This window comes from Arvicanthis niloticus, chromosome 10 (genome assembly GCF_011762505.2).
Source record: "Arvicanthis niloticus isolate mArvNil1 chromosome 10, mArvNil1.pat.X, whole genome shotgun sequence".
Lineage (NCBI taxonomy): Eukaryota > Metazoa > Chordata > Mammalia > Rodentia > Muridae > Arvicanthis > Arvicanthis niloticus.
In genome coordinates this window covers 7,230,159-7,374,337 of record NC_047667.1, presented here as the reverse complement: position 1 = coordinate 7,374,337, position 144,179 = coordinate 7,230,159, and positions in this window count along the sequence as shown.

The window sequence follows — 144,179 nt, the reverse complement described above, 5'->3', positions numbered from 1 at the left end:
TAATTAGATATTTTATTTACACTTCAGATGGCATCCCCTATTCCCATTCTCTCCCCCCCCTAGGAAACCCCTATCCCATGCCCCTTTTCCTTTTTGCATTTTATACATTTTTTAAAAAAAATGTTAATCATAGGCTTTATAAGTTTGGAATTGTTCAATCAGAGGTGTAACCCACTGACCGACCTAGATATAACAACTATCTTTGACTGGTGGAGATACATGAATATCTGCCTCCCTGTCTCCCCACTCTTTCTCTCTTTCATCACCTAGCTTCTCCTCTCCTTCTTCTTCTCCTCTTCTTACTCCTTTTCTTCCTCTCAGTACTCCTCCTACCTTAGCTCCTCCTACACATCACTCTTCCTGTTAAAATGAAACTCTCTCAAAAATACAATTAGAGCATAATTATGCCAATTTGTGCCAGTGAGGTACAGTATAGTCCTAATACCCAGTCCATCCTTTTGTTGACTACCAGCTCCTCTGTCATCTATTCTAACTAGAACATTTAATTCTGAACCTGGCTTTAGGATGAATGTCAGCTGACGACCGTACACTCAAATCTTTTCTCTTAAGGTCAATAGCTATATGTTTTCAACCCCATCAGAAATCCATAATGACTGAGTTAACTATAAATGTGGGAAGTACAAATCGTAGTTTCTAAAACTTAGCCAATTTATAGAGACCTCTGAACACCTGGACACTCGCTCTACTTCAAAACGTTGGAGCATCTTTCTTCTGCCTTCTGGCCCAGGATCATCTGACAGACCTTAGTGCTGCAGAATTATTAAGGGCTGATTACTCTGTCTAGGCAAATATAATCAGTCGACTATTCTGTAAGTATGTCCTTTTCTGGACAGTAATTTGTCTGTAGAAGGAGAGTGGCAATTCTTGTCTAGTGGCTGTCTCACCACAACTGGAGTAACTTCAAAGATGTTCAATTTCTTCTTAGATTTCATATAGGAAGCTGTCCGGAGCAGAAGGTCTCTAATCAAAATGAACATTAATACTCAAATGTTGTCATGTCAATTCTAAGGATTTCTGATGTTTTGAAAAACCAGCTATCCATGTAAGGTAATCTGGACTGTTGTCTGTTAACTCCACTCAGCTAGTTCTAAAAAAACATAGAGAACACCTTATAATAAACTCCAAGTCATGAATTTGCTATAGTTCCTTAACTCACAGGCTGACCATCTCAAATCAGTTAAAAAAAGTTAAAGAAGGACTGGGTCTAAGCTTTGTATTCCTAAATGTGTTATACTGGTACAATGCCTATGAGAGTAACAATATTCGTCTCACTCTTATATCACTAAGAAGCTCATGCCAATGAAAACCTTAAAATTTGAAAACAAAGTAAATTGGTGCTATTTAAGAATTTATATCTTCATCTTGATATTAATTATACAGATTTCTACTAATAGGTTATGGCTATGCAATAAGCCCTAGGTAATCCTCTCTATTCCCACAAAACCACTAATTTTCCCTAGAGAAACAGCCCAACATTTACCACCTTAGTCCCCAAGCCCAGGGAATAGGGGTGCTGACTCTTCATTAGCTTCTTCAAGCTGATTATGGGCGTTGAGATATTAGAAGAGGAGTGGGGGGGGTGGTGGAGAGCAAATGACAATCCTCTGATGCTGCCTCCAGATGGAATTCACGGACCTCAGAGGTTTGAGCAGGTCTGCCCAGCTTGCTTGTTGAGTAGATATACCAAGGCTGATCATTCTGCAATATACAATTCTCAAACCAAATTTAGTATCAAGATAGTTTTTTTTTTTAAAGAGGGCTGACATTTTATTAAGAATGTTGGTTCTACCCGCTTTTCTATTTTTCCCCTCTTTATTGGATATAATATTTACATTTCAAATTTTATCCCTTACCATATATCCCCCACCACCCAGGAACCCCTTATCCTATCCCCCTCCTCCTGCTTCTATGAAGGTGTTTATCCACCTACCCCAGCCCCCTCCCCACCCTCAGATTCCCCCCCCCCAGTGCTCAGCCTTCAGGGTACCATTGACCTTGTCTCCCACCTATGCCCAACAAGGCCATCCTCCCCTACATATACAGCTGGAGTCATGTGTCTCTCCATATGTGCTCCTAGGCTGGTGGTTAGACCCTGGGGAGCTCTGGCTGGTGGTATTGTTGCTCTCCTCACGGGGCCACCAGCCCTTAAGGTTCTTCAATTACTCTCTAACTCCTCCATTGGGAACCTTTGATCAGATTAATGGATAGCTGTGGGTGTCTGTCTCTGGGTATGTCCGACTCTGGGAGACCCTAAGGAGACAGCCTTATCAGGCTGCTGTCAGCTTTCCCATTCTGACATCCCTATCAGCGTCTATTTTTGGTGACTGCCCATGGAATGAATACCCAGATGGAATGGTCTCCTTACAACCCCCCCTTCAGATTCTGACCCACACTTTGTGTCCATATTTGCTACCTTGGGTATTTAGTTACTCCTTCTAAGAAAGACCTAGGCATCCTCACTTGTTCTTTCTTCTTCATGAGCTTCTTGTCGTCTGGTAGTTGAATCTTTGTGTTTCAAATTTTTGGGCTAATCTCCGCTTATCAGTGAGTAAATGCCATGTGTGTTCTTGTGTTTGGGTTACCTCACTCAGGATGATATTTCTAGTTCCATCCATTTACCTAAGAATTTCTCGAATTCATTATTTTTAATAGCTGAGTAATATTCCATTGTGTAAATGTACCACATTTTTGTATCCATTTGGTTAGCTGTAGTTCTACTCGAACTCACTGGTTCTGACTGGAGTCTGCCTTTTCAGTTATCTTTGTTGTATCAGACCTCCTCGGGGTATGGATGACTCTATGATCCTGAGCTCCAGCTGCTCTGGGATCAGTGGCTCTTCTAGGATATTTCAGGATATGAAGTCTCCACAGTGGTAGACCAGCTAGGTGTTTGCTCTTCTGAATGTAGTTGCTCCTCTAGGATGCTTAGAGTTATGGTGTTCCCTGCTCTGCTGCTCTGAGGGCTGTGTCCTCACTAGGATGCCTGCAGCTCTAAGGTCCTTGACCTCTCTTGGGTGCCTCTGCAGCTCTGTGGTCTGTGCCTTCCCTAGGGTGCCTCCGAACTCAGTTTCCAGAGGGGAGCAGATCAGCTGGGAGACTGCTCGAGCCACTGGTATCCGGACCAGAGGCGGAAGGCTAATATCTCTTAACAAGTTTTTAAAATCATTAAACACAAATCAAGGTTAAAAGCAAACCATTTTCGTTTTGCATGTACACTTACAAGCCAGAAGTCGGTGCTAGATCCCCAACACAAATGGTTGAGAGCCCGCATGTGGTTGCTGGGAATTCAATTTTTCCATTTTTAATTTTAAGTCTAGCCTTTAATGGCTGAGCCATCTCTCTAGCCCCAACTATCTTTTTTTAAATTAGGATTTTCCATGTCACAATCTGCCTAGGATATAACTGAGGTCTCAAATATTGAAAAGATACTGCCTTTGAATTCTTTCTGGAGCAATGAGTACTCCAAAAATTTTTAAAGCTCGTTATATTGGAGCAAAGGCTTGCAGAAAAACCTCTTCAGAGAAATTCGCCAATAAAGTATCCCATAATGAATAATATACACTAAAAGATTTAAACTCTTAATATTTTGTATTAAAGCAACAACAATATAATATATATTGTAAAGCAATTAACTATTCTTTAAGGCAAACATTTCTAACGCTTCATGGGCTCTCAAAAATTACGAGCAAATTTATTGAATATAAACCTCTCACCTTTACCAGAAATGTAAAGGGATGGTATAAAAAATATCTTTTATATCTAATAATTCTATAAGCACTTACTGGAATGGCAGCTGGAGTAGGCAAGTCAGGCTGTATTGCCCCATTAGTTTCATAAATCTTAAGTTTGAACTTTGTTTTGGATTAATTTAATAACCAATCTTTTTTAGCTGAGTGAGAATATCGGATAAAAACCAACTTTATCCTCTAATAATTGTTACATATATTAGAGGAATCCAAAGCATCTCATTTTTAACAACTTTGGATGTAAAGTAATCAAAACAAATTGAACAATATTTTTGTCAGCAGGTATACTTATAACTCATGGAGGGAAGTAGGCATAATTTTAATGTCTCCAGCATAATTATACCTCTCGGCCCTCAGACTGTTGTAAAGTCTTTGGGTTAGAATTACCCCTCCTCCAAGAAACAAGGAAGGCAAAAGACAAATTCCAGTACTTTTTATTCAATGTTATTTTAGTTAAAGCCATGATCTTTATTACATTATCAATTCTCATCTACTACATTATAAGACTGAGTATTGCTCTTGTGTCAGGGAAACAATGCATGTGTAGCATACAAATGTGTGTGTCATATTTTTAAATGTTATATGCACAGGAGTGTAGTATATATGTATGTATATGCATGTGTATGTGGTATGTGCATTTGTTTGTTTGTGTATGTGATCATGCCAGTATGTTGTTGTGTAACACTATCCCTAGGGAGACATGTACAGAGGTTTACACACCTAAGGTAGGGAAACAAGGACAGACCAAATTAAGTATACTACAAATTCCAGCTTGCTAAACAAATGGCTTTTATTGGAATTCTTTAGAGGTATGTGGGTGTGGAGTTACTTAAATGGGCATAAGTACCTCAAAGACAGCTGTATAACCAAAGCTTACCCTGATGTGAGTAGCTCATGAAAAGTTGAAACTTGAACCTGACTGTATGACTTGTGGGCAGTTCAACATGTCACATAGTATCTCTACTATAAAATTCAGCTGCTTTCAGGATCTTCTAGACATCTGTGCTTGTCTGAAAGTATCTCTTATTAGTATTTGCTGCTTATATGCTTGGGGAAGGAGGAACCTAATGAATCTGGTCAGTTTTAGGGGCATTCTGAAGTTTTTGAATATGTTTGTTCTGAGTTTTAAAATGGTTCCATGGAGGGTGGAGTGTTTTACCCCCTTTAGAACATCCAGATGCTAAAAGAACTTCCATTAAATCTGATGTGCTTCAACTCAAAGGAAGTTGGTATTCTGATGTGCCTGTGCATAGAGGTCAGTTAAGATGTAAATGTCCTGTTCACTTCCTTCTTTTAAGATAGAGTTTCTGGAGTTTCTGGTGTAGAGTGTGACATTGCATACCTTTAATCACAGGACCTGAAAGGAAGAAGCAGGAGGATCTCTGTGAGTTCAAGTCTGGCCTGGACTACAAAGTCCAGGACTGCCAGGGCTTGTTACACAGAGAAACCATGTCTCAAAACATACATATGCACACACACACACACACACACACACACACACACACACACATGACAAAATTTCAGAAGCCATATTGGAGGTCTGTTAGTATCTAGAGACTCAAACATTCAAAATTATGTCCCTGTACTTTAAAACTTTAAATAATGCTTTTATCCAGTTAGTCATGACTCCAAACCAAGATTAAGTACTGTTAATTGGTTTTTGTAAATGAATATTAAATATTAATTAAATTATAGTTAATTTAATTGAATTATATATCATTTAACTATATTATATATTAATTAAATTATTATTAAATATTTTAAAAGTTACCCAGTGAAAACCACAGTTTTAGTAGTTATTTTATTCAGCAGTGTTTATGTGAATTTATTTGCCAATCATAAAATTCTCAATAAGAAAGGAGATGGAGAGAGGGACCTGAGAGGGAGAGGAGATGAGTGAGAATAGAGATGTTCAGAATCAGGTGTGGGGAGGGACAAGAGAGATGGACAGATGGACTGAGAATTAATTGAAGTCTGCAACTGATGGTGTTGGGGAGGAGGGGGAGCATATCCAGGGTAAAACAGAGACTGGGAAAACAGAAGCAACCAAGAATCAATGGGGGAGACCTTACATTTGACTCATAGCACTGGAGAAATGGAACCTGAAGAGGCCACCTCCTGTAGCCAGGCAGTAACCCCAATGGAGCAATAAGGACACCAACCCATCCACAAAACTTTCAACCCAAAACTTATTCTGTCCACAAGAAGTGCAATCATGGGGAGAGGGGGATGGAGCAGACACTGATGGAATGGGCGACCAATATTCTGCATTTGCAAAAAATAAAAAAACAAACAAATAGATTTTCATGATACATGTATTGTGATAAGAACATGATAATGCATCTTAAAATCAAGCCATTTTAACACATGTAGTAGGTACCTGGAACTAGGAATCAAAGATTTGTGTGATAAATACTTATGATCCTATGTGTTTGACAACAAAACTATCATTCTGTATATTTCCCATCCCATATGCATTGGGACATGTTATTTTATAGTCAGAAAGTTTTCTCTTTATATTCCTTGCATACTGAATGAAATGTACACATTCATCATAATCTAGTGATCCATATGGACAGAATACTCTGTGCTGCCTGCACTTCATGGCTCACCCCCATTATACTAAAAGATTTTAACAGAAAGTAGAACAGAGAAGGTTCTGTTTGACTGTGTCTTGTGTAGCTCAGGCTGGCTTCCAACCCCCTATGTAGCAAATGATGACTTTGGACTCTAGATCCTCATGGATTTACCTAATAAAATGCTGATATTACAGCTATATTCTCTACCATTCTTTGCTTATAAAAAGCTGGAGTTTCAACCTACTCAGAGCTTGTACATGGTAGGCAAATACTCTCCAAAATTTTTTGTTTAGCCTAACAACAAATTTTTTTCCATGTTGCTTCTCACCCTGTGGAAAATCCTCACAACAGAAGGGATTCTTCCCTTTAGGCTTTGTCTGCTGGCACTTCAACAGTACTAAATCCCCAAACTACATGAGGAGGTGCTCTATCCTTTGCTAATAATTGTATATTATCAACTTATCACAACAAGCACACTGGTATATTACTTGGGGTACAGTAATTACTGAATATAAATATCTGATAAATGAATCAACACATTAATAAGTGCAGGTAAGGCTGCTAGTAGAAGGCACAGGGAAATAATTGTTTACTTCTAGGACAAAAGGTGAGCCTCTACAAGAAACATTTGGGCCAGCAAAGATAGTATCTGAGGTCTGCATATACTAATGAAATCAATAAATTGCAATAGGCTTGCTAAAATGAAAAAAAAAGGTTGGATTAACTCAAAGATGTTGTCTTTATGTAAATTAGAAACATCAAATACATTAAACTGTTAAAATAAAAGACTAAAAGAATATTAATGAGCTGATAAAAACTTGATAAGACATAGAAAAGAGATGTTTTTTGCATGTTAGTTTTACTTCAGTAAGAGCCAAATGTGAAGAAAAGTTATTTTCTGTTGTCTTGTGCTTCTCAATCAATCCTCACCTAAGAGCTAGGTCCAGGAAACTGTAACATCCTAGTGAAAATAACAGACAAGTTGAGCAATTTTGTCTCCATCTGCATCAGGAATTATGTGGGATTTTTGTATGCATGTGTATGAACATATGTATATGTGTGTATGTGTGTGTAAATATACAATTGTATGTGTGCATATATGGACACATGTATATGTGTGTACATAGTCATGTGTTTATATACTAATGAAGCCAGACCAAGCTGCTCATTCTTCCAATTATGCTTTGGGCAGTCATGCTTTTTCTGAATTTTCAGAAAGATGATTCTGTTAGACTGTTTTCCAGGGATGGGATTACAGATTGCACAACCTTTTCTGTTTTTCTATGGTACTAGGCATACACACTCAATTCCTCAGTCTTTTACCCAAAACATTTCACTAATCAAGACATCTTGCAAGCTCCCATGAGGCATTTTTCCAAAGGACCATCTCAGACTGAGATTCTTGCTTTATTTGATAAACAGGCCTTTACCACTTCTTTTATGGTCAGAGAATTTCTGTGTCTTTCCATTTCTTCATGAAACATTGTCTCTCTTCTTCCCATGCCCAGTAACAGTCCCCAAGAGAATGTTCACCCTATTTCAAACTATTTTCTTGCCTTCAGCCATTATGGCATATCCCTTACTCACAATACTCTTCTAAAAGATGTACTTGGAGTGATTGTCTTTTAAGGTAAGAGACTTTTCTATAAAGTCATTTTTTTTCATTTTTATTAGATATTTTATTTACACTTCAGATGCCATCCCCTTTCCCCATTCCCCCCTTAGAAAATCCCTATCCCATGCCCCTTTTTCTTTTTGCATTTATACATTTTTAAAAAAATGTTAATCATAGGCTTTATAAGTTTGGTATTGTTCAATCAGAGGTGTAACCCGCTACCCAACTTAGATATATCAACTATCTTTGACTAGTGGAGCTACATGAACATCTGCCTCCCTGTCTCCCCCCTCTTTCTCTCTTTCATCACCTAGCTTCTCCTCTCCTTCTTCTCCTCCTCTTCTTACTCCTCCTCTTCTCCTTACTCCTCCCACCTTAGCTCCTCCTACATATCACCCTTCCTGTTAAAATGAAACTTTTCTCTCAAAATACAATTAGAGCATAAATATGCCGATTTGTACCAGTGAGGTATAAGATGGTCCTAATACCCAGTCCATCGTTTTGTTGACTAACCAGCACCTCTGTCATCTATCCTAACTAAAACATGTAGTTCTGAACCTGGCTTTAGGATGAATGTCAGCTGATGACCATCCACTCAAATTTTCTCTCAAGGTAAATTGCCAGGATTGGCTATGAGGCGATAAGTTTTCAACCCCATCAGAAATCCAGAATGACTGAGTTAACTATAATTGTGGGAAGTACAAAGCATAGCTTCTAAAACCTAGCCAATTTATAGAGACCTCTGAACACCTGGACACTTCCTCTACTTCAAAACGTTGGAGCATCTGTTCTTCCGCCTTCTGGCCCAGGATCATCTGACAGACCTTAGTGCTGCAGAATTATTAAGTGCTGATTACTCTGTCTAGGCAGATATAATCAGTCGACTATTCTGTAAGTGTGTCCTTTTCTGGACAGTAATTTGTCTGTAGATGGGAAGAGGCAATTCTTGTCTAGTGGCTGTCTCACCACAACTGGAGTAACTTCAAAGATGTTCAATTTCTTCTTAGAATTCAATATAGGAAGCTGTCAGGAGCAGACAGGTCTCTAATCAAAATGAACATTAATACAGAAATGTTTGTCATGTCAGTTCTGTGGATTTCTGATGTTTTGAAAACCAACTATCCATGTAAAGTAATCTGGACTGTAGTCTGATAACTCCACTCAGCTATCTCTAAATAAAACATAGGAAACACCCTAACAATAAACTCCAAGCCATGAATTTGCTATAGTTCCTTAACTCACAGGCTGCCCATCTCAAATCAGTTAAAAAAAGTTTAAGAAGGACTGGGTCTAAGCCTTGTATTCCTAAATGTGTTATACTGGTACAATGCCTATGAGAGTAACAATATTCATCTCACTTTTATATCAGTAAGAAGCCCGTACTAATGAAAACCTTATAATTTGTAATCAAAGTAAATTGGTGCCATTTAAGAATTTATATCTTCATCTTGGTAATAATTATACAGATTTCTACTAATAGGTTATGGCTATGCAATAAATCCTAGCTAATCCTCTCTATTCCCACAAAACCACTACTTTTCCCTAGAAAGACAGCTCAACATTTACCACCTTAGTCCCCAAGCCCAGGGAATAGGGGCGCTGACTCTTCATTAGCTTCTTCAAGCTGATTATGGGCGTTGAGATGTTAGAAGAGGAGTGTGGGGGAAGGGCAAATTGGCAAGCCTCTGATGCTTTGTCTTCACTGCCTCCAGATGGAATTCCGGACCTCAGAGGTTTGAGCAGGTCTGCCCAGCTTGCTTGTTGAGTAGATACACCAAGGCTGATCATTCTGCAATATAAAATTCTCAAAACAAATTTTAGTATCAAGATAGTTTTTTAAAAGAGGGCTGACATTTTATTAAGGATGTTGGTTCTAACTGCTTTTCTTTTTTCCCCCTCTTTTATTGGATATAGTATTTACATTTAAAAATTTTATTCCCTTACTGCATTCCCCCCACCACCCAGGAACCCCTTATCCCAACCACCCTCCTCCTGCTTCTATGAGGGTGCTTACCCACCTACCCCCCAATCCCTCTCCCCACCCTCAGATTCCCCACACACACACACTCAGTGCTCAGCCTTCAGGGTACCAATGACCTTGTCTCCCACCTATGCCTAACAAGGCCATCCTCCCCTACATATACAGCTGGAGTCATGTGTCTCTCCATATGTGCTCCTAGGCTGGTGGTTTAGACCCTGGGGAACTCTGGTTGGTTGGTATTGTTGCTCTCCTCATGGGGCCACCAACCCTTTAGGCTCCTTCAGTTTACTCTCTAACTTCTCCATTGGGAACCTTTGATCAGATTAATGGTTAGCTGCGAGTATCTGCCTCTGGGTATGTCAGACTCTGGGGGACCTCTAAGGAGACAGCCTTATCAGGCTGCTGTCAGCTTTCCCTTCCTGACATCTATATCAGTGTCTATTTTTGGTGACTGCACATGGAATGAATATCCAGGTGGAGTGGTCTCCATACAACCTCTCCCACAAAGTCATTTGTAATATGAACATGCAACTTATCAGGGCCTCTGATCTCACACACATGAAGACAGAGTACAGAAGCCTCTATGCCCTGTGGTTGATGAGCAACAGCCCATAATACATACTGGTGCCCAAGCTTTTTTGAGGGATATATATTTTGTATTTAGAGGAAGGAATGCATGACCATGAAGGTGTGAAGAAAAGTGGAACTTGGAGCAGTGGTCCCTCCCTTAGTTACTGAGCATCCATTACGTATGTTGTGTAACCCAGAGCTCTAGATATCTTAGAATCCAATAGCCTGTGAAGTGTATGCACAATCAGCTATGGCAGTAGAAAGAGAACTACTCTTTATGCACACACACACATGCATAAACATACATAACAAGCACACACACCTATATACATGCACACAAGCATGTACATATAACACATTTGCACATGCAAATAAACATATATGCACATTCATGCAAAACTGCATTCTTATATGTACAAACACTCAGGCACATTCATGAATCAAATGAACACTTCACAAATACACACTCACTCAACCCTCACATGTACACATGTGCCCATACATATTCAAGTATACAGACATGCACACATGTATGCAGCACACTCATATTGCATACCCTCAAGGAAACACACTCACCCTTTCATAGCTTCTATCTTATTCTTAAACAGTTTAATTACTATGCAGTTCTTCACCCACTGTGCATAACATTGTGTTCATTCTTCCCACACCTATCTACACCTGGACTTGAACTGATGGACTGCCCCTCAGTCACTCAGTGGGTGTAACCTCTCTCTCTCTCTCTCTCTCTCTCTCTCTCTCCTCTTCTCTCTTCTCCTCTCTCTCTGCATGTATGTGTTTGTGTCTTACATCAGTAACACTTCTGTCTTTTAGGTTACCTGAGCTTGTTAAAATCAATAACTCCTCTATTCTCTCCATTCACAAAAGCCTAACTGACATTGAAATATTGCCTGCAATTAAGAGAAGGTATACAGGGCTGGGAGGGAGATAGATCAGTCAAGTAAGAGTGAGTGCTCTGCTGTGATGTCTTAAGGACCTGAGTTTTGTTTTCCCACCACCTACATGAGAAGCCAGGTATTACTGCACCCTTCTCTGTAACCCAGTGCTACTACACAATGAAAGCAGATTTCTTGGACTTGCTGGCTTTTACTTAAACTCCATATTCATATGGGAGACCCTTAATAAATGGTGGAAGGAAGAGAATGATAAATTAGGACACTTGATATCCTTCTCTGTTTCTCCATGTGTGCATCCACATTTTACACACATCGTATATGAATTTTAAAAATATTGAATGGGTGGGTGAGAGATGATCAAAATATATTGAACAAAATGTATAAAGTTCTAAAATATGTAATAAAAACTTTACAGATTATTTTATTTTCCAGAGAATGATATTTTTTTTCTAGTCTCATTCCAATGCTTTGACATGATGCACACATAGCTTGTTGTAGCTAGAGAGGACCATCTTCACATGTACTTGGAACTGTCTACTTTCCACTGCCTGTGAGTTGTACAAGATGCTATCATTTCTCAAGGAGCCTGGAAGTCATGGTTTCTTAGCTAATCTTGCTGCACTTTGCATCTCGCCCAGAGATTACTTTTCTTCTAGAAGCCAGAGAGTATGTCAGATCCTGCCACTCTAGGTTCAACACACATCCAACATTTTCTATCAAACTTAGTATAGACCCCCCAAAACTTCATCTGTTTATCCCTTACATGTTGTCTTTCCATTACTGTTCCATTAAGAGACTATACAGGTTAAAATTCCAGGACTGCTAAGCTTGCTTCAAATGGTATAACCATACTATTTCACATGCACAGGTCCCTTATGTCTTTGCTCATAAATTCTGTTATTATTTTGTTTCTTTTGAATACCGTATTTTGCACTCTAAAATTACACTTTTTTACTTTCTAAGTCATATCATTCAAGTATACCCTCACAATACCTTTGTTTACTTATCATATTTTTTTATTTGCATTTATATCTCTGTGTGAATTTGTTTATGTATATGTGGACATGTGGACATGTGAACAAGCATACAAACACTTATCAAAGTAGCATGCACTGAGGGTATCCTCATACAAGTGTTGTTTTTTTAGGAAACATCCACTTTTTTATTTGAAATAGGGACTTGCATTGTCTTGGTACTTGGCAAATCTGCTAAAGTGGATGATGAGAGAGCTTCATGAACTACTTATTGCTGCTTCCCTAACACTTGGATTGCAAGCATGGAAGCTGACACTCGGCATTTTTATGTGGGTTTTAAGAATTGAACCCTGGTATTCATGCTTGTAAATCCAACATTTTACTCATAGAAAAGTCTCTCCTACTCTTATCTTTCCATTGTATTAGAACTAAAGCACAGACACCACTGTTACTATGTTCCCATTAGGAGACCACCAAAAGCATTTGTTGAATTAATGACATGATTGGATTAATCATCATCTTCTTTTCTTAACATCTCTTAAAAATAAATGTTATTAACAAAGACTCTACCAAAGCCTCTGGTTATTGACTCCATTTACAATTTTCTTTCTTCATAAGTCACCTAGAATGTTTAATGGCAAGAAAGCCACTTGTAAGATGACCTTGGACTGCAAAGAATACATATCCAGGAACATATCAAGTTAACAGTTTATTTACCCAATGTTTTTGAGGATAAGAATGCTATATATTTATTATTTAAATAATAATGTTTTAGCATTTTTAGTATTCAGTGTGAACTCAATTTGTGACTACTAGATTATTTTATTTATTCATTCACTCATTTATTTATATCAAATACAAATGGATAATAAGTAGTGCTTTTTTAGTGTGGTATGTAATACATTGCTAGAGAAACACTAGAAATGATTTATCAGAAAAACAGCATAAACACATAAATGTAGTTTCTTCACACTTAATCCAACATATACATTATACTACCAAATCATATTTTGAAGTATATGATACTTTTCTCCTGAAGATATATTTATTTATAAAACACAATATATACTGGTTATTCATTTTTAATTTTTTAAAACACTGATAGTAGATTTCTCCACCTTATTGTGGTCCTCTTATTTTTGAGCAGAGATTAATTTTTATTACAATTAACAAATACATGAATTAGATGGACTTGATGGGTAAATATTCTGATGAAAAATATAATTTGTAATGACAGTAATTCTACCCAAACTAGAAATGGATTGGAATCTGTGAGTCCAGTTAAATTCTATTTCTAGAGCTTAGACTGATAATGTGCTGGAAGAGGGAGCTATGGGGCTTAAAGTGAGATTTGTAGCTAAACATATTTCCCATAAAATTATTTACATGGATTTGAGTATTCCTAAGGCTTAATGGTCTTGAGATCATTGATATTCAACATTGGGTGTTTAACTTGGTCAAGAAGTGATTTTATTTTTCAGAGTGGTGAGCTATATTAACTGATCCTCCATTTGGTGCTGATTCCAGGGAAAGCTCAACAAATCAGACAAAGAGAAACCCTGCAGGAAGGGAAACTGGAAAAAGAAACTGGAAAAAATTCCTTGTGCTAAAAGCAAAGTAGCCCATGTAGAACCACTACAATTAGAGTTAAACATTGCATCTTTGAGAATAATCACATTTACAGAAATCAGTGGGCAGGCTGTAAATTTATACCTGCTTCAGATTCAGAAAACTTAGCCTTAATCAACAAGTATAGGCTATTTAACAGTAGTGGTGCATCTGTGCCATCTGCACACCTATATTTCCAACAGTCATCAGGATCAGAAATACAAAGCCATCCTCAGCTACACTGTTAATTACACCAGGACTATATGACATCGATCTTATGAGGCTTAAAGGACCAATTTTGTTAGCTATAACTTTCTGTGGTACTCAGCAGAATCAACTTTTCCCAGCTCTAAAGTGAAACAATACTATAGGTATAATTAACAAATGTATGTCTTTGCAATATCAATCTCATAATCAAACCAACAAGGCAATGAGTGGGACCTGTACTGTGGGCTGTATTCCCAGAGTGCAATTATGGAATATGCAGAGACCACAGGGGTAAGTGCACCACAATGTGGCTCAGAATGAGGTATGGACACAGCAGGGGTTTCCATTGGTATTCCACTGCACTTTGTTGAGAAACATTAAAGAGAGGGCTAAATAGGGAGCCAGTTTTATCTCATCACCATGCATGGCCTATGTCTAGCCAGAATGCCAGTCCCCTCTCTATTCATAGTGATGAGGCATTCAGTCATGAACTACTCTTTGCTCATGTTCAAGCTCCTTTTCTATCCTCCCCACTCACAGTGTTTAGCTTCCTGTCTGGGAATTTCAGAGAGCTCACTAAGTCAAGCCAGGTGCATATACACTCCAATGTCCAATAGAACTTCTGCTGTGAGCCTTCCTGTCATCAGACAGTAACTGCATGGTTCACCTTTAAGGAGCAGTCAGTGAAACAATGGAAAAGAATGTCAGTGCACTGAGAACATATAGTATGGAGAGAACAAACAACAACAGTTCTTAAGTGATTTTCATTGTATATAATGTGTGTTAGACAGCACAAGAGTGATGGGAATGAGAGACTATATACACACACATGCACACATACAATGTGTATTAAAGGAATTTTGACAATTACTTATAATTTGCAAAGGCTGTGTGAGTCTTGAGAGTTTCTGGAATTGTTCAATTCATGAGGCTTGGATGCCCCAACAGTCCTAATTTGATGCTGAAGGCCTGAAAAATTCCTGGGTTGTCTCTCATCTTTTGTTCATGTTGCAATTCAGTTCATTAATCGTAAATTCCTGGATATGTGGTTAGCAACATCAAGACGTGAAGGATTCATGCCACCACTGTGACCTTGGATTACTTAGTTAAATTCTATGTGCTTTGTATAAAGGAAGATACACAACTGTACATTAATTTTTGAGTATGAAATTGAACACATATTTTTTGTTTTTTATCATGTTACAAGCAGCAGATTTATTTATGGCATTTTCCTGATATTTAGCTTTATTTGACCCTCTCCTCTACATCCCCATTTTCCCCATCTCTCTGATCCTGTTTCCTAATTACTCTTTATATTCTGAATTTCATATCATATTGTAGGACCCTTGTTCTGGAGGGTGTCCCATGATGATCTCCTGGCTGGGACAGGATGTGAGCAGGGAGGGGAGACTGCCTGCCCCTGCAGCTGCCTCTGGCACCCTGTTGCTGACCGTCTCTCCCAGGTGTTGCCCCTGTCTCTCCATGCTGAACTGGTCCAGGCTAGGGCTAGGCTGATAAGAAGCCGACTAGCTGACAAGGAGGCAGCCTGGCGTCCCAGGCAGGTTCCCAGAGAGCCAGTTCCGAAGTGTTACAGCTCTTTGTTAAGCAGGAAGTGCTGGCCAGGTAGCAGGGAAAGGCATAGATTCCCTTGCCCGGTGTTAACAGCTCTGGATCTGGCTAGCTGGTGAAGAGGGGAGGGTCCACGATGGAAGTTCTTAGACAACAGGATAGTTCTTGTGTGTGCTTTACTTCTCAATTAAGCTCAATATATACAGTTTGGGGTGGGTGAAGGTTTTAGCAGCAGGTAACCTCATATGGCTTAGTCTGAGGTTTTTGGGGATGCTCATATGCATGTGAGGAGAGCCTGGGGCACCATTCCTACATCACCTGATGGTCTGGTCGTAGACCTCCCAACCTCTTTGTGGGGAGGGGCTGTGAAGGGCAGAAGCTGAGAGAGCCAGGGGGCCAGGAACAGAGCTGAACATCCTACCATCCCTAAAGGGTCTCCAGGGTTCAGAAGCTCATTCAACCAGACACCTGGTTGTCTCTCAGCTCAGTGCCCCACATCATATATATTCTACTATTCTCCCCAACTCCTATGTTAATATATGTTTGTCTCCTCCCTTGGGTCTCTTTATAGTTGCCTGGCCTCCAGAGCCAATCCCTCATAAATACTATTATGTGACAGTTAGAAGCTAGAATCTGCATATGAGATCAAGCACACAGTGTTTGTCTCTGAGTCTAGGTCAGCTCACTTAATTTGTTACTTTCCAATTCTATCTGTGTCCCTCAGAAATCAATCACTTCACTTTTCTTTAGGGATGAATAAAATTTTATCATGTACATGTACCACATTTTCATTGTGAATTTATTTGTTTTTGGAGATATAAGTAATTCTATTTTTTGCTACTGTGAATTCAGCAAAATAATCAATCATGTGCAGGTATCTCTGTGATAAAATTGAGACTTTTGGTGGTAGTTCAAGAGTTGTCCAACTGCTTCATATAGTAATTCTAGTATTAGTTTCTGAAAAAAGTCTATACTAATTTTCATAGTGGCTGGACTAGTTTATTATTCTCACAAACAGTGGCTTATGTGTTTCCTCTCCTCAAATCCCAACTGATATTTGTAATTGATTTTGTTTTCCTTTTCAGTTTATTTTTGGTGGTGAGAACATGAACATAGTCTCTTGTACCAGGGATTATACAGTTGAGCTTCCCAGATTTGGAGAAATTGTAGGGATCAGCATTGGATTTGCTGACTCTCATCAACAATGAGCTCACAATGAAAATTGGGTACATGTACATAATGAAGTTTTATTCAACCCTAAAGAAAAGTGAAGTGATTAATTACTGAGGGACACAGATAGAATTGGAAAGTACCAAATTAAGTAAGATGACACAGGCTCAGATACTGTATAAAGAGACACTATCTAAGGAAAAATAAAAGAAAGAAAAAATAATAGAAAGAAACAAAAAAGAGAGAGAACAGCAACATTTAAGATATGGATTTAAAGTAAGATATCTCTTTTATCAGTTACTATTACATTTTCATATGTTAAAAAAGAGTATAGCCACTCACTCAATTTCTGTCCCACATTTATCCAAGTATATCATTTATGGCAGGACAAATTATAGGTCAAAGGTTTTGTGGTTGGGTTAGTGTCCTCAATGCCTGCACTGGATGTCTTGTCTAGTGATAGTAGATGACCGCTTAAGGTGCTGTATCCATCATTGCTAGGATTCTTAGCTAGGGTCACCATAATTATTTCCTGGAAAGTTTCATTGCACTAGTTTTTTGTCTTGCCTTTGAATTGCCCCTGAATTTTAGCTGCCTCTCCAAGCATTCTCCTTCTATTCTTTCTCAGCCTGATACCTCTTCTTCCCATCCTCATCAATCCTCAGTCCACACACAAGCAATGACTAGTGCATCATGAGATCCATGACACAAGTTGGGAGTTCACCCCTGATACTGTCTGGCAGAGCAGAAGGCTAAGGCTCACAGAAGGCATATCTCATAAATTTTCAGGTAGCAGTGCTTGTGCAGCTGTCTGATGGCTCACATGCAATATGTAATCTTATATCAGGAAATTGTGGGACCCTCCTCTTTACCAGTTAGAGTGCAAATTTTGTACTTCTAGATTACTTGTGTACTGCTAGCATTAGACTGTATTCCAGCATCTGAGATAGAAAATCAGGACTAGCAGACCCAGAGAAATGCCTAATTACAGATCACCAGATAGTACCTGGCTGCTGGTGGAGGGTAGAAATACTCTTATAATGTGATCACAGGTAGGGTGCTTATGCTTTGATGGTGGCTCCACACACATGCACATGTGTGCAGCACTAAATGGAGTTATATGGGCTAATAAATTAATTAATTTAATAATTAATAAAAGAAAAGAACTTGAAGCTGAGAGGTAGATGTGTAGACAAAGATGCCAAGGAGTTACAGGGGACACGAGAAGAAAATCATTCCATTTCATTGTATATATGTATAAAATCTTAACAGAGGTTTTAAGAATTCACATACATAAAAGACTCCTCTAATTTTCAATTACTCTGAGTATTATATAACATAGCCACCTACTTTGGAAGTAGATTTTAGACATTTGTATTTAACAAAACAGCAAATTTATTGGACAGATTGTAGATTACTCCAGAATGATAGTGTTTATTTTATTTTACTCTTATATACACACATAAGAAATGACAGGAAGCCAGCTGTGACCCTAAATATGAACAAAGACAAAGACCAAAAATAAAAAATTTTGAAGTGCCCCCAATTGTCAGACTGTGTCCTGCTTTGCCGCTTGGGTGCCTGGAACACTGCTGACATACTGTGGTTCCTAGTCTCCTATGTACCAAGGTGCCTCTCCAGAAAAGGAGTGGAAAGCTGTTTGGTTCTGAGTACAGAGAGTTTGGGAATGAAAAGGCCTTCTCTGAGAGATTATGCTCAGCTCTATGATGAAGGCCTTCTTCTGAGTTGATCTTTATTAAGAGACAGGCCTTGCTTTTTCAAAGTGCCTTATTTGATAGGGGATGTGAATGCATACTCCTTACCTAGGGTGGCTGAAAGAGTTAAAGTTTTAAACCCCTAGCTGACTGGTAGCTGACTGAGCAGAACCAAGAGTGTAGGTCAGCAAGATCTGGGTTCCAGGAACTTGGCAAGCTTAATTTCTTGAGAAAAGCTTATAAAAGATGTTTCCCCATGACTGTTCCTGCGCCTGTTCACATTAACTAAATTATAGGCTGGTACTTTTTACAGGTGCTTTCTAATGACTCCCCTCACTCCCGCTAGGTTGTGTTTTTTTTTCTTTTAAATACCTTATACATCCAAAGCTCGTGGTCAGAACCCCACTGCCCCTACGTTGGGTTATGAGTCTTGACCTCAGCACTGATCTTGAAATATACCTCTTACTGATTACATTTAGATCGGTGTCTTATGAGTTATTAGGTGGCCATGAATTTCTGAGGCTTGGGTGAAGTCCTCCCTTCATGGGGGTCTTACATTTTTGGTGCATTGGCTGGTAAGTTGTGACCACCCTAAACTCCAAGAACTCACTTGGAGATATGATTTCTGTTTCTGTGTTTTTGACCAATTCTGTTGTCTATATTGTCTCAGTAAAGGATTTCTGTTTCTGTGTTTTGGGCCAACTCTGTGACTTCGTGAAGTTACTTTTAGTTCTGCAGCCGTTTCTGTCTTGGGAAGAGGCAGCAAACCATTTCTGTCTCAAGAGGAGACAAATGGGGTGACCGGCAGACGTGCTTGTGGATCACCAGCTGCTGCATCTTGGGAGACATCCCAGGAGGACAGGGACCCCAGGGACGCTTGGGAATTTCCCATCTGGGTGCCAGGGAGGGTATGGTGGTCTCTGAAGTGTTGACATTGGAGGTTGTCTTTGTTCTCTGTGTTTGTTTTATGTTATTTGTGATGATGGGACAGACTGTGATGCCTCCCCTTAGTTTAACCCTAGGCCATTGGACTGAAGTTAGAACCAGATCACATAGCTTATCAGTTGAGATCAAGAAAGGACCATGGTAGACTTTTTGTGCCTCAGAGTGGCCTGACTTTTGGTGTTGGCTGGTTGCCAGAATGACTATTATTTTTAAAGTAAAGCTATTATTTTTCAAGAAGGACTGGGGTCACATCCTGATCAACAGCCATACATTACTGTGTGTTAGGACTTGGTCCAAGATCCACCACCATGGATGAGAAGGAGGAAGCCAGGCTCCCAAGCCCTGGTCCTCGACCGAATGGAGCATAACTTGAAGACTAATTACCCTTCCTTTTCAGATAACCTTGCCAGTCTGATGGGACTGATAGAATCTTTAATGTTTTCCCACCAGCCACCCGGGATGATTGCCAGCCTGGAAGAATGTCCCAGGAAACAGCAGGACACTCCTTAAATGACCAGACTGAGACAAGGCTACAGGTAGGGAGAGACTGACAATTTACCCCACCGGGCTCTGATGACAGGTAAGAAGTTACAGTGTATAGCGGGATTACAGATTATACCCTACAGGATCTTGTTAGAGAGGCAGAGAAAGTGTATGATAAGAGAGAAACTAAGGAAGAAAAGCAGGAGAGAGAGAGAAGAGAGAAAGAGAAGAAAGAGAAGATAGGTGGGACCGCAAGCAAGAAAAGAACTTGACTAGAATACTGGCCACAGTTATACGAGATAGGGAGAGAGAGAGAGAAAGATCAGGGCCTAGACAGATAGAGAACCTGGGCAACAGAAGACAAAGACCAAATGGGAGCAGAGAGAAACAAAGACATCTGTTAGAAAAAGATCAGCGTGCCTACTGTAAGAAACAGGACACTGGGCTCGAGACTGCCCAAAAAAGAAAGGCAGGACTCCTAAGGTCCTGGCTCTTGAAGAAGATGACTAGAGGGGACCTTGGGAGTGGAGGGGACCCCTATGGACTTTTCTGGTTGATACTGGAGTAAAATATTCAGTTCTGAAACAATCATTGAGAAAATTAAAAAACAAAAAGACCATAGTCAGAGGGACAACTGGGCATAAACAATATCCTTAGACTACATCACAAATGGTTGACCTAGGAAAAGGACAGGTATCCTATTTCTTCCTGGTCATTCCTAAATGTCCTATACCTTTGTTGAAAAGAATCCATGAGCTCCCTGAACAACAGAAAGCTCCAGATATCAATAAATTGTTAACAGAATCTCCAAAGTCTTGGGCTGAAACTAGAGATATGGGGATGACAGAGAGTTCCTCCCATTGTAGTGGGACCGAAAACCAGTGCCTCCCCTATTAGAGTGTGGCAGTACCCAATGAGTCATGAAGCCAGAGAAAGAATTAGACTTCACATTCACAGACTGTTACGACAAGGAATTCTGGTTCCTTGCCAGTCAACATGGAACACTGCCTCCTACTACTGGTAAAGAAGCCAGACAAATGAGAGAGTTCCTAGACACTGCTGGCTTTTACAGACTATAGATTCCAGGGTTTGCTAGCCTTTGAAGACCAAACTTGACCAAGCCCTTACTCTATATGTAGATGAGAGAGCAGGGGTCACTCGAGGGGTCCTGACCCAAACCTTGGGGCCATAGAAGAGACCAGTGACATATTTATCCAAGAAATTAGACACAGTTGCCAGCAGATGGCCTATTTGTCTAAAAGCCATCACTACTGTGGCCTTGCTTGTCAAAGATGCTGATAAATTGACTCTGAGACAGCAGATAACTGTTGTGGTGCCCAACTCTTTTGAGAACATTATCTGACAGCCCTCTGACTGATAGATGACTAATGCCTACATGACACACTATCAGAGCCTGTTGTTGACTGAAAGGGTGATCTTTAACTCCTGCCCCTGGCCATCCTGAACCCTGCCACCTTGCTGCCTGAGACTGATGATTTTTCTCCCATCCATCACTATATTGACATTCTGGCAGAAGAAACAGGTACTTGATGCGACCTGAAAGGCCAACCTTGACCAGAAGTCCGAACTAATATATGGACAAGAGCAGCTTTGTGATTGAAAGTAAGTGGATGGTGAGAACAACAGTGGTAGATAGAAAACAATTGATTTGGGCTATCAGCCTGCCAGAGGGACACTGAGAGCAGGTATGCTTTTGCCACTGCTCATATTTATGAGACAATTTACAGACAGAGGGGGCTGCTGACTTCTGCAGAAAAGACATTAAGAACAAAGAAAAAATACTGAGCCTCCTCGAGGCCATCCATCTGCCTAAAAAGTAGCCATAATTCATTGTCCTGAACATCAGAAAACTCAAGATGCTGTTGCTGAAGGAAATCAGATGGCAGATTTGACTGCTAAAATGGCTGCTCAAAGAGCTATGATCCAGACTGTTGAAAGTCCTAGAAAATATCTTGATATCCATGTTACCAGTTTCAAATACACTACAGATGATTATATAAAAATAGACAAACTAAGATTCCAACCTGAGTATCCTTATAGATGGGTAGTAAACTCAGAGAGAAAAATAGTTTTTCCACAGAGAGAAGGACAAAGATATGTGACAAATTTAGATCATTTAGCTCACCTAGGAGCTAAACACCTGAAGAACTTGGTAAAGTCCTCCCAATTTTATGTGTTGAACCCGTGAGGTCAGTGCCCTGACTTATGCTGGATATTCAAGATGTCTACCAGGAAGAAGACTCCAAAGAGAGAGACCTGGGGCCTACTGAGAAATAGACTTCATGGAAGTCAAACCCGCTAAATATGATAACAAATATTTATTAGTCTTTATAGATAATTTTTCAGGCTGGGTAGAAGACTTTCCTACAAAGACTGAGACTGCCAAAGTGGTGGCTAAGAAGATCTTAGAAGAGATCTTCCCCAGGTTTAAAATAACCAAAATAATTGGGTCTGACAATAGACCTGCCTTTGTTGCCCAGGTAAGTCAGGGACTGGCCACCCAACTGGGGATCAATTAAAAATTACATTGTGCTTACAGACCCCAGAGCTCAAGACAGGTAGAGAAGATAAATAAAGCTATTAAAGAGACCTTAACTAAATTAGCCTTAGAGAGCAGTGGGGGTGGGAGGAGACTGGACAGCCCTCCTTTCTTTTGCCTTGTTCTGGGATAAAAATAGCCCAGGATGGTTTAAGTTGACACCCTATGAAATTTTATATAGAGGCCGCCACTCATTGAGACAGGCAGAATATATAATCCTGATGTTATTCTTTCTAAATCCCTGTTCACCCACATAAAAGCACTTGAGGTGGCCCAACATGAGGTCTGAGAATAGTTTAAAGAAGCTTATGAGATTAGAGACCTGAGTGTGCCACATCAGTTCCAGGTTGGAGACACTGTTCTTGTCCAGTGCCACTGGATCAAGAACCTTGGACCTCATTGAAAAAGACCATACCTAGTGCTCCTGACCACACCTACAGTGGTGAAAGTCAAAGACATATCTAGTTAGATTCATGCCTCCCATGTGAAAAGAGCTTCTAACTATAGGCCCCTATATATTAAATGGATTAATTACCTTTGTTAAAAAAAAAGCGCTGTTCAGATCTTAATGTTATGCCAACAGTACCATGCCTTACAGGGTCAAGATAACCAAAAATATGAAGATACTGAAGTTTAGTTCTATGATTAGAATTTTTTACATCAGAAGAAGTGGGGAATGAAAGAGTTAAATTTTTAAACCCCTAGGCAACTGGTAGCTGACTGAGCAGAACCAAGACTGTAGGTCAGCTAGCCCTGGGTTCCAGGAACTTGGCAAGATTAATTTCTTGAGAAAAACTTTACAAGATGTTTCCCTGTGATGGTTCTTTGAACCTGTCACATAAACTAAATAATAGGCTAGTACTTTTCATGGGTGCTTTCCAACAACTCCCCTCACTCGTCCAGGTTGTGTTTTTCCTTTAAATACCCTATACCTCCAAAGCTTGTGGTCAGACCCCACTGCCTCTTCATGGGTTATGGATCTTGACCTCAGTGCTGATCTCAAAATATACCTCTTACTGATTGCATCAAGATCGGTATCTTGTGAGTTATTGGGTGGCCATGAATTACTAAGGCTTGTGTGAGGTCCTCCCTTCATTGGGGTCTTACATGACCAAGGGATTAAATACCTTTTGTGGGAAGGAATGCCCCAGATGGGAAGCTCATGGGCTGGTCACCTGCGGACTATCTAGATACCACATTAACATCAAGAACTTCAAGTTTTTATGCTGTATGATGTATTGCTATGGTCCTCTTGGTGGGTTGTCATGGATATGTGTTCCAGAGCAGATAGAGGGAGGCAGAAAGTGGTCCCACTCCTGACATTCTCCATTTTGATATTCACAGGGTTTGGGCTCACTCACTCTTACCAGTTCTTCTGTGTGGTGGCACAGACCATTTGCTCCACATCCAACTATTTATTATGATAAGTATGAGATCAGCCTCCCTTTTGATCATTAGTGTAGTTTTCAGGAGACTTAAAGCTCTTATGGGTTGTTGTGTAGAATTTTCTCTCAGTTGAAATGTTTCATCCCGGAGGAAGTAAACTATCTGAGTCTCAAGAAGCCCCTGAAATATCAGATTCACAATGTCCTACCTTTCCCAAAGTTATATAACTAATGACTACTAAGTAGAAAAATATTGACTTTGTGAAGCTGCTTACATGTTCTGCTGAGAGTTCCAAGGCTCCAGCTTTCAGGAGCCCTCATTCTTACATGGGTGAGCTTTCCACGTGGCAGTTACCTTTGAGTCTGCCATGTCCTATAGGTCACTTCTCATCCATACCCACAATCCCCACTGGGTTACTTTCAGGAGCCTACATAGGACAAGCTAGTAACTAGCAAGTGATCTTCCTGAGATAATTTCCTTATATTAAAATCTACAATAGAACTCTCAGAGGCAAGGCCTGGGAGAAAATCATTTTAGGAAAGATTTTTGCTATTAATATACTTTCCCTGTTATTATTAAACACATACAACAATCACTAGGTATTAGCCAACCTGTTTGAGCAGATCTCTGCAAATCTACAAAGATATACTGTCTTGTATTGGTGCTATATAGACAAATAGATGAGTCTTAACTCTTAATGATGATCCTATAAGAATTCCTAAAATTATATCAGTGTTTATTAAGCTCTTTTATAGTGGGGCTGCTATTAGGTCCTTTTATCACAGTGAAAACTGCAATGAGAAATCTGCTTGTCTCTCACGTGTTTCCAGTTAGTTTCATCTGATAGTAAGTCGACTTTCTACTACTCAGAACATTTTACAAGAGGTTGTAAAATCATTAACCAAAAGTCATAAAAAGGGAACTATCAATTTATTATAGCTAATAGGACAGATGATATAATATTGACTGGTTTTGTCTATACAAAACTTCACTAATAACTTAGTTATGGTTAACTCTCAATGAATCTATGGAGCTGTGACATGTGATGAATGTTTAGCTAATTACTACTAAAGGATATACATGTAAACATTCTCTGTTGTAAACATCTATTTCAATTTATGATTTAAATTTATGTGTACATTTGTGATGAAATTTTTACTATGTGAGCATGTATTCTGAAGGATAAGTGCTAAAGATAGAGAAGAGTCAGAAATGAGCTGAGGAGAACTTTTTAGACAAAACATTTTAGACAGATCTGAACAGAAATTTTTAGACAGAACTGAGGTCAGGAAGTTAGAAGTAAAGGCATAGCATTGGGAGAAAAAGCATTGAGAGTAGGAGCATTGTTGTGACATCAGAGCAGGAGGAGAGAACAAGATTAGAAGGAGAATGCAGAGTGGAATAACTTAGAAACTATAGGTAACATAGAAAACTAAGAGAGCAATTTACAGAATGCAGAGGAAAAGAGGAAAAAAGAAGCTACAGAGAGAGCAGAAGGAGAACAGGCTGGCTTTTCCTTACCATGGTACAGAACAGGTCATTTCTTAATAACAAGGTAGGCTTAGTCTTATTAAAAGGAACAAAGCTTTCTTACAAAATTGGGTTTAATTCATTTGGCATTAAATGGGTAGAAGCGTTTTTTGTTCTCTGTGCAATAAAGTTTAGAGCTCATTTTTTCATCCAGAATGAGTGAGTTCTTTCTGCACTGGCAATTGAGCTTTTTTTCCAAATACATATGTAAGTATGGATGTGTGTGTGTGTGTGTGTGTGTGTGTGTGTGTGTGTGTGTGTGTATGAGTATGTAATTATGAGAATGTATGCATGTGTGTGTGTGTGTGTGTGTGTGTGTGTGTGTGTACATAATTGTGAGAATGTATGCAATCTGGGACCAACAAGATTGAGTAGAAATGTATAAATATGCATGTGTGGATCTGTATATGAATTTATGAGTTTATGCATGTTTTCTTACATAAAAGTTTTTCCTTCTGTAAATATTATTCTCTTCTCCTGGTTCAATAGAAGTTTATTGCTCCAAACTTCCCCCTAGCCTGACAAGAAAGAGGAATCAGGACAAAAGGGAAAAAGATCTAGGAATTAATCTTTTACTTAGTTTTCTTCTGTTTTAGGATGAGGTGGCAAATGCCAGAGCTGCAGTTTCTGGCCTCAGAAGAACACAGAAGGCACGTACACTACAGTAGCAAAGTAACTTTGATAACTGAACTTTTGGTTATTATACATCATCCCTAAATATCTCATAAAACAAAGGTCTTACCCCCACATCTCATAAGACAAAAGTCTTACCCTCCATGGATGCTCTTCCTCCTCTGTTGCCTCGAAGAGAACCAACAAGGAAGAAGACCCTGCAGTGGCCAGTCCCTGGCAGGTCACTGTGTTGGTTGCTTTTTGATTTGTTCTGTTTGTTTGTTTTGCTTTTTCTCATCAACTCAAAACATGCAAGAGTCATAAGAAAGAGACAAGCTTAACAAAGAAACAGCTTTCATCAGATTGGCTTTTGAAGAAGTCTGTGTGATGCTTATATTGACTAATGATTGACATAAAAGGATCTAGGCCTCGGTAGTGCTGCCACCCTGGGCAGGTAGTTTTGGGTGCATAAACACATAGGGTGAACAAGCCATGGAAAGCAAGCCAATAAGCAGCACTCCTCCTTGGTCTCTGCTTTAGTTCCTGCCGCTACGTTCCAGGCCTGACTTTCTCTTATGATGATATGACCTGAGGTTTGTGGCTGAAATTAATCTTTTCTTCCTCAAATTGCTTTAGGTCATGGTCTTTACTGTGGCAATAGAAAGCAACCTAAGGTATTCACCAAGTTGGATTTGTTGGAATTCTCTTTGCTTTCTTTGCTCATATCTTTTCTGGACTAATGTCATATAACATAAGAAAATTATATGGAATATATCTCAATGACTCCATGGACTATGTAAACAAAGATAGAGCTACATTATCTTTGTTATGAGCTTGAATCTCAGGTTTGTCTTCCCAAAAGAAGGCAGTTCAACATCACTATTCTGCAGGGTAGAGACAAGAAGGGAGCATGGACCTGAAGGATGTGGAAATAAGCAATGTAGCTGCCAGATTATTTATCCTTTTAGTTTTTTATTCGCTTTAATTTTGTTTGCATTTTTAAAAAGATAGTTATTTTTAATGCCACAATCCAACTTTTCATGTGATTTGTGCTCTATTTTGAAGAATATTTTAAACACTCACTTTAGCCAACCACTTTTCCTACATTTGAGGAAAGTTTTCAGGATGTCATTAGGCTTTCCCAATTCCCCATTAGGGCACTATGGCTCATAAAGCCTTCATGGAAATAAAAACATATTGACATAGTACAGTATCTTAGCAATATTTGTCTTGAATGTATAATTAGTAACTAGTTTTGCTTTGCCTAAGCAAAGCTTTCATGGGGGCTGATAATGTGGTCAGTGGATAAAGGTATTTGTTGCTAAGCCTGATAACCTGATGTTGATGCTTGGGACCCACATTGTGGAAACAGACTCTATGATATTGGCCTAAGACCTCAATATGCACATTCTGGCATGAGCACACACATACATATTCTGAGTAAATAGGATAAAAATTATTTTAATAGAAAGAAAAGCATCTTTGTTGTAGAGACCATTTTTTATTTGACAATTTACATGCATGTGTACACTCATGTGCACAAACACACATAAACACACATACAAACAATATCTCTCTGGGTCTGTTTCTAATTTCAAACTTCTAACTTGAGGGTGAGGATAAAATATAAAGCAAGAGGCTCAAAAGTTTTTATTTTTTTAAATTGTTATTTTATTTATTTACATTCCAAATGTTGCCCTATTTTCTCCCCCTCCCAGAGTTCTTCACCCCATCCTTCCTTTTCTTTGCCTCTGAGAGAGTGGTTCTCCCTACCAATCACTTCCCACCTCACCCTCAAATGCCCTTCCTTGGGGCATGAAGTCTCTACAGGATTAGGCTCATCTTATCCCACTGAGGCAAGATGAGGCAGTCCTCTGTGATACATGCCCAAGGACTCAGACCAGTCAATGCACGCACTTTGGTGGGTGGCTTAGTCTCTGGGAATTTGAGGATCCTGGTTGGTTGATATTGTTGTTCTTCCTATGGGGTTGCCATCCCCTTTAGTTCCTTCAATTCTTCCCATTACTCTTCCATAGGGTTCCCCCAAGCTCAGTTCAATTGTTGGCTGTAAGTATCTGCATCTGCCTCAGTCAGCTGATGTTAAAGCCTCTTAGAGGACAGCCATGCTAGGCTCCTGCCTGCAAGCACCACATGGCAACAATAATAGTGTCAGAGTTTGGTGCCTGCACATGTGATAGATCCAAAGTTGGGACAGTCACTAGATGGCCTTTCCTTTTGTCTCTGCTCTGGTTTTGTCCTAGAATTTCCTTTAGACAGGAAAAAATCTGGATCAAATATTTTGTAGATTGGCGGGTAGCACCATCCCTCCACTGGGGGCCCTCTCTATCTACTGGAATTGTTCTGTTCAGGTTCCATTTCCTCATTGTTGTGCATTTCAGCAAATGGTATCCTTATTAAGTCCTAGAAGCCTTTCACAACTCAGATCTCTGGGACTTTCAAGAGGTTCCCCCTGCCCCACACCCACAAAACTATATGTTTCAATTTATTCTCCTGGCCAATTGGGCTTCTCTCCTGTCTTCCCTCATACCTGATCCTGCCCTCCTTTTCCACCCTCTTCCTCTCTCTCACCTGGGTCCCTCCCTCCCTTTCACTCACATGATTCTTCTGTTTCCTCATCTAAGTAGGATTGAAGCATCCTCACTTGGGCCTTTTTTCGTCTTAGATTCCTTAAAGTCTATGAGTTGTATCAGGGGTATTCTGTAGGTTTTAGCTAATATCCACTTATCAGGGAGTACATATCATGCATATCTTCTTTGGTCTGAGTTTATATCACTTAGGATATTTTCTAGTTCCATCTATATGCCTGCAAAATTCATCATGTACTTATTTTTAATAGCTGAATAGTATTCCATTGTATAAATGAACCACATTTTCTGTATCCATTTTTCAGTTGAAGGATATTTATCTAGGTTATCTAGAGCTTATGGCTATTATAAATAAGGCTGCTATAAATATATGGCCTTGTGGTATGGTGAAATATCTTTTGGATATATGCCCAGTAGTGGTATAGTTGGGTTTTCTGGTAGAACTATTTCCAGTTTTCTGAGGAGCTGTCAGATTGATTTCCAAAATGATTGTAGCAGTTTGCAATCCCACTAGCAATGGAGGAGTGTTCCTCTTTCTCCACATCCTCACCACCATGCTTTCACTCGGGTTTTTGATGTTAGCCATTCTGACTGGTGTAAGTGGTATCTCAGGGTAGTTTTGATTTGCATTTCCTTGATGGCTAAGGATGTTGATCATTTTTTTAGTTGCTTTGGAGCCATTAGATATGCCTCAGTTGAGAATTCTTTTGAGTTCTGAACCCATTTTTTATTTGGTTCTTGAGTTCTTCCATTTTGTTCTATTGACAGTGTCTTCTGCCTTACAGAAGCTTTTCAGTTTCAGTAGGGTCCCAGTTGTCCATTGTTCATCTTAGAGCCTGAGCTATTGGTGATCTGCTCAGGAAATTTTTCTCCTGTACCAATGCATTCTAGGCTATTTCCCACTTTCTCTTCTATGAGAATCAGAGCATCTGGTTTTAGGTTGAGGCTCTTGATCTTCTTGGACTTGAGCTTTGTAAAAGGTGATAAATATGGATAAATTTGCAGTCTTCTACATGCAGGCCACCAGTTAGACCAACATCATTTATTGAAGATGCTTTTGTTTTTCCACTGTATGGTTTTGGCTTTTTTTTCTAAAAAATCAAGTGTCCATAGACATGTGGGTTTATTTCTAGGTCTTCAAATCTATCCCCTTGCTTGATCTGTGTGTCTTTCAATACCATGTTTTTTTTTTTTTTTTTTTAAATCAATATTGCTCTGTAGTAAAGCTTGAGGTCAGGGGTGGAGGTTCTCATTTAATTTCTCTTATTGTTGAGGATTATTTTTGCTATTCTGGGTTTTCTTTTTGTTTTTCCAATATAACACTAAGAATTGCTCTTTCTATGTCTTTGAAGAGTTGTATAGAAATTTTGTTGGACATTATACTGAATGTATAGGTTGCTTTTGGTAGGATGGCCATTTTTCTATGTTAATCCTTCCAATCCATGAGCATGGGGGATCTTAACAACTTCTGAGGCTTTCTTCATTCTTTTTTTCAGAGACTTGAATTTTTTGTCATGCAGACTGTTCACTTGCTGGGTTAGAGTTACACCAAGATATTCTACATTATTTGTGACTATTGTGAAGGGTGTTGTTTCCCTAATTTCTTTTTTCAGCCCATTTATCATTGTATAAAGGAATACTACTGATTTCACTGAGTCAATGTATCCAGCCACTTTGCTGAAGTTGTTTATTAGCTGTAGGAGTTCTTTGGTAGAATTTTTGAGGTTGCTTATTGTAGGTAACAGCTGGGAACACTGATGGTTCCTCTAGGGGGAAGTTAGGTACAGCTGCTGTGGCTCCAGGGCTCCTCATAGCACAGCCCCAATGACCATGAAAGTCCATGGGTTTTTACAGGCTTTAATGTCATGGGGGACATTAAATGGGGGAGGGTGAATGGATCTCGATGCACCCCCCCCCCAAAACCTAGAGCAGACCTGAGTTAAATAGGGAGGGAGAGAGGGGGAGGGGCTGGGGAAGAATGCTTAATTGGCTCTACCCTCTGGCCTTCAGGTACCTCATTACTGTGTAAATCTCTCTAGGGCCTGAGGCCTATTCCTTGTGATTGTTGGCCATAAACCTCTCTGTGGGAGTGGTTGTTGGAGGGCTGAAGCTAAATGAAAAGAACCAGGGCCTGGGAGCAAAGCTGAATTCCTGCTGTCCAGTAAGGTTCCTGGGATACAAGCTCTTGCTCCACCAAGCACCCAGCTGCTTCTCACAGCCCACTGCCCCACAGCTTATGTATATTATCATATAATCTGCAAATAATGATACCTTGACTTCTTACTCTCTACTTTGTATCCACTTGATGTCCTTTTGTAGTGTAATTGTTTTAATTAGAACATCAAGTACTGTATTAATACATAAGGAGAAAGCTCAGAGCCTTGTCTTCTTTCTAATTTTAGTGGGATTGCTTCAATTTCTCTCCATTTAATTTGATGTTGGCTAATGTTTTACTGTGTACTGTTTTTTATCATGTTTAGGTATGTCCATAAATTTTTGATATCTCCAAGACTTTTAACATGAAGAGCATGAAGAACATGAAGAAGTTTTGGATTTTGTCAAAGGCTTTTTCAGCATCTAATGAGATGATCATTTTTTTAGTTTGTTCATATAGTGGGTTACATTGATGGGTTTTCATATAATGAACCTTCCCTGTATCCATGAAATTAATTCTACTTGATCATAGTGAATGATGGTTTTGAGGTGTTCTTGGATTCAGTTTCTGAGTATTTTATTGAGAGTTCTGGCATTGGTATTCTTAAGTGAAATATGTCTGAAATTCTTTCTTTTGGGGGTCTTTGTTTGGTTTAAGTATCAGAATAATTGTGGATTCATTGAATTAAGTAGTTAGTGTTTCTTCTGTTCCTATTTTGTGAAATGGTTTGAGAAGTATTGGTATTAACTTTTTTCGAAAAAAAAGTCTGGTGGTAGAATTCTGCCTTAAAATCTTCTGGTCCTGGGCCTGTTTTTTTGTGTGTGGGGGCAGGGGTTGGACAGCTTTTAGTGACCACTTCTATTTCTTTAGGGGTTATGGGACTTTTTAGATAGCTAACCTGATCTTAATTTAATTTTGATACATGGTACATGTCTAGAAAATCAACCATTTCATCTACATTTTCCAGTTTTGTCAAATATAGGCTTTCCGGTATGATCTGATGATTTTTTTTTTTTTTAATTTCCACAGTTTCTCTTGTTATAGCTTCCTTTTCTTTTCTGAATGTTAATTTGGATACTGTCTCTGTGACCTTTCATTAGTGTGTCTAAGTTTTTATATATCTTGTTAGTTTTTTCAAAGAACCAGCTGTTTTTTTTGTTGGTTCTTTGTATTTTTCTCTTTGTTTCTAATTGGTTCATCTCAGCCCTGAGTTTTTCTATTTCCTGCCATCTAATCCTCTTGGATGTTTCTTTTTTGTTGTTCTACAGCTTTAAGGTATGCTGTTAGGCTGTTATTATAGGCTCTCTCCAAGTTCTTTATGAAGGCACTAAGTGCTATGAGTTTTCTTCCTCCCACTTCTTTCAGTGTGTTTCATACGTTTGGGTATGCTATGCCTTCATTTTCACTGAATTCTCAGAAGTCTTCAATTTCTTTTTTATTTCTACTCTGACCAAGTTATCATTGACTAGAGAGTTGTTCAGTTTCCCTGTGTATGTGGATTTTCTGCTTTTGTTTGTTTGTTTTGTATGTTTTGTTTTGTATTGCTTTGTTTGTTGTTGATAATGATGATGTTGAATTCCAGCCTCAGTTCCTGGTGATCTGATAAAATACCTGAGATCATTTCAATCACCTGTATCTGTTGAGGATTATTTTGTGCCCAAATATATGATCAATTTTGGAAAAAGTTCCATGAGGTGCTGAGAAGTTACATTCTTTTCTTTGGGAGTGTATTATTCTGAAGATATCTGTCAACCATTTAGTTCATAACTTCTGTTAGTTTCAATGTGTCTCTATTTACTTTCTGTCTCAATGACCTGTCCATTGCTGTAAGTGGGTTATTGAAGTCCCCCACTATTATTATTTAGGTCCAATGAATGCTTTGTGCTTAGTAAAGATTCTTTTACAATTGTGGGTATCTTTCTGTTTGGGGCAAAAATGATAAGTAACAAATAAGGCAGACCTATGCAAATTATAATAGACTTCTCAAATGAGATGCTAAAAGCCAGAAGGTCTTGGACAAATGTCATACAGACTCTAAGAGACCACAGATGGCAGACCAGACTATTATAACTCAACAAAACTGTCAATAACCATAGGTGAGGAAACCAAGATATTCCATGACAAAACCAAATTTAAACAATATCTTTCTAGTAATTAATCTCTATAGAGGATACTAGAAGCAAATCTCCAACAAAAGGAAGGTAACTACACCCAAGGAAACACAAAAAATTAATTATCTCAAAACAAACTCAAAAGAAGAGAATAACACACACACACACACACACACACACACACACACACACACACACAAAACCACCTCCAACAATAAAAGTAACAATCTTTGGTCTTTAATATCTCTCAACATCTACAGATTAAATTCCGTAATAAAAATACACATGCTAAAAGACTGGATATACAAACAGAATACAAGAAACACACCACAGAAACAATCACACAAACTACCTCAGAGTAAAGAGCATGTTAAAAGTTTTTCAAACAAATGGTCCCAATAAACAAGCTGGAGTCACCTTTGTATAATATAATAAAATAGCCTTTCAATCAAAAGTAATCAAAAGAGATGAGGAAGAGCACTTAATATCCATCAAAAGAAAAATACAAGATGACTTTGAACAAGAGGTTTTGTTTGTTTGGATTTTCGCTTGTTTATTTATTTATTTTTTTAAACTAAGCATTTATGGTCATGGTATGGTCCTAGTCAAGATGTGGCTCTGTGTTCTACAGACCTAACTTCTTCAAGACTCCATTTTTCAAAGACCTCTGTGAAGTTTTCAGCATTGTGTTTTTTTTTTTCTGGAATACATCTTATGAATGGTACCAGGCTTCAGGTTTTCTTTGCTCTCATTTTGAGATTCATGAGGGAATTCCAGTTTCTTGGTGTCTTTTGTCTCAATAATTTAATAGCTAAGGAAATGTATATAACACTGCTTAGAACATCTTCATTCCAGCCAGGATGATTCCTATGACTTACTTTCATATATGTAACCCACTTGATTTCTATGAATCCAAATGAGGTAACAAATGACAGTTGTGACATCTATGTTCATAGCATGCTTCTGATTTATTTGACTGATGTCATTGATTAAATCACCTTATTACTAAAATGACAATTGTGGGTGTTATTCCTCCAAAGGAAAGCTCCATTCTTCGATTTTCTTCACTTAAAAGGCACAATTTAGCTTATGTTTCTCTTCTGGGTGAACCAGACAGGTTTAAAATTCTTTCTAGGCAGAAACAAGGTAAGGTAAATTAATTTTCAAGTGGGTTATATATCTCCTTTATACCCCTATAAAATGCAGGCCCTGAGATGCTCTTTCAGTCCAACACCTGCATTGAATGGCTTTTATGATATAATATATTTTATTTGTGACTCCTTAAAGTGGATTGAAATGCAAACAGAATAAATGGGAATCACTTAAAATGAAAGACAGAATTAGTGATGTGTTCATTTGAACTAATATTTTTAAACACCTATCATTCTTAAAATGATTAATAGACAAACTCACAGATGATCTCTGTGCCCTTCATTCTGCTTACTTTTTTATTATATCCATTCAGTGGTGGGTATTTATAAAATACTCAAAACTGAAAACCATGTGCTAAACAGTAATTCAATAAAAAAAAATAGAGATCTCTGTTTCTGTACTCAGGTCCACTGCAATTAACTATTAAATTGAGGTGACAAAGAGAAAATACCTGGTTTAAGGTGTTTGTTAACCCTTGTCTGTGATTGTCACATAATGAAAGAATAAGTGAAGCTTTATAATGAGTTTTCTTTTTATTTTTTTCCACTTGAGCTCGTAATCAGGCATCAGAATAGGTGAAGAGTTTATAGCCTAGCCTTTGGGCATGAAAACTGTCAAGAAGGTAAAACAAGAAATGTAGGGCATTTTCTCTACACAGATGTGCTAAAAGTACCCTCCTGGATAAACTTCAAGTGTCTGGAGAAAGTGTACCTATGACTTACTCTACCCTTGAAGTGATTCCTAACAAAATATAAGTGTAAGAATGAGAATCATTGGCCAACATTCAACTTCATATTTGATAGTCTATGATACACTATGCCTTTGGAGTGATTCAGACCAAAATATATGCATAAGAATTGGAGTCATGGGCCAACATTCAAAGTCATAACTGATATAATTATCTTTCCATGAATCTGTGAGGGCATATGTGTGTGTACATGTATGTATGTGTACAAGTACATTTTAGTGTGCACACTAAAGTGTGTATGTATGTGTGGAGGCCACAGAGGGATGCTGAGTTTCTTCATCATTCATACTCCACGTAATTATTTTGTGACAGGTTTCAATTTGCCCCTGGAACTCACTGATTTGTCTAGATTGACTAAACAGCAAGCTCCAAGAATCCTCTTGTTTACACCTGTAAAAATCTAAAGGTGCAGAAAGACATCACCATACCTGGCTTTTTAAGTTGTTATCAAATACCTGAACTCAGGTCCTCATGCTCGCACAAAATATTTTACCATGACAACTCTCCAGCCTTTATCTCAATTTCATTATCGAATTAATTGCAGATGTGTAGCATCAGCAAAGCTAACTTCTCATCAGAGATTATGTGAAATATATGACAAGAATGAAATCTTACATTAAAATTGTCCTCAAGTCATACATAGAGGTGAATTTCTTTGAAGTTACATTATATGTCTAAGAAAAATGAACTTACCTGGAAGACAAGTCCACTCTGAGATGACTTGGCAAGTAACATAAAAATCCTTCCTGCAATAGAACTGTGGGGAATATCTTTCTGGGAAGTAAGCTGACCCTCTGGCTGGCATCAGACTTTAGTGTTCTTTTTCTTCTAGCATGGGATTTCTGGGGGAATTTTGTAGGATCTATTTTCTCCATAGTTGAATAGCTAAGGTGACTTGGAGTGGCAGGATCTCTCTATAACGGCCTCATTCCTGCCAGTGTGGTTACTGCAATGAGGATTGTGTAGAAGCTATGATGGTCAGCTACATCCAATCTACTTTTCCTTATAGCTGTGCAGTACTGAAGATATTGTCAGGGACTCAATCTCTTCATCTGTAAAGTGGATGACATTTGGGAAGTTCTACAACACCAAGGACACAGTGAATTATTAACTGACTTCTTGTACTTAAGTCACTTAAAACAGTATGCATAGGATTATTTACAGTATTGGAAAACAAGTGAAATATGATAGTTTTAATATATATTTCAGTTGCAAGCTTTGAAATATAGCTTGAACACACCAGTTAAGAGCCATTTTCTTCCTTTCTTTTAAATTAATTAATTAATTAATTAATTACTTTATATCTCAGTTCTATTTCTTCTCCCAATCCATCTCTTTCTTTCCCAACTCCTCTCCCTGTTCCTCTTTTTCTCCTATGAAAGGGAGAGGGGGGGTCCCTTGGATATTAACAAATCTTGGCATATGAAGTTGCACTAAGACTAGAAGCATCTTCTCTTATCGAGGCTAGACAAGAGAATCCAGTTAGGGAAAATTGATCCAAAGGCAAGCAATAGAGTCAGCGACAGCCCATGGTCCCATTGTTAGGAGTCCCATGTGAAGATCAAGGTGCACAACTGTTGTAATGTTTGTACAAAGGGTCTAGTTCTTTTCTGTCTAAGCCATGTTCTATAATTGGCAGTTCAGTCTCTGTGAGCCCTTATGTCCCCAGCTTAGTTGATTCTGTAGGTTTTCTTGTGGTGTTCTTCTATGTGGTAACTTCTATGGCTCCTTCAATATTTCCTTCCTGTCTTCCACAGGATTACCCAAGCTCTGCCTATTGTTTGGCTGTGAGTATCTGCCTCTGTTTCCATCAGCTGCTGAGGGAAACCTGCTATTACAATGGAAACTACCAGAAATTTATGAAGGTGACCTTATCTAAGATTTCTAGAAGTGGGGAATATTGAACCTTAAAAAAATATTTCATGTAACCATGCCAGACTTCCAAGAGAGGGATTTAGAACACTTACTCAGCCACAAAATCTTAGATCACAATTTGTGCTGCCTACAAGATATGTAGGGGTAAAGATGGAACAGAAATTGAGGAAATGGCCAACCAGTGATTGGTTCAACTTGAGACTCATGCCATGAGAGAGAGCCCACCTCTGACACTATTACTGGTATTCTCTTATATTTGGAGAGAGGATCTTAGCATAACTATAATCTAAGAGTCTTCACTGGGTCGTTTTTTTATTAATCAGACTTTTTTTCTCCAGTTGATTTGATTGCTGCTAGCTGCACAATACTGAATGTACAATAGGATTTTTGTAATAGCTTACTTAAAAGAAGACAGGGTAACAAGAGCCATCATCCCATCCCAGGATTTTCTCTGAGGAAAGAAAAGAAGAAAGCCTGGTGAAAATAAATAGAAAATCCATCAACAGCCTGAAGAAGCCAGCTACATCCAGGAGGAGATCTTGGGAAAATAAGAAAGATGTTAACCAAATTAATAGTGTCCAACTTTCAAGCATTTTAATGAAACCTTATCCAAGCAAAAGCAAAATTGGAATGTTAGTATTCATAATCCATGTTTCTTTTAAACAATCATTCTCAACATGTGAGTCATAACTGCTTTGGCAAACTTTTATCTCCCAAAATATTCAGATTATGATTCATAACAGTAGCAAAATTACAGTTATGAGGTAACAGCAAAATACTTTCATGATTTTTAGTCACTACAACATGAGGAACTCCACTAAAGTGCCAGAAAATTAGGAAGTTTAAGAAACATTGTAAACAAAAACTTAAGCTTAACTTTTGCTCATAGTTTATATTTGCTTTTAAACAATTAGGTTTTCGTCAGGTTTGTTGCCTCAAGCATGAAATCCCAGAGATCTACTGGTGGGGACAGGAAGATCAGAAGTTCAGTCATTCTCTACTGTATAGTGAGTTTAAGGCCAGCCTGTTACATGAGAATTTGTATCAATATAAATGCAGAAATAAACAAACAAAAAAAAACAAAGTAAAAATTAACTAGACTCTAAACAAATCTTCTGGGATTTATTTTTAATTTTTAATTATGCTTATATGTGTAGGTTTATGCATATCCTTACAGTGCCTATGGAATAGAGTAGATGTTGGATTCCCTTGAGCTGGAATTATAACGAGTTGTGAGCTGTGAGATATAATACACAGGGAACCAAACTCAGATCCACTATAAGAGTGCTTCATGCTCTTTACCACTGAAGCCTCTATACAAACCAAAACAATTACACTCTAAATAAAGAATTTAATCATAGGATTATACCAGTAAATGAACTAAGTAAGCAATTAGAGCATGGAATTCTGATGAAATGGGGCAGATTAAGGAAGAATGCAATCTCTGGATCCATGGAAAAATCCTTTTGAGATTCCCACTGTATCCCTGGAACCATCCATCTTCCATCTCAAACTCCGTTCGTTTGCCTGCAGGTTTGTAGCAGAGGAACACGGATTTAAGGACAGGTGAGCACCCATACATGGATCCCCATGGTTATAATTGATGCTTAATAGACACTTAGAAATAATTCATTTTCCTTTATTACCAAGAAAGAGAAACTGAATACCTATATAAAGTATTGATCCAGTAAAAAGTCTAATAATTGCCTGTTATGATTGCTGCTTAGTTGTTTGAATGAACATATACACTCCTTTGCCAATTAATCTGATGACAGTTGGGCAGCCCTGTTATTTTTCCCATCTCACTGAATAGTGCACATAAACTTTCCTTAACAATACTAAACATAGAGTTGCTGAAGTGTTTCAACATTCATGAACAAATGCTGTCTTCAAGTCTGTCAATCTGAGTTTGATTCCCAAACTCATATAAATGCAAAAGGAAAGAACTGACTCCATGATGTTGTTCTCTGACCCCCCCGCACACACACACTGGGATACCCAAACACACACACATACATCATGGAAATACACATGTATACATACAAAATAGTAACAAAATATTAGACATATTAAATGTCTACATTTAATCTACATTTAATCTCATGGATGTAATGCATGTCTACATTACATATTAAAATGGTTTTTTGAACTAAGTGACCTATCATATATTCAACTTCTCTTGTTGATATCTACTCAACCATGGTATGTGTGTGGATTTTAAGTTTCTATACTTTCATTATACTTATAAGCTAAAAAGAGCATTATGATATGGTAATTAGATGGAATCATATAACCTTTTAAAATATCTCACTTTTATATTTGCAGGTTTCATTTAGGCTGACTGAGCATAAAAGTCCACTTTAAAACTACCCATCCACAAAAACTGGAAAGATGTGCAGAGGGAGATATTCTTATTATGTGTTCAAAATCATGGAAAACCCACTGAAGTGAGTGATTCATAATTCCTTCAGGGTGATGGGCTATCAAGCATTTTTATTATTTAAAATAAATTATGAAGTGAAGGCTGGTGGGATAGTGCACCTTCACAGAGTCTGGCTCATGAAGCCACCACTTGTCATCTTATGGTAATAATGAGTGAGTATGGCAATGTCTATTTTCACATCAAACACAATAAAAATCTTACTTTGAAAGAAAATATGAGTGGCCACGTCTCAGAAACATATTTGTGTTACCCCATACTCTATGTTCCAACATAGTAACAATCATAAAATGTTTATAGTTACACAGCAAAGACTGTGATACATTAGGGCATGGTGAGTCCCTCAGGTAGCTGGTGACATCAATGCAGGACAAACTCAGATTTTGTCTTAAGATATTTTCAGCCTTTAGTTGCTGAAGACCAGGGATCTGTTTGTGCTTTCCAAATGTTACGTCCCAGAGAGGAAGAAAATGAACAACTATTAAGGAACTAAATGTAATACAAGATACTGGTTACTTCTGTCAAAATTCAGTTTTTCAGGATCAATCGCTCACCCTTGTAGAATGTTTAATGAAGACATGCGTTTATTTTATTTCTAATTTCCCGAATGCAATAATCATATAGACACCATATGTTGTCAAATTTTACATGATCTCCTCTGTCTCAGGAGATGGGAGATAGGCCTTCCTCACTTCCCTGCCTTACCATATTGCACACAATATGCCACTAAAGCATGGGCAAAGAATGGCTACCATGGGTCTGGTGTACTTACATCAGTGACTGACTGAAGGCATGCTGTGGAAGCTCCAAACAATATCTTCCTCCTGATGTTTTCTCTGCATTTTTATTCTTTCCTCTATCCTTCACAGGACTGTGTCAGCAACCTTTGAGCTTGCTGTCATTTTTACCCCAGTGTTTTTTCTGTGATTTCTACCTTACAAAGAGCATCAATAAGCCTGAACTCCCAAGCAAATAGTCTTTCTTTTAGGTGAAGTCTTTTCTGATAGTATTTTTTCTTTCTAGCATACTGATCTTCTAATAAAATACCTCAAAAAATTCTGGGCACCAATATGTTCATGTATTTATTTTTCAGGCTTTGATGGAACCGTTTTTTGAATAGAAGTATTCTGGAATAGTTTTTTAAATATATTATCTGAATGCACATATTAAATACTTCTACTTACAAACAAACAGAAGTGGCACCCTACTTGGGTCAGTGGGCATAGGTACTTGATATGAAGCCTAATGATCCTGAAATTTTATCCCAGACATCAAGAAGGTGACAGGCAATAAATGACTCCCTCAAGTTGTCATCTGACCTCTACAGAAGTATGGCAAATAGGTAAGTGAATGTAATTTTAAAAGTTAGTAGCTTGATAGTTGGCTTAGCAGTTATGAGCACACGTTCCAACTACCCATATCAAGCTCTTGTAACTCCAGAGAGAAGTGTTGATTCCGGCCTCTTTGAGGCATCCTTACTCACATGCATACACTGTGTTTGTGTTGGTATATGTTTGTATCATTATAAGGATTATAAAAAAATTGCTGGGTCAAGTGAGATGGGTCTCCGCTTTGTATAATGGTGAATAAAAATAAATTAGTAAAAGTGAAAAAAAAAACCCTCAGCTTTGAAGACAGGCACTGTACAGTGAAGAAAATAGGCAAAAGTACTTCAATCAAGTATGGACAGGATGCAAGCAGACATCACTATTCTAATATAAACTAAATAGACCAAACTAAATGATTACAAGAGATAACACAATAGCTAACAGCAGTTAACTAAGAAGTCATATCTATCTTAAACATTCATGCACCAGACACTGTGCCATTAAATTTTATTTAAAAAATATACTTTTATAAATAAAGTGACCAAAGATAAAAAAGCAAAACAAACAAACAAACAAACAAAAACCAAAAAAAACAAATGATGAAACTGGCTATGGCAGTTGAACATTTGAGACTGCTTAGCAGTAATTTAACATTACCCATATTATGGAAATTCCTTATAATTGTCAAGGACAAGAGACTGTGGAAAGGGACCATGGAACTTTAAAACAATGTCTTCATAAAATAAAAAGGGGGGAGATATACACCTGTACATCACAAATTTATTTAAATCATATTCTTTTTATTTTTTATTTTAAAGTCTTTTTTTTTAAAAAAAAAAAACTGAATGCCAAGAAACTTTCTGCTGAGTGTCTATGATGCTCTACAACTAGGCATACTTATGCGTAGGTGAAAGGGAAGGAACCACTTACTGGCATAAGGCATGATCCTATTTAGGTATTAAATATGGGGAAAGGGGCATGTTTGTGTTTTTTTCTGCAGGATGCTGAAGGAGCATGGTGGCTGCCAGAACAATGGGTGAGACATGGTGATGCCAGGACAAAGCATGATGCTGACCTGTGAGTTTGCTGAGTGCCCTGACAATGGTGACTGAGAAGCTATATTGGATATAAGTTCCTGACCCACCATTGCTTATCTATACCCCTGATGGGACAAGCTGCCTTGCCTCAACTTCTTAGACCTTGTGGAACAGAGAATCAAAAAGAGAATTTATAATGTCTCTTGTATTGTTATTAAATGTGACCAGTTATTCAGACTCAATCATGGACTGGTCCAGATATCAATCCAATATTGGAAATAACAGTCTTCATTTGGAAGTCTGGTTGTGGACACTTTCAGAGACATACATGGAAGTTAGCTGCAGTTCTCTATGATGTTATGTTAGCAGGAGATAAATTTAGGACAGGATCGGGTTTTAAACAGATGTTAGCACATGTGTTAAGGCTCTCTTAATTGTCAAGTTAAAAATACTTTTGTTTCTTCTACAGTATTTAATGAAAGTTGCATTGATTGTACACCATCTAATTGTGTTTTGAAATCCGGCATGTCTGTTATGGAGGTCTATCAACCAGCTTTGTTTTAGTGCCCTGAGTATCACAGAATCTTGGTCTTCTGAAAAATAGCTTGCAAGTACTGGAAGAAATGAGTTAGGTTTTAAACAGGATCGAGAGGGTAGTGGACTTGATTATTGCTGGTATAACAGCTTTCATTACATTAATTGCTAGCACCACTGCTTCTGCAATTGCTGAAACACAAGAAGTTAAGACAGCTACTTTTGTTAATCATTTAGCAAAAATTGTTACTAATGTGTTTAATATACCAGAGGATTTAGATAGGCATTTGGAAGAACAAATTGATGCTCTTTATCTTATTCAAATTCCTGGAAGGAGGTTCAGAGATTAAGAGTAAGGAGCCATTTTGAGTGTCATGCCAAATACCATTGGATTCATGTTAGTTCTACAATTTACAGTGGTAGTAATTATAATTAGGAAGAAGTTTAATGACATGCGAAGTGTATTTGGCATAATTCTAGCACCTCTCTGGATGTTTTAAAGATATATGGGAAGCTTATGAATTTCAAGAATGCTGCTCTACTGAGTGTTGATGTGATAGATACTGCAGATAAAATTACCCAGGGCCTGAGGTCAGTATTTCTATTTTTGTCAAGCTTCAAAACTGGCATATATAGCTTGATCATGCTGGTCCTTTTTGTCCTGGGGATACTTTTTTCCCCTGCACCCTGTGTTAAAGGTTTTCTTCAACAAAAACATGTTGGCAGCCAAAGTACATGACTTAAAACTGAAAATGGATCCCCAGACAGAGTTACTAAATTAACAGACCGGCAAGCCAAGAAGAGGTAAGATTTTGCACAGAGCCTTACCAACCTAAGACAGAAGTGCATTGCTTTTGATAATGCATACCCCATGATGGGTAAGAAAGGCATTCTTGTCAGAACAACGTAAGACAGGCTCAGTCTTGTTAATGAAATAAAAAGTGGGGAGAGGCAGAGAGCCTTTGGGGCTGCTTGGCAAGAATCTGATGTGGGCCAAGGACAAGAAAATGGGCTGTTTGGCAGGAATATGACATTGGCCAAGGACAAGGAAGTAGGCTTCAGGCAGGAATCTGACATTAGGCTAGAACAAAGAAGTAATTTTAGGTAGGAAATAAATCTTAGTTTAGAACAAAGAAGTAATCTCAGACAGGAACCTAAATATTAGGCTAAGACAAAGAAGGAATTTCAGACAGGAATCTAAATTTTAGGCTAGAACAAAGAAATAGGCTTCAGACTTGAAAATGACCTTGGGCTAGGACAGGAAGTAGGCCCAGATACTTTGGTCATCCTGATAAACCTTTAGAAACAGTGTTCATGGGAGTGTTTATCTAGTTGGGTTTAATGCCTTGCTTTTTCTTTGACTATTTGTTTTATTGTATTGCTTGTTCCTTGACTATTTGCATCTATTGTATTGCTAGACTCTCAACCTAGAATTGACCTTAATACACACATGTAATCAAATGGTATAAAAGCATAAAGGAAGAGGGGGAGAGGTGAAGGTTCTGTGGAGGGGAAATGGGGAAAGGGGATGACATCTGTATTGTAAATAAATAAAATATACTATATATATATATATATATATATATATATATATATATATATATACACTTTTAGATTTAGAGACACAGATTAACGTCAACCCATTAATAGCAGGTCATTTCAATACTTCACTGTCTCGAATATGCAAGTCATATCAACAAAAATTAAGCAAAGACATGAAATAGACATTTCTGATTGTGTTATGTGATGCAGATTCACAGGTTATTTTGCCGATGCCATGAGAGGACACGTGATGTTTAGAGAGAATATAAATAGGATTCAACTGGACAGTGACAATGCCCTATCTGTAACAAGTAATGTAGGTGAAGTTGACTACACTGAAAGATAGTAACACGTCATAACTGCCTCAGGTACATCCTCTGGAAAAAAACAATTATAGCAGGTAAATATAAACACAGCAAGTGGTTTAATGTGTACTTCAGTTTGTTGTAACATTATTCTTTGTATTATATGCTCTTGTGTCTTACATCTGTTGTTGTATTTTAATTTTGGAAAATGCTTAATTTTATCACTCCGTCAAGGGACAGAAATTGTGCCTTAGAATCACAGTTATCTTCAAGCTACCCACATTCATTGCATTGGCCACCTTAATCTCCCAGATTATTTTAAGGAATTTATAGGAAAGGCCATGTGCCTATCTTTATAACATATTCTGACCCTCCTTACAGAAAGTATTCAGCAGGAAGTATTAGTGCTGGCTGTCACTTGTACTCTCTCCCTCCTTTATCCTGAACACTCTCTGGCAAGATTAGTTATCTATCATCATCTGTGAACCTGATTTTATTTGTTTAAATTCTCAGTTCATAATGTGTAATAAAATGAGATTATGGTCTTCTTCAGAAGATTAAACGTTTTTTTTTCAACCTTCCTTACAGAATATACATTTCAGATTTAATGGAAAAGACTTCTTCAGTCTGTATTATAGTTGACAAAACCCAAATTGAAATATCAGATTTATTTATAATACAGTAGTTTATATAATGGGATATGAATCATACTGTTATAGCAACCAGAAAGAGATCTGACAGTTTATGATAGATTTCTTTTTTGTTTGTTTGTTTTTTTAAGACAGGGTTTCTCTGTGTAGCCCTGGCTGTCCTGGAACTCTGTAGGCCAGGTTGGCCTCGAACTCAGAAATCTGCCTGCTTCTGCCTCCCAAGTGCTGGGATTAAAGGCGTGCACCACCACTGCCCAGCTTATGATACATTTCTTAAAAGATATGTTCAGAAAATTTCTGTGAAAAAAAAATGTTTTCTTAATCACTTCTCTTCAAATGGGAGTGTCACACATGTACAGTAAAACTATTAGAGAAAAGAAGACTAAAATTTAACTGGAGTTAAATGCAACATTCTGTGGGCATGGAAATATTATGACAATAATGAATGTTATGGCATATTTTCTATCTTGTCAATCCTCCTCCATTACATTTTCCACAGTAATCTAATCATTAAATTCTATGCACTCCTCTCACTGCTGTCCTGTGCAGACTCTATTGGTATGCACAACTCACAGAATTTTATCTACCTGAGAGATTAATCACTAAAATCAAATACCCATGATAAAAATTTACCTTACAGGTCAGATTTTGCCTATTTAAAAAAATAGGTTAGAGGATTGAATTATCAGATAGTTACAGTCATATTCTTAAAATAGAGAAGATCATTGTTCTGGGTTGGCCTGATGCTGTTTGTATTCTAATGCTAATGCTAATTCCTCAAGAGGGGCTATCCTCCTTAATCCTCATGAGCAGACCATCATGTACTCAGGTGAAGCCATGTGAACCTACTCCTTATTTTAACTAGTCAATAAAAGGTTAGATCCTGTGATTGGGGAGTGGAATGGAAAGTTGGGATTGGAGGCTCAAGATAGGGTGGCAAGTAGGAGAGAGGACAGAAGAAGAGGAGGAGGAATCTGTGGTGGACCAGAACCATGATGGACCAGAACCACATGACTAGGAGAAACGGCAAGTATCAAGGTATCTTATAGCTGAAGTATAGCTGGGGAATAAGTTAGTATAGTACTAGATCTTCACGATCTAGGTATATGGCTTATAATTAAAATACTGTGGCTGCATGACTTTTATAGATGTTTATTAGGGCTGGAAATTCCAGCAACAAATTGGCATCCAATGTGTAGCTAAGAACCAAACAAAACTGAGAAAAGTCTACCTCCTACCCCCAATATAAACAATCAGGGCTATGCTTTAAAGCTGCAGTCAGATGGGAATTAAACATGGAATGGGTCTGAGGGATATACAGAGAGCTAAGTGAAAGGCAAACCATGAAGCCAGAGGCAGCAACCTAGCCTCGAGCTGGGATGTAAGGTTGTGCCAATGTCACAACACAATTGGGGTTCCCTGAGCATGAGAGAAGGAACAAGGACCCTGGGGCATGGCTGCCTGAAACGCAGCCTTTACAGCTGAGGATCAACAGCTGAAAAAAATTGCAGCTAACTTTCCAAAGCACAGGCATAGTGGACTGATCTGAGCATCTATGCCCCAAGCCAGCCTTACTGTGCTTGCCTTCCCATATCCCCTACATCTAAATAGGGTATGGGACTGCCAGACCCACTTTCCTGATTGCTTGCACTGTAGGCTGCCTGAAATAGGTGCACATACAACCCAGACAAAAAGACAGAGACAGCTCAAAAGCACAGAAAACACCAGTCTTTCTACAGTCAGCACTACATGTAAAAGAATGAGGGAGGATCGCAATGTCCTGAAGCGAACACCAGGGGGAGACAAAGGTACACGAATCTCTAGATCAGATACTAAGAATTATAAATTGATGATGATGATAATAACAATTAGATGCCTAAAGATGAGAAACACAATAAATACCTTTTGGGTTTTATGTGATGCTATTTTGAATGGCTGAAAAGGTATGGACTTAAAGGAAATTGACACCTTGCCTATTATCATTATTACAATGTTAAGTTTCAATTATATCCTAATATAAGCTTCTTGGATTACTATGTCTTCTTAAAAAACAGGCCACTAAAAAAATTATGAGCTTTAGAAAATGGGTTAAAATATTTTATGAAACAGAATTGAGAATAATGCCAAGGCACTAGAGGGATAAATACAGAAAAATATAAATCAGAGTATGGAGACTGTTCAGATGGCTGGGAGACAGGCAGAGAAAAGGTCTGAAAATTGGACACAGGAGCTAGAAAAGACCCTAGAAGAAAAAATGCAGAGCTTCACAGATCAGACTAAACAACAGAAAGAAATTTGAGAACTGGGAAGACAGCCTAGAAGAAATATTGGAACTAAAGGTATAGGATTTTATAGGTCATGATAAGCAACAGAGAGAGGAAAATGAAGGTTTGAGGCAGGAGCTAGAAAAGACACTAGAACAAAAAATACAGAATTTCCTAGATCATACTGAGCAACAGAGAGACAGAAATAAACATTGGAAGGAGAGCCTAGAGGGTAATTTTTTAAAGCTAAAAAATCAAAATAAGATAAATACTACAATATCATAATTTCAACATAATGAAAAATTAGAATTAATAGAAGCAGGGCCTAGAACAGAAACAGGAATTCATAGAGCAGAACAAATAACACAGAGAAATTAAGACTTGGCAACATGGCCTGTAGAAAATATCAAAATTAAAGATACAGGATTTTACAGGTCAAGATAAGCTATAGACAGAGAAAAATGAAGGTTGGAGATAGGAGCTGGAGAAGGCACAGAACAAAGGATGTAAACTTTCACAGATCAGACTAAGTAGCAGACAGAAAATAATGAGGATTTGGGAGCAAGACCTGGACTATAGTCTAACAATCAATCAATCAAAATAATAGAAATTAGAATTTCAGAATTATAATATGAAGAAAAAATAAAATATGTTAGCAGAACCTTCAACATAGGACACAGGAATTTATAGAATAGGATGAAAACCAAAAGGAAAAGTTTGACAACTAGGGGCAAACTTTGGAGGAGAGATTACAAAAAAAAAAACATAATTCCAAGATGACAGAGATACAAGCATTAGCAAGATATGAAATATGGGCACAGACTTTAATCAGCCTTAAACTATTTGAATTAAAATATTAATTAGGGGAAATACTCAAGTAGATACAGTAGATAGAATTAGAGAAAGCCAATCAAAAGTTGTCAGAAGACAAACTTTAGTTGATCCTGTTATACAAGAAAGACCAGCAGACAATAATCTTCCAAAAATTATCAGGACTTTGAATGTCACCCATGGATGTGTTAAAATTGAGAAAATTTAAGGAAACTGTCATTAATTTTGAAATGCATTCACCATTTGTAACACAAATCCTGACTTCTTGGGCTATCAGAAAATAGAGTAATCCACTACTACTGGAAGGATATGATAAAAGCAATACTAGAACCTGGGACACATTTATAATGGTTCTCATGGTAGAAAGGAGAGACTAAAGAGAGAGAGTGACAAAATAAAGTCAGAGGTATCAATATTTCTAAAGATCAGCTGCTTGATGAGGGTTGTTTTACTGAGGTAGATGTATAGGGTGAATCTAATGAAGAAAATTTGACATTATGTTGCTTGGCAGCCTTAAATGCCTGAAACAGGATTACAAAAACAGGGAAAAAACTTGAATCATTTTCTCAGGTCTTGCAATGGTAAAATACTTTGTCAAATTGCCAGCTCTAATGAACTGGATATTATAAATGTATATCATACCTTATTTTCCATAATGGTTGTACTTGTATTCAATTTATATCTGAGTGAAGAGCAGCCTTTTATTGGTCTAAAAAGGGGAATTGTTAATATTTGGTCTTGCTGTCTATTTTAATGCCAAATGCAGGCACCCAAGACCTGGAATCTGCCCTAGAATCAAGTGACTCTGCCCCCAAGTTAGTTCTAATTGGTAAATAAAGATACCAACAGCCAATATCTGGGTAAAAGAGATGTAGTTGGGATTTAAGTTTTCTGGGCTTGGGGTCAAAGGAGAAGCATGAGAAGGAAAATGCTAGAGGAGGAAGAAAGAGAAGATGCCATGGGTTTGGTGAGCCGTAAAAAATGTGGCCCTGAGGGCTGCACAATCGGAGTTAGGACATACCAGATGAAACATAGTAAGTAGTAATCTGGGGTTATCAATAGGAAAGCAGATTGAACAGCACAGAGAATAGTCATCTACCCCAAATGTGGGAGAGATTAAGGCTTACTGTAAATATAAACACTGTGAGTGCCTTTTATCTGGGAACTAAATGGACACAGGCCTAGTGGAAACCCCAGGTTGGGATTAAAATTTTCTACAGTAACTCATGTTCACAGCTAGTATGTTGGCAATGATGGTCTTATTAGTAAGAGATGGAGGTATAGACCATATGGTTGAGGGTTATGTTCCATCAAGTCTAGGTTTACTATTGGTTAAATCACTAAAATGCCCTGCTGCAGCTTCTCTAAGTTAGAAAGAAAAGGGTTGCTCTAGATCTAGGTCATTCCTTCCCACAAGAGCACGATAGAAGGAACTCAGATGCTAAAGTTCAGAAAACAACCCAAGAATCTGATGACCTCATCACTATAAAACCTTTTGAAAGCAGCTGACATCATGTCCATCCAGCAAGAGAGCTTACTACTTCTGTGGTTTATACTGCTCCTTCCATGAGTTTATAAACAGATTTATAGCAGCAGGCATGAACTCTTTCAGCAGAGCAGGCTTTGCTGCAAAGTGGAAAACAGTTTCTTACCCCAAAACATTTGTGCACTACTCAATAGCAGACACATCTTGCCTGGTAGGTTGGTATTGTACAAATGTAGGGTACAGTGGGCCACAAACAATCAAAATAAAAAAAAAACATGAATATAAGAGATGGACTTTGAAAGAAGAAGAATTTAATCTAAGGGGAAGAAGATAATTGTGAAAAATATGTTCAAACTACTCTAGATAAATCATGTATATATAAGACATTTTGCAAGAATAAATTCTAAGAAGCTGCTGAGACAATATTACAAACACCACTGTTATCACACACACACACACACACACACACACACACACACACACACACACACACACACACACGGCAAGCTAAGGCAGTAGAGGAACAAATCTTTAATCCCAGCACTTGGGAGACAGAAGTAGAGGGACCTCTCAGTTTGAGGCCAGCCTGATCTACAGAAAGAGTTGCAATAAGGCCAGGGATATGAAAAGAAACCTAGTCTCAAAAAACAAACAAACAAACAAACAAAAAAAAAAACCCAAAGCCAAACAAACAAAAACACAAAAACCAAAATAACAACAGAAATACACACAGAGAGACACAAAAAACAAAACAGTGAAAGGCAAGAGATGGAAACAGGAAGAAAGAGAAGGGGAGAAAGAGACACTGGAAAACAAGTTCGAGCAGAAGGAGTAGGTACGTATAAGGAAGTGCTGAGCCTGTAAGGCTATTTGGATGAGAAATTTTTCATAGATACAGCTGAGGTAAAGAGTCACATTTGCAGAACACATCATTTTAAATTATTTGTTTCAAACATCAGAAACGGAACAGAGAGGAGGTAATCGTAAAAATGGTTCATAATTTTTTTTTTCTTGGCACAGGTGCATGATCATGCCAAATTTGTGATTGAATGGCTTGGAGAAGGCTTAAAAAATTAATAGCACGACTGTCATTGCAAAACAACAACAAAACTGCCCTCATTTTCTAAGGTGCTTCCACTGTGTCTGCCAGACTGTATATTTTAGCCAGGCAGCTGCTGATTCTAAATATTAAATAATACATTTTACTAATGTTTGTTTTACTGCTGAAATTTATTAATCAAATATTAGGCTTTATTTAAAAATCAACAAGCCCTTTGTTCACTAGTTTTCTTCTACAAAAGAAGGAAAAATGTGCTTTATTTGGTAGGTCATTTAAAGCAAGGGTCTGGAAAAGCTTAGACCGATAATGTAGAATAATGATTCCTAATGCCTGGGCCATTAAGCCATTGAAGAGACTCGTATTCGTATTTGGCAGATGTGTTTTATTTGCTTTCCATACCCATAAGGCATGGACTTAATTCTGAGCTCCACTAATCATTCTTTTAATTCCTACTATCTGTTTGCTTTAGCTGTTAGGGGTTGAAATATCACGGAAACTGCAGGTGGCCTCTCTCACATGAAAAACTGTCCTGGAAAATTACCATGTATTTGCACTTTTGTGTCCAGATCTTTATCAGATTTAAAGGGGAATATCTTAAAGTTAGTTTGCATGAAGCATGTCTTATATTTATAAGAAAATAAATAATATTAGTGTCAGAACCCACACCAGCTTGCAGCTCAGGTCACAGAAGCTTCTTTCTTCTATAAAGGAAGTGGCAAGCTCTTTTTTGACAGCTTCTTTGTAAATTTATCCCACTGATAGAATGCAATTGATATTTTCAAATTGCCACAGAAGTGATAGATATTAAATTGGTACACTTTGGGTATCTGAGGGTTACTGACAGAAACTCATCTTCCCAGCAATGCAATGGGTACATCTAAACTAGCCACATACCTCTTTCATGTTTCTCCTACAGCTAGAGTCATATATTTTTCTGGGCAATTCAAGACCCCATACACCTATTTCTTTCTACCACTGAGGAAAACAGAGACAGTCTGAGTATATAAATTTTCCCCTTTTGCATGACACCTCTAAGAAAGACATAATCACCTCTGTTTTGTGGGCCTGAAGTCACATCAAACCCCTTCTGAGTGGTTTCTCTAGGACATTGTACCTGTATTTTCTTGAATACTTCCATCATGTTTCTCTTTATTCATGGTATTAATATCATTCCTACAAAATTATACAAAAGGACAATCTGTCTCAGTTTCCCCTTTGAATATTAAACCTTCAAACTGGCAATTAGTAAAAATACTTGTAGGTGGCTTCTCTATTGGGAGGAAAAGGAAAAGATGACAGAAAAAGGAATAGCCAGACACTTGGTGCTTGAGATCAAAAGAAGATGTATTATGAGGACAGATGTCAGTGTTTGGGATTGCTCAAGAATCCAGCAGAAGCTCACACTCAATGTGCTTGAGCTCAGCCTTCCTGGGAAGCACAACCACACAAGGATGGGTTAAAGAGGATTTTTTTTATTGGATATTTTCTTTATTTAAATTTTGAATGTTATCCCTTCTCCAGGTCTCCCCTCCAGAAACCTCCTACCCCTTCCCCCTCCCCTGCCCTTATGAGGGTGCTCCCCCATCCACCTACCCATTCCTGCCTTCCTGCCATGGCATTCTTCTACACTGGGCCATTGAACCTTCATTGGACCAAGGGCCACTCCTTTCACTGATGTCCAACCAGGACATCCTCTGCCACATACATGGCCGGAGCCATGGGTCCCTCCATATGTACACTTTGGTTGGTGCTCCAGTCTCTGGGAACTCTGGGGGGTCTGGCTGGTTGACACTTTTGCTTCCTCCACAGGGCTGCAAACCCCTTCAGCTCCTTCATTCCCTTATCCAACTCTTCCATCTGGACACCACACTCAGTCCAATGGTAGGCTGTGAGCATCTACCTCTGTATTTGTCAGGGTCTAGTAGAGCCTCTCAGGAGACAGCCATATCAGGCTCCTGTCAGCAAGCACTTCCTGACATCTGCAATAGTGGCCAGGTTTGGCAACTGTATATTTCATGAATCCTCAGGATGGACAGTTTATGGATGCCCTTTCTTTCAGTCTCTGCTCCACACTTTGTCTTCATATTTCCTTCTGTGAGCATTTTGTTCCCCCGTCTGAAGCACTAAAGCATCCACACTTTGGTCTTCCTTCTTCTTGAGTTTCATGTGATCTGTGAATTATATTTTGTGTATTCTGAACTTTTGGGCTAATATCCAATTATCAGTGAATGCATATCATTTGTGTTCTTTTATGACTGTGTTACATCACTCAGGAAGATAGTTTCAAGTTCCTTCCATTTGCCTGTGAATTTCATGAAGTCATTGTTTTTAATAGCTAAGTAATACTCCATTGTGAAAATGTACCACATTTTCTGTATCCATTCATCTGTAGAGGGGCATCTAGGTTGTTCTTGCAGAATCTCCTTCCCTGCCCTGCTAGTCATTACGGGAGTGCTGCATTTCAATAATGCAATCTTGAATGGATCAGCATCTTAGCTAGGGTTTTTTAACTTTTATTTTAGAAAATTGTTTATATAGCTTATGCACTCTTATACACATAAAGTAAATGTACACATCATTGTTAATGACATCATCAAACTTACAAGAGCAACAGCTATCTGTAGACTATTACACTCAAATACCTAAGATTATACATTCTGTTAAAAAAAAACCCATGGAATCATTTCTGTCATAACAATGTATTAGGACACAAAACAAGTCTTGACCATTAGTTAGGGTTTATATTGCTGAAATGAAACCCCATGACCAAAAAAGCAAGTTGGGATCTCAGGGAGGTTTTGATTTGCATTTCCTTCATGGCTAAGGATGTTGAACATTTTAAAAAGCATTTCTCTGCCATTCAAGATTTCCCTGTTGCGAGTTCTCTGTTTAGTTCTGCATTGCATTTTTTTAATTGGGCAATTTGGTTTGTTGGAGCCCAACTTCTTGTGTTCTTTATATACACTCTGTTGGATGTAAGATTAGTGAAGATCTTTTCCCAATCTGTAGGCTGCAATTTTGTCCTACTGACAGTATCCTTTGCTTTACAGAAGCTTTTCAATTTCTTGAGGTCCCATTTAACAATTGTTGATCTTAGAGTCTGAGCCATTGGTGTTCTGTTCAGGAAATTTTCCCTGAGCCAATGTGTTCAAAGATATTTTCCACATTTTCTTCTATTATATTAAGTGTATTCACATTACACCAATTAGAATGGCTAAGATAAAAATCTCAAGTGGCAGCACATGCTGGCAAGGATGGAGAAAGGGGAACATTCTTCATTGCTGGTGAGCAAACTTGTACAACTACCCCAGAAATCAATCTGGAAGTTTCTTATAAAATTGGAAATAGTTCTACCTGAAGACCCATCTGTACCACTCCTGGGTATATACACAAAAGATGCTCTACCATACCAAAAGGATAGGTGTTCCACTATGTTCATAACACCTTTATTGGCAATAGCCAGAAACTGGCAATAACCCAGATGTCCCTCAATTGTAGAGTGGACACAGAAAATATGGTTCATTTACACAATGGCATACTATTCAGCTATTAACAACAAGGCCATCATGAATTTTGCAGGCAAATGGATGGAACTAGAACATGTCATTCTAAGTGAGGTAACTCAGACTCAAACGACACACATGGTATGTACTCACTGATAAGTGGCTATTAGCCATAAGGTATAGAATACCCAAGATATAACCCACAAACCCAAAGAAGTTAAACAAACAGAAACGTTCAAGCAACAGTGTTTGAATCTTACTTAGAAGGCAGAATAAGATTGCCATTGGAGGCAGAGAATGGGGTGGGACAGTGGAGCATCAGGGGAATCAGGGGTTCAGGATCTGGTGTGGGGAAAGATAGGAGGTCCCGAGGGCCAGGATAATGAATGGAAATCTGCAGCTGCTTAGGCTGGGGTAAGGTGGGATGAATCTTTATGAAGTCCCAGAGATCTTGAATGGGGAAGGGAGTCTCCTAGAAGCTAATGCACATGACCTTAGCTAAAACGCCAAACAGTGGGAATGCGGAACCTAAAGAGGCTACCTCCTGTGGCAGGACCCCAGTGAAGTGATAGGGATATCAGTCTACCCACAAAACTTTCAACCCAAAATATGTGCAGTGTAATAGAAATGAAGGGACAAAGGTAGAACACAGAGTGAAGTAATGGCCAACCAATAACTGGCCCAACTTGAGGTCCATCCCTGACAGTATTAATGATGCTGTTGTGGTTGATGAAAGGAGCCTAGGATAACAATCCTCTGGGAGGCTCCACCCAGAAGCTGACTAAAAAAAAAAAAAAAGCAATACACACACCCAAATATTGCATGGAACCTGGCAACCATTATGGAAGAGTAGAGGGAAAGATTGAAGGCCCTGAATGGCATAGGAACGACCAACAGAGAAAACCAGCAGAGTCAATTAACCTGGATCCCTGGAGCTCTCAGAGACTGAGTCACCAACCAAAGATCATCCATGGAGTAGGCCAAGGATACCAGCACATATGTAGCAGATGTGCAGCTCATTTTCCATGTGGGTCCACCAACAACTCTAGAGGAGACTGTTCTTTAAAGCTGTAGTCTGAGTGTGGTTGTATCAGTTTTTCCAACAGTGCTGCCTTGTCAGTCCTTAGTGGGACAGGATGCTCCTATCCTACAGAGACTTGATGCCTTAGGGTCAGAGGACAACTAGGGTGGGCCCACCCTCTCAGAGGAGGGTAGTCAGGATGGACAATGGGGGGGGGAGACCTGAAGAAAGGCAGCATTTGTGATATAAACAAATAAATAAATAAATAATATTTTTTAAAAACAAGATTTTAATGACAAAAACAACAACAACAAAAGTTGGAGAGGAAACTTCCACTTTTACTTTGCTATTGATCACAAAAGCAAGTCAAGTTGGTGGTTAATTTTGGGAAGTTTTGAGAGCTCTGGTTAGTTGATGTTGCTCTTACTATGAGGGTGAAACCCCCTTTAGCTCCTTCAGTCCTTCCCCTAACTCTTGTCTCAGGGCTCAGTCCAATGGTTACCTCTTAGTATCTGCATCTGTGTCAGTCAGGTGCTGGTAGGGCCTCTCAGAGGACAGCCACGCCAGGCTCTTGTCTGCAAGCACATCTTGGCATCAACAACAGTGTAGGGGTTTGGTGTCTGTGTGTGGGATGAATACTAAATTGTGGTAGTATCTGGATGGCCTCAAATAGCAACCAAAGAGCATAGATGGCTGGTCTGTGGCCCCTGTACATATGTAGCAGAGGAGTGATTTGTCTGGTCTCAGTTGGAGGGGATGCCCTTGTTTCTCTAGAGACTTGATGCCCCAAAGAAGGGAGATTGTAGAGAAATGAAGAGAAAGTGGGTCGGGGATTACCCTCTTAGAAGTGAAAGAGATGGTGATGGACTAATGGAGTGGGAATGAAAATGGGGCTCAACATTTGAAACGTAAATAAAATAATTTTTAAAAAGGAAGTCAAGACAGGAACTTAAGCAGGACAAAAAACCCTGGGAGACAGGAACTAATGTAGAGGTCATGGAAGAGTGCTGCTTATTGCCTTGCTCCTGTTAGCTTGCGCAGCCTGCTTACACTCCAGTCCAAGGGTGCTACAGCTTACCGTGGGTGGGCTTTCTGATCACCAATTGAAAAATGCCTTACATCTGGATCTCATGGAGGCATGTCTTCAACTAAAGATCCTTCCTCTCTGATTACTCTAGCTTGTATTAAGATGACAGAAAACCAGGGAGTACAATTAGGCTGTGAGATAGTGTCACCTATCTCTGTCAAAACAGTTCAACTGAAAATGTCAGTCAATTAAAATTAAGCCTAAAATTGTTACAAAATTGAAGGAGCTGAAGGAGATTGCAACCCCATAGGAAAACTATCTGTACTACCCAGAGGTCTCACAAACTAAACCACCAACCAAAGAGCATACATGGAGGGATCTATGGCTCCAGCTACATGTGTGGCAGAGGATAGACTTATCTGACATCAATGGGAGGGGTGGCCTTTGGTTCTGTGGAAGCTTGATGCCCCAGCATAGGGGAATGCTAGAGTGGTGAGGTAGGAGTGGGTAAGTGAGTAGAGGAGCACTTCCATAGAGGCAAAGAGGAGGCGGGTGTGATGGGGGATTTGCAGAGGGGAAACCTGGAAGAAACACATTTGAAATGTAAATAAATAAAATAACAAAAAAAGAAAGAAAGAAAAAGAAAACAATTTACAATTAATTTCTAGGTCTCCTTTGTGATTAAGTATTGGAAAATTAATAGTACTTTGTTTTAAAGTTAAACATTCTTAAAGTTCAAGGCCAAACTCTGTAAGACGGTGTTTCCTCATTTTGATGAAAGACCAGTTAGTAACAGTGATTAATCCTGATCAGGATACTCCTCTTCACTTCAGAGCAGAGACTTCCCAATCCCAACTCCTCTCACCACCACAGGAAACAATGATGAGATGGAAGCTATCCTGCCCTTGGAAAAGTCATCCTATATGTAGTCAACTATTTACTGCGTAGATTTTTTCTATCCTCACCTAGATTCAGATACAGCCTGACTGAAAGCCCACACTACGGCTACTTGTCAATCCTGTGGCATAGAACACTCCTTCTTGTGAGATTTCTAAATTACCACCCTGACTTCACAACCACCATCAATCTGCCACATGGGCCTAAACTTTTCTCAGAGGCCCCATTGTGCTTCTGTATAACTGTGATGTTAATAACTCTCCAAACACACACACACACACACACACACACACACACACACACACACACACCACACCAAAACAAATATCAAAACAAAACCTCTCATAAATATGACAGTCTGTCTCAGTGTCCATGATAAACCCCAAACCCAAGATCCTTAAACTGGAATCATTAAAATAGGGGAGATTATACAAAAAGGATCTCATATCACACATTAATCTCTGCTTATAAGATTTAGTTGTTTATTGAAGATGACCTAGTGTGTTGACTGTCAGATAGTTTACTAGTATGTCATCATATTTATGTACCATAACTCCTAGAGTCTATGGATTTACAATTTAATAGTTTCTAGTTTTTGCTCTTATGACACAAACACATTATGATGGCATTATTCCACATGAAGAAATGGGAAAATGCATTCCTAGCAATAATATTTCTGGGTTAAAGTTTGTCTAGATTTGTTTTTTAATAGACATTGCCAAATTCCCCTCCAGAAATTTCACACCAGCATAGATTCCCATCAACTTTTATGAGAGGTACCTACACACACACACACACACACACACACACACACACACACACACACACACACACACATATTATATATATATATATATATATATATATATATATATTATATATATGGGTCTCTACTTAAATCTAAACCTCATCCAATATGGACTTAGGGGCTCAGTTGATCACTTTGTCCCTCTTCCCAAAGTGGCCCCAAAGAATACATCTCCTTTTCATGCTTTTTATTCTTAATTTTGCCATTTTATTGGTGTATAGAAGCTGGATTGCCAAGTGTAGCTTATTAGGGCTGCCTGAGGGCACAGGCATTGGCTGCATTGCCCAGATCCTTTTCATTTTATGTGAATTCCTTGAGGGATGAACGGAGTTGAACATTTTTCATATACTTATTGGCAACTATTTTGAACATGGTAAATACCTTGCTTACACAATTGGTTAATTTTAATCTTAGATTGTGGATTTTTTTCTTACTGATTATATTTTGTAGAGAAATTTGCCTTTTTCTATCATTATGCTGTGATTACACATTCATGCTTTGTATTCAATGATTTAAATTTTTTTTTCACATAGAAAATAGTAGGTAATTTATTATCTTCTACACCCAATGGGTGTGTATTACAGCTCTGATACTTGGGAACATTGTTTAATTTATCTGTAAGTAAGTTTTCATGTCTTGTGTGAAGCAGTGGGCTGTGAGGGGTAGCTGGGTACCTGGTTGAGCACAGGCCTCGAATCCTGGACCCTAATGGGACGGTAGGAATTTGGCCTTGCTCCTGGGCCTCCTGGTTTCTCTCACTTAGCTTCAACCCTCCACAGCCCCTCCCACAGAGAGGTCTATGGCCATCAGTCACATAGGAACAGTGCCTCAGGCTCTTCCACATGTAGATGAGGTATCTCCAAGCTCTCAGACAAAGCCAACAGGAGTTATCTGTTGTTAGACCCTAACCCATCCCAAACTGTATATAAGAACCCTATTTGAGAGAAGTAAAGGTGTGTGAATCATCCCATTGTATGAGAGTTTCTGTCGCAAGAGCTGTAACACTTGAGAAGAGATCTGCTCTCCTGAAGTGCCTTCAGGACCCTCCCCGCCTTGATAGCTAGCTGGCTTCTCACTGCCTAGCCCAGACCTGCTCACTGCAGACAGACAGGGGCAGCACCTGGGAGTAACTGGGTGGCAACAGTGGAGAAACGAGCAGAGGCAGCAGTGAAGGCAGTGGAGGTGATTCCCACTCCCTGCTCTCACTCTATCCCCTTGGCCTGGAGCCCCACACCCGGCCAGGCCGGAACAGGGACCCACAGTCTTGAACTGGCAAGCTTTCATAATGCTATAAGGTATGTTACTAAAAGAGAAGAGTTATCATCAATTTTGCACGGATATGAACTCTGTGAGCTACAAAAATGATTGGCCTGTAAAGACATGCCCACTGGTACAATAGTAGTATAAACGTCAAAGAAAACAGCAACGATAGCAACAAATCTGCTTTCTGGTTTGATTTAACTTTTATTCAATGTGGTGGTTTGAATAGGAATGTCTCTCCTAGACTCATGTGTTTGAATGCTTGGCCATAAGGCACGGCACTGTTAGAAACTATGGCCTTGTTGAAGTAGGTATGATTTTGTTGAAGGAAGTGTATCACTAGGGGATGGGCCTGGAGATCACAGAAGCTCAAGCCATGCCTGATGTGACATTCACTTACTGCTGCCTGCTGATCTAGGGGTAGAACTCTCAGCTGCTCCTTCACTAGCAGCATGTCTGCCTGCACATCACCATGCTTCCTGGTAGAATAATAATGGATTAAACCTCTGAAACTATAAGCCAGGTCTAATGAAATATTTTTTATAAGAGCATAATCATGGTGTCTCTTCACAGCAATAGAAACCCTAAGACACTCAAGAGAGAAAAATGACTAACACTATTTACAGACTAAGAACCTATAGATAGAGAGTTCATAAGCCATATGGAGGGAATGTACTACTATTATTTTACTAAATAACCAAAATGTTAAGTGAATTCCTAATGACTTATTATTATTCCAATAAATTAGTTAATCTTGTAAAACTCATCAGAGAAGCTTCTTTCTTCACCATATGTTGAGTAGGACACAGACCCTTGGTTGTTCAAAGTATAGAGAACACTACTCAAACTTAAATAGGACAATATCTCACTCTATTCCCCCAAGACTCAGGAATCTTTACAGAAGAGGGATTAGAAATTTTGTAAGAAGTACAAGTAGTGTAAAAATATAGCAAAATAGTCTGGACAAAGCAGGACAGTTGCACACATGAACTCATATTAGCACACACAAGATCTAACTAACTTCAAGCCAGATAAACTCTCTGCATGGCATGAGCACAATGTTCCATCCCCAACTGAAGAGCTATTGGCCATCAACAGCTGTTAGGAAAGAAAAACTCACCGTTTGTTAATGGCGTGCCCACTGGTAGGTACACTATGCTTCCAGTCACATGTCTAAAACTAGAACAAATTGGAATAGGTGATGTTTTTTAATAGGAAAAAAATGACACAAATTTGAGTGGGTAGACTGATGATTGTGGATATGAGTGAAGACAGTGGAGGGGTTGAGGGGTAAATATGTGAAAATGATCAAACACATTGTACAAAATTCTCTATGAACTAATAAAAATGCAAAAGAAGCATGGTATATATGATTTTTTAGGTACCTGGATGAAGGTTCAGCTGTTAAATTTCTTAGCTTGCATGCATGATGTTTGTGTTTGATCTTTAGTACTCACACTAAAAGCTAGGCATGACAGTATGTGTTTCTGACCCTGGAAGTAGTGGAGGAAGAAGGTAGACACAATTGGGTCCATGGGGCTTCATGACTAGCTAATTTTGCTAAATCAGTGAGCTCCAGCTTCAGGGAGAGACCATGTCTTAAAGTGGACAATGAATGAATGAGGATAACAGCAAATGGCAATCTTTGACCTCCGAATATTTGTTCACATACTCATATGTATATACTATTGTAACTCATAAACAGAGGCATACAACATGCACCACACAAATAACATACATAAAACATAAAGGAAATAAAAACATTCTTGGAACATAGTACACATAGATTAGTTAGTTGTGAGAAAACTAAAGACTATTATATAATATTGTCAAATGATATCACTTATGTTATTTCTTTCGGATCAAATCAATCAGGCTTTTCCTTTGATTCTAAACTTATTATTCTGATTAAAAGTTAGGCAATTTCCTGATGTATATATTACAAATTTGTATGAAAATCTAGCATCAAGAAAAAAGACTGCTCTCAGATGTATATGGTTCAGTATTCTACTCAAGGCTAGCTAATGAAAAGGCTATATAAATGTTTGAGTCTTTGATGGCCTAACATCTTGAAGTATTTTAGCCTTTGTATAAATGATAAAGAAAAATATATGAATTATTCATGTAAGAATTCATCTTCAAGGTGGCTTGTCTGTTGATGGTGACATTTTTAATGGACCCTCTTTATGATATAGCTCTTCACATGAATGGTTCCAAATAACATGTACCAAGGGATGGAACCATATGGAGAGACCTACATTTGAAAGGATCAAGTCTTTTCAATTATACACTTTTAGGTATGATGGCTGAGATTCAAGAGAAAGGTGATATGTTAAATTTCCTTTTAGGATAAGAAATTTATTAACAGATTTATTAACACTATATGCCATAAGCCAGAATTTCTAAAAAAAATATTGGTCTGTAGGGACAAAATAGTGTTGTAAGAAAGGGGGAATGCCCCACCTCATGTGCTTAATATGTCTTTGCAATGAGGTTGCCTCTGATTTACAGGAATGAATATCAGGATCACAGTACATTGTGAATGTCCATTTCCTGCAAACAGGATCTTTGTAGGAGAAAGAGGGACACTACTAAAGCTCCTCCTCTGAAGATAATGGAAAGGCCTACAGGGAAATGTATTGCCAATGGGGCTAAGGTTCTGTTATTTATTTATTTATTTATTTATTTATTTATTTATTTATTTAAAAAATTTAGAATCACAAGCAATTTTTATTCTAAGTTCTTTTCTTTTCAAAAACTATTTTATTTATTTATATTTCAGATGTTGTCCCCATTCCTGGTCTCCCTTCTGCAACTCCCATCCCATCCCTCTCCCCTTTGCCTGTAAGAGGGTGCTCCCCCTACCCACCCACTCCCACCCCACCTCTCTAGTATTCCCCTTCACTGGGGCCATAAGCCTCCATAAGACCAAGGGCTTCCCCTCCCACTGATACTAGATAAGAAATTTTCTGCTACATGTGTGTGTGGGGGGGGGCATGGAAAGTATATACCCATGTATACACTTTTGTTGGTGGTTTAGTCCCTGAAAGCTCTAAGGGGTCCAGTGAGTTGATATTGTTGTTCTTCCTATGGAGTTATAATCTTCTTCAGCTCCTTTATTCCTTCCCCTAACTCTTCCATTTGGGTCCCTAGGCTCGCTGTGAGTATCTGCATCTGTCTTAGTCAAGTGCTGGCACAACGCTCTGCTTTTAAATTCTATTAAAGTATAAAATTGAAGGACAAACCCTTTTCAGTTTCCACCTTCACTCTGAATGTATCTACATATAATATTGATTTGAAAATTAAGATATATAATTTCAGATTCATTCATTTAATCTTGAGTTTCTTTAAGTATCTACCTCTGGCTCTATCACTGTCTCTGTCTGTCTGTCTGTCTGTCTGTCTGTCTGTCTGTCTGTATCTCTCTCTTTCTCTCTCTGTCTCTATCTCTGTGTGTATGCATATGTGTTTGTGTTGTGTCCTTATGTATGTCTGCATCAATGTACATATATGAGGTTAATTTCAAAGTTGTTTCTCAGAAGGCATTCACCTTGGTTTATGAAATTGAATCTTTAACAAGTCTTAAGCTCACCCAATAAGCTAGACTGGTTGGCCAGTGATTTCCAGGGATCCAATTCAACTGTATCCCCAATCCCAGTATAACTGTCCTGGAAGAAATGAAGACATTCTAAAAAAACACTTTTGTCTGATTTCCAGACAATGAAAAAAAATGGTCCACAAATAATTGAGAATTTCTACTGAACTCTAAGGTTGAAAGAAAGAAGAGGTACCAGCCAGAAGAGGAGCTTGTCTCTGAGAAAGAGAAGAGAATTGAGAGTTCTAACATATTGTTAGACTACCATACGAAATGAGACTTGATCCTAGACAACGATGGCTCAGCAATGGGCCTGTATTCAAATTTTAATCTCACTTTAGGATTCCAAAATGGACTTCAGGTGGGGAGGGTGGATTTCTTTGTTCTTCTTCCAAACTGGCCACTTCGAACAACCCCACCCTTTTCTGCCTCAACTATTAATATGACATTTTAATTGGCTTATTAAGGATGGGAGTGCTGATGCTTTGGGTACAGGTTGTGACCCACAAGTTTAATAATACCAGTACTGGTATAACAAGAATATGGCACCTATCTAATGTCCAACTATCTGGATAGCAAACTCAAGTTTTCTGATTTGTGCAGCAAGCACTATACTTACAGAGCCCCAGCTCAGCCACACCCAAATTCCTTTTCTGGTCATATGTGTGCTGATATGAAATATCCAGCGTTAGAAAAAGAATTAGCTAGTGGGGATGGAGGTCAGTAGTGTAAATGATCTAGAGGCTGTTTTCTAGCTTCTGGGTTATCAACTGTCTCCAGCATAAACAAAAACAAAGCAGTCAGTTCACAGACGCAGAAGAAGGATGTCTTTGATTTTAAGGGACATATAAACTTCATTGTGAGACGAGTGTGTAAAGGTCACAACCATCTCACTGTAACTGCACTGGTCCTGCCTTTTCCACAGAGACCTTCACCTTCTCTAGCATGGGGGAAGAGCAGCAGAGAACATTGTAAGATGCTTCTTGAAACCTCATCCCCACCTGACCCCTTACTGTCTCCTTATCTATAATAGGAAGTGAAATAAGCCCTGAACTCTGTGGGTTTAATGGCTACTTTTTCAAATAGTCCATTTAGAAAGTTTTTTTTGGGGAGAAGTTTTATATTAATAAGTTGAGATATGAAATAAGATTTACTGCAATTTTCAAGAGTTTAGAAGTTAAGAAATATTCATCAGACAGTTTATCCGGTTAATGTGTGATGCTAAGAAACAGTTTTACCTGCACATAGATTACAAAATTTATATCAAATGAGATGATATGTTAAGCAGTATCTCAAAGCACCAGCCATCGAGTTGTATAAAAACCTGAAATAAATGTCACCGACAGCATTTGCACCAAATTATGTATGTGGAGAAAAGGGGATAGCATCAAGTGTTGAGCTAGGCACTCAAATGGCTGTTTAAGAAGGACATTGAGTGAAATTGCTCATTTAGGTAAGAGTTTTATTAGGTGAGACTTTTAAAACTTTATTATTTAATTCATTTTATTTGTTTGTTCACCATATTGTGGGTGTGTATATATGTGGGTGTGTATGCCACAGAGTGAGAATAAAGATATGAAGATAACCTATGGGAATTGTTTTTTTTTTTTTTCCCTGTACAATGTGGGTTCACAGGAACAGACTTAGGAGGAAAGCACCTTTACCCTCTAAGACATACATGATTAGGAGAGTTCTTAAAAGCATGGGAGGATGACATGGGGATGTGTGAGGAGAGGTCGATCTCTACTAGAAAAAAAAAAACAAAAAACAAACTGTGGTGCCCTTCTATAGTCTTGGAAGAGTCGAGAAGATCCCATCCCTTGTAGTTGTTCAATAGCCCAGATTACTCTTGCTGGCAGTCGAGCTGTTTCAGCTTTCTTTTTTGTTTTGTTTTGTTTTTTCGAGACAGGGTTTCTCTGTGTAGCCCTGGCTGTCCTGAAACTCACTCTGTAGACCAGGCTGGCCTCGAACTCAGAAATCCGCCTGCCTCTGCCTCCCAAGTGCTGGGATTAAAGGCATGCACCACCACTGTCAGCTTTCCAAAAGAACAGACTAAGGGAAGGGGAGAGATCTTGTGCTATGTGATTTCACGATCACATATAACCTGAAAGAGTACAAGAGTAGTGCTCTTGTCAGTTTCTTAAGGTCTGTTTACTTTGAGAGTCTGTAGAACTCTTTTGTAGAAGCAAAGAGTACAGGCTCATGATAGTCACAGAAGGCTGCCTGTCATGCTTTAGGTGACCATTACTTTAGAATTGTTCTTGGTCCCATCCCCATGCCCCAAGCTCTCTGCCCAAGGAAAAGATACTAAATTTCACAATTTCATGTATCACAGGTTGCCTTTGAACTTGCTATGTAGCAAGTGGTGAATAAAAATTTTGATCCTGCCTCCCCTTCGTAATGTTGGAATTTGGTAATGCACTACTTCACCCAGTTTACACCGTGCTACTCATCAAATCTAGGTAGGATTTTATTTATGTTAGGCAAACACTCCTAACTAAGCAAAAATTATAGCACACCAACATGATGTTGGGTGTGTAAAAGTATTTAACACTGACTTAATAACTATATAACATATAAATCTTTTAAAGATTTATTTATTTGATGCTGTCAGTGGTAAGTTGCCTGTATGTCTGTCTGTTCCAAACAGAGGCCAGAAAAGGGCATCAACTTCTCTGAAATTGGAGTAATAGATAGATATTGAGTTATCATGCTGTTTTTCAGAATTGAACCCAGATTCTCTGGAAGAGCAACCAGTGCTCCTAACCAATGAGCTACCTCTCTAGCTCTGTATGAATCATTTAACATTAATGGAGAGACAATTGAAATGACAAACAGTAGCCAGTTCAAGAAAGAGGCTGACACAAAGTCACCCTTCAGAAAGAACATTATTAGGAGAAAGAGCCTGGTGGAGGGACTTCAAGGAGAGAAGAGTGGGGAAGGAGAGAAGGGTGGGGAAGGAGAGAAGGGTGGGGAAGGAGAGAAGGGTGGGGAAGGAGAGTTCTTATAGAAATTCCACAAATAATGAGGGTATTTTACTTTTATATCTCTGGGAAGCTTCCAGGAAAATCTATACCATGAGTTTTAGCTAAGAGCCAAGACAAGGCCCTGAAGGTAAAGAATACTAAGAACACAGAGCAGCAGAGACAGTATGCCTTAAAGAGAAAAAGAACTTCTCTCTAAAATCTAGAGAGCCTTATCAAAAGATTATCAAGAGGCAGGTTAAAGTAAAAAAAAAAAAATATATGGGATAAAGCATTTTGAAAGACATGGTGAGGGAGGGACATCGAGAAGCAGATGAGGGCAGAAAATCATCATCAACGAAATTTCATGTACAATTGGGTTATCTTTTCTATTTTCTGAGACTGGCAGGAAACCCATACCACATACATCTGAGTTTTCTGTAGCCGTGCTAAATGTCAGATCGAAAGCAACGTTGTGGGAAATGAGTTCATTTCATCTCTCAGTTTTCAGGTCAGTCTCCATCACTGAGAAAGCAAGGCAGGAATTCAAGTCAGGGACCCAGAGGAAGGACCTAATGCATAGACTATAAAGGAACTCTGCTGACCGATTTCCCTCAAGGCTTGCACATCCTGATTTCTTATAGAATCTATGACTACCAGCCCAGAAGTATCACCACCCATGATGGTCTGGACTCTCACACATCAATCACTAATTAAACAAATGCACTACTGATTTGCCCAAACACCACTTTCATGGAGGTATTTTTTTAATTGAGAGTTGCTCTTTCCAAATGACTCTAGCTTGTGTCACACTGATATAAAGGCAGCCAGCATACCCTATGAATGATTTACAATATCTTGTATTTTGTTAGGGAAGTACTCCAAGGTCAGAATAGCATAGTTTTCTTTTTAAGTTTTCAAATTATATTTATATGTGTATATTCATGAATCTCTCTCTCTCTCCTCTCTCTCCCCTCTCTCTTCTTCTCTCTCTCTCTCTCTCTCTCTCTCTCTCTCTCTCTCTCTGTGTGTGTGTGTTTATGTGTGTCTCTCTGTGTGTATGTATGTGTGTATACAATGTATCTGATATTTAAATTCAATACATCTTGTTGGTAAACACCTTTACTCACTGAACCATCTTGCTGGCCCTATGACAAGGCCTATTAACTCTGTCATAGAGAGAGATGAAGGAAGATACAACATCATTTCTCCAGGCTGCAATATCTGGTCTCTTAGAATAATCAGCATCTTAAAGTGGAAGAACCATGATTTAAAAACCCAGAGCTCCCAGGGACTAAACCACCAACCAAAGAGTACACATGGAGGGACCCATGGCTCCAGCTACATATGTAGCAGAGGATTTCCTTATCTGGCATTAAAGGGAGGGGGGCTCTTTGTCCTGTGGAGGCTTGATACCCCAGCATAAGGGGATGCTGAAGTGATGAGGCAGAAATGGAGGAGCACCCTCATAGAGGCAAAGGGTAGGGGGGATGGGATTGGAGTTTGTGAAGGGAAAACCTGGAAAGGGGACTGCATTGAAATGTAAATATATAAAACAATCAAAAAAAAAAAAAAAAAAACCCAAAACAACAACAAAAAGTAAGTTTGTTTCAAACTAATGCTAATGCTTAAGAATTAAATATTTTAATATTTGATATTTTAATATTTTAAAAAACACTCCAACTGATCAAATCTTGAAGACAACAAAAGGCTTCTCTTTGAGCATAGGAATACAGGAGTACATAGCATGATTGCTGGCTTGAAGTAACATAGCATTAGTAGCCATTGGAATTAGCAAAATAAAACAAAGATAGCTAAATCTACAATAATGGAAATAGAGAGTTTATACTCACCAGCTGAAGAGTGTAGGATATGGTCTCAGAAATTTTGGTAGGGTCTCAGATACTTTGGGTCATGAATTCTTCCTATATGAATTACAAATCTGCTGAGGCCAGGAAGAATGTTGTGGGGGCAGGGGGAGTTCTAACAGAGCAGAAGACAGTGAAAAACAATTGCATAAAGCTGTGACTTTGAAGGCTGGTTTACAATGTAGACCCTGATTGTTGGAGCTCTCAGAGCCTTGGGACATCTTTCAAGGAGACCTTGACCCAGTCAGGGAGTGCAATGAGCTTAATACAAAGATGCATGTTGTAGGCAGCAAACCTTGAATGGAGAGCCATCTAAGCCAGTTAATAGTAGACATAGAGCTACATAGTATTTGGAATTTATTTCACTGAGTTTTGGCCTTGCTTTCCCAGTATTTTCTCATTATGCTCCCATCCTTCTCTTTTAGAATAATAATATAAATTCTGTTTAAGATACACAATTTGATTTTTTATTTTTTAGATAAGGTTACAGTTTAGAGTCTCCACAGGGGATATAAACTTTATAATAGTGTTGCATTTTGAAAAGTCTATGGAAAATTTCAAATGGGACTCAATGAATTTTGCACTATAATATCACAATGAGTCTATGGGGGTGAGAGACTGGAATGTGGTGGTTTGAATAAGAAATAGTCCACAGACATTTGGTGATTGGTTAGTTACTCTATTTAAGGCAGTTGCAAACCATTTAGGAGGTAGAACCTTGCAAGGCAAATTATGTAATCAGGAATGATCTTTGCTAGAATGCTTACAACAAACGGATGTTGCCAGTATCATATTAGTTTTTTTTATTGGATATTTTATTTACGTTTCAGATGCCACCCCCTTTCCCCATTTCCCCTCCCCAGAAAACCCCCATCCCATGCCCCCTTCTCCTTTTTGCTTTTATACAATTTTTTTAATGTTAATCAAAGGCTTTATAAGTTTCGTAATGCTCAATCAGAAGTGTAACTTGATTCCCAACCTAGATATATAAACTATCTTTGACTGGTGGAGACCGGAAGAGAGAGAATGGGGGGGGGGGGGCCATGAAGGAAGATGTTCACGTATTTGCCCCACTTTCAATCCTTTCCCACTCTCTCCCTGGAAGATTAAGACAAAATTAAACCTTTTTTTTTTTTTTTCATTAAGTTGCTTTTAGTCATGGTGTTTTATTACAAAAGGAGAACTTTAATTAATACACCTGAGATTTAAGCTTTTATTCCTCATTGGTCTTTCCCAGCAGTGAATTATCTTGAGAGGTGTATTGTGTATAGAAGTAGATAGTGGTCTGAAAGAGAGACTTATTAATAAAGCTTCCATGGGGTTGTCAATTATAATATAGTTGGATTCTGTAGTGAATCAGCTATTTAGGGGTCATCTATGTATCTCTGAGCATCCCACACTTGTGCTCCTTAAGTCAGTCCAATAAACACGTTGTCTTATCAAGTTGTACATTAGTTGAACTATTATTTTGGTCTCTTAATGTTTGTGGCTAAACAAATATTTGTTTGTGTTGCCCCAGAGAAAGTTAACACAAGGATATTCAAGAGAACTTGATGGAATGGTGAAATATAATCTGGGCAAGGCATGAGTCTTTCTATTCTTAACTAGAGATCCTCATAAGATTGAGGTATTTTTAAATCATTTTTGTATGTGTTGAACAAGTACCTTTAGAAGCTTACCCAATATACAACCACTCACACACCCCTGCCTGCTACAAAGTTGCAAAGAATCTTGCCCCAGAGATACAATCTCAGATAGTGCCATCATATACAGAAGCAAAAATGTTGATGGAGAGGCAAACTTCAACTATTAACTATTTAAGAAGCTATCATCTAACCTGGGGTGGATTGTTTTGAAAAGTAGCTGTTGGGAAGTAACCCACATGCTTGTACGTTTTGATCCATCCTACTATAAATAACCTCAACAAATTAACTGTTTTAGCAGGCAATCTTGAATAGAATTGTTCCTTTTGTCTGACATTGGGAACTTATTCAAGTACCCTCGGGAAAAGTCATGCAACATTTAGAAATAAAAGACTACTAAGAATCAATTGTCCTGATGAAAGTCACTTTTTTTTTTTTCCAATACAAACCAGAACAATGAGAGAAATTATCACACAACTAAATCTGGCAGGGAGTCACTGTGGGTCATTAAACACTGAACAAGAGTGGAGCTGTTGGAGCCACATCCCTGAGTGATGTGTAGTAAATTTAAATAATAGGCCAAGTGCCTGAAAGTGCCCCAGGTGGAGAGGTTTTTGAAGCCCATGGTTGACTCTATATGAGGTATCTGAAGAGGGCTGAAGAGAAGGAATATTAAAAAGAAGATTAAGACAAATATAACTCAAAATTTACAGCACCTGAAAGGATGCTCCCTCACAATTATGAACATTTGGTGACAGTAATTCTCTCCATAATTGTGAAATAAAAGAAGTACTCAAGATAATTTGTACTAAAAAATGGACATACACATTGTGAGGAATCTGTAAACTGGAATAGTTTCAGTAATAGGAATAAAATGATTCAAGGAACAATAAGAAGACCCGAAGAAATTCGCAATTTTAGTCATGTAAATCAAAATGACAATTAAAGTGGCTACTTGCTGAAAGATTCTACTACTATCACACTATTAAAAAGAAAAACCTGTAGCAACATTTGTCAAAACAAAATTTTACTGTTTGCCAGAATTTCAACGCAAAGGAAGATGACTGGTACGGCAAAGCACAGGGTTTTGTTCTCAGTCTAGTGCTTTGCTAAACCTCATCTCTCAAGGAAACTTTCAGATGATGAACTTATTTAGTATGATGTAACAGTGGGTAAATAGTACCATTACTCGGTAAAAAAAATATATATAGAATTTTGTTTCTGTGTGTTTTCTTCACATGCATGCATGTGGATATACACATAGAAAAAAAATAGCATCTGGATCTGCACTCATTAACTCTCTGCCTTAAGTTTTGAGATAGTGTGTCTCCCTCACTGAACTTGAAGATCACTAATTGGGTCTCAAAGAGTCAGCCTGGGTCTACCTCTCTAGAGCTAGAGTTGAAGGGAGTTGCTGTTGCACACAGTTTTTACACACAGGTCCTGGGAATCATATACAAGTCTTGACACTCTCACAGCAAGTACTTGATCAACTGAGGTATCTGTCCAGTATCTGAGGTTCAGAACTTTAAACGAAAATAGTCTATGTAGTTTTTAAATTATTTTAAGAGGTAGGGGGATAAAATGTAGCCTGTAGCAAATTAATGCCAGTCTACTATAAATGTGTGCAACTACTTAAGTGCTTGGTCTGAGAAAAAAAAAAAATGTGCTGACATAAGTGAATTTGGAAATGTATGGGGTTTTGGAGTTAAAAGGCAAGTGAACTATGATAAGCAATAAACTTTAATTAATAAAGTGATTTCCCATAGGGCACAGGTTAATAATTTATACTCTTATACCCACGAATAAAAAAGTGGAGCAATAAAGATACCTGCTGTCTAGATCTTCTAATAGTTCCAGTATAAGGAACCACAGATTATTTTAAATAATAATAGGACAATATTAGTTCATAAATTGGAGTATATATTCCATAAACAGGCAAGAGCTTTATAACTAGGGGACTGGGTATTTAATCCCAGGGAGCATTTTCATGACCTTTTTATAGATGTCAAGCTACTCCAAGATGAAAAATTCCATTGAAAAACAAAACACAATGGGTCATAAATGCTCTCATGTAAACTGTCAGTGAATCTTTTCCATGTGATATTATAAAATTAATCTTTCATTACAATTTATCAGCATGATAGTCAAGGGAATAAGAATTTGGTGATTGGAGGATGTGTCTTATGAATGTATAACCCATGTGAAAAAGTGAGCAATATTTCAGCTTAGTAGAGCTCTGCCACACTTATTCAGGTAGAGTCCATCCTTAAACACAAATTACAACCTTTTAAAATTCAGCATTTGCACATATACAAAGAAAGTAGGTCAGCACACAGAGTGCTTACATGCTGCTTGTTTCAAAACTCCATCTTCAGGATTTTAGGACTCAAGTGATTCTCCTGGTTGTACTCCTCCTCCACTTAGAGAGGAGGTCCCTGATGAATGCAGACCAAGCATTGTGGGTTTAACAAAAATGTTTTTTTCTTCTCTGGAACAGACGAGAAAATTCTTAAAAGAACAGTTATATAAACTGTCATTTTGTTTCAGAAAAGACTACAGAAAAGTGGTTTAGTATGTGTTGCAAGAAAAATTATTAACTCAAGAGAAACAATTTTTTTTTTTTTTTAGAGGGCAGACTTCCAATCACTCTTCTGGTTGTTTTAGATAATAAAGTTATCGTGACTTTAGAGCATTGCAGAATAACTTGACACCTAATTTCACTGCACAGTGTTTTGTGAAAAGTGAGAAATTATAGTAGTATTTATGAACAATTATTAATTGTTACAGGTGAAATTTTTTATTATATGTAAAACAAATGATAGTTACCATTAAACAGTAGTCATTATTGTCACTATCCTTTTTGAAACAGGATCTCATGAACCCCAGTCTAGCCTCAAATTTGGTAAGTACTTTCTGTGTTACTAGGGATAATATTGAACTCCTAATTCTGCAACCTCCACCTCTTAAGTGTTGGGTTTAGAGCTATGTGAAATTGTGCCTAGTGTCTTAGTCTGCACTTAAGTCATGAGGCTTGTTGGGAGATCCTTCTCTACCATCAACTCATGAGTGTAACATATACATCTCTTTATAAAGTCAGAAACCTAATTTTTACAAAAGGAAATATTGTGTCTCCACCCAACCCTCAGTTTTCTACCCACAGTCCCAGTGTCAGTGGATAAAGATGGACTGGAACATTCTGGAAGTGAACAAGCACCTTTGTATTGCTCGTGCCTAATAACTTAGTCCTTGCTGACTCTCTGGTCTCTCCAATGTTGCGTTTTTGATTCACATCATGGATTGTGTCATAGGTTGGATGTCGTTTGTACATAGAGAGTTCTATGCTCTGAACCTGGTTCCCATATTAGGAGAACTCTGCACTATTGCAAAGCCTTTAAGGAGCAGAAGCCCACAGAGTTTCGTTGCTTAATTATTAGTATGCCCTCAGAAGCAGTTATCACATTTCTGGTTTGACGCTTATTAATTCCCATTCAAGGGGTCAAAGAAAGCCAGAGTTTGCACCCACCCAGCTTCTCTGGATTTCCTTGAGATTGGATTTCTTCCTTCTACCAGTGACATTTACTATGAAGTGATACATCCAACAGGCATTCATTTTCAGAGGCTTGTCCATGTTGTTTGACCTTGCAGCTTTCAAAATTGTGAACTAGAATCGCTTTTCATTTTTATAATACTTCCATGACTGAAGTATTTTTGTTACACTCCTGAAAATTTGCTAGTACAGCCTGACTCACGGAAGTTTTTTTCAGTTCTCTCAGACTTACTTTTCTGCACAGGATGATAACACCCTCTCTTTAGAATGTGCATTTGACCATAATTGCTTCTGTTCATTACCACTCCTTACCTGTTCTATGTTGTCTCTTGTTCTAATATATTTTATGTGTTTTTAAGCCTATCTTGATGGTATGTGATCTATTAAATGGTCTATACTTTTATTGTGCATGTTCTCCTTTCCAGAATGTTCCACTGCCTCTGTGGAAATTTTAATTGTACAAACAACTAAACATCTACAAAGCAGCATGGTTAATAAAATAATCTTTCTGACACTCTTTATAATGATAGTTTCATTCTCTGTTCTTCTTCAACTTGCTTGCATGTCCAAAATAGAAACATATTTAATAAATGAAAAAAATGCCACAAAATATCCTTTGACTTCTAGTAAATAAGATCATAGCAGGAAACAGGAATGAAGAAATAAACATGATATTATATAGCATGAAGACATCAAAAGAAGAACTAAATGCAAACCAATAAAACAATAAATGACTGTGTCAAAATAATACATCTTGAGGTTAAAACAGTGACTGCTTGTTGTCTGCATCACTGTCACTGTCTTTGTCTGTTTATGTCTTTCTCACTTCCTCTGTATGTGTGAGTTTATGTGTATGCATGAGAATATGTGTGTGTGCATTTATGTGCACATGCAGGTAGATGATAGAGGTCAAACTGTGGGTGTTGTTCCATGGGAGCCATCTATCAGTTGTTTGAGGTAAGGTTTCTCAGAGACGTGGTCTCACTGATTATGCTAGGCTCGTTGAATCCACATATCATGCTTTCATCCAAGCACTTTATTAACTGAGCAATATTCCCAGCCCTGGAAGTGCTTTATGTAAACACACCTGGCAACATAATATTATACCTCCTGCTCTAATTTAACTTCTGTTGCGGTGAGAAAATACTTTGAGCAAAAGCAATTTAGAAGAGAAAAGAGATTATAATAAGTAATTTTAATTCCAAGCCACAATCCATCATCCATCGATGAAAGAACTTAAGGCAGAAACTTGATAGCAGACCTGCTTGTCATTCCATACATTTCCTCCAACCCTGGATCTCACTTCATATCCAAAAAAGTATATCAGGAACTGTGGAAAATGCCAGTTGCTAGTTAGCTCCCAAATCTACAATTAACTATCTTTCTTATACATCTCAAAACAACCTGCCAAAGGAATGATGCTGCCTACAGTGGATTAAGTCAGTTACCAACCAGGTCAGTTTCCAACAGATATGTCCTTTCACTAGTCTGATCTGCATACTTTCTCAACTGAAGCTGCCTTCTCAGGTAACCTCCAGGATTCATCAAGGTGAACTAACCATGACACCTCTGTATTTTAAAAAAGAAAAGGTTTTCTACTAAAGATTGTACTGGATAACAATTAGTTGGCAAATGCATAATAAAAGACAGATTAAGTAATGTTATTTATTAAGACATTGTAACATTCATTCTAATTGTGTTTTATGTGATAAAATTGTGGAGTAAAGTTGTAATACAATACATAGAAATTAGACAGAAGAAGGGGAAAACAGAGCTTCTAGGCAAATATTACCAGAAAAAATTCACCAGAATAAACTAAAAAAACCCAGACCTGAAAGAATCGTGTGTGTGTGTGTGTGTGTGTGTGTGTGTGTGTGTGTGTGTGAAATCACCCAACTAAGGCACAAAGGAAAAGAAAACCCGATGAAATGAACAGAATTCTATCTCCCACACTAGAATAATTATCTTGAGATGAATGAAGTCCTGAGGCAATGAATGTGAGAAAAGGGGCAGAAAAATGTATATCAGAAAATGATAAAGAAAGTTTACTACTTTAACAACTTACTTTGTAGATGTATGTGTGTATGTTTGTTCACATGTGTTGGCATACATGTGAGGGTACACATGTCTGTAGAGGCCAAGGTGATGGAATATTTCTCTTATTTATTGAGACAGGGCCTCTAAATTGAACCTACTTCCTGCCACCACAGCTTAGTTGACCAAGGTAAGCCATTTTCCCCTGTGGGCTGCTTGTTTACTGAACAGTTGTACCACAAAACCCTGGGACATCCAATGTTCATGTGCATTCTTGAGCTTCACAGTCCAGTCCTCATGGTGTCATGGCACAGTCTTCATCCTCTGAGCCATTTTTCCATTTACTACGTTTGATGAAACTTATAGACACAGAGTAATGAAGCTCAGTGAACCTCAGGCTTATTAAAACAGAAAAGGAAAACACCAAGGTACATTACTATCAAATTCTCAAAGAATCTGAGAGACAGAAAATCTTTCCAACTTCTGGCAGAAAAACTGTGTTTTACATGAAGTTGAACAAGGATAATGACCACTCATGAAAAGTGATGGAGTTTATCAAGATCTTACTAAGCACATATTTCAGAGAAATAAATGTTTCCAATTATGGGATTTCTTATAATGATATAATCAATTTATCAAGAAAATGGAGTATCCTTAATTGTTCAGGCTTCCAGTGAAAGAGTGTGAGATAACTGATGCAAGACCTAGAGGACAAAGATATAGGCAGAGACAGTTTCTACTATAATTGTAAACCCGAATGTTTTTATCTTGGTATTAGAGCAACCTTACAAAAAGGTAACACAATAAAAGACATTTACACTTACCTAAGACACCAGTACTCAATGGGTAATGGACTACTGCAGATACAGACAATCTAATTAAATAATTTATCAGATCAACTTTGATAAAATCATTAGAATACTGTCATACTTCAGGTCACAAAATAAGTCTCCACCTTTGCCATTGGAAAAATCATGTTCAGTACAACAAAAGTCAATCATAAAATTATTAACAGAGTTTATTTTAAAATGTTCAATCAAACATGGAAATATCAGCATATGTTAGAACAAATAATGTCATGGTGAAATCAAGAGGGTTATTAAGACGTTTGAGTATCATAAAAGAATAAATGAAATACATCAAAATTATTAAGTTACAACAAACAAGACATGTATATCCTTAAAATTGTGGGGTTTTGTCTTTATTTTTCAAAAAAATTTTATTGTATTTAATTTATTGATATTTCAGATGTTATCCCCTTTCCCCATTTCCCCCCACCAGGACCCCCTATCCCATCCCCCCCTCTACCTTTTTGCTTTTATACCATTTTAATTACATGCAAGAAGTACTAAGGTCAGTTCTAGGTTGAGGGACTAGCAATACAATCGATGCAAATAATCAAGGAACAAGCAAGACAATAAACACAAATAGTCAAGGAACAAGCAAGGCAATAAACAAAATTCCAGGAACACTTCAGTGATCACTGTTTCTAAGGGCTTGTCAGGATGACTAAAGTATCTGAGCCAACTTCCCTTTCCTAGCCCAAAGTCGTTTTCATGTTTTATTGTGCTTTAATAAGGAATACTTACTTTGAGTCTGGAGAGATGACTCTATATTCAGAGTATTTGTTGCTGCTGCAGAGAACTCAGATTTGGTTCAGAATTGCCACTGGCTGCAAGAATCCATCACTTTAGTTCTACGGAATACAATGCTCTTATCAGTCCCCTGTTGGCACTAAATGAGCTTCTGGTACACCATACATACATACATACATACATACATACATACATACATACATACATACATACATGTACACACATATATACCACACACATACATATAAGGAATGAGGTCATACACATGAAATACTATTATGAAAGAATAAAATATCTAAATTAGTTGATCTATGTTTCTACCTGAAGATACAAGCAAACTACAAACAAACAAAAGCTGAAAAGTGGGCCTGATGAGATAGATAAATGGTAAAGAGCATTTTCTGCTTTCACAAGGGACTGGGTGCTATTCCTCAGTCAGGAGTTTCACAATTACTTGTAAATCCAGCTCTTGGTGATCCTTCTTGGGTATTCTCCATGTATTATACATGTTCACATTCATGCTCATGCATCCAAACACGTGCACACGTGCACACACACAGACACACAGACACACACACACACACACACACACACACACAAATATTTGTAAAACTAAAATATTACAGCTGAGGACAAAATTATAAACAACATCATGAAATGGACAGGAAAGGTGATTGAATAAGAACATGCTTTTGCGTGTTTGTGACAGTGTCTCCTATACCATAGACTGTCCTCACTCTTCTTTAAAATATAAGGTGGTGACCTAGAACTTCTTAGCCTCCTCTCTCTGTCTCTTGAATGATGTCATTGCAATTGTATGACCTACATCTGATTTAGTTGGTGTTCAGCTCTTCATGCATGTTCAACATATACTCTTCCAACTGAGCCATATCCTCAATCATATAGAAATTTATTTTTTTAGAAACAAATCACTTTATCAGTATCTATTTAGTTAGATTTTTAAACCCAAAACTCTTGGAGTTACTATACTCTGGTGATTGATTTTGTGGTTTATAAGTCTCATAGTTGGGCTGGACTATTGAATGCTTTTCTCCACTGGTAGCTTGCATAAGGCCTTCCATTATCATAAAACAGGTTGGATCCGTGTCCTCCAGATCTTGTGCCAGAAGTTCATGGTGTCTTCAGTAATGAAGATTTATCATCTATCTCTGAGTGGCAAGAAATTAGACTATAATATTGTGGGAGTATCTAAGAGAACCATGCCAGATGGTATTTTTTTTTTTTTTTTTAATAATCTATGACTCTTGAGGAAAGCATTGTTATCCCAGGTAGGTAATTTTCATTTAAATTATATAAGTATATTTACACACACACACACACACACACACACACACACACACACACACACACACACACACACACACACACACACACACACACACACGGCTGATACAGCAATGAGAGCCTGTGGAGCACAACTCCAGCCTTGACCAGTGATAGGATAGGGAGGAGAAGTGTCATTGAATGAGTAAATCTGAGAGCCATATAAGCCTCAAATCTAGGTTTCTAGTAAAGACAGGTTGTACTTTCTTGGGCTAGCCACGGAAAAGAGATCTAGTTAATCATGCTCCATTTTGTAGAGGTTCTGCTTGCCTGCCTTTTTGAATGGAATTTCTCTGAGTACTATGTAAATAAGTAAGTTCAAGGATCACAACAAAACAACTCCCAGTATATACTGGGCAGAACCAGCAATTCTTTTTCAAGGCATTTATCCAGAGAATGAAACATATGTTCACATAAGGAAACTACATGTGGGGCTAAAAGTTAGGTCTAAAGTGGGCCCCAACAGTGGAAGTACTGCTGACAGAGTCTTAAATAATAGTCAGGGCTGAGCTCAGGCTGGACTCAGATTGGGTAAACAAAAGGATTGCTACCTAAACGCTGCACCTCTTAGAAGTATTGTAGAGCAAGTTTGCCAAGAAAAGGCATTACCTCCCTTATCTGTACTTTACAGCCAACTACCTGTGGCAAGGGCGTCTAGTTTCCAATTAACTCAAATTTGTAAGAATTTGAAGTCCCCATGCTTATTCCTACACTGTTCTGGCCCACATTCCACATTTCTGCTGCTCTAACTCCAGATTGTTTTGGTTCACACACACTCTCACACCTCTTGTTGTTCCCTTAAAACTGCCCAGGCTCTCTTTCCACCATTTTCTGATCCCTGCCCCTTATTAGACAGCTCCAGCAGTTTGACTCCTCAATAGTCCTTTCTTTTCCACACAACATAGTCTAGTTCAGTGGTTCTAGTGTTCCCTCACATGCACTGGAGAGATGCTTTGGTGGCTAGGATAGCTTATTTCTCCAACAGAGACTTGAGCTCATATTTCATCACCCAAATCGTGTAACTCTTACTACAAGGACACACACTTCCAGTCTCTGTGGACAACTCTTACTATTCAACCCCATACCTACACACACACTGCAGATAGAGTTTAAAACTATACACAAATGTTAATGTACTGTATTTGTATGCACCAAAGCAGTCTTTTAATGTCCTGAAATAGATGGATGACAAACTGGCATATACTTACTATCATGGTCAGTTTTAATTACCGTCTTGATTCTACTTAGAATCACATGTGAGAAGAGTCTCAATAGGGGATTATCTAGATCAGGTTGACTTGTAGGCATCTCTGTGGGAAATGATCTTGATTGCCTTAATTAATGATAAATGACTAAGTCTGAAATTGGGTTCCATCATTCCTTGGTTTGGTGCATTAGACTATGTAGAAGTTGAGAAAGATAGCTGAGTATTAAGCATGTGTACATTTATTTGTTTTTGCCTTTGACAGTGAATGTCATGTGTCCAGTTGGTTCAAATTCCTGCCTTATTTTCTCCAATGATGGGTTGTAAATGTAGATATGTAAGCCAAATAATGTTTCTCCCCTAAGTTGCAGTGTGTCCAAATATTTTATTACAGCAATAGGAATGAAATTATAAAACATAACTTAGCACGTCTTTTGTTGTTGTCCTTGTTCAACTCATTTAGACAGTCATTTACCATTATACAGACTAAGCAGGTTGTATTTATATTCTTTAAACAATATATATTTATATAAATATGGAGATAACCACAATCAATGAAGAAAAAGGCTACAAATTAGAAAAAGAGCAAGGAGGGGTACATGAGAGTGTTTGGAGAGCAGAAGAGAAAGGATGAAATGATGTAACTATAGTCTAATAAAAAATAAAAGATTATTTTAATGAATTGTCCCATTTTGATTGGCCTGTGGGCATTCCTGGGAGGTATTTTCTTAATTGGTAGTTGATGCAGAAGAGCTCAGGCCACTGTGCAGGCTGCCATCAGCAAGCCAGTTATCCAAATTCTTTTGTGGCCTCTCCTTCAGTTTCTGACAGAAGGTTCATGCCTTGAGTTCTTGCATTGACTTCCTTACATCATGGCCTCTTATCTGTTGGTCAAATAACACCAGCCTCCAAGTCACTTTGGTTCACAATGTTTATCATAGTAATGGAAAACACATGTCCAGAGGGAACTTAGAAAGAAGAAACTTTACTTTGTGGCTCAATCCTGAATCTTTATGCTTTCAGAGCCTGTTGTTACTAAATACCCCATTCCAAAATGTCTATCCATCCCTTAGTGGATCTCTTGAACCTTCTGTTGAACCTGCTTCTTTCTTTCTTTAGTGGTTACAACGAGATACTTCTCAGCACTAAAGAGGAATGAAATAATGGGCCACAGTATAACTTATGTAAACTCTTAATGTTACATTAGTTAAGAAAAAACCCTGAATATATTAGACATGTATGAGTTCATTGGTTTGAAACTGTAGAAAAGGATCGTGAATGAAGAGATTTTAGCTATCCATCGTCATTCCTGGTGGTAAATCATAGTACAGAGACATCTGAGCATCTATTCCATAATGACACTGGTGTTCTAAAACTCTACACCAAAAGTAAATTTGTAGAACTGTATGCCAAAAGCAACATTCAGTTTACTTTCTATGAACTAAAAAAGCTCAAAATCAACACGAAGAAGCAAATATTTGGATTCCTCATAGAAATACTACATATTCATAGTTACACACAATAGTGGCTACAAAAATTATTTATTAGAATTAATCATTATAATATTGTAAGTTAAAACTATTATACTATGTAATAACTGCATGTTTATTTAAGTACTGAACACACAACCCATCACACATACAACTGATCCAAAGTAAAGGTCAAAACATTAGAGCTGGTGTTTGGTCTTCATCACAAAATGATACAGTCCCTTTGGGAAATACTTTATCCAATTGTATTGGAACATGTTTTTTTTTTCCTATCATATTAGCCTAGCAGCTGCATTCAGGCATGTGGTAGACAGAAGTGAAGCATACAGGTATCTACAGTATTAGGCTTTAGGTGGGGTAAGGGAAAAAATGACTCTTACAATGCTATATTTCTTTGAGTCAATCAGCTTTTGTACTTTCTCTCTTAAACTCCAACTATAATCCCATGATATACACCTTTCTAACTCCACCTGCTATTATTATGTTTAAAATCATTCATACAGTTTATGAAAAAATACAAAAGCCACTAGTTGGGGGCAATTCTGATCGCTTGTTCAATTGGCAAACACCTTAGCTCTCCAAGCTATGCATCCTTGAGACAAGAAAGACTATATCTCCTATGGACACCATGTTTTTCATATCAGCATGGGAACATTTTCTGAGATTAATAGTGACATTTGGTTAACATGTGACCCATATGACATCATCATATCTGAAGACAAAATAGAAAGTATACATTTTGATGCTGAGAATTTTTTGATTATTAACTTTTTACTTATTTACTTTTCCATATTTTACTGGAAGAAATGATCGACAAGTCAAAATTAAAGCCCACTAACTACCTGAGATGTTTATTATGTAATGAAAAGTAACTAAAATGGTTACTGTTTTAGAAGCATGGTATTCTATAAGATAGTGATAAATGCAGCTTCTTTACTCTAAGAGCTTATCTTGCTGATCTTATTAAGCATTACATTAAATATTGTGTATCCAGAATGTTGTTTTATCTTTATTGTGGTATCCAGCAGAACTGTTCCAGAGAAAGTGTCCCTGAGCTGAAGTGAAATCCAAAACAGAATAGAGTCTGTGTGCAGAAGACACAATGTGTCAGACTGAGATATGGTTGTGGTGGGAAAGTGCTACATGCTACATGCTACAACAATGGAGGTCAACTAACTGTCTATTTAAGAGATTGTGAAATAAGACCAGACAGAGAAAAGGAAGTGGATTAGAGTGATCTTCAGTAAGGAATGACTATTTTGGCATTAAGATTTGGGTGGGGCAGCTTCTTACTTTTAACTTATCTTTATTAATACCAGTGCTTTCCCACATACACCGAATATAACTCTTAGGAATATTGATGGCCAAGTCACTGTGCTAGGTATTTTCATTCTATGTTATAAAGTTGTCCTAACACCCCTAAAACGAGATATTGATGGAGTATTGAAGGTCACAGAAGACTCCCAACAATTATATGTTCCTAATCTATAGGATGGCACTGTGCTTTAGAGACTCCAGTGTCTTACAGGTACCAATAATCCTTGTGCCTTAGTTACTCTCACAAAAATTATTTTATTTATAGTACATTTCTTATTACTCTTAGATTGATAATAATAACCATGATCTTGTAAAAGTGTTTACATTGCCAGATGCTGTCCTTGGCCACTGGCAGCCTTTGAGCTTGGAAAAGATGAAGTGTAATTATATATGATATCTTACAGAGAGAGAAATCACTACAGAGTTGAAAGTCAATGCAGCTGAGGGGTTCATCTCTTAGGCTTCTGGAATATTCATAAGAACAGAGAGATTTCTTTGGATATTTGTTTCTTTCCACAGCCTCTGTAAACACTGGCTCTCCACAAGAAAAGACTGGGCTATATTTTTAAAATTTGGTTGGTCCAATTTTCAGTGAAATGCTATTTTTCTACACTATTTTATGAAATTTGCAAAGTTCTCCATGGTCTACATTACAAAGCAAATGAGGATGTCAGCCAAAAGCTCACTCTGCCGGGATCCTTTATCCAGTGTGATTATCTGCTGATTTCTCAGACACTGATCACTTTTTAATGATCCATTCACTCATCTGATTGCCTAGAGAGAATCTAGGTGCTTTTAGTGGTGTTTAAAGAACAAGAATTGTGTGAGTGAAAGGTGAGGGAGGGAATGGTCCATTGGCCCTGACTCAGAAACCATTCATATATTTTAAGACCTAATTTTCTCCTTTAACTTGAAGTATTTGAAACACTTTCTTTTATTTTAAAGATAAAGAGCACCCATAGCTCTGGTATTAGAAAACACATGATCTATGTGGATATCAAGGGCTTCAAGACATGTGAAGGTAGCCAAGACAGGGGTTCAGGTTCCTGAGAGAACTGTCCTAAAGATGGCACATGGAGAGCAAAGTCCATTCCCAAGGTTTACTTCATTCTGAGGAGGTTGCAGGAGACAAGCACTGGCCTGGTGAGATGAGATGCTTTGTCTCTACAAGACCACTGGAGTATTTCACTTGTCTCTGTCTCTCATTCAGATTATCCCAAATGTTGGTCATTTCCGTATTGAAAACAGTAAGTGGGAAGGAAAGGCATCTCTTACTCAAAGTCTGTTTAAAGGCTCCACCTAACTGAGCAGCAAGATCTCAAGCACAATTAATAAGAAATGTTGAAGTTGATTATAGAGAGACCATATTGATTTCATACATATGTATTTAATGTTAAACTAGCAATAAACAAAGATGAATAAGAAAACCTGCTGCCAAGTCTGAGGACTTCAATTAACTCCTCATCCTCCAATACCCACATGGTAGAAGGAGTGATAAGGATATGGCTCCTAAACATCAATCATGACCTTTACTTGAGTTCTGTGTCATGAGTCCTCATTCATAATAAGATATATATATAAAATCTTCTGAGATATCTTAGTTTTATCTCCATTACATCCAAGAAAAATAATTCTTTTGATTAGATGTTGTCTCATTCATCATTTTTGTCTGTTTTATGCCACATCTTATGTTCTTCAGAGTCATAATTTTGGAGCATATGCAAGCACTAATAGTTTGTTAATTTCTGAACTCCATGCTGTCTTCTCTACATCGCTTCAAGTTATCAGTTCTTTAGTTATTATCTAGGGTTTTTTCATTGATTTTAGATCCTTTTATACTTCTTTTATGTAAAAATATTATCATTGTTAGTTGTTCTGTTTCGTTGAACTATACCCTAATGATTGTATGATGAAATAGATGTAGGCTGGCACTTGCTATACATGCTACTTCCAGCTTTTCCTTAAGGAATTGGACTATCCACAAACATGCAACCCTAAGTTAGTTGCCAAATGAACAACTTCCTAAGATTCACTTTCCATCGATTTTGTCACTGAGCAAAAGCCATAGGAGGGTACAACACTGTGAACAGGGATCAGAAGGCTATGTACTCTGAGTGCTATCTAGTCACACATTGCTATATCATTCCTGATATGCATATACTCATCACAACCTCTTTACATCTCTGTGTTATTGCCAAGTTTTGTTGAGTGATGTATGTGATTCTTTTGTTTTTCTGTATGTATATGTAGTTCTCTGTATGCTCCATGTCTGGAGGGTAGTTGCGTGTGCATATCTAGGCATGTGTATTAAGTGAAAAAAAAAAAAAGACATGTTCTGTTCTATCATTCTTTTCTATATTCCCTTGTGTCAGGGTCCTTGAATCTGGAGCTATGTTGGCATATAAAAATACTCACTAAGCCTCCTGATTTTTCTCCTCACCACAGTGATGAGTTAGTTATAAGCACAGGTCACATTTAGCTTTTTGTTTACTTTTGTAAGTAAACTGGGTAAACAAAAAACAGGCCTCTTGCTTTGCAGGAAGTGCTTTTACCCACTGAGTTTTCTTCTAACTTTTCTTGTCTATTGAGACAGTATCTGACTATGTCGCTCAGAGATGCTCTTAAACTCCCAATCCTGCTTAGCCTCTCAGTGATGAGATTCAGGGTTGTGACACTACATATGTGACACAAGTTTTTTTTTTTTTAATTTGGTAATTCTTTGATATACATGATCTCTGAAAAACTTTATTTTCTATTTTTATAAAAGCATCAGTTCAACAATAATTTATTAAACATCCAGTGAGTAAAAGGTAACACTTCTGGGGCTGAGGACTCACCTATGAAGTCCACAGACAAAAGCTTTGTTCATCAATCAGGATGAAATATAAGACATGTAAAAAAAAGTGCAAACCAAATATTATTAAGTACTACCAAAATTAAAAGAAAAGAAGCCAGAACGAGAGGGAGGAAAGAATGGACAGGAAGGCAGGACAAAACAGAAATGAGAGAAAACAGTTAGAAAAGAAGGAAGAAAGTACTGAAAGAAAAGGGGAAAAATAGTAGGCAGAAGTGGTACAGAGCAACTGGTGGCAAAATTACCAGTGTTCCAAGAGGAAACATCTCAAACTTGCACCATTTAATCATTTATATAAAGAAAATGTGGCAAGGGAACACAAGAATATGACAGAGAACCAAGTGAGAACTGAAGTTAGGTATACCAAGGATGAAAAAGTCAGGCTGGAAAAACAAAGTTAGAAGCAAGAACGAGCAGAGTTTTGTGAAAGAAAATCATGAACTATCTTCAATGGCAGGTTTAGAGATTTTTGTCATATCTCCTTTTAACCCCTGTATGTTTTATGTGGAACCTAGACCTTGGGACATACTGGCTAATCACTCTATCATTGAATAATATCTTGGGATGGAATTGAAGGATAGTATGTAATTTCTTTTAGAATGATGTTAAAATAGGAGTTAGAATGAGGTGAGTGTGTGTGTATGTGTGTGTATGTATGTGTGTGTGTGTGTGTGTGTGTGTATGTGTGTGTGTGTGCTGGAGTATATTGACAGTTATGTGCAGCACAACATACTTGTTGAGATCAGAGAATGGTCTCTGGTGTGAGTTCCCACTCCATACCTCCACACCCTGCTTTAAATGAGCTCTCCTTGTTCTGTGCCAGACTAACTGAAACATGAACCTCTCACGATTCTCTCATCACTCCATCAGAATTATGAACAGAATACGCTACCACATCCAAGCTTAAGTACATTCTGGACATTTGAACCCGGGTCCTCAAACGTGCACAGTCACCATAGGATGGGAGGAAGCCCCAAAGAGTCTATGGGGCTAACTCTAGTTGAGACTACTAGTACTGTGGAATACGAATCCTGAAGTGGCCACTTCCTGCACTCAGGCTGGACTCCTAGTGGAGGAATAAGGACAACAACTCACGGACAAAACCTTAGACCCCAAATGTGCCCTATGTAAGGCAGAAAATAGAACAAATGACCAACCAATGGCTGGCCCAGGCTGAGACCCATCCTATGGTGAAGGACCAATTCCTGACACTAGCAATGATACTCTGTCATGCTTGCTGACAGGAACCTAGCATAATTGTTCTCTGAGAGTCTTCACCCATCAACCAATGGAAAGAGATGCAGAGAATCATAGCCAATCATTAAATTTAGCTTAGGGAGCCTTAAGGTAATTTTTTTTTTGAAAGGTTGAGGGATCTGAAGAGGATAGGAACTCCACAGAAATACTAACACACTCTGTTATCCTGGACCCTTGGAGCCTCACAGAGACTGAAACACAAACCAGAGAATAAGCACTGGTTACACTTAGGCCCTCTGCCTATAGTGTAGCAGATAAGCAGAGTGGTCTTCATGCAGGTCCCCAAAAACTGGAGTGGGGACTGTCTCTGAGTTTCTTGCTTCCCTGTGGAGTCTGCTCCCACAATTGGACCACATTGTCTGGCTGAAGTGGAAGAGGATGTGTCTAGTCCCACAGTGACTTGATAGGCTGTGTGTGTGTGTGTGTGTGTGTGTGTGTGTTAGTGGGGTGGGGGGATGACACCCAGAGGATGGATTCTTCTTCTCAAAAGAGAAGGGAAAGGTGAAATGTGGTTGGACTTGAAAGAGGGGATACTGGGATTAGGGCTGACTCTCGGTTATAAAAGTGAACAAATAAATAAAAATTTGAAAAGATTCTATTACAAAATAACTAAAAATATAAGTTAGCAACAGTATAATTCGTTTCATTCTTAGAAGTGAAGCAAAGATAAATGCCCATGTTTTTTTCCCACTGATCAGAAACATGAAATACCTCCTAACACATTAGTGACTTCCTTTTCAGTTGTCCCAGTAGCATTAGGAATTGACATTTTAGGTGGATATGAATTACCTGATGTGGGTGCTGGGACTAAACTTTGGTACCCTCCAAGAGCAGGTGCTCTTAAACCCTGAGCCATGTATATAGTCTTTATACTTATTATTATACTTCTTCTTCTTCTTCTTCTTCTTCTTCTTCTTCTTCTTCTTCTTCTTCTTCTTATTATTATTATTATTATTATTATTATTATTATTATTGGATGTGCCTGTGCATATGTGTGTAGAATTTGTGAAATTTGATTTTCTGTTTCTACCAAATAGATTCTAGGTATCAAGCTGAGATGTTTAGGCTTGGTAGCAAGAACCTTTACCTACTGAGTCATCTTGGAGGCTCTCCTTCAACATTGATTTCAAGGTAGAGTCACTCTTGACACTAGCCTGCATACTTCAGGTAATCTGGCCTTTGAACACAATAATCTTCTGGTATCCAGTTCCTATCTTTTTCATTATTTATCATTACCATAAATGGATAAAATAATCTTCCAGTTAATTTATATTCTAACATTTTACTTCTTAGTGATAAAGCCAAATGATATGTGTACAGAATTCTGCAAATTTGACTTTAGGCAAAGGTCCATTATAAGCAATCTGATAGTTGCCCAGTCAGTGCTTTCTGTCTGCCTGAATTAGTGATGATTTAGAACAAAAAGTAAAGGTCAGTTACTCAGTGCTGCTAAGAACAACCTACTACTCCCAGCCTTTTGGAAAAGCACCTGATTTATCAAATGCAGATGTACATTTCAAAAAAAATTTTTTTGATGACATCTAGGACCTGAGTTTCCACTGTAAAAGAACTCCCCACTGGTAGATATCTGCAGAACTGCACATAGAAAAAAAAATCCTGTTGTCCCTTGGGAGATTTTATAATGATTGGAAAAGCTAAGTATGAGGGCAGGAGCAACCTGAACATTTAATATTAATGCTGTACAATCAGGTACTTTCCTGAACCCAGGAGGCCAACTGGGACTTCTCTTCTCTCCTCAGGAAGGTTGTGGGGTCTGCAAAGGTTAGCTATATTGTAAGCATTTGTTTCATAATGTAGTTAACTGGCCATTACACAGTGAAACCTCTAGAAACCAGTGAAATTTCCTCTTTAACCTGAATATCTGGGGTCATAGGAAATGAACACACTGTTATTAGTAGAAAAATTGTTTTGTGCAAAGTGCTTTGAAAATGTTACTTGTATCAGGTGAATTACATATTCATTTTGGGGGTAGAAACTCTCTGTTAATTGAGAGGAAATAGTGGGAGCCACTGAACTCTCAATTCAGCCTTAGCAAGTAGCGCTGAACTCTCCTGAAGGGTCCAGCTCCAGATGAGCCAGCAAGCTAATCAACAGCTTCAGTTCACAGCTTTTCTCACTGTACCTTTCATGCTACCATCTGAACTTCTGCATATCTCATCTCTGTTAAGAATGAAATGATTGGTGACTAAGCTGTGTGTCTGTGTGTGTGTGTGTGTGTGTGTGTGTGTGTGTGTGTGAGAGAGAGAGAGAGAGAGAGAGAGAGAGAGAGAGAGAGAGAGAGAGAGAGATGATTTCACAAGGAAGTACTTATGAGTTTCTGGTACAAGTAAGTTCATTATGTTTATAAATCCATGAAGGAAGGTGGTAAGAAGATATGCATATCTGAATTCTCCAGGAATAACCAGAAGAGCTAAGATTTTAAAATTATTTTTATTTAATTAAAATGTAATTATATAATTTTCCCCTTTTCCATCTAGCCTCTCATGACCCCAATCTTTTTTTGAATTCATAACCTCTTCTTTAATCTTTATTGATACATATTATGGGCTAGTGACCAGGGATAGCTTAACAGCAGCAAGCTCACCTCTGAAGAAGACTAATTATCCCTTTCCTAGTGATTTTTAATTGCCCATAGCTGGTGGTAGCTAAATTTTTTAAACATTTCTTCAGGGGAAAGAGCTATTTGTTAATGTATGGTGTAGTTATGCAGATAGGCAATCTGACTGTGACTCACAATCTGAGACTAGAGAGAAAGAGAAAAAGATTTGTTTAGGTGGTTGTTGTTCCTGTAGTTAAGGAGCAGTGTTTCAAGGGAGGTGTGGGTAGGTCTCCTTTATCCTGGTTTCTAGTTCTATCCCTCAAAGACCTTTGTGTTTTTAGGATTTAGTCAGGAGGGCAGTGGTGGTGGGGGTTAGGGGGGATTGACCTCCTACAGTGAAATTCATCGGAAAGGTAAAAGGGTATACTCTAACAACCCTACATCCCCAGTCCTTTAATTCACAAATTTCACCCAGTGCTTGTTTACCAGTTTTCCTTTTTGCTTTCACAGGACTCATCAAAGACCAGCAGAATTTTGTCTTTGAGCTCCTTTCTTGATAGTCTCAATTCCTGGCTCTTCCTTCTGCTTCTCTTGGGGAACTCTCTAAAGTACACCATGTTAGCTACTGGTGGTGACACATGTTTCTTCTCTCACTCTCTGTTGACTCCTGTATGAGACCTTCCATTCCTTTTTCTCCATTTTGTCTTCCTGTGCCTGATTCTTCTCTTCAGAGCTCCGTGAAGGTGCCTTTAGAGCCTGAACACTTCAGAGGCCCGACCATCGTGTTGTGTTGTCTGTGTGTCTTTTCATGGTGTTAACAACTCATCTAATAAACTTCTTCATGGTTAATGGTATAAAATCCTCAGAAAGGCTGAGAAATCCCTGACTGATAACCCCTGTGGAAGGTTCTCATTAGAAGATCCACTTTCACCACTTTAGGACTTCAGGGAAACTGACCTGCCTATTGAATCTTTCATTCCCAACCATTTTACCTTATAAAACTCCCAAGCCACCTGTGCCATGTTCCCACAAACTCCACTAACATGGATAGTGACCTTATTTATTCTTATTAAGGAAGAATTCTGTTTCTGAAGTGGTCAGTCTGAGCTTACCTTTATTTTAATATACTCTGTCCATCCTGATCTAATACCTACCTTGTTTGAGCAATGCAATCCCCAGCCTGGAGTCTTGGCATACACAGCAGTAAACAAGAGACTATCTTAAAGAAGGTGTAAGAAGGTTAAGACTGGTGACTGTACTTTTAACATTTATATACATGTCATGGCATGCATGAGTCTGGAAAATGATTAGCTCACATGTGGGAGTGGGCATGTGAATCCTGTTGGGCTGTGTTGTGGTTCCCGTGTGTCTGCCATGGATCAGAGAGGCAAAAGCATGTGGGAATTCGAATGAGTTCACTCCACACTGCACCAGACAGGCACTATGGGGCCCTGCCCAGGTGTGAAGAGGGAGATCTCAGTCTGAGGTCCCACGGGGGCAGAGCTCTTGGATGGGGACAAAAAGGCTTGTGGGCCTTGACTGGTCTCAGACTCTTGGGCTCCCAGGTGCCACCAGAAGCCATGGAAGAGTTGAGACTGGGGGTGTGTGGGATGAATCAGCCCACAGCTGAGAGGGGCAAGAGGGGTGAGAGGGAGAGCTCCAGTGGTGCCCCACGGGAAAGACTCAATTACTGTACTCGGTTGGCAGACTCTTTGGCCTGGCTAGCTTGCTTGAAGAGGTGGTCCCTGTGGCTGGAACGCAGAAAGGTCCTCCATGAGGGAAGTTAGGCTGCAGCAGTTCATTAAAGGCCTTCTCCACATTTCCCCAAGGAGGGCCCCCAAAGACATGAGGAAAATTAACAATAAACATGGGCTGGGCGTAGCTCTCTCAGACATATGCAGCAGATGTGTTGCTTGGTCTTCATGTGGGTCCTGAATAAGTAGTTCAGAGTTCCAGCGTTCCAAAAGGCTTTATTTTCATGACGGATGCACCACCCACTTAGGTCAGGGTAGACCTGATTTAAATAAAGAGGGAGGAGGGAGGAGGGTCTGGGAAAGGAATCCATAATTGGCTATAACCTCTAGCCTTTCGGTAACTCATTAATATGGAAATCTTTTGAGGCTGAGGCCTGTAGTCACACCCTCTACCTGTGCTATGTGACACAAACCTCTTTGGTAGGTGCTGCATTGCCCTACATGACTGAAAAGCATGGGTCAATGGAGATCTTAGACCAAGTGTCAGGACCCTGGGTTCTGGGATCGCAGTGAAATATATGCCGTCCCTCATAGGCATGGACACCCATTGGGTCTCTGGGCTATTTCCAGCCAGTGCTTCTACCAAAACCCCAACCATCCTTTCATGGCCCCACACATGAGCACACAAACACACACACACACACACACACACACACACACACACACACACACGATAAAAATTGAAAAACTTAAGTGGAATTGAAAAGATACAAGGTTTTTTAATTTCTCAAGGTTCTGAAATTTACAAATTAAAATGGAGTCAAAAGTACTGCTTCCTTGCTTAGTGTTGGAAATGAGTTCAGGGTCACAAACAGACCATTTGAAGTCTTATTTTTAATTAGTTTTTATTCATTTTACATCTCACTCACTGCTGTCCTCCCAGTCATCCCCTCCTACAATCCTTTCCTATCTCTTCTTTCCTTCTCCTCTGAACAGGTTCCCCCCCCCCCCAGTTGCTCCCCACTCTGGAACTTCAAGTCTCTGTAGAGCTAGGTGTATCCTCTCCCATTGAGGCCAGACAAGGCAGCCCAGCTATAAGAACATATTCAATGGACAGATAATAACTTTGAGGATAGTTCTCATACTAGTTATTCCGGACCCACATGATGACCAAGCAACACATCGGCTGCATATATCTGGGAGATCTAAGTCCAGCCCATGTTTATTGTTTGGTTGGTGGTTCAGTCTCTAAGAGCCCCAAGGGTTCATATAAGAACTCCAAATAAACTAGATGAGAAATGAAATTCATCCCATCACATAATAATCAAAACATCATATGCACAAAACAAAGAAAGAATATTCAAAGTAGTAAGGGAAAAAGGTCAAGTGACATATAAAGGCATATCTATAAGAATTACAACAGAATTCTCACCAGAGACTATAAAAGCCAGAAGATCCTGGGCAGATGTCATACAGACCCTAAGAGAACACAAATGCCAGCCCAGGCTACTATACCCAGCAAAACTCTCAATATACTATAGATGGAGAAACCAAGATATTCCATGACAAAACCAAATTTACACAATATCTTTCCACAAATCCAGCCCTACAAAGGATAATAGAGGGAAACTACCAACACAAAGAGAGGAATTATACTCTAGAAAAAGCAAAAAAGTCGTCTTCTTCCAACAAACCCAAAAGAAGATAGCCACACAAAAATAACTTCACCTCTAATAACAAAATAAGAGAAACAACAATCACTTTTTCTTAATATCTCTAACATCAATGGACTCAATTCCCCAATAAAAAGACATAGAATAATGGACTGGATATGTAAACAGAACTCAGCATTTTGCTGAAAACAGAAAATGTACCCCAGTGACAAAGACAGACACTACCTCAGAATAAAAGTCTGGAAAACAATTTTCCAAGCAAATGGCCCCAAGAAACATGCTGGAGTAGCAATTGTAATATCAGATAAAATTGACTTTTAACCAGAAGTTATCAAGAAAGATAATGGACGCCTCATACTCATCAGAGGAAGAATCAACCAAGATGTAGTCTCAATTCTGAACATCTATGCCCCAAATGCAAGGGCACCCACATGCATAAAGAAACTTTACCAAAGCTCACAGAACACATTGCATCTCACAGAATAATAGTGGGAGACTTCAACATCCCACTCTTATCAATGGACAGATCATGGAAACAGAAACTAAACAAAAACACAGTAAAACTAAGAGAAGTTATAAACCAAATGGATTTAACTGATATTTATAGAACATTTTATCTAAAAACAAAAGAATATACCTTCTTCTCAGCATCTCATGGTACCTTCTCGAAAAGTGACCATATAATTGGTCACAAAACAGGCCTCAGCACACACAAGAAAATTGAAATAATCCCATGCATCCTACCAGATCACCATGAGCTAAAGCTGATCTTTAATAATGATAAAATCAATGGAAAGCCCACATACACATGGAAACTGAACAATGCTCTACTCAATGATAACTAGGTAAGGGAAGAAATAACGAAAGAAATTAAAGCCTTTTTAGAATTTAATGAAAATGAGGACACATCATACCAAACTTGTGGGACACAATGAAAGCAGTGCTAAGAGGAAAACTCATAGCTCTAAGTGCCTACAAAAAAAAAAGAACAAAAATAAAAACAAAAACAAAACAACAACAACAAAAACCAGAGGAAGTACACACTAGCAGCTTGACAGCTGAAAGCTCTAGAACAAAAACAAGCAAATACACCCATGAGGAATTAGACAGCAGGAAATAATCAAACTCAGTGCTGAAATCAACCAAGTAGAAACAAAAGGAACTACAGAAAGAAGTAACAAAACCAAGAACTGCTTCTCTGAGAAAAGCAACAAGATAGATATACCCTTAGCCAGACTACCAGAGGACAGAAAGACAGTATCAAAATTACTAAAATCAGAACTGAAAAGGGAAACATAACAACAGAAACTGAGGGAACTCAAAAAGATCATAAAATCCTACTACAAAAAGCCTATACTCAACAAAACTGGAAAATCTGGATGAAATAGACAATTTCCTAGACAGATACCAGACACCAACATTAAATCAGGATCACATAGACCATCTAAATAGTCCTATAACTAGTAATGAAATAGCATCAGTCATTAAAAGTCTCCCCACAAAAAAAAAAAAAAAAGGACCAGATTGTGTAGAATTCTATCAGACTTTCCAAGAATACCTTTTAGCAATACTCTATAAACTATTCCACAAAATAGTAACAGAAGGCACACTACCCAATTCATTTTATTTTTTTATGTGAAAATCTTTATTGGATATTTTATTTACATTTCAGATGCCATCCCCTTTCCCCGTTTCCCCTCCCCAGAAAAATCCTATCCCATCCCCACATTTGCTTTTATACTTTTTTTTTAATGTTAATCAAAGGCTTTATAAGTTTGGTAATGCTCAATATCAATCAGAAGTGTAACTCAATACCCAACATAGATATATCCACTATCTTTGACTGGCGGGAACATGCAAACATCCACCTCCATTCCCCCTCCCCCCCCATCACCTAGTTCCTCCTCTCCTTCTCCTCCTCTCCTTAATCCTTCCACCTTAGCTCCTCCTACATATCACCCTTTCTGTTAAAATAAAACTTTTCTCTTAGAATACAATTAGAGCATAACTATACCAATTTGTGTCAGTAAGATACAAGATAGACCTAATACCCAGTCCATCATTTTGTTGACTAAATAGAACCTCTGTAGTCCCTCCTAACTAAAAGACTTAATTCGGAACCTGGCTTTTGTTTTTCTTGGCTTTAGAATGAATGTCAGCTGAAAACCATCCTCTCAAACCTTTTCTCTCAATGTAAATGGCCAGGATTGGCTATGAGACTATAATTCTTCAACCTGTCAGAAATCCAGAAAGACTGAGTTAACTGAAATTGTGGGAAGCACAAAGCATAGCTTCTAAAACATAGCCAAATTGTAGAGACCGCTGAACAGCTGGAGAGCCCCTATACTACAAAACGTTGGAGCATTTGATCTTTAGCCTTCTGGCCCAGGATCATCTGACAGACCTAGTGATGCAGAATTATTAAGGGCTGATTACTCTGTCTTGGAAGATACAATCAGTCAACTATTCTGCAAGTGTGTCCTTTTCTGGACAGTAATTTGTCTGTAGATGGAAAGAGGCAATTCTTGTCTAGTGGATGTCTCACCACAACTGGAGTAACTCCAAAGATGCTCAATTTCTTCTTAGAATCCAAGACAGGAAGCTGTCAGGAGCAGACATGTCTCTAATCAAAATGGACATTAATACAGAACTGTTTGTAATGTCAATTCTGTGGACTTCTGACTATCCATGTAAGGCAATCTGGACTATTGTTTGTTAACTCCTCTCAGCAAAATAAAATATAGAAAACACCCTAATAATAAATTTAGAGCCATGAATTTGCTATAGCCCCTTAACTCACAAGCTAACCATCTCAAATCAGTTTAAAAAGTTAAAGAAGGACTGGGTCTAGGCCTTGTATTCCTAAATGTGTTATATAGGCACAATGCCTATGAAAGTAAGAGTATTAATCTCACTTTTATATCAATAAGAAGCTGATATCAATGAAAACCTTAAATTTGAAATCAAAGTAAATTTTATACCATTTAAGAAATTATAATTTCATCTTAATAACAATTATACATACATATTGTTATATATACATATAACAATAGGTTATGGCTATGCAATAAATTGTAGCTAATCCTCCCTGTTCCAACAAAACCACCACTTTTCCCTAGAAAGACAGCCCAGTATTAACCACCTCAGTCCCCAAGCCCAGGGAATAGGGGCACCGACTCTTCATTAACTTCTTCAAGCTGATTATGGGTGTTGAGATATTAGAAGAGGAGCAGGGAGAAGAGTAAATTGATAAGCCTCTGATGTCAGTGACTTCACTGCATCCAGCTGCAATTCCAGGACATCAGAAGTTCGAGCAGGTCTGCTCAGCTCACTTGATGAGTAGATACACCAAGGCTGTGTATTCTGCAATATACAATTCTCAAAACAAATTTTAGTATCAAGATAATTTTTTGTTTGAATTCTGGAATCTAGTCTTCTGGCAGCCTGCCTCTGTCATGTCTAATCCATATAATTCTGGTAGTTTCTATGAGGGTATACTACCATCATCCTCCCATTTTCTCCTCCCTGCTCTTAAATTCTCCAACACTAGGGAATCCAAACTTTCAGACACCAAGGCCCTCTACTTCCACTGATCCCTGGCAAGGCCACCCTCAACTACCTATATAGGTGGAGCCATGAGTCCCTCCCTTTGTATTCTCGGGGCTGGAGATTTTAGAATGGCTACTCCAGCTTGTTTCTTAGTGCCATTTGCTTGAAAAATTGTTTTCCAGCCTTTTACTCTAAGGTAGAGTCTGTCTTTGTCACAGAGGCAGGTCTCCTGTATGCAGCAAAATGCTGGGCCCTGTTTATGTATCCAGTCCATTAGCCTATGTATTTTAATTGGGTGGTTGAGTCCATTGATGTTAACAGATGTTAAGGAGCAGTTATTGTTGCTTCTTGTTATTTTTTTTTATTAGAGGTGAAATTATCTTTGTGTGGCTATCTTCTTTTGGATTTGTTAGAAGAAGATTACTTTCTTGCTCTTTTTTAGGGTATAATTTCCCTTCTTGTATTGAAGCTCTCCTGCTATTATCCTTTGTAATGCTGGGTTTGTGGAAATATATTGTGTAAATTTGGTTTTGTCATGGAATATCTTGGTTTCTCCATCTATGGTAATTGAGAGTTTTGCTGGGTAAAGTAGCCTGGGCTGGCATTTGTGTTCTCTTAGGATCTGTATGACATCTGTCCAGCATCTTCTAGCTTTTATAGTATCTGGTGAGAAGTCTGGTGTAATTCTGATAGGTCTGCCTTTATATGTTACTTGGACTTTTTCCCTTACTGCATTTAATATTCTTTCTTTGTTTTGTGCACTTGGTGTTTTGATTATTATATGATGGGAGGTATTTCTTTTCTGGTCTAGTCTATTTGGTGTTCTATAGGCTTCTTGTATGTTTATGGGCATCTCGTTCTTTATATTAGGGAATTTTTCTTCTATAATTTTGTTGAAGATATTTATTGGCCCTTTAAGTTGGGAATCTTCACTCTCATCTATACCTATTATTCTTAGGTTTGGTCTTCTCATTGTGTCCTGGATTTCCTGGATGTTTTGTGTTAAGAACTTTTTGCATTTTGCGTTCTTTGACAGCTGTCTCAATATTTTCTATAGTATCTTCTGCACCTGAGATTCTCTCTTCTATCTCTTGTATTCTGTTGGTGATGCTTGCGTCTGTGACTCCTGATTTCTTTCCTAGGTTTTCTATCTCCAGGGTAGTCTCCCTTTGTGATTTCTTGATTGTTTCTTGTTTCAGCACGAGCTGCCCCAAGTTGGGTGCCAAAAATGTCGAGAACTGAACTACCCCACGTTTGGGGGCCAAAATGTCAAGGACCGCTCTGTCAATGTTGGACCTGCACTGCCAAAAGCCTTGGGGGCTAAGTTGTTAGAGCCTGCACTGCCCCAAGTTGCTCCAGTCTGCGGGTCGGGTTCAGCAAGAAAGAGGGTGAGGACAGACGTGAAGAATAGAGACCAGACAGAGTGTGATTCAATCCTGTTTATTCTTCAGTCCCTCTTCCTAGTCCAAGTCCCAAAACTTGAGTTCCTAGTTCCTAGTTCCTAGTCCCTAGTGCCTCCAAGTTCCAAGTTACTTATTCCAAGTGCTAAGTGCCTAATGTCTAATGCCTGTCTCCTCTCAAGTGCCTACTCCAAGTGTCTAATACTTAATAATCTTCTTCTGAGTTCTCTAGTCCAAGTGTCTTCTTCCTCAGTGCCTAATTCCTACTAATAATTTCTTCTGTCTGCCTCTAGCCTTTTATATGTCTCACTTCTAAGCCACGCCTTTAAGTCACGCCTTTAAGTCATGCCCTTAGGCCTTGTCTCTAAATCTGATCTCTAAGTCATGCCCTTAAGTCACACACCTTTAAGTCTAACACACCCAAGGGAAAATCCTGGGTATCTAAAACAAGAAGTTATCAGAGTGTGCTCAGCTGTTGTAAGCTATTGTAATCAAGTCTCTTCTCAGGGTATATGGCTCAAGATGGCTGCATGGATGATAGCTGCCTTCTGTTGGCTCCCCACAGTTTCTACTTCCATTTTTATGTCCTGGATGATTTTGTTCAAGTCCTTTACCTGTTTGGTTGTGTTCTCTTGTAATTCTTTAAGGGATTTTTGTGTTTCCTCTTTAAGGGCTTCTACCTGTCTACCTGTGTTCTTCTCAAATTCTTTGAGAGTGTTATTTATGTTTTTCTTAAAGTCCTCTATCATCATCATTAGAAGTGATTTTAAATCTAAATCTTGCTTTCCTAGTACTATGGGGAGTTCAGGACTTTCTTGTTTGGGAGAACTAGGTTCTACTGATGTCAAATACCATGGGTTGCTAATGCTTATGTTCTTGCGCTTGCCTTTTGCCATCTGGATCTCTTTAGTTATACCTGCCCTGTCTCTGACTGGAGCCTGTTTTTCCTATTATCTTGGTTTTATCAGAACTGTGTGGGGTGGGTGTTACTACTGGGGTAAAAGCTGGGGCCCAAAATCTGCTCAGTGTTCTGGTCCAGGAGTGACTTCCTGGGTCCTTATGGGTCCCAGTTACTCCCTGTTTGGGGTGAGTGTTGCTGTCTGCTTACCTAAGTTAATGCCAGGTTTGGAGCACCTTGGAGCCCTGCTTCCTCTGGGTTCTTAGAGATTGGGGGCAGAGGCACCACCTGGGATCTGCTCAGTGCTCAGGCCCAGACCAGAAGGACCCCAATTTGTTTTATGAAGCCACAATTATGCTTATAACTAAACCACACAAAGACCCAACAATGAAAGAGAACTTCAGCCCATCTCCCTTATAAATATTGGTGCAATAAAATTCTTGCAAACAAAATCCAAGAACACATCAAAACAATCATTCACCATGATCAAGTAGGCTTTATCCCAGGAATTCAGGGATGGTTCAATATATAAAAATCCTTCAATGTAATTCACTACATAAACAAACTAAAAAAAAAAAAAAAAACCCACATGATCATCTCACTAGATGGTGAGAAAGCATTTGACAAAATTCAGCACCCCTTCATGGTCTTGGAAAAAACAGGATCCAAAGCCAATACCCAAACATATTAAAAGCAATATACAGCAAGCCAGTAGCCAACATCAAACTAAACAAAGAAACACTTGAAACAGTCCCACTAAAATCAGGGACTAGACAAGGTTGCCCACTCTCTCCCTACTTATTCAATATAGTACTAGAAGTCCTAGCCAGAGCAATTTGGCAACAAAAGGAGGTCAAAGGGACATAAATTGGAAAGGAAGAAATCAAAATGTCACCATTTGCAGATGATATGACAGTATACTTAAATGACCCCAAAACTTCCACCAGAGAACTCCAAAACCTGATAAACAACTTTAGCAAAGTGGCTGGATATAAAATTAACTCAAACAAATCAGTAGCCTATTTCTACTCAAAAGGTAAACAGGATGAAAAAGAAATTAGGGAAATGACACCCTTCACAATAGACACAAATAATATAAAATACCTTGGTGTTAATCTAACCAAGCAAGTAAAAGATCTGTATGACAAGAACTTCAAGTCTCTGAAAAAAGAACTCGAAGCAGATCTCAGAAGATGTAAAGATCTCTCATGCTCATGGATTGGAAGGATTAATATAGTAAAAATGGCTATCTTGCCAAGAGCAATCTACAGATTTAATGCAATCCTCATCAAAATTCTCACTCAATTTTTCAGAGATAGAAAGAGCAATTCTCAAATTTATTTGGAATAACAAAAAACTCAAGATATCGAGAACTATTCTCAACAATAGAAGAACATCTGAGGAAATCATCATCCCTGATCTGAAGCTGTACTACAGAGCAGTAGTGATAAAAACTGCATGGTATTGGTACAGAGATAGGCAAGAAGATCAATGGAAAAGAATGGAAGACCCAGAAATGAACCCATGTACCTACAGTCACTCGATCTTGGACAAGGGGCTAAAACTTACCAGGAAAAAAAAGATAGCATTTTCAACAAGGTTGAACTGGAGGTCAGCATGGAGGAAAATGCAAATTGATCCATTCTTATCTCCTTGTACAAAACTCAAGTCCAAGTAGATCAAGGACCTCCATATAAAACCAGACACGTTGAAACTAATAGAAGAGAAAGTGGAGGAAGATCCTCAAACACATGGGCACAAGGGAAAGTTGCTGAACAGGACATCAATGGCTTATGCCCTAAGATCAAGAATTGACAAATGGGACCTCATAAACTTGCAAAGCTTCTATAAGGCAGGGGACACTGTCAATAGGACAAAGGCCACCCACAGATTGGGAAAAGATCTTTACCAATCCTACATCTGATAGAGGGCTAATATCCAAAATTTACAAATATTACTTGTGGATCCAAGGATACCACTCCTGGGCATATACTCAAAAGATGTTCCAACATATAACAAGGACACATGCTCCACTGTGTTCATACCAGCCTTATTTATAATAGCCAGAATCTAAAAGGAACCCAGATGTCCTTCAACAGAGGAATTTACACAGAATATGTGGTACATTTACACGATGAAATATCACTCAGCTATTAAAAACAATGAATTCATGAAATTATTAGGCAAATGGATGGAACTAGAAAATATCATCCTGAATGAAGTAACCCAATCACAAAAGAACACACATGGTATGCACTCATTGATAAATGCATGTTAGCCCAAAATCTCATAATACCCAAACATAACTCACAGACTACATGAAACACAAGAAAAAGAAGACCAAAGTTTGGGTGCTTTGGTCCTTCTTAGAAGGAGTAAAAAAATACTCACAGGAGCAAATATGAGACAATGTGTGGGGCAGAAACTGGAGGAGAGACCATCCTGAGACTGCCCCACCTGGAGATCCCGCCCAGGTGCAATCACCATATGCAAACACTGTCATGGATGTCCAGAAGTGTATGCTGACAGGAGCCTGATATACCTGTCTCCTGAGAGGCAGTGCCAGAGCCTGACATATACAGGGGCAGATGCTCATATTTAACAATCAAGCTGACCACAGGGTTCCTAGTGGAGGAGTTAGAGAGAAGACTGAAGGAGTTGAAGAGGCTTGTGGCCCCATGGGGAGAGCGACAATACCAACCAACCAGAGCTCCCTGGGTCTAAACAGCTAGCCTGGGGACACACATGGAGGGACCCATATCTTAGCTGTATTGGTAAAGGAAGATGGACTTGTTCAGCATTAGTGGGAGAGGAGAGCCTTGGTCCCTTGAAGGCTGGATGTCTCAGTGAGGGGAAATTCGAGGGAGGGGAGGTGGGAGTATGTGGGTGAGGAAACACCCTCATAGAAATAGGAGGAGGGAGATGGGTTAAGAGGTTTCTTGGGGGTAGGGAGTGGGGAAAGGGGATAATATCTGAAATATAGATAAAGTACCCAATAATCAAAAAAAGAAAAAGAAAAACAAACAAACAAACAAACAAACAAATAATGAAACTGGCTATGGCAGTCGAATATTTGAGACTTTTTAGCAGCAATTTAACATTACCAATATTATGGGGATTCCTTATAATTGTCAAGGACAAGATACTATGGAACAGGCCCATGGAACTTTAAAACAATATCTTCATAAAATGAAAAAGGGGGAAGATATACTCCTGTACATCACAAATTTATTTAAATCATATTCTTTATATTTTAAAGTTTTTTTTTTTTTAAATTGGATGCTAAGAAACTTTCTGCTAAGTATCTATGGTGCTCTACAACTAGGCATACTTATGCATAGGTAAAGGGGAAGAATCCACTTACTGGCATAAGACATGATCCTATTTAGGTATTAAATATGGGAAAGAGGGCATGTTTGTGTTTTTTTCTGCAGGACGCTGAAGGAACATGGTGGCTGCCAGAACAATGGGTAAGACATGGTGATGCCAGGACAAAAAATGATGCTGACCTGTGAGCTTGCTGAGTGCCCTGACAATGGTGACTGAGAAGCTGTATTGGACATAAGTTCCCGACCCACCATTGCTTACCTATACCCCTGATGGGACAAGCTGCCTTGCCTCAAGTTCTTAGCCCTTGTGGAACAAAGAATCAAAAAGAGAAGTTGTAATGCCTCTTGTATTGTTATTAAATGTGACCAGTTATTCAGACTCAATCATGGACTGATCCAGATATCAATCCAATATTGGAAGTAATAGTCTTCATTTGGAAGTCTGGTTCTGGATATTTTCAGAGACATATATGGAAGTTAGCTGCAGTTCTTTATGATACTATGCTAGCAAGAGATAAATTTGGGGCAGGTCTGGATTTCAAACAGGTGTTAGCACATGTGTTAAGGCTCTTTTAATTGTCAAGTTAAAAATACTTTTGTTTCTCCTACAGTATTTAATGTAAGTTGCATTGATTGTACACCTTCTAATTGTGTTTGTGATTTGAAACCCAGCATGTCAGTTTTGGAGGTCTATCAACCAGCTTTTTTTTTTTTTTTTCAAGACAGGGTTTCTCTGAGTAATCCTGGCTGTCCTGGAACTCACTCTGTAGGCCAGGCTGGCCTTGAACTCAGAAATCCACCTGCCTCTGCCTCCCAAGTGCTGGGATTAAAGGCGAGTGCCACCACTGCCCAGCATATCAACCAGCTTTTGTTTTAGTTCCCTGAGTATCACAGAACCTTGGTATTCTAAAAGTACCTTTCCAGTACTGGAAGAAATGAGTCAGGCTTTCAGCAGAATTCAAAAAGTGGTGGGCTTGATTATTGCTGGTATAACAGCTTTAATTACATTAATTGCTAACACCACTGCTTCTGCAATTGCTGTGACACAAGAAGTTAAGACAGCTACTTTTCTTTTTTTCTTTTTTTTTTTTAGCAAAAAAAAAAAAAAAAAAAAAAAGAGTTACTAATGCACTTAATATACCAGAGGATTTAGATAGGCATTTGGAAAAGCAGATTTATGCTCTTTATCTTATTCAAATTCCTGGAAAGAGGTTCAGAGATTAAGAGTAAGGAGCCATCTTGAGTGTCATGCCAAATACCATTGGATTCATGTTAGTTCTACAATTTACAGTGGTAGTCATTATAATTAGGAAGAAGTTTAATGACATGTGTCATGTATTTGGCACAAGTCTAACACCTCTCTGGATGTTTTAAAGATACATAGGGAGCTTATGAGTTTCAAGAATGCTGCTCTGCTGAGTGTTGATTCGGTAGATGCTGCAGATAAAATTACCCATGGCCTGAGGTCAGTATGTCTATTTTGGTCAGGCTTCAAAAATGACATATATAGCTTGATCATGCTAGCCCTTTTTGTCCTGGGAGTACTTTTATTCCTGCCCATTGTGTTAAAGGATTTCTTCAATAACATTAACATGTTGGCTGCCAAAGTACATGGCTTGAACCTGGAAAGGTTCAATTAACAGGCTGGCAAGCCAAGGAGAGGTAAGATTCTGCACAGAGCCTTACCAACCTAAGACAGAAGTGCATTGCTTTTGATAATACATATTCCATGACAGCTAAGGAAGGCATTCTTGTCAGAATGACCTAATATAATAATATAGGGGGGGAGTCAGAGATCCTTTTGGACTGCTTGGCAAAAATTTGACATGGGCCAAGGTCCAAGAAGTAGGCTTCAGGCAGGAATCTGACATTAGGCTAGAACAAAGAAGTAATTTCAGGTAGGAATCTAAATCTTAGGCTAGAACAAAGAAGCAGTCTCAGGCAGGAATCTAAATTTTAGGCTATAACAAGGAAGTAGACTTCAGACATGAAAATGACCTTGGGCTAGGACAGGCAAGTTGACTCAGATACTTTGGTCATCCTGATAAGCCCTTAGAAACAGTGATCACCAGAGTATTCATGTGATTGGGTTTAATGCTTTGCTTTTTCTTTGACTATTTGTGTTTATTGTATTGCTTTTTCCTTGACTATTTGCATTTATTGTATTGCTAGTCTCTCAACCTAGAACTGAACTGACCTTAATACATGCATGTAATCAAAATGGTATAAAAGCCTAAAGGAGGAGAGGGATGGGATGGGGATTCTAGGGAGGGAAAATGGGGAAAGGGGATGACATCTGTATTGTAAATATATAAAATATCTAATGAAAAAAGAAAATAAAAAAATGACCTTAAATACAAACTTAAAAAGATGATAGAGACCCTTAAAGAGGAAATAAAGAAATACCTTAAAGAAATACAAGTGAATACAATCAAACACAGTGAGGTCTCTAAAGAGGAAACAAATGAATCTTTTAAAGACATACAAGAGATACAATTAAACAAGTGAAGAAAATAAATAAAAATGTACAATACCTAAAAGTGGAAATAGAAGCAATAAAGAAAACACAAACTAAGGAAATTTTGGAGATGTAAAACCTAGAGAAGACAACAGAAATAACGGATGCCAACATCACCCACAAAATACAAGAGATAAAAGAGAAAAATCTCAGGTGTAGAGGATACAATATAAGAAATTGATGCATCTGCCAAAGAAAATATTAAATCTAAAAAAAATTCCTGACTCCAAACATCCAGGAAATCTGGGATACCATCAAAAGACATAATCTAAGAAGAATAGGAATAGACAAAGGTGAATTAAGAGTCCCAGCTCAAAAAAGGTCAGAAAATATTCTCAACAAAATTATAGAAGAAAACTTCCCCAACCTAAAGAAAGAGTTACCTCTAAACATATGAGAAGTGTATAGAACAACAATGAACTGGACCAGAAAAGAAAAGCTTCCTGGCATACAGTAATCAAAACAAAAACTCTACAGAAGCAAGAAAGAATACTAAAATCAGCAAGAAAAATGTCCAGGTAACACACAAGAGCAAACCTATAAGAATAACAAAAACACAAATATAGAGAACAAAGAAAGAATATTAGAAGTGGCAAGTGAAAAAGGCAAGTTATGTAAAAATGCAGACCTATCAGAATTACAGTACATATCTCGACAGAAACTCTAAGAGCTAGAGGAGCTTATAGAGAAAGCCTGCAGCCTCTGAAAATCTGTAGGTTCAACCTAGACTACTATACCTGGCAAAACTCTCAATCACCATAGATGGAGAAAACAAGATATTTCAAGCCAAATTTATATTTAAACAATATTTATATACAAACCTAGCCCTACAGAAAATACTTGGAGAAAAACTCCAACCCAAGAAGGATAAATACATCCTAGAAAACACAAGAAATAATTAATTCCATTTCAGTAAAACAAGTAAACCACACAGAAATACCCTGCCATGCCCTAACACTAGCACCATCAAAATCAAAATAACAGGAAATAACAATCACTGATCACTATTATTTCGCAGCATCAATGGACTCAATTTCCCAATAAAAAGATGTAGGGTAACAGATTTATGGGACACAATGAAAGCAGTACTAAGTGGAAAGTTCATAGCACTAAGTGCCTCCATAAAGAAATCAGAAAGTTCTCATAGCAGCAATTTAAAAGTACACCTGAAAGCTCAAGATAAAAAAAAGGGAGCAAGCATACCAAAGAGGTATAGACGTCAGGAAATAATCAAAATTAGGTCTAAAAATCAATGAGTTAAAAACAAGCAAATGAACAAACAGAAAAAACATTACAAAGAATCAACAACATCAAAAATTGGTTCTTTGAGAAACTCAAAAAGATAGACAAACCCTTAGCCAATCTAACCAAGAGACAGAAAGACAGTATCTAAATAAAGAAAATCAGTTATGAAAAGAGGGACATAAAACAGACATTGAGGAAATTAAAAGAATCATTAGGTCTTACTTCAAAAACATGTAGTCCAAAAAAATGGAAAATCTTAATGAATTGGACAATTTTCTAGACAAATACTACTTACCAAAGTTAAATCAAAATCAAATCAACTATTTAAACAGACTCATTACCCATAAAGAAATAAAAGCAGTCATTTAAACTCTCCCAACCAAAAAAAAAAAATGAACAGGGTTAGATGGTTATAGTACAGAATTTTACCAGACTTTCAAAGAAGAGTTAATGCCAGTACTCTTCAAAGTATTCCACAACAAAGAAATAGAAGGAACACTGTCAATCTTATTCTATGATGCCACAGTAAGCTTGATACCTAAACCCACCAAGACCCAATAAAGAAAGAGAATGTCAGAGCAATTTCCTTATGAATACCAAAGAAAATATACTGAATAACATTTCACAAACTGAATCTAAGAACACCTCAAAAACACTATCCATCAAGATCAAGTATGCCTCATCCCAGAGATGTAAAGATGGTTCAGTATCAGAAAACCATTAACAAAATCTACCATAGAAACAAATTGAAAGAGCAAAGTCACATGATTATCTTATTAGATGCTAAAAAATATTGATAAAATCTAACACTCCTTCATGATAAAGTTATTAGAAAAATCAGGGAGACAGGGCATATATATATAAACATAATCAAAGGCATATACAGAAAACTAATACCCAACATCAAAATAGATGGAGAGAAACTTAAAGCAATTCCACTAAAATCAGGGAAAAAACAAGGCTGCTCACTTTTTCCCAATCTATCCAATAATTCAATATATTAATTAAAGTTCTAGCCAGAATAATAAGACATCTAAAGGAGATCAAGAGGATATAAACTGAAAAGGAAGAAGTCAAAGTATTGTAGTGCCTGTTTGTGAGGACCAAAAGACTACCAAACAGCCAATTTCAGATGCAATTGCACTAGGATCATTTTAGTCAAACTTGAGCTTGGTCTCCTAGTGGACCCTGACTCAGAAGGACAGGAAGGTGAAGTCCAGAGCCGAGTTTCAAGCAAGCATTTATAGAGGTAAACAAACAACCAAAGTGGTTTCTGGCATTGCACAATCTGCTATGTGGTCTTTTATGAAATATTGTTGCTCTTTTAGAAGAATTGGCTGGTGCTGGGAGCCAAACCATAAACTTAACTTTTGTTTTTCTCCTAATAGTTGGTTGTTAGGAAGTGAAGGGCAGGCTTGTTAGAGATAGTAACATGGAGGTAAAGGCTTGTTTGGGAATAACAAGACTTCAGCTTGTTGGGGAGTAACCTGGCGAGGCTGGCTTGTTGGTTAACTTGAGTTCACCCTTAAGTCAGGTTTTCTAAGATGGAGTCTGAACCCAAGATCTCTCAGTATCATTATTTATGGATGATATGAGAGTATACATTAAGAGACCCCAAAAATTCTACCAGAGAGCATCTACAGCTGAGAACCTTAAACAAAATTGCAGGATACAAAATTAACTCAAATCAGTTGCTCTTTTTATACAAATGATAAATGGGCTGGGAAAGAAATTAGGGAAACAACATCCTTTAAAATAACACAAATATTACAAAATATCTTAGTGTAACTCTAACCAAGCAAGTGAAAGATCTATATGACAAAAACTTCACTTTGTGAAGAAGGAAATTGAAGAAGATATCAGAAGATTCAAAGAACTCCCATGCTCATGGATAGGTAGTATTAACAGTGAAAATGATCATGTTACCAAAAGCAATCTACAGATCCAATGCAATACCCATCAGAATTCTGATAGATTTTTAATAGAACTTAAAAGAGCCATTCCTAATTTCATATGGAAAAATGAAAAACACAGGATAGCAAAAATAGTCCTGAACAAGTAAAGAACTTTAGGAAGAATGAACATCCCTGACCTCAGCCTGTATTACAGAGCAGTAGTGATGATAATAATAATAATAATAATAATAATAATAATAATAATAATAATACTGCATGATATTAGTACAGAAACAGATAAGTTGATCTGTGAGGCATTAGACTGTGCTACCAGAAAGAAAAACTGGTAATGTCAAGCAGATTAAGAAAATCTTGGAATTTTCATAATTGAGAATGGTAGGCCTTTAAATCTAGTCCTGATCAGGTTCTTGTCTTGTAGCATGTGAACAAAGGCATCCCACTAAGAAAACTGGTCACATAGCATAGAAACCCAGAGTTGTCAATGCTAATGAGGTATCTAGATAGCCTTCCAGGATTTAGCCAATAGCTAAATCTTCGCTGGCATCTCTTCCCCCCAAAGCAGGTAATCTCTGGTTCACCCGAGTAACTCAAGTCATCCTTTTCTACCATGAATAGACAGTTTAGACAAGCAAGGTCTGTCTCCTTCATCAAGGACCTCTGCAAGTAGAGCCTTTGTCACACAGAGCCCTTCCTCAATCTTGTGCAGAAGGCCCCTCTACACTCCTGGCACTTACCCCGAGCTAAGACACATTGCTCCTTCCCTGGGATCATCTCAGACCCAAGATCCCCATTCTCAAGTTTTCTAGATTCTCAGTGGTGTCAGGATGTTCAGTAATTTGAGAACCACAGCTTCCATCCCAGCCCTTGCTGTTTCTCACATAGAGAAACATGGGCTCTGACACCTATCTTAGGTTGTGTTTTGCTTCCCCTTCCCCTGAGCAGCATGTCAGTATCCCATGAGCCTGGCATCCCAATGCAGAGCAAGGAACATAGCCTAGCACTTCAGGATTTCACCTCCCTGAGCATGGATCTGACACCCCAGTGGTGAGACAGAAACACAGAACCATATTGATCAATGGAATTTAATTAATGTCCAGTAATAAACCCATACATCTATGGACATTTGATCTTTGGTAAAGAAGCTAAAACTATACAGTGAAAAAATGAAATCACCTTCAACAAATGGTGCTGGACTAACATTTTGTCTTTATGTAAACGAATGAAAATAAATCCATACTTATTACCCTGTAGTCCAAGTGGATCAAGGGCCTCAACATAAAACCAGAAAAAATTTTATCTCATAAAAGTGAAAGTAGGAAATACCCTTAAATGCATTGGTACAGGAGACAAGTCCCTGAACACAACATCAAAAGCTCAGGCTCTAAGATCAACAATTGATAAATAAGACTTCATGAAACTGCAAAGCTTCTGTAAGTCAAAGGACATTGTTAATAGGACAAATTGGCAGCCCACAGATTGGGAAAATATCTTTAACAACCCTATGTCTGACACAGGGCTAATACTGAAAATTTACATAAACTCAACAAGTTAGATACCAATAACCCAAATAATCCAATTAAAAATGGAGAAAAGAAATAAAAAAATAATTCTCAATGGAAGAATCTGGAATGGCCAAGAAGCCACTAAAGAAATGTTCAATGTCATTAATCATTAGGGAAAAGCAAGCCAAAACAACTCTGAGGTTCCATCTTATACCCTTCAGAATGGTTAGGATTAAAAACTCAGGAGATAGCACATGTTGCTGAGGATACAGACCAAAGGAAACACTCCTTTATTGTTGATGGGAGTATAAACTTATACAACCACTTTGGAAATCAATTTAGTACTTTCTCAGAAAACTGATATTAGTTATAGCTCAAGATCCAGCTATACCACTCCTGGGCATATACCCAATGATGTTTCACCATCTCACAAAGATACTTGCTCAACTGTGTTCAAAGCAGATTTATAAGTAACAGCCAGAAACTGTAAACAGTCTAGATGGCCCTCAATTGAAGAATAGATAAAAAAAAAATATGTAGTATATCTATACAAAGGTGGCATTCAGCTATTAAAACCCAAGACTTCATGATATTTGCAGGCAAATGGATGGAATTTGAGAATATTATCCTGAGTGAGGTAGCTCAGTCACAAAAGGACATGCATGGCATATACTCACTTATTAACCATGGATATTAACCATAAAATACAGGTACCCTGTTACAAAAACACAGACCAAAAGAAGCTAAACAGGAAGGAAGGCCCAAGCAAGGAAGCTCACTTAGACAGGGAAATAAAATAGTCTTATTAGGCAAATTGCAGGAGAGAACTGGGAGGCAGGGGTAAGGGGAAGAAATGGGGGGTTCCAGATCAGGTGTGGGAAAGAACAGGGGAGATGGTTAAATGGCCAAGAAATGAATGGAAATCTGCACCTGATTGCAGTGAGGAGGTAGGGTCATCTCCAAGATGACAGAGACCTGGGATAAGGCAGGTGCTTAAGAATCTATGGGGTTGACCTTAAATGTGACTCCCTATATTTGTGATATAGACCCTGAAGAAGCTAACTCTTTCAGACAGATAGAAACCCCATTAAAGCAATAGAGACACCAACCCTCTTACAAAAGTTTCAACATAAAATTTATTCCGTCTACTGTCAGGGTCTGCACCTCCTTGGCGTCCCCTCGCCCACAAGTGAGACACGGGAGGCGGTTGTCGGGTATTACTACAGCATACTTTATTGCAAGATGAAGCGGAAGACCCCAAGCCCCCAAAAGGCACTGCTTATATACACCCTAGAGTGGCATGTTCACTTCTGATTGGCTGCTTACTCATCACCCCATGTTACGCCCCGGGATGGGCAGTGACTTGGCGCGCTTTTGCCACTTGCACTTGCGCAGTTTAGTTGTTTACTTGTAGGAGCACTGGATGCCAGCGCCATCTTGTAATGGCTAATGTTGTCACCGCTCGCCGCGGCTCTCTACATCTCCCCTTTTTATTTTATTAAGATGGAACTGCCTTTGTCTATCAAGCATGGCACCAACTCAGTGAGGGAAAGCAGAGGCCTGATCTCCTGTGCAACCTGAGATATTGTAATGGGTTTCTTCTCTTGTCGTCGTGCAATGAGCAATACTCCCCATACCCATCTCGATGCCTTTTGACAGGGAAAGGGAGCCTCCTCTCTGGAGCGCCCGGTGGCCGTCCATGCGCGGAGAGGAGGTGTATCTCTTGGTCTAGTAGGCTCTGAACAATGACGCTCAGCCACAAAACGGCCTTGATCGTCAAGATTTAAAAAATTAAGAGTAAACAGTGCTATCACATCCCTGACCTTGTAGAAGGACAGCAGCCATCTCTAAATTTGCTGCTGCAAGTCCTGCATTAATAAGGGGGCCCCCCAGGCCACAACAGATTCTTAACCAGTCTTGTAGTCCCTTGGCTCCCCGAGGGGCAATGGCTGCACGACATTCAGCTGTGGCATTTTCAAAGATCATCTGTTCAATTAATAACATTGCTTGTTCTGGATCCCCAAAGATTCTGCCAGCTGCCTCAGTCATACGGGCCACAAAGTCAGAGAAGGACTCACTGGTCCCCTGAGTTATTTTGGACAAATAAAGATTACTCCCTTCTCGCCTGGGGAGAGACTTCCAGGCCTTAACAGCAGCTGTTGCTATTTGTGTGTATACCTGCCAAGGGTGAGCTGTCTGGTCATTGGCATGTGTGCCAACTCCTGCCAACATGTCAAAAGTCCATAACTGTTGTCCCTCAGTCTTTGAATTAATTCTGGCTTGTGCTTGCAGTGCTTCGTGCCACAAGGCCTTCCACTCTAGGTATTGGTCCATGTTGGTAAGCACCGCCTTGACGGTATCTTGCCAGTCTCCTGGTGTCATGGCAGCTGCACTTAATCTCTCCACTTGGGATACAGTAAAATTAGCCCCAACTCCATATGTGCGTACTGCCTCAGCTAATTCTTTGACCTGTCTATACTCTACTGGGGCATGAACACGGGCTCCCTCTGCCCCTTCAAAAACAGGAAATGCCAGCTGTAGCTGTTTCCAGTCTTCGGGGCTAAAAAATGAGCTGGGGGGGGGGCGAGGCATAGGGCGGAGGCAACGGGGGGAGGGGGCAGTGGGGCCGCTGGCAAGGGCCCTTCCTGTTTTTGCCTTAGGGCATGTGGCCACCGACCCATATCTATCTTGTTCATAGGCAGCTGCTTCTTCCTCAAGATCCTCCTCCTCTTCTGTGGACAATTCATCTTCTGAATCACTCAATCCTACAGCTGCAAGTTCTTTTATAGGATAGAGGGGAGTCTTTTTAATCTTTACTTTCTCCTCACCAGCCGGTGGAGGGATACTATTCTTGGTAGGCCCTGCAGTGGCCTTAGTTTCCTTAAACTCTTTTTTCAAACCATCTTTTTTTTTTCCTCCAGGCTCTTTGACCTGTGGCCGGCTAACCCGTTCTGATTCTGATACACTGGAGTGAACCTCTTCTAAGATTTCTTGGCTTGCGGTAACGGCTGCGCTGCATGTTGGGTCCTCTAGACAATTATATACAAGCTGCCAGACAGATAAAGCGGCTAAATGTAACTTACCCTCACGTTTTTCTTGCTCAAGATCTTTCTTTAGCTTGTTCCAAGAGGGGATCGTGAGTGAGCCTGATATAGCAAACCATGGCGCCACTCGTTCCACCTCCTTGACAAAAGAGCGGATACATTTATCAGAGAGATTAATGTCGCTATGTCTTAGGAGCAACTTGACCGACGTGACCACTGAGTGGGTTTGTCCCATTTTGTCCATTTATCTATGTGGAACTTACTCACAGGACAACAGAAGATGGAGGGTAGCAGTCTATCTATGTCTGTCTAACACTCCCTCTGAAAACGTCGCGGCTTATCTACATCCACCTTATGCGTTCTAAATAAATCCTCGATGGGCAGAGTAAGCACAACACAAAAAGACAATACAAGCAGAGCAAGCGAAAGGCCAACAATCGCTGCCGCAGCAGAGGCTGAAAATCCGCTCGTAACCAAGGCTTCTACTCCAAACATACCTTTCAGAAACGTACCTAAATCCTGTAGTTTTTTTAACCCACCCCGAGTCTCGGGGGGGGGGGGGTGGGCGGTCTCCACGGTGCCTTGAAGTTCCCGGGTTTCGGCACCAGATGTTCAGGGTCTGCACCTTCTTGGTGTCCCCTCGACCGCAAGTGAGACACGGGAGGCGGTTGTTGGGTATTACTACAGCATACTTTATTGCAAGATGAAGCGGAAGACCCCAAGCCCCCAAAAGGCACTGCTTATATACACCCTAGAGTGGCATGTTCACTTCTGATTGGCTGCTTACTCATCACCCCATATTACGCCCCGGGATGGGCAGTGACTTGGCGCGCTTTTGCCACTTGCACTTGCGCAGTTTAGTTGTTTACTTGTAGGAGCACCGGATGCCAGCGCCGTCTTGTAATGGCGAATGTTGTCACCGCTCGCCGCGGCTCTCTACAGTCTACAAGTAATACTGGCATGGGGAATGGTGCAGAGACTGAGGAAATCACTAATCAATAACCAACTGAACTTGAGACCCATGGGCCAACACCAATCCCTTATACTATGTTATGCTTGCAGACAGGAACATGTTGTCCTCTGAAAGGCTCCACCCTACAGCTGACTCAGACAGATACAGATACCCAGAACCAAACAGTGGATGGAGCTTGGGGACTTTTATGGAAGAATAGGAGGAAGGATTGTAGACAGTAAAGGAAATAGGAACTCCACAGGAAGATCAACAGAGTCAACTAACCTCATCACTTGGGGTTCTCAGAGTCTGAAACAACAACTAAAGAACATAAAGGGCTGTACCTAAGCCTCCCTGCTCATATGTGCAGCTTGGCATCTATGTGGGTCCAGAACAACTGGAATGGTGGCTATCCCAAAAGCTGTTGCTTGTATGTGGTATATGTTCTACTAGCTGGGCTGCCTTGTCTGACCCTAGCCTCCCAGAGACTTGCAGGAGAAGAGGAGGGGGATTAGTAGAAGGATTGTGGGAGAAGGGAAGGGGCAGTGAATGAGATGTAAAGTGAAAAATTTTTAAAAATTAAATAAAAAATGATACCAAAAATAGTTATAAGAGCGAGATTGAGGGACAGAACTGGGTTCTGTCTGAGGAGATGGGGAGTGAAATGGAGGACTTCAGGATAATGTGTGGGGAAGAACAGGAGAGTTGGCCAGCTGGTAATGAGAATGAATGAAAATCAGTAATTGACTGGGGTCGGGGAGGTAAGGGGCATTTCCAAGTCTAGGGATAAGGTAAGCACCCAAGAATCAATGAAGTGTCCTTAGCTATGACTCACAGAATTGCATATATGTAAACTGAAGAGGCCACCTCCTGTGGCCAGACAGGAACTCCAGTGTAGCAACCTACCCACCAAACCTTTGACCCAAAATTTACCCTGTCTACAAAAATGCAGGGACAGGGGATGGATCAGATTGAAGGAATGGCCAAGCAATATCCTGCTCAACCAGAGACTCATCTTCTGGGTGAAAAGCAATCTCATATACTACTAATGATATTCTGTTATGTTTGCAGACATGAGTCTAGCATGGTTGTCCAGTTCATGTCTTTTGACATTGTAAAACTTTACTCTGTAACTTCAATCACCAGGCATCCAATGCTTTTTTCTCACCTCCACATACACTGAGGAAACCAAATATGCAAGCATACATGCATGTAAAGCACACATATACTTAACCAATTAAATAAATGAATGGTTTTTTAAAGTGCTCAAAAATGAACTCTGGTTAAAAACTTTTCATTGATGGCACACAGAATACTGGAACATGTATTTTGTGTATAGACAAAGAGTTGGCAGGTATGAATGAGTGATCAGTAAGGTTGTGAGTAAGGAGATAATGTATTATGTACATGTCTGAAGTTATAAAAATTATGAGTAAAAACTATTCCAAGTTGAAATTTAATCTGAATCATTCACTGTAGCTTAGACCAATTAGGTATTAAGTAATCAAAAGAATATCAACAAGTTCTTCAAAGCAGCTATTTGAATCAATCTTTAAAAGGAACAATAACCATATGCAGAATTTTTAAAAATACAGTCATAGAGAATACTCATTGGGTATAATACAGATTTAAATAAAAATAAGAAGAAAGGAGCTCATATTAATGGAAATTTTGATGATGTCATAGAAAGACTTTCTACAAGGCAGGTTTATTTGTTCCAATTTAATCTTAAAAGAGCAAAGGATTCTATTCCAGAGAAAAGCTATAGAATGTATTCCAGTGATTCAATACCAAGAAGAGTTCTGAGTCTCAAGAGAAAGTTGGGGTAGAGTACATTTCATAGAAAGTTCTCAGTGCTTATCACTTCCCAACAGTGGGAAGATGTTGAATAATTTTTTAATCCCAATCCAAGGTTTCTATCCCACCTTGATCATTCAATTCCCAGATAAGAGACACATAACTTTTATTATTCACAATAAGCCTTAAATCATACAATTAATGGGTAGATATCTACCCAATATTCTGTTATCTACTTTGTTACCACTAACCTTGAGTTATTGCTTACTATGTTTCAATGTTTCATCTGCACTGGTCTTAATACCAACTGGCCAAACCTAAGGGCCATGTTTTCATGACTCATCTAACACATGATGGCTTCTCATCCATTTGCTGTCTTCCTCCTTGAGGTTCTCCTCTGAAACCAAGCCCAGGAATCCTAAATCCTGCCTATGTCTCTTCTGCCCACCTATTAGCTGTCAGCATTTTTATTCACTAATCAGAACTAACTTTGTGGCAGGTCACATAGGTTCACTTAAGTCTACGTGCAGACTCTCTTATCTCTGGGGCTGTACAATCTTGAGGAATCAGTATTGGTATAAGAATACAAGAAGCTTCAAGGCAACCCATGACAAGGAGCACAGGTACAGATGTTACACAGCTGAGAATCAACTCAAAGATACATAGTCCAGATTTCTCTTTGTTGGCTACCATTTGTCTCTGATCCTTTTCCACTGTGCTACCAAAGTTATGTTAAACATGTGTATGACAACTGAATAGTGTTGTTTAAGTCACTTAGTCTGTATACAACAGTGAACTGTAGTAGTCTGAATAAAAAATATTCTCCATAGGCTCATATTGATAACCACTGTGTCCTTAGTTGTTGTTGGTATTTGGGGAGGTTGTGAAATCTTTAGGATGTGGAGCCTTGCTGGAGAAAAAAATTTTCTGGGCATGGCCTTGAAAGTATATAGCATCACTCCACATCAAGTTTTATTTTTCTGCTTGTTGTATACTGATGAAACATTTGACATCTCTGTTTCCTGCTTAGACAGCCATGGCAGACCTGCACTACTGATACTGACTCTCCATTAAGAATCATGAGGTGCACTTTCATTTACAAGTTGCTATTGATCATGGGATTTCATTTTAGTAGGAAAAGAACAGATATATCAAATAAACAAACAAATGAACTTGACTCCAACTCAGAGTAAATATATAGTTCTGAAAACTTCTCTTTCTCCTCCGCAGTTGCTTCTTTTCTCTCTGCTCTGCCTTCTCCATTCTCCTCTATCTTTACTTTTATCTCTCTTCTACACCTCTCCTTCTCCCTGTCTTATCCCCTCCCCTCATTACGTCCTCTCCGAGACCTCCTTTTCCCTGTGATGGTTAATTTGATTGACAACCTGACTACTTCTGAAAATAACTAAAATCCAAGTAACTTGGCAGGCCTGTGAAGGATTTTCTTGACTAGATTTTTTGAGGTGAGAAGAAAAACCCTAAACTGGATCATTTGAGGGTAAAAAAAAAATCCTAAAATTTGATCTTCTCCTGGTAGCAGCCTATGTAATGGTATATAGAAGAAGGAAGTCCTTTGTTTTTGCTTGCTTGTACTCACTCTCACTGGAAAATTTATCTATTCTGCTGATGAGGCATTCTTTCATTGTTATTAGAATCTTCTTTGGGTTTATGAAGTAAACTAAAGACAAGATGAGAAATTCAGCTTTGGAGACTGAAAAAAAACTGGATTCTTGCTCTTTCCTTCAGGAGACATCCATTGTTGGGCTAGTAAGGATTGGGAATTGTTATCTCCTGATTGTAAGCCACCCAGGTGCTCTGGTATAGTGCTGGGACATCCCACAGAAGCTCATCTAGTGAATGGCTAGTCTCTGTATTCATTAGTTTTTTCATTGCTCAGATGAAATACTTGACAAAACAACTACAAGGTGGAATGTATATTTTGGCTCAGTATTTGAAGTTACACCATAATACATGTAAAACATGATGTCAGAACCATAAGGTAGCTGGTCACAGTGTGCTCCAGTCCATAGAAAGCAAAGAGATGATTGTGGGTATTCAACCCACATTTTTAAATGTAGTCTTGAATCTCTGCTCGTAAAATAATATCATCACCATTTAGGTTGGATATTTCAACCTCATTTAGCTCAATCCAGAGGCATCTTCACAGACATTCCCAAAGGCTTTTCTCCTAGGTGATTCTGGAATCAGCCATGGAGACAATTGCTACTAATCATAACAGACACCAAGGCAGCAGTGCAGGTGCCAACATATTGAGAGGTCATTGTATCAGGATAGTTTCAACATCATCAGATCTTTAATCTTCCAATGGAATCATAAGCATATGACCACTTTCAGGTGAAATCTCATTAAAAGAAGTAGGATATTGAGTGTACATCTTTGAAAGACGTGTTTTATTCACTGCTATTTTCTCTGTCACACTGATTCTTGGTCATCATCATAAGCTGAGTAGATGCCCAAGTCATAAGTCCCTACTGTTGTGAAGTTATGGTTCATAAGCAAGACATTGAACACTAGGGTTAGCAGCAAGTACACACACTGCTAGTTGTTTCCCAGTCTTTCATGCTAGAGGGAAGATCAAGGCTCATAATCTCAGAAAGCGGGAGAAACATAATGCCTAGAAAGTAGAAAAAAAAAAAAAAAAAAAAAAAACACTGATACAGGAAGATCCTGAAAGGTTAGATTTAAATCATCAGACCAGACAACCCTCAAGTTGTGCAGGAAGATCCAGGAATGCAATTGTCATAGCTCCTCCTCAGGCTGATGTAGTGTTTGCCAGCAAAACAGCTGCCATTGAGTTATCCATGCTTCTGTATCTGTCTTATAGTCTTGTAAACTACCCCAACAAGTATAGTGATTCACTAAACTAGACTTTGGTGAATTGTTTCTTTGGCTTATCATCAGTTACATTTTGGGCTAACTAGATGTCTCGTCATCTTTTCTTAGAAAAAAGATACACAATAAGTCAATTTAAAATAGATTATATTTTTGCTAGTGGTTAACTTTGACCTAGAAAGTTTTTACTAAATTAGCCATTTCAACCACTATATTTCTAGCTGTAATATTGCCTGTTATTTGTTATATGTTCTAGGAATTTGAAAACTGAGAGGTTGATGGTGTCCACTGGTTCATAATTAGATACTATATTTCAGTCCCTGATTCCTAAGTGTGAAAAGTTTTCATACTTTTCCAGAGTGTGAAAAGAGGTAGGGGCTCCTGTACCAAGCAACCAGCCACAATGACACTTTGGCAAGTTGTCACTTATGTGGTTGAATGTGGATGTCTTGATTTTGACCTATTGTGCCAAAAATAATGTGAAGCCGCTCTGGCTCTAAAGCTTATAACTCTCAAGGGATTCTTGCATTTTTCCAATTGTCCCAGAATGTTCATTAATTTTGGTTTAAGGTAAATGTCAACTTAAAACTAAAGGTGACTCAAATGCCACCGACACTTGAGAGTGTTAAAACAAAGAGTGCTCATGAATTAATGAGCTTAATGGACATTCATTATGCATGCAGACACAAGGCAGGAGGCCACCTTTCCTCATTCACAGTCTGGGACACTAGTCCTTCCTCAGGCCAGCAGGTCACAGCACATAAAGAAAAGACACTGGCTTATGAATTACAAAATGTGTTGGCATTATTATTTTAAACAGTAATCTCATATCAAAAGCACTTGGGCCACTTTCTCAAATAATGTAATTCTAGCACAGTGTACATGTCATAGCGCACAGGACTAAGAATTTCGGGAGCTTCTCTGCCTTCACTAAATCTGGCCTGCTAAGAAAATGTAATTTAAATCTTTAAGCAGCTTCTTGACTTTGCCTCTTCTGGGGGGGGGGGGGGAGAAGATACAGTAACAAAAACAAAGCAAAGAGAATTTAATAGTCAAAGAAAATAGAGCTAAATATTTAAGATAAAAGTTAAATCCTGTCTCAAAGTTTTATCTCTCTTTTGTTCCAGGATATTGGTAAAAAGTGATACTCTGCTCTAATAATAGGACTCAACTGGAGTTAACTGTGTTTGTATCAACATTGAGAACACTTTTTTTTTTTTTTAAACTGCAGTTACTACAACTGGAGAGAGAGAGGCCAAATTCTGTGGTGCTTTGAATAAGAATGTCCCCTATAGGCTCATTCAAATATGAATGTCAGTAAGAAGTAGATCCTTTTGATTGGATTAGAAGGGTTGGAGGTGTGTAACAGTGGTGGGCTTTGAGGTTTCAAAAGTCCATGCCATACCCAGCCTCACTCTGTTTGCCTAAGAATTAGGGTATAGTACTTAGCTTTTGATACAACCAATGCCATATTCTTTGTTATGATAATGATGTACTAAGCTTCTGAAACTGTAAGGAAGCCCCGATAAATGCTTTCTTTCCAAAAGAGTTGCTTTGGTCATGGTGTCTCTTCACAACAATACAACAGTGACTAAGAAGTTCACACCAGAGACTGGGATATTGCTCTGTCAGGCCTGACCTTGTAGTATCTTGGAGGAATACAGAAGACTTTGGAACCCTGGATTTGAAAAACTGTTACACATTATAGGTGAGGTTATGTGAGCCAGTCTAGTAGTAGCATGGAAGACATCCCTGAGGGAAATTTGAGCTATGGATATCCAGCTAAAGAAATTTCAGAGGGGCAGAATATGAGTTAGTGGCCTAGAACTTATTCTTGTGGTATTTTGGCAAAATGTGTAGCTACTTCCTTGTCCTAAAAATCTACCTGAGGCTAAATTGAAGAGTGTTGGACTAATGGTGTTTGTAAAGAAGAGAGCAAGACAGCCTAGTATGGAGTGTGTCAGACGGTTATTAGTGGTAATTTATATAGATTACAATGACAAGAAGCCAGCTCAACAAAGAGAAATACAAAATGTACAGGTTGAGGAGAAAAGGAGGGCAAGGTAATATAATGGAGCTAAGTTTTGTTCCGAAAGAGAAAAATAAATTCAATAAAAGCCTGATGCTAAGTGTAATAACGTGAGTGAGTACCTCAGGAAAGACTCAGCTAAGATTCCAGTGTGTGAGAAGTTAAAATAAAGCTTAGCTTAAGGAGTGGAGAAAACCATTATCAACAGAAAGCAGGTGCAAATGTTCTTGAAGGGGGGGGGGGGCAAGCCTCAGTCTCATGAACTAGCAGAACTTAGAAGCTTTGTCTACGTTGTTCTGGCTTTATAGTCAAGGATACAAGAAAAGGGTCAAGGAATTTTCCTTCTTGCATAAGGAAATCTTCTGAGACCAGGAGAGTGTAAGGAGTGTCCCTGCATGGAGGCCTACAAGGATCTTTGGATGAAGCTGTGGATCTGAAGCCTGGGTTTTATTGCAGATCTTAAGATGGCACAATCATGGAATGCTACAGTGTGCTCAATACCAAGTGTGGAATCAGCCCAAGAGAGATAAAAATGTAGCAGTCAACAAAGCGGAAGGAGTTGGAGTTCTGAAGAGCACTTTGACATCAGACATGAAGTTGTGGAGTTTGGAAATTTGCCTCCAAGTTTTTGTTCTACTTTTTACTATGCTTCCTTTCCTCTATTTTGAAATGGTGATGTACATTTGAAATGGTGGTGCCATTGTATGTTGGAAGCATGTGGTCTTCTTTTTGATTTTGGTTTTATGGAAGAATTATTGTTAAGAGATAGCCATGAATCTTAGAAGACAATCTGAAGGTTGGACTTTTAAACAGCATTGAGATTGTGATAGACTGTGAAGACATGAGAAGTTGGACTGCATGCATTTCACATTATAATATGACTACAAGCCTATGAGAGCCAGGAAGGGGATGTGCTAGTTTGAATGAGAATGCTTTCCATAGGCTCATATACTTGAATGCTTAGTTACCAGGGAGAAATACTCTTTGATAAGATAAGAAGGATTAAGAAGTATGGCCTTATTAGAATAGGTATGAGCTCATTGGATGAATTTGTATCCCTGTGGTTATGTTTTGATGTTTCAAAAGTCCATGACAGCCCCAATACCTTTCTGCCTGTCAGAAGATAGCTTGGCTACTGCTTCAGAATCATGTTTCCTGATATGATGATAATGGACTAAGTCTCTGAAACTGTTAACAAGCTATCAATTAAATGCTTCCTTTTATAAAAGTTGCCTCATACCAATAGTCTGCCATTCCTCAGAAAATTGGACATAGTACTACCTGAGTACCCAACTATACCACTCCTGGGCATATACCCAAAAGATGCTCCAACATGTATTAGGAGCACATGCTTCACTATGTTCTTAGCAGCCATATTTATAAAGCGAGAAGCTGGAAATAACACAGATGTTCCTCAACAGAGAAATGGATACAGAAAATGTGGTGCATTTATACAATGGAATGCTACTCAGCTATTAAAAACAATGACTTCATGAAATTCGCAGGCAAATGGATGGAACTTGAAAATATCATCCTGTGTGAGGTAACTCAGTTACAAAAGAACACACATGGTACGCACTCACTGATAAGTGGATATTAGCCCAAAAGTTCGGAAGACCCAATATTCAATTCGTAGACCATATGAAATCCAAGAAGAACGAAGACCAAAGTGTGGATGCTTTCGTGTTTCTTAGAAGGGGGAACAAAATACTCACAGGAGGAAATATGGAAACAAAGTGTGGAGCAGAGACTGAAGGAAAGGCCATCCAGAGAATGCCCCACCTGAGGATCCACCCCATGTGCAGTCACCGGACACTATTGTGGATGCTGGGAAATACTTGCTGTTATTATTATTGTTAAGCCTGTTATGGCTGTCTCCTGAGGGGCTCTGCCAGAGCCTGACAAATACAGAGGTGGTTACTCATATACAACCATTGGACTGAACACAGGGTCCTAGATGGAGGAGTTGAAGAAGGGACTGAAGGAGTTGAGGGTGTTTGCATCCCCATGCGGGGAGCAATCGTGTCAATCAGCAATACCTCAGAGCTCCTGGAGAGTGGACCACCAACTAAGAAGTACACACGGAGGGACCCATGGCTCCGGCTGCATATGAGGCAGAGAATGGCTTTGTTGGACATAAGTGGGAGGAGCGGCCCTTGGGCCTGAGGGGGTTTGATGCCATAGTATAGGGGAATGCCAGTGTGGGAAGGCAGGAGTGGGTAGGTGGGTGAGTACCCTCATAGAGGCAGGGGGAGGGAGAATGGGATGGGGGTTCCAGAGGGGAGACCTGGAAAGGGGAAAACAATTGAAATGTAAATAAAAAAATCCAATAAAAAACATTAATAATAAAGAAAAAGAAAGAAAGGAAGGAAGAAAAAGAAAGAAAGAAAGAAAGAAAGAAAGAAAGAAAGAAAGAAAGAAAGGAAAAAAGAAAGAAAAAGAAAGATCAAATCCCAGTAGGGAGAACATTAAGCGCATTAAACACGGGGAGTTAAATTTCAAAGGGCTTACTTAGCTCTACTCCTCCAGCTTTCCTGACTACAACACACATCTCTTGGGTTTGTTCCACTGCCTTGTATGCAAGTCTCCTCGTCAGATGTCTCATGGCTTCAGCATCTTCACCACTTTGTTTATACACTTCACTGACCCTTACAGCTCCATTCAATAATAGCCTTCTATTGTTTCTGGGCTTTCCAGGCTTTCACATAGGGATCACACAGACACACACTATCTGTTCTTGATGGTTCTCTGAAACCACAGAATAATTCATGATCCCTTCACTTTTGAATCTTTCATGCCACTAAAGGCAGTGTCATGTGGACAACACTGCCGAGTTTGCTTGTCAGCTTGTGATGGATACTGGCCAGTTTGAATAATATTATCTGCAACTTTTGTATTCAGTTGCTTTCTAGGAGCAGACACATCCTTAGGCTGCCCTCCACTACTTGGACATTTGCAAGAATGTTATTGGCCACTAAAATATCAATACCCTCTAAACTTCAGAGATCCTCTCACTATAGCAACCAGGCCAGGAACAGACTAGGAGGTGTGTGGTCCCAGGTGAAAGAGTAATGTTGGAAAGTTGATGGTAAATAAATCACATATATACAGGTTATATGCCGCTGAAAAATAACAGGCTAAGGACAGAACACTGTAAACGTGTTATCATTAGGTTCATCACATATTGAAAACATTACATAACTGCAAAAGGACTGAAATTTGACTTTTTTATAGGTAATGTCACTCCAAAGCTTCATATAGGTGGCAGATATAAGCAAACCAAAAGCATATCCAAAAAAGTATTCCTTAGGACAATGGACTTTTCCTTCCTAATCCTTTTAAAATAGACTCCCAATATACCTGTTTCCAAGAACCTTTCTTCTGCACCTACAAATATGGCAAAGGTAGTTAGCTTTGAAAAGTCTCAACTGAAGGGCAAAAACTCTGTGACATGGTCTCAGAGTGGTCAGGGATGGCGTAAGGAAGCAATAAAGCAGACAAGTGACCTTTTCCATTATTCTTTACCAAACGTATAAGCCACTGGCGATGGGGACAAAGAGGACAACCAACATACCAAGTGAAAAACCTTCCTTCCTATTTCCTTCCTAGGAAGGAGGCATGTATTTGAGTCTTGTCCAAGTGACTCTTAACTTAGGAATACCAGTATAAGTAAACACCCTTGTTCTCTCTTGAGAAACAGATCTCCGTCAGAGACCAAATTCTACTCTCTTTTCTCCTAGTAGAGATAGAGTAACTGGGGATTCTAATCATGCAACTCACGGTTAATGGGGGCGGGGCACCCTCACTGGGAAGGAGTCCACAGAGTCTCAAAAATTCATGCTCACATCTGAGTGCTCCTTTGTTATTTTCCAGGCAGGCATACTGTTTATAAATAACTTTATAAACTTCTTGCATCCTTTAAGAACTCTGTGGTAGTGGGCTTATTTGTCTCAGTAATCACTAAGCCCATTTCATAATACGGAAATAAGTGAATACGTAGGAATGGCAGAAGGAGAAGATATAGAGTTGGAAACAATAACAGGCTCACTGAAGCAAGCAAGAGCTCTGTTCAAGATGGTTGGGGGCCCCAGAGTTGGAATCTGCCAAGACAAATCTGTGTTGGAAACATTATAAAGGCCCTCAGCCCTTCTTTTCCTCTATTTGTGATTTTGGATACCTGCTTCAGTATCTTCCTGCCATCTGTTCTTGCAATGCCGTCTGGTAACAAGAAGCCACCATTTTAAGGAGCCTGTACTCACTTTTCTTCCTACCTATGTCCCTCTAACTCTCTCTTACCCAAGGCTTGGGGAAAGGTAGTGATGTAGATATTCTAATTGTGGCTGAGCGCTCCACAGCCTCTGGTTCTCTCAAATCTCACATTCTGTTATGGAATAGCAAGTCATCCATGGCCTCAGCTAAAGATTTATTTCGAACCAGTGATCTTATAAGTAATGAGGGCATCGTCTTATAGGCAATGTTTACACCTAGGACATTTTAACTTCTGAAATATTTTCTGCTAGGAGCCTCAGAAAGCTGTCATCTTCCCTACCTCATAATTAAATCTAAACACTGCATTTTGTTCTAGTTAAACTACCACTCACAATTTTTTTTTTAAATTTTTAACATTACTTTTTAATTGAAAATATTTTCACATACAATATGTCTGATCACAGTTTCCTCTCTCAACCCTACCTGGATTTTCTACTCCTATCCAAATAAACATTTCTGTTTCTCTTTCTTTAGACAACAAATAAGCAATTAAAGAAAAATAAAAAATCAGAAAAAAAGCATAACACACATATTAAATTTTTCTGAAACAAAAAATTTCTGTAAAACAAGAAATGAGACAGAAGATTAAATTTCAACTACTCAAGAAAATGATGTTTTTTACTTTTGGTGGTGGTGGTGGTGGTGGTGTGTGTGTGTGTGTGTGTAGAGTATATGTGTTTGTGGGTATATTGTATATGTGCATGTGGTGAATATACATGTGTTTGTCTATATATGTATTTATGATTGTGTGGGTATGCTTGGGTTCTTTATATATATATATATATATATATATATATATATATATATATATATATATATATATATTTCTGTGTATATGTGCTTGGTTTTGTGTATGTGTATTGTGTGTGTATGTGTGTTTGTATTTATGTGTCTATATGTGTAGATGCCTGTACAGTGTATTTCTGTTTATGTGTTTTTGATATGTGTATTTGTGTTTAGTGTGTGTGTGTGTGTTTGAGTTATTCTGTGGCTGTATGAGTGTGACACTGTATGCTTGTATATATGTGTTTGGTTTTTTTTTTTTTTTGGATTCTTTTGTGTCTGTATAGATGTGTTTTAGTCTGTGTTATTTGTGTGTGTTTGTGTGTCTGTGTGTAATTTTTAGATATGTGTCTGCCTTTCTTGTTTGTTGGAACCTGTTAATCCTGGCTTCCTGAAGTTGAACCTGGCAGCTGTTCACCTTTTATGCTCCACTTTTCCTTTCTTGTCTGTTTCACCTTTCTTCCCACCTCTCTTTTTCTGTTCTGTTGAGACAAGAATATTAGTATATATTCAAATGGGCCATTAATTAATTAATTAACTGGATTCATTATCTCTCCATCTCTACCACCTAGTTGCTAATGCCACAGCTATGTGCCACTATACCTGCTTTTTAGATTTTTCCCTATGGAAGATTGATATTTTAGCTCTTTTACCCCAAATTCTTACTTAAATTTTCATTTGGTTTTAATTTAAAAAAAATCTTATTTCCTTGAGTTCTTTTAGGGCTTTTTAGTTTAATGTAACTAAATTAATCTTTGTGAATCCAGAAGTAATGAGGAGGAGGCAAATCTTTCATGCATTATCTTTTGTTGTGTTTCATGCTGCAGCTTTTTCTCAGTTATAAGTCACCATCATTATACACCACATTTTTTTTTTTTTTTTTTGCAGTTTGTGTTAATGAGACATCACTGGTTGCCTCTAATCTGTCACTCAAGTTACTGGCTTGCTGTCAGGATACAGTTTATGGACATACACTGGATTCATTGCACTATTTCCTAAATTGGAAGCTGAGTTACTGATGCATTATTTCAAAAGGGTATGTAGGTGGGTAAGCTTATTTTTCCTTGAAGTTGAACAGCATTCACCCCCTAGCTGGGCAGCATTCACCTCCTAGTTGGTCAGTATCCACCCCTTAGCTTTTCTTTCTCTCTTCCCCCTCACTCTCTTTCATTCTGTCTCTCTCTCATTAAGAACATATGTTTGCCTCCATTGACACAGGAGCACACTGCAATTTTGGGGGTAGGCATAATGATCTTCAGTATCATCACCTCTTAACCAATGTTAAGCTCATAATGTAATTTTTTGTGATGCACATACTTGTTAAGACTAATATCTGTACTAGAGGATCTGTTTGGAATTTTACTCACTCTAGGTCTGCAAGAAGGCTCATTTGATGAAGAAATTGCCACCAGGATGACAACTTTAACTTTGGTGACTCACATGTTGGAATAAAGTAACCAATTCTGAAGTGCCCATCTGAACTTTATCTGTGCCATGGTGCAGGTAAACATTCGATACACATAGAATAAACAAGTAAGTAAATAAATGAATAGATAAATGCAACTTTTAAAATTTACCCTTATCTACTTTATTTTCTTAGAAATATTTGGAATGAAAATTATCCCTGAGCTTTCATCCATCTTCTCTCTCTCTTTCTCTCTCTGACACACACACACACACACACACACACACACACACACACACACACACACACTCACACCAATGCTTATCTAAAAAAGAAATACAATTTTGTTTTATGGAGCCAAATGAGTGACCACTGCCAAAGAACATGGAGTCAGCATATCCCAAATACCATGTCCCAATGTAGTGACAGTTTTATAACAAGATAACAAAGAATTTAATTAAGTCTTTTTCAAACTCTTTGTTGACAGCATCAGGTAGGCAGTTATAGAAAATCTTCACAGTCTGGTGACTTTCTAAGTCTGGGTTCATATAAACTAGGGTCTGCTGAACCTTTCAGAAAGATTAAATAACAGTCACAAGGTTGTTGATTCACACATGCATATTGCCACAAGAATTGGGAATTAAACATAGTCTTTACATTGCATCGTCTTAGGTCTGGTTGACTTTAAAGTTGGTTGACTTGCAATAGTTTCAGAATTAATTTTGAAATATTTTTAAAAGTGACTAAAGATAGCTCCAATAATTTTGGCTACCAACCTGTAACATTTCAGATCTCGATAATTACTCAGTTCTTTAGAATGAATTTGTAATCATAGCTAGCCCACATAAAAGACACACTATCCAGGTATTTCATTTACAAGATATAAGTGTAGACTGAGCAGGTTTGAAACTGTTCTAACTTATTTATTAGCTATTAAGTCCCTTGTTACTTGTTGTTTCTCCTACCCATGTGCTCGTAGTCTATCTCATGGCAGCCTCCTCAGCATCTGTCTTCATTCTTCTCCTCCCTCTACTTACAGCCCCTTACTTGATCCTCAATTCCTACCTTTCTAACTACCAGATTCTGTTCACAGACTAAAGTGGAATCAGTCTTCTGATGCATTTGTGATGGGCTCAGCTGGTTTTCCTGTCTGAGTTACTCTTTCTAAGCCTCCTACTTTTTGGACGAGCTCCCTTATCCTAGGGAAACAAACTTCTATCCACTTCAGACAGTACATCAGCAGCAGTGGAAACTATTATTCCATCAAAGGCCACCTTGGTGAACCAATACATTTATTACACTTAATGACAAGACACTGTTGAGAGCTATTAAAGGAACTTAAGTGATCCCAAAACAGTGTATCTCCACAAAGACCCACCCCATCAGGAGGTTTCATATCATGGAAGCTGTAATGGAGAGCAGTCCGTTAACTCTCTGTTAACTCTCTACTTCTTACACAATCTAGCACCTCCCAGGGTCACTTGGAGCTGAGTGAAGGCAGGAAGGAGTAATAATTGAAAGCCCACATAAAGGTATTATGGCTTGCTCCTACTTCCTTCTACCAGGGACCATCAACAGCTATACTGCTATTCAACAGACCTGGCTATTAATGTAAGTATTGTTCTGGTCATTAGTAGCCATAACTACCTGGTCTAGTCAATGTCTACCCCAAACAATATTGTGCTATGCCCTGAAAAAGAAACCACCATTAAAAAAGACCTCTTCAGCAGTCTTTGATTTTGGCCTCATCTCCTAGTCTTGGAGTAGGTCTGAAACCATTGGGAGAAATTGTATTTTCTAGCAAGGAGCTTGTTTCTCTTTTCCTAGGCTCTTTGTTTACAGGCTGCTAACACTTGATCTGTCGGTTGCAGGTCCTGGCACATTTCCTCCACTCTAGTAGTTGTCTTGTTTTCTAATTGCATTTGTCTTCATGACTCAGCATCTCTTCCTTTCATGGCTTTCTCTCATCAACAACATTTATGAAGAGACTTCAATTCCTTTTCAATTTCTGTTCTTTCGAAGATATTCTCTAGCAATGGCTCTAAGTACATTGACCTCAGCTATTATACATTGACTTCTGATAAACTTTGTTATATCCCAGCAGAGTAAAAGGTGGCTTAAATGGCAGAGAAGAATCCTATTTTCATAAGCTTCAGGTGCTTATCTGAGGAGAGAGGAGTAGAAAATCAACTTAGACTTTGTTTCCTTTACTTTTTTGAATTCAATGCTAATTCTTGACATTGTCTTTCTATGTTCCTATAGCTCTGTTTTATCTTTGCCAATTCACATATGAATAGTATCAGAATGACTTATGTAAGCCAGCGAATCTTTCAAACTCCCTCAGAAATGTTCCTACATATTGTTGTAAATGTGAATATGAACTCAGGGTGTAGGTACCCAAATGTTTTCACCTATTGGTATTTTCATGTTTTTGCCTCACCAAGTAAATAATTGGACCAGGTACACTAGGATAGAAAAATAAATAGAGATAACTCATTAGGAAATTGAAACCAATTATGAGATGCGAAACAGTGAGTAAGCTAACAGAAAAACTAACAAAGTGTTGAGCCAGAAGCAGATGTTCTAAGTTGTTTGCCTACTACACATTGACCTTCTGATCATACACTGTGGTACTTTTTTCATGAACATTCAGTTCATTGTTGGAGATCTTCCAAAGTTTCTCTGCCAACTGGCTTCTTTTACTGTTAATCTTGATGTAGATTCTCCAGACTTTATTCACTGGCCACAGGATTAAGAATTAATTTGCACAATGGGACAACACAGCACATTTCTTCAGTTATTGAAGGGGACAAATAGAAGTTGGCTGTGCTCACATAGGTCAGGGACTTTGTGGTTCAAGAAGATACTTATCATGGAACTCTAATTATTTTATCTTCTTAGAGACCATTTCTTTTGGAGAATTATTTATAGATTGGGAGAAAATATTTTCTCTGTCATCTTCTGAACTGTTTGCAGTGAGCAAGAGAACTACATCCTACTGTTATAGAGGGTAGTTTTGACTACCTTTACTATAGAAAGACTGTTCACACAATGGGCCATTCAACAATTTCATGTCCTTTTCTTTTTAAAAAAAATTTATTGGATATTTTATTTATTTCCATTTTAGATGCCATCCCCTTTCCCCATTTTCCTTCCCTAGAATCCCCCTATCCCATCCACCCTCTTTTTTGCTTTTATACCATTTTAATTACATGCAAGTATTAAGGTCAGTTCTAGGTTGAGGAACTAGCAATACAATAGATGAAAATAGTCAAAGAACAAGCAAGACAATAAACACAAATAGTCAAAGAACATGCAAGGCAATAAACAAAATTGTATACAGACTACCTTAGTGACTATTTCTAAGGGCTTATCAGGATTACCAAAATATCTGAGTCAACTTCCCTGTCCTAGCCCAAAGTCATTTTTATGTCTGAAGCCTACTTCCTTGTTCTAGCCTAATATTTAGATTTCTGCCTGAAATTACTTCTTTGTTCTAGCCTAAGATTTATATTTCTGCCTGAAATTACTTCATGTCCTTTTCAAGTAATTAGAACATATCAACCTTGTCTCCTACAACCTTTGCAATGTTCCCTAAGACTCCCCTCAAACCTCAAAGAGAGCTGGATCAATGTGTGCTTTAATGGAAGGAGTGTTTTACTTCCCTATGTGTGTGCATGTAGTAGCTGTCTTCTTTTTGTTAAGCATTGCTATGAAGCAGCCATATTTGACAGTTGACATCTCAAGATGGATGAGTTTTCATAAGAGCCTTAAATCTTGTGCACTTAAGATCACTCAGTATTTAGGAAAATAAAAGCATTCATTGCAGAGGTAATTTTAGTTGCCATGCTTAATAATTTTTAACAGCATACAATCAGATTTGTTCTTAATTTCATTTCAGCAGACAAATGATGGGGAATACTAAGTAGTTACACCCACCCCTACCAGAATTATTGCAACACTTCTGAGCATTTTTTCCTTGAAACTTTAATTAGTGTTAACACTGCTCATTCCTGCACTGAAAGCTCTTCAGTACAAAATTAGGGAAGCTTAAACACAAGGTCCTAGCTTTCTTTGCCTTTCTTGATGCAGTAAAAGTAGAGCATACTAGGTGCTGATAATACTTTTAGATATGCTGATTCACAAAAGTGAAGCATAACAAACTGGTGCAAACTAAGGAATGTATGTGGAAAAGATATTATGGAATATATATATATATATATATATATATATATATATATATATATGTGTGTGTGTGTGTGTGTGTGTGTGTGTGTGTGTGTGTGTGTGTACACCAAAGTTTGGCATCACATTTTTTTTCAGTCTCTACCTTAATTTTTGAGAAAAGGTATCACTTTATACCAGGAGCTAACCGAGTATACAAGAATAGCTCTCATGGAATCCCCAGGGATTCTGTTAGCCCTGCTTCCCCAGTGTTGGGAATATAGATACATGTCATAATGCCTTTCTGTATTGCTGCTAGGAAACCTAGATAAGTTCTTGTACTTGTATGGTGAATTTCTTTTAAAGTGATTCAATATTTATAACCTTTGAACAGATTTATTTTAGTTATTGTAGTCAAATCTAAGATACCTTTCTGACTTATCCTTCATGATGGCACACCCTTCCCTATTCTATATGTAGAACAACTTACAGACAAACAGGAATTAATCAATAGTGGGCTTGCTTGCTTTACATCATGCATAATAACACATAACTCTATGGAGACAGAATCCCCCTCTCCAAAACATCTATGCACATGTTCAATGTATTTTTTCCTCTTAATATTGAAGGATGAACATAAACAACAACAAAGGACACAGCCAGAGACTTTCCTGCTTGTCCAAGATGGGAATAGGGCAGATGGCTTATGTCCTTGGGAATAAAGGACAGGAATGAAGCAAGAAACGAAGCACACATCACATAGAATGTGAGAAGCTTGCTCATCAGCAGTGTTTATTCTTAGAATAAAAGTGATAATGATGCTGATCATAACCTTTATTAATATTATTTTAAACAACACAGTCGTAAGAGAGATACTCACTAGTGTACTGGAGTTAAAATAGAAATGACTTAATTTTTTTAAAAAATAAAGTCTATTCAGAAGAGAACTTAAGAGTCAAATACTGGTTGACTGACAGGTGACTTCAAAATTTAGCTTCTGTGGGAATTCATTCCTAGGCCAAGAAATAAACTTACACTTCAGACTCTTCATTTCATTTCTTTTTCCTTCCTCTCCCTTTCTCCATCTTTCTATCTTTCCATTCCTCCTACTCTTCCTTCATTCCTGTCTTTTCTTCTTTACTTTTTTTCTGTGCTGTATGCATTTATGCACACTTATATGGGAGTAAACTGATCTGTGCAAAAACATATGGAGGGCAGTCAGTACTATATGTCTTTTACAATTTGTTCTTTAAGTTTTTTTTTTTGAGATAGAGTTTCCAACTGAATCTGGAGTCTCTGATTCTGCTAGACTTGACTGGTGAGTGGGAGACTAGTGTATGACTGTCTCTGTCCATTAATTTCTGGGGTTGTATGCATGTACCTCAGTACCTGGCTTTTTCTGTGTGGGTTCTAGAGTTCTGAAACCAAATTTTTATGCTTGCTATGGAAGTATTTTACCCTCAGAGCTGTCTAATTGTTCTAAGTCAGCTGCTATCTTAGTTCTCTAAGTCAGGAAGAATAGCTGAGTAACCTGAACACCAGGATGATAAGAAAAAAATAAGAATAAAAAAATGAATTGAGTGGGTGGTTGTAAACTCAGCAAGAAGAAAACTGTATGTAAGCAGTCTTTGCTGTGGGAGATCATGAATTACTGGTGAGAGAGTTAAATGCACACACAGGTGACATTCCTGCGTGATTAATTCTAAGGCTTTCAATCATAAAGCTTCCACTTTGTCTTGCAAAAATATCCATACATTTGGTTCAGGATGAATTTCCAAGCAAGGAAGAAGTTACATATCATTATTATATATCTGTGGGTACTTGACATGTTTCTGTAATCTCCTCTATGTATTTTTTCTGATTCCCAGCATTGTATAACATCTATGCTTTCCTTTAAATATTAATATAATAGCACTCTCCTTTTATTACCTATTAATAAGATAGTAAATAATATACTGACTTAATGTGGAATTGCCATGAAAATAGTAGACAAAATATATGATTTGAGCTAAGAAGTAAGTGATTTAAATATAAAATAGGGGAAATTATCCATTTATTCATTTGAGACAGACTGATAAAATTCAGAGGATATGTCTTAGAGCTCCAGTTTGTCAGTCTGAGGTATCCCCTGATGATAGTAAAAGAATAGAGGAATGTGGGACCTCTAAGACTGAATAGAAGGGCTGTCCAAATCCAAAGCCCTGGCTAAGGACTAGCAACATGAAAGTTCTCTGCATATTTAAAACATTATCACCACAAAAGACAAGTAGCTTCATGTGACTTATGTCTGATTTTAATTTGATTTATCTTGAAAACAGTTATGTATATGGGCATTTTACATGCATGCATATCTATGAACCACTTATGTGCCATAACTGTGGAAGACAGAACATGGTTTTAAAGCCTCTGGACCTGGAGTTACATGTAGTTATGTGCTGCCATCTGAAGGCTAGAAATCAATCCCAGCTCCTCTGGAAGAATGGCCTGTGTTCTTAACTCTGAGGTATTGATCTAGCTCTTTCGCTCTTTCTTTCTTTCTCTTTCTTTCTTTTCTTCTTTCTTTCTTTTTTCTTCTTTCTTTCTTTCTTTCTTTCTTTCTTTTCTTCTTTCTTTCTTTTCTTCTTTCTTTCTTCCTTCCTTCCTTTTTTCCTTTCTTCCTTCTTTTCTTCCTTTCTTCCTCTCTCTCTTTCTTTTTTAGTTCACTAGGAATTAGAAGGAGCATGCACTATTGCAAAATATGATACATTGTTAAAATGACATGAGTGAGAAATAGAAAGGCAAGGTCACTGGGGAAATTGTGTAATGTTGTTTGAAGAGAAACTGAGTGTATCCATTTTACATCACATTTGATTAATTATACCCATAACCTGTGACCCAACATTTTTATTTCTGAAAACAAATTTCAATTATGTGGAAAGTTTAAAAAGACACCTGAATGAAGATATTTGTTAAATTGATGTTTGTGCCTGTAGATGGTTAAAGAAATAGCCTCCAGGTTGCATAGTTAATGTGGATCAGGAACAACAATCACTGTAGATTGTTATATCCTAGAGGAAAGAATAATCCAAATTTATTAACATTTCTTAGATTCCTTGATGGGAGGAAACAAAAGAGAAGATATGTATGGTCAACATTGTTCAGGTTAATTAAAGGTAAAGTCAGGGCCTAGGTAAGACTAACTGATAAAAGTGCTTGTTGTGAGCTTATAAGGATTTGAGGTGGGATCCCTACTACCTTTGTAAAAATCTAGACAATGCAGTGCAGACCTGCCATCATAGTGCTGGGAGAAGTAAAGACGGGAGCATCTCTAGGGTATTCTACTCATTCAGTCTCTTTGACCCAGTAAGATTCATGCTACAAACACACACACACACACACACACACACACACACACACACACACACACGGGTGGGGGAGGAAGAGAGAGGGGAGAGGAAGAGGGGGGAGGGAGAGAGAGGGGAAGGGAGGGAGAGAGAGAGAGAGAGAGAGAGAGAGAGAGAGAGAGAGAGAAATATAAACAAGTAAATTCCTGACACAATCTTATTTTGTTTTACAGTATATTCATTTGCCCACAGACTGGTCAAACATGCCCACTGTTGATGAAGTGGTTGAGGAATAAGAAGAGATCAAAGTAGAAAAGAGACAAATCAGGAAAACAATGAAGAAAAAATTTATTAATGAATTTATTAATTCTCCTCTTTTCCTTTCCCCTCTCCCTCTTTCTTCTGTTCTTCCCTCCTTTAGATCATGAAAGTAAAGAGTCTGGCAGGAAAGCAAGGACTCCTTGAATTCTTATCCACAAGCCCCATTCACAGGAATGGAATCTCTATATAACAGGCAAGTATATTTTGTGGCTATCATCTTATTATTTAATTGGTTACGCCCAGAGATAATCTAAGCATCTGGTGATTTTGACCTTCATAAAGTTTTGTTAAGTCTGCCCTGCCTTGTATGCAACATAACAAGTATAAAACAATTAACATCCTCTTCAGTGTTTCAGTAAAAAAAAGTCAACGGGGTTATTATTACTCTGTATCTAGACAATATGATTTTACCTAAGTCTTAGAGTATATGGTTAGAAAAAATTTAAAATGCTGTATGCTATTGATATCAGTTATTCTTCTCATTGTTATGACAAAATATCTGACAAGAATGACTTAAGGAAGGAAAAAATGTATTTTGATTCACAGTCTTTTGGTTTTGATTTTGTTCTTTTTTGTTTCTTGTTGTTTTTCAGGGTACAGTCCCTCATGGAAGAGCAGTCATGGCAGTAGGAATTTGAGGCAGCTGGTCACATTACATCCACCGTCAGGAAGCAGTGAAGAACGCTGCTGCTCAGCCCACTATCTCTGCTTTATTTTATGCATAAACTCATTTTATGTTAGAGTTGAAACTGATCATTTCTGTATTAGTTAACCCAATATAGAAAGTTCCTTACAGGCATGCTGGAGGCTTGCTTTCCTGGTGATACAGGGTTCAAGATTAACCCTAACGACACTGATCATAATAAGTTTAGAACCAATTAGCATCACATGGGAGCTTCTGGCAGAAGCAACACCAGAAGCAAGGGCTACTTTTTTTTCTAATCCTTCAGGTTACCTCTAAAACTACATATATTTTTCATTGTCATATATTTTCACATCATAGGTGCCAGTCATATATATAGTGTGTGTGTGTATATATATATATATGTATACGTATATATGTATGTGTATATATATATACGTATATGTGTGTGTATATATATATATACGTATATATGTATGTGTATGTATATATATATATATATATACATACACATACATATATACGTATATATGTATATATATATATATATATATATATATATATATATACATACACATACATATATACGTATATATATATGTATATGTGTATATATATACATATATATATTTGTATGTTGTGTGTTTGTGTGCATGTTTGTGTGTGTGTGTGTGCATGTATATGTCTATTGGACTTTATGTACACTATTGTGAATGCAGATGCCAACAGTAGCCAGCAGATGCCATTTTCTCTCTTGGAGCTAGAATTATAGGCAGTTGAGGAAGGCCTGACATAGGTTCTGAAAATTGAGCTTTGAACCTTTGCAAGAGGCACTCACCAATCTCTCCAGGATTCCAGATTTATTTTAAACAAATGTAAAACTTTGACTCTACAGTGTGCTAAACATTGTTTTAAACAATTTATGTTTTTAGCTATTTTCAAAATGTTATATTTTCTAAACACTTAGCCTAGTACATAAGTTACTATTCAACCCATTAAACTGAGCAACAGAACTTCATATTAGAATCAAATATATTTACACTATTAACAATTATTAACAAAAGTTGTAGTAATATCATTAAAAACAAAAATAAGATTCAGATTATATTTCCTAGTCAATCCAAAAAGCTTTTATTAAGGTATCAGCATCCTACTTAGTGTTCTATAAAGTACTAGGATCCATATTCTCCAAGAGATAGCTTGCCCTCTGTAACTTTATACTGGACTTAACTCTATTAGAATTATGTTATTCATGTACTTGGGAATTAATGTTTGAAAAATTCTCTCTGTTCATTTTAAGTTTCATTCACGAATTTGTCTGTGTATGTGTATTTGTGTGTTTATATGTCCATGCCTGAGGGAATGGATACCCTTCTTCCTCCATATGGGCTTTGGGCTTCAAACTGAAGCCAGAAGTCTTGCTTTGTCTAGTGCCTTCATCTACAAACACACCATGATGATGTACTTTATGGCTTTTATTAATGATATTCTTTGTAATGTTAATCTCCTATTGATGTAAGATGAAGATATTATGAGTGTCTATTTTATCATGAATGGAAGTAGTTCTAATATTGTTACCAAGTCATGACCTTACCTTATTTATTATTAATTTCATTTTAACTCTTTGTAAAGGACATAAAGCTGCTTGATGGGCATTCCCTTTAACCAGTACATGCATGCATTAAAATGTATTCACAGTCCTGAATGCCACAGACACTGATCCTTCTTCATATTTTCTTAACTATTGCTTTGAGAAAAATGAGGCATTCTGTTTCAGTACATCATCAAAAATGATCACTTTTAAATGAAAATAATCAGTGCTAAGAATTAACATGAAGAAAGGGCATTTAGTAACATGAAGATTAGTTATACTTGTTGATCTGCATTGTTTTCTGGAAAACCACTAAAAAGCATCAAAATAGCAAGAAATATGAAAATTAATATAGATTATGAGAACTGGACAGGTGACAATGTTCTTCGGAACTTTTATTAAATATAGGCCACATGAAAAGTGCTTCACAGAGCAGATCTCTGAAGAAAAACATGGGGCTTTCCAGAATGGACCTTATGGTGCCACAGAAACCAGAGGTACAAAGCAATGAATAAAGTGGTGATAGTGATAAGCTACAAAATGGGTAAAGGTTGCCAGTAAAAGTTTTGGCTGAAAAATAGTTCAGGCGATGTGGAGTAAAGTGCTTATTGCCACACAGTCATGGAGGCCCAAATTTAAATCTGCAAAACACAGATAAAAGAACTCAATATTGTGATCAGTACTTTATACTCCCAGCATTGGGGAGATGGAGACATGAGGAGCCTGAGAGCTTGCTGGCCAGCTAGTAACAAATTAGAAGCTTACTGTTGAGGCAACATCACACATATCAGCAGAATCCTAGGTTGTTTCTCAAGACATCTATTGTTAGCAAACTTGCATTCCCACAGCCCTACCCTCAGGGATCTAGCAACCGCTTAAAACATTACCTGCCCCCACCAGGCACACCAGATGTGCTAGGTACTGTATATAAAATGCATCCCCCAGGAGCTCTCTCTCTCTCTCTCTCTCTCTCTCTCTCTCTCTCTCTCTCTCTCTCATCTCTTTGTCTATATACTGGCCTGCCTCTATCTCTCCATGTCCCCACTCTGAGTTGACCCTTTTCTATCTTCTCTCTCAATAAATATCTTACAGTATATTTACTGTGTGGTATGATTTCTTAGGCGTACACATTTGCATAGGCTGTCAAAGGTATGCCAACCTCATTGCTGTATTTTAACCTAATATTGTATGACACTATTCCAGTGGGGACATACACAAATATTTATTTATTCAATAGGAAACAGATAACAGACCAAAATAAGGATACCAACAACCTCTAATTTGGTGAACCAATGAATTTTGTTGGGCTTAGTTGCTTGTATGAGGTTACATACAAGGACAGAGAAGACTTAAAGACAGCTGTATCACCAAAGCTCACCCCACCAAGGCTGATAATCTCACAAAAGCTAGAGTTTACTGAATAGCCTACAGTAAGCTCATCATTTTGGAGAATGTACTTTCTGAGCATGTTCCAGGCAGGTCCGCTTTCCTAACAATGGCTCTCAGTACTCTGGATAGCTTAAAGACAGAGGGTCCTAGTGTATTCAGCCAATTTTAGAAACTTTTGGAGTTCCCTGAGTTGTTTGCTTTCTGATTTTAATGAGCTTCCTTGTACGATTAAATATGTTGCTTCCTTTTAGAACCTCATGTTTATATACATCCCTGCACATACCTTGTGTTTTAATGAGCTTCTCTCTCTGAGAGAAGGCTCTGATAGAAGGCTTTAATCTCAAAGGAAACCACTACATACCATCAGTAACTGTGTCTTCACAGTCCACTAGTATTTCATCATAACTCTGACAATCTGATCAGTTTGTATGGTTACTTCGATTTCACATGCCTCAAATAATCAGAATTCTTCTATGAAAACAGTATCCACTATTGAAAGCATTCTAAGAAACAAATTTAGAATTTCAATGACATGTTTCAAATATCTGTACTCAGAAATTTATAAAATGTCTCTTCTATCCCACTTTATGGGTCAAATCCAGATACAGAAAATGTCTGTTCCATCCCAATTCATAGGGCAGGCAAGATACAGAAAGCAGGTCATAAAATTTTCATGAAAAGGTACAAAGGAATTTGTGACCATTTTTGATCCTTCACAACCAATAAATCTGTTAATAGCAAGGTAATGCAAGTATATGGGAAAGACAAGCTTTACAACTGTTAAAAAGACATACAATGATTATTACAAAATAACATTAGATAAATTATATATGAGCAAGAATATAAAATGAATCATAAATTCTCGCTTAGCTCATATAAAAGACAAATAATCTAGGTATTTTATTACAAACCATAAGCCTAGATTGGTCAGGTTTGGAGTTATTATAACTTATTTATCAGTCATAATGTTCCATGATACTTGCTGTTTTTCTTGACAACATGCTCATGGTCCCCCTACTCTCATGGTAGCTTCCTCTTCCTTGGTCACCTTTTACCCCAGCTGGGTAACTGACAACCTACATACCTCTATCTACTGCCCAATCATAAGCTTTAGCCTTTTATTGAACAATTAACTTGTTGGTCGTGGTTACATAACATCACTTACTCTCTGTAGGGATCTTCTTGTTTGGGGGTAACCAGATATTGGAGGCCAGTATTCAGTAATTGAATATATAGCATTAGACTAACCAATTATATTACCCCATTTTTATTTAAATTAAAAGACTTTTTTTTACAATAAAACATTACATATGATAAGAATAATTATCAAACATTTATGAAATCTATGGTATAATAATTACATTCATAATTTCCAGTACCTTTGTATTTGGCAACTTATGAGAAAGTATATTTTTATTTTCCTACCTTTGTGATTTCAAAGTTCTATACCTAAATCTTTTTTTTATTATCATCTTAAGGATTTAAATTCTCTAATTTTCATGACATACAATTACCAATCTTAAAACATCCATTTATAATTTCTTTCAACCTTCATCATTTGTATTTACCATCCAAAAACATCTCCTTAGATCCTAAAACATTTTCAAAGATGCTTTATAACTTAAATTTGATTGTAAAACTATGACTATCTAGTCTTCAACCCATCAGAGACATGAGAATGAATAAATATTAATGATGTATGTAGGATGTACATAATAAGCAGCTTCCAAAATAATGGAAATGACAGACAGATGGTTTCCTGGAGAGTTATCCAGTAATCTCTATGAAGTTGGAGCAACCATCCTCAGACTTCTGGCCCCATATATCTGACAAATGCATTTTTGAAGCAGGGATTATGAATGACTTGCTTACCCTGCCTTGTCAGAGTCAAGCAGTTGACTCTTGAATTGAAGTTTGTCCATTTTGGAGAGCATTTTGTCTGCATTGATAATGGAACAGAACAACATTGTCTCAGACTCTAAGATCAATAATTGATAAACTGGACCTCATGAAACTGACAAACTTCTGTAAGGCAAAGGACACACAAAATGGCAATCTACAGAATTGTGAGCGTGTGTGTGTTTGTGTGTGTGGTGTGGTGTGGTGTGGTGTGTGTTTCTCAAGAAGGTTAGACTCCAAAAACCCAAATAACCTAATGTAAAAATGGGGTACAGATCTAAATAGAGAATTCTCAACTGAAAAATGTGGATGCCCGAGAAGCACTTAAGAAATGATCAAAATCATTAGTCATCAGGGAAATCAAAATCAAAATGACCCTGTGATTCTACCTACACCAATCAGGGTGGCTAAGATCAATAACTAAAGTAATAGCACATGCTGGCAAGGATGTAAAGTAAGGGGGACAATCCTCCATAGGACGAAAGTTAATATAGAATTTTTAAGAATTATATAGGCACAATTTTCAGATAAAAATGTAAAATATATATACATTGTATGTACCAAATTAATCTTAATTTTGTATCAATATATCAAATTGTATACCAAAATAACAAAATATGCCCTCTATTTTACATCAACATTCAAGGATTTCTATCAGTATAAGATTATGGCTTTAAAACGGTTTTTGTTTTAAGAGTAGATTCAATAATCTCCTCTTTTTGGCTAAAATTCTCATAATATTTCTATATCCGTCTTTTCTTTTTTCAACCCCTATACCCCTACATATGAAAGAAAAAATGGAGAAAAGAAAAAGATATCTTGAATCTAAAACCTTTATTTTGTTTCCTCCCTGTGCAAAACCATGATTATTTGTAACATCCCCTAAATGAGAACACATCTCTTTTTTATAAAATGGCTAAAACCATCCACCCCAACATAAAAGATTGGGATGGTGGTCATTTTGAAATTGTTAACTTCTGATTTTCAAAGTAGAAGTCCTTTTTGGAGGCCCAATAAAATTAAATAAACACTCTTAAGGAATCTAGTTGTAGCATTTGTTATCTAGTCTCTGGGGGATCGGCTAGTTTAGGCTTAAGTGAAATCCTGACTAGATCAGTCAAAAGGTTAAATGAACCAAGATCATTTGAGATTAGCAGCTTTATTTGAAGCTGTCCTGATGGCAAGTTTTGATGAAACAGCAATTGAAACAGTCTGTGATTAGATCAAAGAAGACACTGGAACAAACATTCCATCATTTCACCATCTTCTAGGATGAATCCAGTTAGGTCTGTTCAAATTTTATTGGTGTTTGGTTCATTCATTCTACAATGTATAGTTGTATAACAGCATTTGCATGGGATGGACAGTTTGCACAGATCAAGTAAAGATGATTTTCTCTTCTTATTTCAACAGAAGAGAGACATCTGTTTTTATTTAAAAGTTAATATGGATTATATACCAGACTGTAATATCAATTTTTACCTTTTAAGTGAATAATTTTTTTTTATCTCTTTGCCAGTCTCATAGCTGTTTCAAAGTAGCAGGTCCAGTGTATACATTAATTTTCTTATTCTTTCCAATCTCCCTCTTTTTTGCCTGTAGTCAAGGTCTTCCGGGGGTTTTCCCTGGTCAAATTTTATTTCCAATAGTTTGGATGGAAGCTTTTCTTTTCCTGTTAGAACAAATGCCTGCTAGTCTGAGGTTGCAGGAATTAAAAACACTTAGAGAAGTTATTATAGAGTTTATTACTAAGTATAAAAAGTTTCCTATGAAAGCTATCTAAGGGGGAAAGTGGAAAGGTCCTAAGTGGAGAAAAGGAAAAAATTCTAAGGAAAAATTCTAGGCAGGGGAAAAGAAGGGAAGGGATGAACGACCCTCTCTTTGTCTTCAGTACTTATACATCTTTCAGAGTACATGATCACATGTTACAAAGTTCATCACAAGTGCACACCAAATATCAAATCATAAATTGAAATAGAAGTTTACAACAGAGAATGTTTACATGCATACCCATTAGGATTAATTATCTGGCTAAACATCCATCATCTGTCTAGCTCCACACGTTCACTATAGGTTTAGAACTATACCTAAGAAATTAGTGAAGTTTTGTATAGATAAACCCAGGTAATATTTTATCTTCTGTCCTAGCACCTATAATAAATCATTAGTTCCTTTTTATATGACCTTTAGTTAATCATTTTACAACCTCTTGGAATGTGCTTTGAGTAGGAGAAAGTCTGGTTACTATCTAAGAGCAATTAACTGATGACAATTGGGAGACTGGCAGAGTTCTCGTTGCAGTTTTGACTATCAGAAAGAGACCTAATATTGGTCCCACTATAAAAGAGCTTAATAATAATCATTGATATAATTTTAGGAATTCTTATAGGATCATCATTAAGACTTAAGAAGTCATCTATTTGTCTATACAGCATCACCACAAGACAGGTGTGATTATCATGACATTCTGTCCTAGTTTCATCTACTGTCCAATGAAAGTATGAAATATTGAACTCTTAAGTGATACATAATTTTGTTGGAAATTGTGATGGTCAAGTGTTATTTGCCACCTTGACAAAATGTAGAATCACTGAAGATCTCTGTGAAGGTCTCTGTGTATGCATGTGGGTATTATATTGATTTTATTCACTGAGGTGGAAAGACCTACAGTGTATGGTATAAAATGTTAACATTGCTGAAAAGAATGGTGTCAGACAGCCTTCCCATATACACCAATTCAAGACTCTTTATTCTTTCTTGAGGCTCTGCCATCAACACATTGGCCCAATGGCTTATTGGGATTTTCAAGATGATGGAGGTGTGGAATTGGAAGACATCATAAACCAATTAAGGCTGCTTAAACATAGAACCATAGATACCTAAGAAACTGAAATTTGTGCCCTGTTCTGTATACTGAAAGATCGAAGTCAAAGGCAAGAGAAGGAGGTTCTAATCTAGGTTCAACATATTGCCACTGCCATCAGATAACAGAAAGAAGACATGGTAGAGCTCAGTAGCTCTATTTCATTATTTAGTCTGTCTTTGTGTATACATGTTTGTATGTGAAGCTGCTCTTGTATGTATAAGTGTTCATGGATATACATGCAAGTGCATATGGAAATAAGGTGTCACCTTTATGTGTATTTTCTCAGATAATACTCACTTTGTTTTTTACAGACAGTGTTTCTCATTGACCTGAGGCTTTCCAGTTAGAGCATCAAGTTCTAAAAACCTTCATTGCCCATCTCTACAGTGCTAGAATATTGAGTCTGAGCTACTTTGTCCATCTTCTTTATGTTGCTGGAGGCTTTTTTTCTAGCTCCATTAATTTAAGGTTCATGGACCAGCTATGCCAATTAAGGTTGCTCTCTCCCTCTGTTATGTTTTAACAATATGCTCTAAATTTTTACAGCAACCTCCCTCTTTTCAGTTTAGAAGATTACTCCTTCTGAACACTAGGTAGACCAAATGAAGAGCTGTAACTAAGGCCTCCCCTTACAGCTCATTCTCACTGACCTACCTTACAGATCATTCAATGAATTATAGAGCTTTTGAAGGTCACTGTCATTACTTGTGTGACACAAAGAGGCTAACTACACCTAAGTAAACGCAAGAAATTGACACAACAAACCCAAAAGAAGATAATTATACACATGTGATACCACCTCCAACAACAAACACAATAGGAAGTAACAATCATTGTTCTTTTATATCTCTCAGACAGACTCAATTCTCCAATAAAAGGACATGGGCTAACTGACTGAATACATAAACAGGGTCCCGAATTTTGCTGCATGCAAGAAATGTACATCAGTGACAAAGGCAGATAGTACCTCAGAGTAAAGGCTGAAAAAAACGCTGTCTAAGTAAATGGTCCCAAAAAACAAGCTGGAGTCTCCATTCCAATATCCAATAAAATAGACTTTTAGCCAAACGTCATCAAATGAGATGGGGAAGGACACTTCACTCTCATCAAAGAAAAAAATACAGCATGATGAAGTATTAATGCGGGACATCTATTCTCCAAATGCAAAAGAACTAACATGTGAAAAAAAACCTTATTAATGCTCAAAACACACATTGAATCTCACACAATAATAGTGGTAGGCATCAACACACCACTCTCAGTGATAGAAAGGTCATTGAAACAGGAACTTAACAAAGACTCAGTGAAACTAACAGAAGTTATGAAGCAAGTGGATTTAATAGACATCTACAGAACATTTTACTCCCAAACAAACAAACAAACAAAAAATACTCCGTCTTCACAGTACTTCATGGAACCTTCTCCAAAATTAATAATAATTAATAAATGAACACAAAATAGGCCTCAACAGATAAAAGATCATTGAAATAATTCCACGCATTCCATCAAAAAACCACAGAATGACGCTGGACTTAAATAATAACAATACCATAAGAAAGTCCACATACTCATGAAAACTGAACTACTTTCTACTCAATAATAATTTGGCCAGGGATGAAATAAAGAAAGAAAGAGTTTTGAGAATTCAATTAAAATGAAGGTATAGCATACTCAAATTTATGGGACACAATGCAAGCCGTGATAAATGGAAAATTCATAACACTAAGTGCCTTCATAAAGAAATTGAAAGGATCCAACATTAGCAACTTAACAGCACACCTGAGGGCTCTAGAAAATAAAGAATGCAAATTCACCTAAGAGAAGCAGATGGTAGGAAATAGCCAAACACAGAGCTAAAATCTTCCATGCTCATGGATTAATATAGTAAAAATGGCCATCCCAATTAAAATCCCAACTCAATTCTTCACATATTTAAAAACATAAATTCTCAAATTCATTTGGAATAACAAAAAGCCCAGGATAGTGATAACTATTCTCAACAATAAAAGAACTTCTGGAGGAATCACTATCCCTGACCTCAAGCTGTACTACAGAGCAATAATAATAAAAACTGCATGGTATTGGTATAAAGACAAGCAGGATATTAATGGAGTAGAATTAAAGACCCAGAAATAAACCCACACATCTATGGTCACTTGATTATTGACAAAGGAACTAAAACTGTCCAGTGGAAAAAGGAAAGCATTTTCAACAAATGGTACAAGTTAAACTGGAGGACAGCCCATAGAAGAATGTAAATTGATCCATTTTCATCTCCTTGTACAAACCTCAAGTTCAAGTGGATAAAGGACCTTCACATAAAACCAGATACACTGAACCTAATAGAAGAGAAGGTGGGGAAGAACCTCAAATACCTGGGCACAGAGGAAAAGTTCCTGAACAGAACACCAAAGGCTTATGCTCTAAGATCAAGAATTGACAAATGGGACCTCATAAGTTGCAAAGTTTCCGTAAGGCAAAGGACACTGTCAATAGGACAAAAAGGCAACCAATAGATTGGGAAAAGATATTTACTAATCCTACATCTAATAGAGGGCTAATATCCAATATATACAAAGAACTCAAGAAATTAGACTCCAAACAATCAAATAACTATTAAAAATGGGGTACAGAGCTAAATAAAGAATTCTCAACTGAGGAAACTCAAATGGCTGAGAAGCCATTCATAGTCATCAGGGAAATGCAAATCAAAACAACCCTGAGATTCCACCTCATGCCAATCAAAATAGCTAAGATTAAAAACTCAGGTGACAGCAGATGCTGGCAAGGGTGTGAAGAAAGAGGAACACTCCTTCATTGTTGGTGGGATTGCAACCAATCTGGAAATCAGTCTGGTGGTTCCTCAGAAAATGGGACATATTACTACCTGAGTACCCAGCTACACCACTCCTGGGCATATACCCAGGAGATGCTCCAACATATAATAAGTACATATGCTCCACTGTGTTCATAGCAACCTTATTTATAATAGCCAGAAGCTGGAAAGAACCCAGATATCCTTCAACAG